The sequence below is a fragment of the Cydia amplana genome, chromosome Z (genome assembly GCF_948474715.1).
Source record: "Cydia amplana chromosome Z, ilCydAmpl1.1, whole genome shotgun sequence".
In the NCBI taxonomy this organism is placed as follows: domain Eukaryota; kingdom Metazoa; phylum Arthropoda; class Insecta; order Lepidoptera; family Tortricidae; genus Cydia; species Cydia amplana.
In genome coordinates this window covers 3,453,767-3,586,504 of record NC_086096.1, presented here as the reverse complement: position 1 = coordinate 3,586,504, position 132,738 = coordinate 3,453,767, and the positions used below count along the sequence as shown (strand labels likewise).

General features: G+C 38.1%; 4 protein-coding genes across 7 annotated transcripts; 3 read left to right on the top strand and 1 right to left on the bottom strand.

The window, feature by feature from the left end:
• Positions 1-13,666: 13,666 nt before the first annotated feature.
• LOC134661737 (mitogen-activated protein kinase kinase kinase 12-like) lies at positions 13,667-34,514 on the bottom strand. Its single transcript, XM_063517917.1, has 10 exons — positions 34,162-34,514; positions 27,171-27,347; positions 25,944-26,145; positions 24,513-24,723; positions 22,303-22,430; positions 21,762-21,899; positions 20,335-20,410; positions 18,409-18,503; positions 15,749-15,938; positions 13,667-13,817 (listed from the first exon to the last, which is right to left on the bottom strand). The coding sequence occupies exons 1-10, from the start codon at positions 34,343-34,345 to the stop codon at positions 13,677-13,679; spliced, it is 1,542 nt and encodes a 513-aa protein (XP_063373987.1). The 5' UTR covers positions 34,346-34,514; the 3' UTR covers positions 13,667-13,676.
• A 1,707-nt stretch (positions 34,515-36,221) lies between these two features.
• On the top strand, positions 36,222-39,696 carry LOC134660626 (isatin hydrolase-like). Its single transcript, XM_063516400.1, has 5 exons — positions 36,222-36,450; positions 38,166-38,287; positions 38,520-38,717; positions 39,046-39,222; positions 39,523-39,696. The coding sequence occupies exons 1-5, from the start codon at positions 36,242-36,244 to the stop codon at positions 39,627-39,629; spliced, it is 813 nt and encodes a 270-aa protein (XP_063372470.1). The 5' UTR covers positions 36,222-36,241; the 3' UTR covers positions 39,630-39,696.
• Positions 39,697-40,446: 750 nt separating this feature from the next.
• Positions 40,447-41,538, top strand: LOC134661937 (peroxisomal membrane protein PEX16). The gene has a single exon (XM_063518190.1). The coding sequence runs from the start codon at positions 40,555-40,557 to the stop codon at positions 41,536-41,538; it is 984 nt and encodes a 327-aa protein (XP_063374260.1). The 5' UTR covers positions 40,447-40,554.
• A 12,609-nt stretch (positions 41,539-54,147) lies between these two features.
• Positions 54,148-122,549, top strand: LOC134660891 (glucose transporter type 1). 4 transcript variants are annotated; one of them, XM_063516747.1, is made up of 19 exons: positions 54,148-54,346; positions 68,888-68,950; positions 69,793-69,894; positions 82,772-82,868; positions 98,818-98,983; positions 99,872-100,009; positions 100,327-100,371; positions 102,010-102,105; positions 102,567-102,727; positions 104,200-104,324; positions 104,959-105,129; positions 106,310-106,446; positions 107,103-107,261; positions 108,909-109,048; positions 110,332-110,404; positions 116,386-116,589; positions 117,709-117,848; positions 119,125-119,237; positions 122,239-122,451. In XM_063516747.1, exons 3-19 carry the CDS (start codon positions 69,807-69,809, stop codon positions 122,325-122,327), a joined length of 2,142 nt encoding a protein of 713 aa, XP_063372817.1. In that variant the 5' UTR covers positions 54,148-54,346; positions 68,888-68,950; positions 69,793-69,806; the 3' UTR covers positions 122,328-122,451. The 4 variants fall into 4 exon arrangements, with proteins under 4 accessions (XP_063372817.1, XP_063372815.1, XP_063372819.1 ...); XM_063516745.1 differs by lacking the exon at positions 119,125-119,237 and having other exon boundaries at positions 122,239-122,549; XM_063516749.1 differs by lacking the exon at positions 100,327-100,371 and having other exon boundaries at positions 116,365-116,589.
• Positions 122,550-132,738: the final 10,189 nt, after the last annotated feature.

The following is a 132,738-nucleotide window of genomic DNA, read 5'->3' as shown; positions in this document are numbered from 1 at the left end:
GGGGGCGATGATTTACTACTGATAATGAGATGATAGCCGCGGTGAACGACTATTTTGACGACCAACCGAAAGATTTTTTTTTAAAGGCTTAATGTCATTATTTGACAAATTTAATAATGCATTTCGGTAGAAGGAGATTATATAGAAAAATAAAAATAAACTACCCAGTTATGTCCTTTCTTTTATAGTCAGTCAGGTAGATTACTTTTCAGCCACCCCTCGTACATACTTGATATTTGATATTTGCGGCTTAGATGTATTTTATAATTGTTCATGTGTTTTTTAGGGTTCCGTACCCAAAGGGTAAAAACGGGACCCTATTACTAAGACTCCGCTGTCCGTCCGTCCGTCCGTCCGTCCGTCCATCCGTCCGTCCATCCGTCCGTCCGTCCGTCTGTCACCAGGCTGTATCTCACGAACCGTGATAGCTAGACAGTTGAAATTTTCACAGATGATGTATTTCTGTTGCCGCTATAACAACAAATACTAAAAACAGAATAAAATAAAGATTTAAGTGGGGCTTCCATCGGGCGGGGTCAGTACTTGGATGGGTGACCGTTTTTTTGCTTGTTTTTTGTTGATGGTGCGGAACCCTCCGTGCGCGAGTCCGACTCGCACTTGGCCGGTTTTTTTTTTGCTTGTATGTCAATTCCATGTTGACGTGTAAAAGTGCCCTTGTGGCCTATTTGCTGAATAAAATTTATTCAGACATTTAATGTTGATGTTTGATGCTAAAAATTATTTCGGTTCTAGTAGGTGACCCTGCCTGTGAAGCCGCGGTCTAGAGTTCGAATCCCGGTAAGGGCGTTTATTTGTGTGATGAGCACTGATATTTGTTCTCGAGTCTAGGGTATTTTCTATGTATTTGTATATTATATATATCGTGTTCTGAGTACACAAGCCTTCTTGAGCTTACTGTGGGACTTAGTCAATCTGTGTAAGAATGTCCTATAATATTTATTTATAATATCACTGCAAATGCGGTTGTGACTTGTGGAAGAGACCTTTGTGTGATAATAATATATAGGCAGCGGTGCCGCATTGAGTCGCGACGTGGTACAGATGTAGTGTATAATTAATTTCCATCGTATTTTCACGGAAACGCACGAACGTGTCTTGCTATTTCAGTCAGTCTCGGTACAAAAAGTACTGAGGTTGACTGAAGTAGCGTGACAAATGCGAAGGTTTCCGAGAAAATACGATGGAAAACGATTATGCACTACATCTGTATTGTTACTGTTTTGAGTGGTGAAGACAAGATTTTAAAGTGATGTGTAAGTGCCGCGGTGATTATGTAACTGTATTAAAATCACCTTGTCACGGCACATATAGGTTGAGCTTATACAGTCGCCGTCGAATATATCGCAGCGGCGAAGCTGTTCACAATTATCTGAACAAAGCCTCTATAATCAAGACTTAAAAGTGTATTTATTAATCTGATGGCGACTGTACCTACGTGATAAATACAAAATGAAATCAGGTTTCAGTAAAAACCGGTTTTAACAGTTTGAAACCGGTTTATCTATTCAGAGAGCCGGGTTGTACGCCAGAGATGTAGCCAAGATGACAATCGTTTACAAACACCAAGCGAAAAATAAAAAAAATATCGAGATGATCGATCGAACGAAATGTGACGTGATCATTTCCATACATTATTTAAAACCCTTTGACCGCCGAAGACGTCGACTGACGCGCGCGGCTACAGGCCAATATCAACCTTCGTGCATTCCGACAAGGTTCACGATGACGCGCCGCACACGATACGCGTGGCGTTCAAAGGGGTAAGGGGCGGTTCGTTTTCTGTTAACGATTGCCACTTGGCCGGTAGGGCTAAGATGGTCGGCTATTTATCATTTGTCATCATACCTGTCACGTTTTAACAAGTATGTAAGTACGAAAGTGACGCATGACATGAAGGTGATAAAAATGCGACCATGATAGCGCTGCAGAAGTGTTCTAATCAGTGTTCACCGAAACTTTAATGCAATTGTCTATTATTGGTTACCATTACAAATTGAAACGTAAACTGTAACCGTCCGTTACGGTTTACGGTTCAATTTGTAATGGTTAATTGCAATTAACGTTCGGCCAACACTGTTCTTAATGTCTATTTATCCTATATTATGTGTTCTGAAATTGTTAACATTCCTTCGTTGTTGTTACTTATTATTTATATTAAGGTCGTCTAAACTAAAACTTTGTTAATTCACGGTCACGCCACGCCAAAATTACCATATAAATCGATACTAAATAATATAAATGTGAAATGAATGTCTATTACCTCTTCATGTTTTAACTTCTGAACCGATTTAGATGAAATTTGGTATGGAGATAGTTTGAGTCCCGGGGAAGGGTGTAGGATTATTTTTATACCGGAAATCATCCTGTAAGGGGGTGAAAATTATTCCATTAATAAAGTTTTAATTTAGACGGACGCCCTAAGCATTTTGTATACTAAGTGTTTTAAATTTTATACACTTTTCCTATGTCTAACATTCCAATAAATATCCTAACTTAAGATTTGATGTTTCTTATTTTTATACAGTTAGCTCAGACAAAAGTGTGTGTATTTGCGCATTTTATTATGATTATCATAAAAAATAAAGAGTTTGTGATTATAGAACAGGCGTAAAGAACAATCGTGCCTATAATATTCCAGCATGATCATCGCACGCGCATAATTATATTGCTGTCCCGCCCATGGACATCCTACTATAGGGACTGTGAGCGAGACAGCAATATAATAATGCGCGTGCGACAGAGATTGGAACAGGCGGGTCAATCTACGAAATAGGGTATTTGACACATGTTGAATTTTATAACTAATAATGAGCAATTTATCACAATACATTGGAAATTTAAAAAATATATGGGAATAATAAAAAATACAAGGCCTTAAAGTTTCTAAAAATTTTTTTTATTTAGGAAAAAAATAATGATACCCTTCGATTCCTCACCTACATTTATTTAAATAAAATATTGTATAACAACTATATAGGTACATAAACGCAATATTTAACCGACAAAATCGCAAATTCCTTGTTTTCCATACATTTAAACGGCTTCTAACGTTACATGGTGACGTCACGATGTATTGCCATTTTCTATGAAGCGTTTCGTCATTAAAGTGCGGGTGCCAGACTTTGACCATCATTTGTGACTTTTGTATTGCTTTAAGACAATGGGTCCCATACAGACATTTGATCCTCAAAACGTATATATTACATGTATAGTTTGTATATATTAGTAGTTCTGACAGATTTGGTTAAAAATATCAAGGATATTGAAACACAAGAACAGAAGGAGAGACGTCTTGCATCTAGGAGGAAAGATTTGCCACAACCTATTATGAGCAAGCTAACAGTGGTTACACAATCTGTAAATCAGCAAGCGATAAGACTGTTCAATCAGCTACCCATTGGCATGAAGGCAATCTATAATAGTTTTCTGTTTAAAAAGAAGTTAAATGCTTTCTTGTTGGAAAAATGTTACTACTCTGTGGAGGAATATCTTAGTAAAAATTTAGGTTAATGCAAATATTATGCCTGTAAATATTTTAAGATTTCTAATTCATATTTTTGACACGAATAATAAATATTAATTTTGACTTTACAAATGAAATATTATTAATTTATTATATTATTCTAATTGTGTTTTATATTTTAATTTTCCTTTAATAAAATTTAATTTCAATATTTATTGTTCGTGACATTATAAGATTTATTTGTGTATATAGATAAGAAAATGTATATGTAAATTAATTTCAAACACAATGAAAATTGTTTATGAATAAACTATGACTATGACTAACAAACCAGATCGACTGATACCATTCATAAAAAAATGACAAATACCCTATTCTTCGTGCTTAGTGTCGTTACTTTAAACCTGTATTCGTTCGAATGAATGTAACAATCTAGAACTAACCTAATTCATAAACCGGTTTTAAATAACCGGTATTTCACAAATGCCTTAAGCTGGAATATGAATCGATTTTTGTCAGGAAAAATAGTTGGGAATTTTGAATATTTTATAATTATATTCAATTGTAAATTGAAACAATTATCCCCCTTTTTCAAAAAACTTAGCAAATCTTTGTTATATACAACTTTAACAAACAAAAATGTCAAAATGACAGATAAGGACAAACGATAATCGAGAGTGTTTGACACGGCGTCGAAAATGTTAAGAGAGGTTACTTAAGAACAGCATGTAAATATGTAAAGTGTCATTCTATGGAACTGCTAACTATGTAAACAAACCGCCATATTAAAATTGTCTCTAAATGTCAATTTACTTGTGACTTTTGTGTACATAGCATTTTAGCAAGTTCCATCATAGAGAAAAAATACATAGATTGCTCACTCCATACATCAGTTTTAGTAACAAAAAGACTATTAGCATCTAGCATCGAGTAGCGGAACTATCAGTACTGCTACTTGACAATAGATGTAGCACCGACCGGAGTCTTATGCTCTTGAGATAAGACTTTCCGGTCGGTGCTACATCTATTGTCAAGTAGCAGTACTGATAGTTTCGCTACTCGATGCTAGATGTAGACACTGAAATTAATAGTCTAACTGATGTATGGAGTGAGCCCTCTTGTCTTACTATATTTTACTATGGTTCCATAGAATGACACGTAAGTAGGTACATAATGTAAATTCTTCATCACAATTTTGGATGAGCCCACTTATATTCATATTCTCTCTTGTACAGTAGACGTAAAAATCTATACGGATGGGAGTTCAAAAATATCTACACATCCTCGACAGTTATGAAGTTCATATCAATACTATAAGGGTTATACAGGCCGTATACAAACTTAATTCAATCGATTTTTGTACTACAATTTGTATTTATTATCTTGAATAGATAGGTATTTACTAAAATCTTTTACGTAACTAATATATCTAAAGCAAATATTTTTGAATTCTTTGTCCGTCTCCCGCTTCCTTATTGTAGTATTTTTTTTAAACTTAAAATGAGACTAAATTAGCTAGACTAAACTTAGCTAGCTATATTATAACTATTTAGGTTAATATATATAGCTGAGGTTTTCTTTCCTATGAATTTTAGTGTGTAATACCTACTAGTACCGTCACCTGCAATAATATGTTACTCTTTGAAAGCCGCAAAAATATGTGACACGGTCTTTTGGCTCTACAAATAAGATCGTGTCAGATATTTGTGCGGCTTTCAAAGAGTAACATATTATTGCAGGTGACTGTACTAGCCATCAGCGCGAAGTCGCGCGACTTGATTTAGGGTCGCGACAGGTTGTGCTAAGATTTAACCTTTACATGAAGCATTAATTTTGATAGTGAAACAAGACAATGCCAACGATATAGGTAAACTTTTAATTTGTGCCATTCTCAACCAAAAGGGTATGTATTGTCGGTTGTCAATAAGGCGCTATTTCCACATACCTTCTATTTGAAATCACCCTTATGGACAACCGACAAAGTGACGTTTTCAACCGAGCCTTTGATTGAAGATGTCACATTTAAAGTGAATTAGGTTGTTTTAGTATGAGTATTGATACTTCATAAATGTTGCTTATAACTTTTTTGTCAGTTTTAAAAACCACATTTGTAACATAATAGTAGAGATGCCCCGAATAGTGGTTTTGGCCGAATGCCGAATATTCGGCCCCTCTCTCGGCCGAAGCGCCGAATATTCGGTATGACATGCAAACATTTTAAGTCACAATAATTATGAAAACTGTTCGTAAACCTTAGCACAACGTCTGCTAAGATATTTTTTTTACTGAACAGAATTAATGAATGTAGTTAGAGTCAATCAAATCAAACCCATGATAAAAATAAAATATATCGTAATCAACAAATGCTCAAAAGAGGGTCGTCGTATTTAACAACTTTCCAAGAACACATTATAAATATGAATATACCTAGTTTTTGATTATTTTTATTTTGTCATTTTTCTTTTTAGTTAGGTATTATATATTATCATATTATATTTATTCATCACACATATCATCATCACAATACAAGTGCAACAGATATTCGGTATTCGGCCGAATAGTAGGCAACATTCGGCCGAATACCAAATATTCGGCAAAGTGGTCGAATACCGAATAGTTGCCGAATATTCGTGGCATCTCTACATAATAGTATTTTGGGTCCTATTTTATAAAATCACAAGTCTTAACCGGTAACACCGGTAAAGATCTCTAGTCATCGGTCAAGTGCGAACACGCTTTACTATTGCCAATTTGTGAAATAGGGTCTTGGCGGTTTTTACACAGACGTGTGTGAGCGTAGCTATGCGTGAATGTAGCGATGTGCCGCTCGCACTCACGGACCCACATATAATGTGAAGTCGCTTAAGTTTGTAACTAGACTATTTTTTTTATTACAATCGAAATTTTAAATAAATTTACCGGTAATTTGTCTTTTGGGCGCCTACGGTGATCATCAATGATCAAAGTTTTGTCTATCTCCGTCTCTATCACTCGAACATGCAAAATAGAGAGGCGAATAGGCGATTTTGGTATGATGTTCGCGGTAGTTCCCCGACCATTGGACCAATGCAATGTGAAATAACTCCAGAGAAAATATTAATGTAATATATTGTGTGTATTTAAAATACAAAGTGTGTTTTAATTGCCAACCCTATCTATTATTTTTTCCTAATTTAAACAAAAGCCAATATCCGTGACCGTGAAACACACTGTGAAACATAATAGATAAAGTTCAAAGTGTATTAAAAATTTACCTATATTAATTTCAGACATTCGGCACCACATTAACTTCTTACCAACTGCCTCAGTTAAATGGTAGACCTATAAAAAGGTAAATAACTACAATAATACAACCAGAACAGTGTTCAAGTAATTTATTTCGGTAATCAGAAAAACTTCGTTCAATACATTTCGAGTAGGACTAGAATTGTACTTAAACTACACATCAATACCAGGGCCATTGTAGTAGACATGTGACTCCTATTCTATTAGGCCATTCTCACATTGACACCACGGTGAGATGAACGAAAGATTTAACAATGTATGTAAGTACATGTTTATTTCAGCTTTCCGGTAAAAACTAGGGAATGCAATAACCGGTTATGACCAAAAAATAACCGATATTCGGTTATAACCAAGTAAAATAATCAATAAAACACGCAAAATATAGGATAAGTGAAAATATGACCTTAGATGTAACGCAATTTGCAATCAAAATATTTCATAAATAAGGGAAATAATTTTGGTTCATTATCCTTATTAAAGTAGGTACACAAATGGCAAAAAATATAATCACAGACTAAAGGCAAATTTTGTAGTCATTAGAAGATTCATCCATAGAATTTAAGGCATAAATAAATAACCGTAACCGATTTTCTTTTTTTTCCAATAACCGGTTATGCAAGTACCTATGTCAAAATAGTATGTTTAACCGGTTATTTCGGTTACGGTTATAACCGATTTGCATTCCCTGGTAACACTAAGGACACGTTAGCGCGCACAGTAGATATGTCGCTACGTTGAACCGCGGTGTCATTGTGTTAATAGCCTAACCTTCACTATATAGCGACTGTCGTGTGATGAGATTCATACGGACCACCACACACTAGCGTCTCCCGAGCGTCGGCGTCTAGATTAGTCATAATAGTCATACCTCAAATACGCAGCGACGCCATTTTCCATAGCACTGAATCGACGCCGACGCTCAAGACTCTAGTGTGGAGTACGTGGAGTAGTCCTACAAACATGTCAACAGAAAACTTCCACATTGTTCCAAGTTGTAAATAAAATAAAATACCCTGTTGTAGATTCGTTTAAGTGTTTTCAAGACGTAGACGTACAAATCGTAGTTTGATTTACAGGCCAATTCGACCGTACACTGATATCAGTTATCGATCGTGCGTTTCGCTCCTACTTGCCCGTACATGTATTGACGCGGGTGAGACGCACGATAACTAAATAGCATGATTCAAATATCATTCTGATGTCAGTGTATTCTCAAATTGGCCTAATAAGTAGTTTGATTCACAAATAACTAAATTTTCAGTACCTATTTTCTCAATCTGTATTTGAATAGTTTGCTCGCAATTTATCAATGCGATGAGTCAACCGATAGTGACGATTATTGGCTAAAAATTAGACCAATATTTGATATTCGTTCTGCGTCTACCAGACGTATTGATAAACTGTTACATTTGTAAATCCCTTTACAGGTCTTAAAAGTCATTATGCCGAGTAGGTATTTCATAAATAAAACAGAGACGAACATAAAAATTAACCAAAAATAAGGACGGCTTGTTTTAAATTCGGTTAAAGGGGCCTGAAAACATCATAAAAGAGATCTATTTTGTATGCAGAATTGGCCCCGGCATTAGGGTCATCACGACTACAGGGTACATCATCATCTACCTCGCGTATCCCGGCATTTTGCCACGGCTCATGGGAGCCTGGGGTCCGCTTGACAACTAATCCCAGGAATTGGCGTGGCCACTAGTTTTTACGAAAGCGACTACCATCTGACCTTCCAACCCAGAGGGTAAACTAGGCCTTATTGAAACAAGCATAATACGAGGGAAAATATGGGTATAAAGTTTATAGAAAACGCCGATCAAAACTTCAATATTGAAAAAGATCCCGTGACATTTCGTTTGCTGGGGCCCGTTTCTCAAAAGCTTGTAACTTGTAATACAAGCGGATGTCACTATAAGATTTTATGCCGCGTAGGGGGTTTTAAATTGAATAATTATTAGTTTTCCTTTGGAGTTTGTCGATAATGATTGTCATTTTGGCTGAGGTCACTGTCTTATTTCAAATTTAGGTTGGCTTCAAGTGTATTAAAAATAGTTACAAAAATAAAAAATAGGAACACAAAAATATTTGAAATTTTTACTTTTTAGACAGTTCCTTCAAGTCTCTTTTGGTTAGGTTAAAAAATTGTTTTTACCGTATTTTTATCTCTTAAATGTTACATTTCTAAATAAATTAGCAAACTTCCAAAAAATGTCTACAAACATTTTACGAGACATCTAGTCCATATAAAAATGAACTGTCATAGGACCATCGTTCAACATTCAACGCGAGAATAGGTAAAGGGTTTCATAATATGACGTGTACTTATATTTGTGTATATTTGTGTATGTTGTTTAGCATGAATAAATGAAATGAAATGAAATTAAGTCAGCATTTAATCTCAAATATAATTAGGTACCTAAGAGTGAAAGTTAAACCCAGGTATTGTGACCGATTCTTAATATATATTGTAAATAAAAATATTTATAAATAATAAGTAATAATAACCCAGGATAAAAGGAAGCTTAAACATCAGCCATGTTGATATTTTAAACGACAAATCTCACTAGTACATTTTTAATTAAATAGTCTTTTAGTATTAAAACTAAAACTTCAACGAAAACGTTAAATAAATAACAGAAATATAAAACATTTTAAGGATCATTTAAGATTGAGATAACACAATTTCATAAATGTGCAAGGAAAACCCTGGTTTTTTTTCTAGTGACTATAACGTTAAGAATTTAAAAAAAAACCGACACCGTTGAAATACTTCAATACAATATATAATTGATATTTTCTTAATGCAAATAATATAAATTGACATATAACTTTGTTGTCTGGATAGGATTTTTGTACTGTTATCAATTCTATAAATCTATAGGTATTATTATCTTCATAAAATACCAAACTATATTTTTGGAAACAATTCGGTGCCGAGTAAATTATGAAAAAAATGGTAACACTAAGTGTAAGGCCTGAGTGGACGCTCGAGTTGGGCGTGTAGCGGGGCGGGGCGTGCGGCGTACATGTTAAACAAATGCAAGCGTATAGGAGCGGCCTTAGTGCACGCTGCTCACATCACTTGTGAGCCCGACGCCACGCTGCACGCCCCGCCGAACGCTCCGCTTCGAGCGTCCACTCAGGCCTTAAGCGAAAGTCCGTTGACATCAAAAAGTGCTCTGTCTCACTACCTTCATCGACACGGAATCGACTCGAGCCAATCGTGTTTCAGAGGGTCTCTTTTACTCCAATTAAGGCGTAATTAGAATGACAGAGAAAGATGCCTGCAATTTGCAAACTTCGGCGCTCACGGCGGGTTCATTAACAGAGCCGTTAGGAAATCTTCGGCGTTGAGTTTTCATCTTTATCTCGAGTTCATAAGGTTTCTTTTGAGATTCCTCGTCGATAACAGACGCATACCCGTATTTACCACTAACACATACAATATCCATAGCAACGCCGTCAATATAGCATTGCAGCAAAATATATATAAAAAATACTTCTTCAATTTCGACACGCGCTCAAATCACATTATTACAAGAAGTTAAAGTCTTGAAAAAGAAATCTGTCTAACATTGACATAGGAATCAAGAACATTACTTTTAGACTGGGCGTTCCGTCTGATGCAAGGATCTCTAGGCATAGAGAAAAAATACATAGAGTGCTCACTTCATACATCAGTTTTAGTACCTACCAAAAAGACTATTAGTATCTAGCATAGAGTAGAGGAACTATCAGTACTGCAACTTGACAATAAATGTAGCACCGACCGGAAAGTCTTATCTCAACAGCATAAGACTTTCCGGTCGGTGCTACATCTATTGTCAAGTTGCAGTACTGATAGTTCCGCTACTCGATGCTAGATGTAGACACTGAAATTAATAGTCTGAACTAATGTATGGAGTGAGCACTCTTGTCTTACTATATTTCTCTATGGTCTAGGCTATTCCGTTTATATAACCAAAGAGAATAGAGTGTACAGAGAGTTACTGTCATGGTAAATTATGTAGTCACAGTACATTTACTGCCATCTTTCGACAGAAGATTAAAACTGTTAGAACGCCATTTGACTTTGATCCTTATTCTTTCACTGATATGTGTTAATTTGTTAAATGTCAAAAATTTACGCCATCTACTTGATAGTAGGCCAAAGGTATGGCGCCATCGCCCGAAATGATTGCACCCTTTGACCTAGTCTCGAGTAGATAACATTAATTTTTGATATTTAACAAATTAACACATATCATATCAGTGAAAGAATAAGGGTCAAAGTCAAATAGCGTTCTAACAGGTTTAATCTTCTGTCGAAAGATGGCAGTAAATTTACTTTGACAATCCGCCTCTATTTAAAATTCTCTTTGATATAACAGATACTGAAATGTCATTTTGATTGGGTATATAATCAAACTGTAATTTTAGTTTCTGCGATATAAAAACAACACTCAATAGCAAAACCATTGATCTCGATTTAAATAAAAAATAAATTGGTACCAAAATAATTATAAATAAAGTTTCAGACCGGCTAAAACGCTCTACGACTAAATTTCACTTACATTAAATAATAAGGTTTTTAATAATCGTTTAAACGAAAAGGGACCTTACGGGAAGCTATTTACAGTTGTTTCTTTTTTAGTTGTCTATATAGTACGTACGACGGTCGGAAAAAGGAAATAAGAACGATTGAGATAGGTTTGTATATTGTAATAAATTCTTTATTTAAATTAATAACACATAAAAAAAGCATACACGCATCTCATATAAAGCCCCTTTGAGTTGAAACAACTAATATCTACTTAAACCTACATAAATCTAAGATTTTAAATAAAATGAGATTAAGTAATCTTAGGCCGAATGGGGCCAATTAAATATAAATTAACTATTATTTCTTAATAAATTAAGTAAACTCGAAAGGAATGTTCATTGGAATGGTTACAAAATCAACGCAATAAGTCTCGTTAAATAATTGAGTTACTATGAGATTTTTTATATGTTACTATACAATTTTTCGGCAATTTCGTCAGAAAAATAAACTATATACAAAAAATGTTTGTATAATTCTCCAAAACTTTTGTTGTTTTTTAAGGCAAGAAGTTAGGTACATAGAATTTTGAGTTAACGAAAAACCATAATGATTAAGTATTATTACTAAATGTTAGTTTTAGGTAGACTCTATTCTGGTATAGCTTAAACAAATACACATGTACTTACAATAACTAAAAGAAATATCTCACTGTCGCTTACGCTCTGGTTTCCTAGGATAGCGGTGCCGTCATATAGCGGCCGTCTCCATACAAATACTACGACATCTATATTTAGCCGTATTATTTAGTATGGAGACGGCCGCTATATGACGGCACCGCTATCCTAGGAAAACCGATCTTAACATGACATTAATTGGTCAAAGACTTAAAAGAAAATGAGATCTTTTCGGTCTAGATTAATAAGATCTTTTTAAAATTAAAATATGTTAGCAATAAAAATAAACGATATTATTCTAAGTCAGTTTGGACATCCCCATATTAGCAGACAGTAACTAAGTCATAGTCTTAAAATTTTGGAAGTTTTTTTTAGTGGAAACTTTTGTCAATAAGTGTTAAATGGGGATGTCAGCGTTTTTTTCTGCAGACTTTTTCAATTAGTAACTATATTATACAGTCTACAGAAGGACATACATAAGTACTTATAGTCAAAAAACATTGTTCGATCATCACCAGTTTTTTTCTTACAATGAAGGAAAATGGTACTTATGGTGCCATTTTTAGCATGTCATTCAATAAAGTAACATTTTTCAATCTCGCCTCCGGCTTCGGGCTTCAATTCACGCTCGTTCGTAAATTCTTGTTTACCGCCCTTAATACACAATGTACTATTAAGGTTTAAGTTGGGCAGTGCTGTTTTAAAGTGGTGCTTGCGTAGTATTTTACAAGTTTTTTTTAATACAGTCTTGGTAAACGGATTTGGTCTTTGGGTAATGGTCTATTAAAATATATTTGTTTATGGTCTGGTTGAAGACGATAGCGGACGACCGCTTGTCAATACAAACGCAGTCCCCATTTTCCTCTCTGGATATTAACATTAAAGAAATAATGTTTACACAGTTTGATGTATATTGACGTTTGACCTTTAAAAATATTTGGGTTAATCAATTTTTTCTTGTCACACGTTGCTATGGTTACGGTCTCCTGAGTCACTCTTAAAATTCTAGGTTTTTCGTATTTAAATGAACCAAACTTGCATTTTATGGTAGTTATAAGACCTTTCCATAATGGGACATGTACTGAGCATGTTAGTAGAACATGGTACAGCGGTTCTTCTAACAATCTATGCTACTATTGTCTCCTCGCTGATGGGACAGAATAACAAGAAATAGTTGATTGACCCATTTGGTTATTAAAAGAGATAAAGCGTACAGATGTAGTACATAATTGTTTTCCATCGTATTTTCTCGGAAAGGTTCGTATTTGTCATGCTACTTCAGTCAACCTCAGTACTTTTCGTACCGAGACTGACTGAAATAGCAAGACACGTTCGTACGTTTCCGTGAAAATACGAAGGAAAATAATTATGCACTACATATGTATAACAAATTCCATACAAACATTTAAATGCTCTTATAATCATTAAAAAAATCGATAAAAGTCAAACGACCCCTTCGTTTAGCTAAGGTTACATATACCAATATGTACATCAAATCGTGTCAAAATATTTTCAATAATGTTGATATTGATATCAAATACAAAGTACTTGCGTTGAAAAAATCTGCAGCACATTAACTATAGTTCGGCAGACCATTTCCGTCAGTAGAAAAAGGCGGCAAATTAAAAAAAAAATAACCAAGGGTACTATAGAAAATTTGAATTTCGCGCCTTTTACTACTGACAGTGTGTTTGCCAGAGTATATTTAGACTTGAGCTACGACCTCGTCGATATAATTGTCGTTGACCACATCTTTCAGTTCCACGTTGCCGTTCTTCTCGACTACGGTGTCTGCCGTCTCTTTCTCAAGGTTGTTGTTTTTCACTCCGTCGACGATTGAGGAGAACTGGGGAGAAATGAGAAAAAAACTAAACATTTTTAGGGTTCCGTACCTCAAAAGGAAAAAACGGAACCCTAATAGGATCACTCGTGCGTCTGTCTGTCCGTCCGTCTGTCACAGCCTATTTTCTCCGAAACTACTGGACCAATTGAGTTGAAATTAGGCACACATATGTAAGTTTGTGACCCAAAGATGAACGTGTATATGTATAAGTGTAACGTAAATAAATGAATTTTAATTATGGAGGCCATTTTTGGGGGGTAAATGAGAAAATTAAAAAATAAAGTTTTTCAAACTATATCGTGTTACATATCAAATGAAAGAGCTCATTGTAAGAATCCCAAATATATATTTTTTACAACTTAAGTATGAATAGTTTAGCAGTTATTCAAGAAAATAGGCAAAAAATGACCATTCCCCCCACCCCTTATCTCCGAAACTACAGGGTCTAAAATTTTGAAAAAAAAAAATACACAATAGTTCTTTACCTATAGATGACAGGAAAACTTATTAGAAATGTGCAGTCAAGCGTGAGTCGGACTTAATGTACGGAACCCTTGGAACGCGAGTCCGACTCGCACTTGGCCGGTTTTTTTTTATTATTAAAGGACACTGAACACGAATAATTTCGTACATTCGCCTAAATGTACGAAAATTCTTCGTGCTCAACGTCCTTAATTTAGTCTAGATGTGTGAAAATACACAAATATAGATAAAAAGTAGAGACGTACCGACTAGCCGGGAATGCCGACTATCCGGCGTCATTGGTAGTCGGCGATTAGTCGGCAAAAATGGCCGGTTAGTCGGCACTTTATATGTGACAGAAAAACAGGGACAAAAAGAAATAAACAGCAAATATTTACCATTAGCTTTTCACCTATTTTACCCGAATTCCTATTTAGGGTGTTTACGAAAACTTTTGTTCGAATTATTGACCGTGTGCTAGCTTTCTTATGTCCGATTGTCTAGTTTTCGTATGAAATAATAGCCGTAGGATTTATTTTTGTAGCGTTACTATAATATGATAAATAGTGCGACTAAAGGGGAAAAACGATTGTTTTTTAAGTGCATCTAAACCGCACTTAAACGAAACTAATGATCTGGCCGACTAGCCGACTTGTCGGCTGACTAATCGGCCACCCGAGCGCCGATTAGTCGGCTAAATCAATAGTCGGTGTATATTTTACAAGAAAAAATTGATTTATTCCCTAGTTAATTCGACCGACAATCGTTTTAACGACGACCGGTCTGGCCTAGTGGGTAGTGACCCTGCCTGCTAAGCCGATGGTCCTGGGTTCGAATCCCGGTAAGGGCATTTATTTGTGTGATGAACACTAATATTTGTTCCGGAGTCATGGATGTTTTCTATGTATATAAGTATGTATTTATCTATATACGTATGTATATCGTCGCCTAGCATCCATAGTACAAGCTTTGCTTAGTTTGGGGCTATGTTGATCTGTGTAAGATGTCCCCCAATATTTATTATTTATTAATTTTCACCCCATTGATCTTAAGCGTAATCGATATTAAACATTCGTGAGACATATTTTAAACTGTTTATATGACAACGGTTTCACTCACTTGAATTTTTAGTCGCTATTGGCGACATGTTTCGGGCCCTTCGGGGGTCCTTCCTCAGGCTCGAGTGCTCGCGGCACAATTCAAGTGAGTGAAACCGTTGTCGTATAAACAGATCTTAAGCGTAGTTATATTACTTCCCAAGGACCTTCACCAAGGAGGAGTTTTGGCCGAAGGGTGTCAAGTTTCGGTGGTTCCGCGGCCGGTTCCCTGACACTGCGGGGTTGCGTAATGCATCGCTATCATAATGTGTTTTTTAGTGTTTAGTTATATTTTTATAATATGTATGCTAGTTTTAAGGTATTTATGTATGGGCCACTAGTTGCCTGAAATAAACGATTTCATTCATTCATTACCTTGTTTCCGTCGCTCAGTAGCGCCGTGCTGGTCTTCTGTTGTTGTTGTTGTTGCGTGATGACGGTGTCGCGTTTCCTTGGCCGCCTGTGCCCGGGCTCCGCGCGGCACTTGCCGTCCGAGGACGTGGAGCTCTGCCGGTGCAGCGCCACCTTACGGAAGCAGCGGCAGGCTTTCAGCGCCTTCTCGCGTCTGAAACATTACAGTGGTCAATATAGGTGAACCAGGATCTATTGAGGGTGCGCCATATTACGGAAATTTGTTGGTACTAATTTCTAGCAATGGCAACAATTTTAATAATAGACAACATCTACCCTCTATGATAGTTGTCAATATTGACAATGTAAACATTGCTTTGTCTAGTTTCGTGTGAATTATTATTAGACTGCAATAATCATGCCGAAAGTTTTAGATTTTACAGAGAAAAAAGTTGTAAATAGTGTATATAGTTATTTACTGGAAAAAAAAACGTGCGGGAGAGAAATTTCTTCCATTAAAAAACATAACGAAATTAGCATCTGAATTGACGGGTAAGTTTCAAACTTATGGACAAATGTCACTATAGTCATGTCGTCACGATTTGGTTGATGTCTTGTAATAATGTTATTTGTAAAATTATCTATATAAATTCTTACTTATAACTCTTGCGTTACTTATTGACTTTACGCTATTCATTTTATCTAAATCGAGTCAGCCATTTAAGCGTAAAAACCGAAGAAATATCCAAACATCAAACTTCGCACTTATTAAAGTTGTCGGACTAAAACAAAAATCATCTGCCGATTTCCATTGTCCCCACTATACAAATTGTTGCTATATAAAATTCAAAACGAGCGCCCTCATGACAATACTCCCAAAGTTCTGGTTTACCTATACATATGTACAAATTTAAATCCAAAACGTGAGTACGTTTCGAACGAGTCTTCACGCTATACCCCTAACGATAAGTAAATGTCTGACTTTAAACAAAAGGTCACCACGGTTGCTAATCTACTGTCTATGTAAACAAAAGATAAGAAAGTAAAGCTCTTTGTCCCTTGACAACCGACTCAGGTCGCAATACCTGCATGGGATTTCTAAAAACTCGTTACAAATGGTACATTAAAAACCGTCGCTACACCCGAAGTCGCTATATCCACATGAATCTTGTACTGCTTTAAAATACTTTTTCTCAAAAATGGACGGCAAAGTCGACGTTGCCGGTTAAAAAATAGGTCGCGAAGTGCGTAGTTTAAGGTCATTCAAAAAATTAAAAAGTTAAAAACATTGCAGTCTCGATTTCGGGACTGCAATGTTGCATACAAATTCCATTATTTAACGAGTTCCAAACTTTTTAAAACTTTAAATGGCCATATCAAATGAAGGCATAGGTCCATTAAACAGCCAAACAGATGATCAGCACTTATTATTATAATGTTGGTACCGCGACTATTTAGGTGTCTCAAATACGTTGGCGTATTTTCAGCAGAAAAATACACTTTGTTTTTTTTAAGGCGGCAAGCAAATCTTTTTAATGGTTTTCTTTTTTCTGTGAAAATTAGAACGTTGCTGCTGTAAATATTTGTATTTCTTGCACCATTTTTGACAAAAGCACTATATATGACTCGGCTGGAAGGCTACTTGCTGGCTTCGGATTCAATTAAACGGACTCCCAAGGTCGTCCGTTAAAAACGAATCCTCAGCCAGCATGTAGCTACTTCCGAACCTCGACAATAATGTATTATTAAATTCATGGGACTTGGGAATGGTCGCTACAACCAAGGTCGTAATAGAGCAATTCTCAAAAGTTTGTACATTTCGATCACATCTTAGATTTATATAAAAATTGCTATGCTGGTAAAGTACATGAAGCTTAACAACTTCCACCACATTTCCCAAAATGTCCCCGAAACGTCTACGTAATTTACTTTCGCACTAAATATCCGAGTACGAGCGAGACGCATATATAGTAAGTTACGTTCTCGATAGCGTTTATGTCAGTGCCAAACTGGTGGTAGCCGTACAGTACCACAAAGTAAATAATAGTACTAGGTACAGAAGATTCACTCTCTAACAAAACGCGTTTATTACGTCAGATATGACCGCGAGCAGGCGTGCGCTCAGTAGCGGTGAGCGGCAACTACTAAGTATTGTATTGTATTGTTGTGATCTCTGTGTTTTTAAAAATTGTATTTGCATGCATTTCTGTGTTTTTTATGCAAATAAATGATGAATATGAATATGAATATGAACTACGGCTAGACACCAAAGTTGGTGTATGCCGCATGTACTTGTAGCTTCTTCTTCCTCGCGTTGTCCCGGCATTTTGCCACGGCTCATGGGAGCCTGGGGTCCGCTTGACAACTAATCCCATGATTTGACGTAGGCACTAGTTTTTACGAAAGCGACTGCCATCTGACCTTCCAACCCAGAGGGGAAACTAGGCCTTATTGGGATTAGTCCGGTTTCCTCACGATGTTTTCCTTCACCGAAAAGCAACTGGTAAATATCAAATATTTCGTACATGAGTTCCGAAAAACTCATTGGTACGAGCCGGGGTTCGAACCCGCGACCTCCGGATTGAAAGTCGCATGCTCTTACCGCTAGGCCACCAGCGCTTCGCCGCATGTACTTGTAGCGACGAGGCTAAGTCGCGGAATGAGCCACGCCTGGCAGCACTTACTCTGTGAGAGCGGCCTCCCGCTGTTCCAGCTGCAGTTTGACGGCGCACGCCTCCATGTACAACTCGTTGGCTCGCGCTAGCTGCTTCTCGTACACCTACAAGTCAATTTAACGTTTATTTCAACACCATAATAAGTAATAGTTATACTTGGTCAACCAGATCTTGACAGTAGAAAAAGGCGGCAAATTTGAAAAATGTAGGCGCGAAGGGATATCGTTTCGTAGAAAATTTAAATTTCGCGCCTTTTTTACACATATATACAAGCGCGGAAAAGACGAAATTCGAAACGAGTGGCTATACTATCTATGTCTTACACTAATACTAGCACCCAAAAGAAAAGGACGAGTATAGTTTTCCTGGTTCTTACCGTCTGACAAATTGGTTTGACTAAAGCTTTGGTTTCCTCCGATAGCGGTGCCGTCATATAGCGGCCGTCTCCATACAAATACTACGACATCCATATTTAGCCGTATTATTTAGTATGGAGACGGCCGCTATACGACGGCACCGCTATCCTAGGAAAACCGATCCTAACTATACTAGTAGTTCGCCCCGAACTGAGAACTCGCGGTTAACCAAAAATTATATAGCGATTGACTTTGTTGCACCTACTTAGGTACTCGTATAGTGCGACATAAAATAATAGAAAATAAATGAGGGCGCCACTTTCTACGTAACTGTCACATTTTTGACGTAAAATGCTTACACATGACAACAATTTAGTATGGACATTTTTAAGTTCCATTTTATTTAATTTCTACTATTTTATGTCGCGGCAATGGATTAAAGATCGCGTGGATTTATTGCAAGGTCTGTGGAGCCCTTAACTGATTGATTTAAGCAAAGAGTAGTATGTATAATATAGTTGGCCAAGCAGATCTTGTCAGTAGAAAAAATGTAGGCGCGAAGGGATATGGTCTCATAGAAAATTTGAGTTTCGCCTTTTTCTACTGACAAGATTTGATTTTTTGCATCAATTTTGAAGCGCCATTTACAAGTTTAGCGTTAAGTAATATAGATGGCGCTATTTTTTCGAATAAAGGGCTTCGTATACGGCTGTCCCTCCCCTGGATTTAAGTCACCACCATAGAGATTAAAATAAACTGTATCTGTGCTAAGCCGAAATATTTCCTGTCAAATGTCAAATACATATTGTCGTGAATAGCTCTTAATCATGCATGTTTTAGTTTAATCTTGATTTTACGTGTAATTTCGTGTAATTTTACTTTTATGTGTTTTTTACCGTTTATATCATGTTAATGTATTGTGTGGAATGTTATGTGCCTAGTTTTAAGTCTTGTATCACTGTATTTAATAAAATGTATTAGATTAAGGTGATTGGTCGAAATAAATAAAACTGACTCTCCATGTAACACTCCCTAGTTGCTGGAAAAGTACCTACGACGGGATATTCTGCCTATATAAACCCCGATCTTGGTTGCTTATTCAGAGAGTTTTACTCACCCACCCAAGCACTTTGCTTGAACACTCTCCAGTATTATTAAAGTTAAATATGTGTTTTTATTCCACATAAACACATCCCGGTAATTGGTGGTAAATTGGAGGTAAAGCGGACTTCTGGGCAACATAGCGGCCGGCGCGTTCCTGACTTGCGTTTCTTCACTTCGGAGAACAAATATAAAGAAAAAAGCTACAGTCTACGCTCGACACATATATTATGTTTATTCTATTTTATTTTTATCTTGCTAATTATTTCAAAATGGTAAATTTAAAAACGATATTATAAAAGTGTAAGTCGAGCACTTTCATTTGATACTAAACTCGACCATGTTTTTTGCAAAAAAATGACCAGAATAGCAAGACCTCTCACAAACAGCTTTTTGGCCTTCTAAGCTCTTCTAGCTCAATAACCTCTTGATCGGGCCTGCTCATAATTTAATGACTAAAATTGAAACAAGAACGAACCAGTCTGATGTCTCTTGCGTGTTTGAGCTCCTCTTTCCTGGTGGCCGTCTCCTGCACGTCGGCTGGCTTCTCGCTCCTGAACAATAAGCTTCTGTTAATAATGTCTTACGGCGTTATTCCTGAACGCGCTACAAGCCTCGTAATCGTTTGTCATAATGTGTCCTTTTGACTTATGTTTATGTTTAAGGGGGTTAAGCTTTGGTTTCCTCGGAAAGCGGTGCCGTCATATAGCGGCCGTCATCTAGCGGACACAAAAAGACGGCCGTCTTTACGGTGACGACATGTGGAAAGTTCCGTGGCGTCATAACACACCGTCAGCCACCAAGGTCAAACGAAACGTATCCAGGGGAGAAAGTGGACGGGCTTGATTTAGCTTTAATTATTTACTTGGAGATCAGAAGAGGAAAATAATCGTAGTGAGGAAAATCATTTATTCAAGTCTCCTGGTACGGAAGGTGCATTTGAGATTTTAGTACAAATGTCTTCACCGCTATCAAATAAAATGTTTACGAAACTATCGACACCGTCAACGACGGCCGTCATGCAAATGGCGACACCGCTTTTTGACGTTACGGTATCAATCACCGCCCTCTAGGAAACCGCGCCATTTGGTTTACATAGACACCGCTGTATTACGCTGTATTTGACGACCGGTCTGGCCTAGTGGGTAGTGACCCTGCCTGTGAAGCCGCGGTCCTGGGTTCGAATCCCAGTAAGGGCATTTATTTGTGTGATGTGCACAGATATTTGTTCCTGAGTCATGGTTGTTTTCTATGTATTTAAGTATTTGTATATTATATATATCGTTGTCTGAGTACCCACAACACAAGCTTTCTTGAGCTTACCGTGGGGCTTAGTCAATTTGTGTAATAATGTCCTATAATATTTATTTATTTATTTATTTTATTACGGCCGCTATATAACGGAACCTGTTAAGTACTGGATATACGCACGGGAGGGGACGCGCGGGCGGCGGGCAGCACGCGACGTCATCGCGGCAAGCCGCGAGCGACGCGCGGCACACACTTGGCTTTACCTACTTCACCAGCAACGGACGAATACTGAATTTAATTTTATAATTGTTTGGCCGGGATTTCTTGCTGTAATTATAAATAATAAAAATAAAAATAAAATAAAATAAAAAGCCTTTTATTTCATGAATATTTAAAAATTGTTTACATACCTATTTGCTTTATGTTTTAAATAGTTATTCAAGAACCCCGTGTTCACAGGTGAAGGCCTCTTGCTGTAATTAAGGCGGAATAAACTAGCCTATTTTAATACAGTCCGCGATTTATTTCTACGTCCCAGTAGGACCCTAACAGAACCGCTTTCCGAGGAAACCAAAGCTTTACACTCTCTTACTTTTTGGTACAGGGTACAGATAGCGGAATAATATGACAAAATTTCAATTATTTTGTACATACTTGGTGTAGAGCTGCGCCATGCCCTCCTGCACTTCTCTCTTCCAGGTCTGCTGGGTCACGCTGAAGGTCTCCTGGTGGATCTCTGCGAACTCGTCGCCGGCTATCTCTAGGTGCGCGGCTATTATTTTGAAGGGTGGCCTAGAAACAACGACGTGCTGATTTATTATGTTATGACTTATGAATAGACATTTTTATATTTCAAGCCCAAAAATTAATTATTAAAACACCGCAGGCCACAAGTATGGAATATTATTTTATATTGGTAAGCAAGCACTTACACTAGGTGATCTCAAAAGATCAATAGTAGTAAGACAACAATATTAATATACTGATTTATACATAAATTCGTTTATTAGAAAACAGAATTCCCCTAATGAGGGCGCCACTAGACGGTCGGCCCAGTCTTAAATAACAGTTTTTATAGTCGTTCGATTTGTAACTGGCCCCGAACGGCTAATACGTGTGGTGTTACTTAACAATAGACAAAGGATTAGCCGTTCGGGGCCAGCTACAAATCCTACGACTATAAAATGTAACTCACCTGTTTTTAGGTGTCCGGTTCCAGAATTGAGTTAGCAAGAGCTGCATGCTGTCGGGAACTGTGGCCGGAACGGGCAAGGAGATAGTGTCGGTGCCGACGCCCCACATGATGGCGTGGGTCTCCATGTTCTTTATAAGGTATCTGCATGTAACTCACCTGTTTTTAGGTGTCCGGTTCCAGCACTGAGTTAGCAACAGCTGCATGCTGTCGGGAACTGTGGCCGGAACGGGCAAGGAGATAGTGTCGGTGCCGACGCCCCACATGATGGCGTGCGTCTCCATGTTATTATAAGGTATCTGCATGTAACTCACCTGTTTTTAGGCGTCCGGTTCCAGAATTGAGTTAGCAAGAGCTGCATGCTGTCGGGAACTGTGGCCGGAACGGGTAAGGAGATAGTGTCGGTGCCGACGCCCCACATGATGGCGTGGGTCTCCATGTTATTATAAGGTATCTGCATGTAACTCACCTGTTTTTAGGTGTCCGGTTCCAGCATTGAGTTAGCAACAGCTGCATGCTGTCGGGAACTGTGGCCGGAACGGGTAAGGAGATAGTGTCGGTGCCGACGCCCCACATGATGGCGTGCGTCTCCATGTTTTTATAAGGTATCTGGAGAAATTTGGTTTTAGGTTAAGAAACATCACAGGAGCGTTGCCGACCCTTGGGAACCCTAAATACCCGCTCCTTGAAGAATCCCATGTCGTCCATATCCATCTTCGTGTTGACAAATCAAATAGATGGCGGTTCGAGTATAAATATGGCTTTGTACGAAAAATGCAAATACAGTCAGCAGCAGAAGTTGCTAAGCGGGCGAGGTGTTCAAAATTATCTTGACGCGGCTTTATTGTTAAGAGAATAAGAGCGTGTCAAGGTAAGTTTGAACACCTCGCCCGCTTAGCAACTTCTGCTGCTGACTGTACATCGCTCTCAACTTGGAGGATCCTGAGGAACTTTGCTATACTCATGTTCATATACTAATTAAAGGACAAAGTTGAAATTTATAAAGTAGGTATCTAAAACGGGCAATGTTAAAACCGAAGACGTGTGAACGTTGGAATAATCGGCAAAATTGTATAGGAAGAGAAAAGTACTAACTAAAAGCGTCAAAGTTGTACAATTTATCTAATATGGGCAAAATTATAACCAAAGCGAAAAATCTGGATTACTGGGCAATGTTGAATTTGAATAAGAATAAGTTTTTGGCAAAAATTTCAATTTTGGTACAAGCTTTTATCGTTGACTGTACTTTTCTTACGACAGACAACTAATAGTCATCGAGACAATTCTAAAAACACCTAACACAATTATGTTGCGTTGTTTCATCACAGAGTTCCAATGGCCACCTCCTGTCTCCATCATCAGATTAGCTCGATGGTACCATAATATTGCATTGTCACCCGACTTACATGTGTATGCAAAATTTCAGCTCAATCGGAAACCGGGAAGCGGATCAAATTTAACTTGCAAGATTTGATTGCAGCCTGACAACGGGACAGGTGAAACTAAATAAAAGCTTGTAAAACCCTTGCACTCGCCTCAGGGGGGTGTCACTCCGCAGTTTAGGTACATTTGGCCGGCGCGCCCATCAGACAGGCGTATGGCAGTGGGCTGCCGCTCGGCGTGCACGATAGTCGTGTCACGTGGCGCTCGCGCAGAATTGAAAACACAGAATGGCTTCGAAACTTACTTCCGTGAGAATCAGACATACTATCTCCGGATAAAAAATGTATGTTTACATAATCAACGTTTGTAATTCTTACATATTTATCTTAAAAATAATAAATCAGTGGGTATAGGTATAAAAACTTGTCAAGTGATAACCCCGTGCCGACACTCACAGCTCGGTCATAAAACTGCGGCGCGCAAAGGAGATTCACGGTTCGTGCGCGGTTATAAGTTTCAATTTTGCTTGCAGGCGGCGATATAGGTGGAATTTTATACTTAAATCTGACTTTTGTGAAGGAGTGAATTTTCTGTACGGTAGTACTATTAGTTATTCTGTGCTCGCCTCCTGAGTGAGAAGTTGCCATAATACGACGCCGAAGGACCAGACATCGACCCGCTCCGAGCAGGGCTCGTGCCGGATCACCTCGGGCGCCATCCACGCCACGGTGCCCGTGAACATGATGGCGCTCACGTCGTTCCACTCGCGCGACGTGCCGAAGTCGGACGCTTTTACCACCAGGTTGCAAAGTTGAATCAAAGAAGAAAACCCATGCACTCGCCTCCTGAGTGAGAAGTTCCCATAATACGACGCCGAAGGACCAGACATCGACCCGCTCCGAGCAGGGCTCGTGCCGGATCACCTCGGGCGCCATCCACGCCACGGTGCCCGTGAACGACATGATGGCGCTCACGTCGTTCCACTCGCGCGACGTGCCGAAGTCGGACACCTTCACGACCAGGTTGTCCGCTATCAGGATGCTGGAAGGTTAGAATTAGGTTAGAATTCAAGTTCGCTTACAAATAGTGTTGTGAATAACGCTCATTTCGAGGCTTAAAGACTCGAACCCTTAAGACTCTCGAGGCTTAACGCCCCAAAGGGTAAAGACGATTTCTTACATCCATACGCGTAAAATAAATAAATACAATTCTCAAATACAGGGTGCCATTTGAGTCGTGATCAGTAATATGTTTTTCTAACTCCATAAACAACGAGCAATTTAATGCCCCTACTCTTACTAAAATCAGACAAGATTTTTTTTATTTTTTGTTTTATTTTTTGTCATTTATTTTACTTTTATAAGTGGATTTAGGATATTACAACGGCTTATTAAGATATTTAAATTAGTAAATTGAATCGCCTCTTTCAATCGGAACTGTCGTTGACATCAATTTTGTCATTTGTCCCAGTTAGAAATAAAATTTACTTAATTTTTCATTTGAAATATCTTACAACGCTGTTTAAATACCACATTGCCACTTGTAAAAGTAAAATAAATGACAAAAAATAAGCAAAAAAATAAAAAATATCTTGTCTGATTTTAGTAAGAGTAGGGGCATTAAATTGCTCGTTGTTTATGGAGTTAGAAAAACATATTACTGATCACGAGTCTTACGAGTCTTGAGGGCTCGAGTTTTTAAGCCTAAAAATAAGCGTTATTCACAGCACTGCTTACAAAGGGAGAAATATCGAGACTCAAATATTGAGAATTTTCATTTTCACTCTTAACACGTTCACTGTCCCAACTGCTAACTGTCAACCTTACGACCTTTTAATAGAGGCTAGAGTGAACGAGCCTCCGCTCATTTCTGCGCATATTTTTAAGCTGCATTAAGACAATTTTATTACTTTAGTATTGTTACAAAGAAATTTCTTTTGATATGCAAAATGATTATTATTTCGTTCATACGTCAAATCGAAACCATATTCTCATGGGCAAAGTTGTAATCAAGCAAATTCATTCCTTTGGGCAAAGTATTAGTATTATATCATACATAGTATAAAACAAAGTCGTTTCCCGCTGTCTGTCCCTATGTATGCTTAAATCTTTAAAACTACGCAATGGATTTTGATGCGGTTACTTTTAATAGATAGAGTGATTCAAGAGGAAGGGTTATGTATTTATTTGTTAACCCGTGCGAAGCCGGGGCGGGTCGCTAGTTAATTTTAAAACAAAGTTTGAAATAATAACATCACTTACTTTGGACTCTTAAGATCCCTGTGTATAATCTTGTGACTGTGAAGATAGGCCATGCCGTTTGCTATCTCTTTCGCCCACTTGAGAATCTGTTTGGGTGCGAAGAGGGAGCCACTGTGGAGGAACTCGAACAGCGGCCCGTACTGGCAGTATTCCATGACCACGCAGTAGGTGGGGGGCTTGGTCACCACCCCGCGGAAACGGACTGGAAGAATGGACCTTGTTATTAGGGTGCTAAAGACTATAATAGAAAACCGCTTCTCCATAAGAACTCGATCCTCATTTTGCTCCCTGGATATTGGGCTTCGTTAGACTTTTTTTTGTATGTATAAATCTAAAAACGGTACCCTATTCCCAAGGTTCCACTATCCGTCTGTCACCAGGCTGTATCTCATGAACCGTGATAGTTAATTGAAATTTTCACAGATGGTGTATTTCTGTTGCCGCTATAACAAATACTAAAAACTCCTTACCTTCAATTAAAAAAAAAAGACAACGAAAAATTAATGGTATTGTCGAGACGAGTAAAAATTAAATATATTTATTTGTCAGAATATGGTACATTGATGTGATCTTAAATTAGAATTAATGCAAGTTCCATCATATTCTACCGTGAATTCGGTGTAAAGTTAGAGCAAGAAAAGTCTGCAGCGATTTTGATAGCCCACGCAGTGCAAGTGTTATTTACACGTCATAAATTCATAGAAGTTTGACGTTTAGAATGACACTGGCACTGCGTGGGCTATCAAAATCGCTGCAGACTTTTCTCGGTCTGATTCTACAAATACTTTTACTTATATCTATATCTTTACATCTAAATAATGTGTATTGAACTAACCTATGTTGTCGTGGTTGAGTTTCCTGAGATGTTTAATGTCCGTCTCGGCCGGGTCGCGCAGTTTCATCACGGCAACCATCGCGTTGTTGATCTGCCCGCCGTACACGACGCCCTGCGCGCCGGAGCCGAGGTACACCAGATTCGTGATCGCCTCCGCCGGTATCTCCCATTTCTAAATAATGTGTATTGAACTAACCTATGTTGTCGTGGTTGAGTTTCCTGAGATGTTTAATGTCCGTCTCTGCCGGGTCGCGCAGTTTCATCACGGCAACCACCGCGTTGTTGATATGCCCGCCGTACACGACGCCCTGCGCGCCGGAGCCGAGGTACACCAGATTCGTGATCGCCTCCGCCGGTATCTCCCATTTCTAAATAATGTGTATTGGACTAACCTATGTTGTCGTGGTTGAGTTTCCTGAGATGTTTGATGTCCGTCTCGGCCGGGTCGCGCAGTTTCTTCACGGCAACCATTTCGTTGTTGATCTGCCCGCCGTACACGACGCCCTGCGCGCCGGAGCCGAGGTAAACCAGATTCGTGATCGCCTCCGCCGGTATCTCCCATTTCTCTTCTGAAAATATAACTATGGTCAGTTTTTGTCGTAGGCACAGAATAAGTAATAGTATTATCATACAGAACGGCCACGCACCGACTCGCATTACCTCGCCCCGCGACATGAATCTGGCGGACTTCTGGCGTACTCTAAGTAAAGCGCCTTACCCACACAAACACAATGACGCGTGTACAGACGTGCCGTGCACCAGTGTTGGCCGAAACGTTAATGCAATTGAAAATGTTGGCCATTAACCATTATAAATTGAACCGTAAACTGTAATCGTCCGTAGTTTAAGGTTCAATTTATAATGGTTAATGGCCAACATTTTCAATTGCATTAACGTTTCGGCCAACACTGCCGTGCACACATAAAACGCAAATGGTTTTTGATGTATGGCATGTCCGCCCTGTGTCGTAGGTACTGGTAAAAAATCATATCATAAGGTCAATGCGGTAACGTTTTCTTTTGGTTTTCAAATGGCCCGCCTACAATATTTTCTGCTTTGCCTTAAGGTTGACTGGTAGAGAATACCTCGTGGCATTAAGTCCGCCTTTTGTACATTAAGTTGTTCTCCTATACGCTTGCAATTGTTTAACATGCATGCCGCACGCCCCGCGCCGCTGCACGCCCAACTCGAGCGTCCACTCAGGCCTTACACTAATAGTATTATCAATACACAGTCAGAAAGGAAGAGATAATCTGCTCTGCCGACATTCTGTAGGGCCCACTTGCACCATCCCACTAACCCGGAGTTAAGCAGTTAAACCCTTAACGCAGTGTCAAATTGTACTAGTAACCATGGCAACGCCAGGTTTAACTGGTTAACCCCGGGTTAGTGAATGGTGCAAGTGGCCCTAAGTTGTGTAAAAACGCAAGGGTATAAAGCGATGAAAGAGTATTAAAAATCGCATTTGCAAAAGTGATTCTCCCCATGACACACTTATAGTAATAAGTTGCTTTAGAAACAATAATTATTCGCAAATTAGCAGATAAATTCACAATAAGGTGTTCCGTGAACAAAGTTTTGTACGGAACACAAACATTTGCCAAGCAAGACGTGAATATTCATGCTATTCAGGTGCAGTTATATAGTTACTAAAAGGATTAGTAGCAGCGATTATTCTAGTTCATCGATTCCTATAGTAGGTATAAACGCATATTAAAATGGACTTGAGTTTATAATTGTTTTTTTCTACTCCAGCACTTAAATGTGTCAATTAAATGACTGACAGTGATATCTAAAGCAATGTCATTTGAATGATTTGTCTATAGGCTCATAAGATGACTGCTAGCAGTCATCTTATGAGTATAATACAACTGCTTTATTTTTTTTAAAGATACAAGTTCCGATCATCTTGATTGAAAGAGGTATGTTTTCATTTACAATAATAACTCTTTTTTTTTTAAATAATAACTCAATTTTTTTTAAATAATAACTCTTTTTTTTTTTTTTTTTCTTTTTTTTTGCAGCTGTCATAGAAAAAGTAATGTATGCAACAGCTCATAATTGGTTTTTAAAATTCTCGGGTCTTTTTTTACAAAACTCGACTACGTCTCGTTTTGTAACTTCGACCCTTGAATTTTAAGAACCCTTATTATATCACTGTTGCATAAACTACTATTAGAAGATTCAATAAAAAAACATGATACAAATTAGGTTCTTTAATCCTTCACACCGTCCTCAATAAAAAAAGTCGTAGAACTCGTAGAAGAATGAAACTATGAAATTGCGTCTTTAGATCATCGGATTATTTATCTTTTCTTTAATTTTGTTTGGACAATTTTTATTTATTTCTTTTTTAAAGATTCATTATATCATACAACCGATGGACCCTAAGAGCTAAGAGTGACATCTTGGAAAGGCCCTTGTGGGAAACGCGGTAGCGGAATACCGCGAACGAGATGGACGGACGAGATAACCAAAATAGCTGATCCTAACTGGATGAAAATAGCCCAGGATAACCCCAATCTGTCACGGAGGCTGCGACAGCTGAAGAGACCACAGCTCCGGCTTATAGCTGGGGCCATAACCGGCCACGCCTCATTTAACAAACACCTACTAACCCTACGTGTTACAGATAGCCCCCTCTGCAAGGCGTGCATGGAGGCAGAGGAGACAGCCGCCCACGTCATTCTCGAATGCCCAGGGGTGGCAGAATACCGGGCACAACACCTCGGCTCACCGGGGTCGCTCCCAGAAGTCGTCGGCAACGTCAAGGGTCTGCTAGGCTTCCTGGTAGAGCTGGGTTGGCAGGAATAGGCCGCCAACCCATCACGCAAAATAGGCGCAATAATATGACGTCGAGTTGCGGAAACTAAGCCCGCGAATACCTATAACCTATAACCTATATAGCCCAGGATAGAATAAACTGGGCATCTTTGGAGGAGGCCTTCACCTGCGGAGGGGTTCTTGCAGATTAACTGTTTTATAGTCTTACAAAATTAAACAATAATTGTTAATTCTTAATATAAAATTAGTATTTAAGTAAAAACAAAAATATGTTACGGTTGCAAGAAATAAAAGGCTTTTTTATTTTTATTTTATATGTATATCATACAAGGCCTAAGTACGCAAAAAAATCTCAAATAACTTACTTTTTCAATGCAGTAGAAATAAAGCAAGCTTTTTTTGAGATTTGAATTCTAAGCGCCACTTGCACCATCCCAATAACCCAGGGTTAACCAGTTAAACCGTTAACTCAGTGTCAAGTTGTAGTGGTAACCATGGTAACTCCAGGTTTAACTGGAACTCCAGGTTAGTGAATGGTGCAAGTGGCCCTTAGTCTGTGAAGTGTGAACGCACGTAAAAGCTAAAAATCGTAGGTCCTAATGCGCATGTTTATAAAATGTTGTCTACAGACGAGTGACGCACTTTCTGTTTAATACAATTTTCTCTTTACAGAGCCAGTATAGCCCAGCATAATTTGGTCCAGAGATCCGAACTATCTAGGTGTTATCATGTATCACATCTATACTGGTTTTGTAAACTTCAGGTGAAGGTCATAACATTGAACTGTTCCAAACATTAAGGACCAAGGACGTGTTCCTAGAATTTATTCCGATAATTATATCGGAGCGGCCAAGGTGCTCAAAAATATCTGAACACGCCTCTATTTACAAGGCGATTTGTGAGCACCTTGGCCGCTCTGGTAGGTACATCTGATGGCGACTGTAACAGTGCAAAGATTTTAAGATCCTTAGGAACTGTAGTGTGCAGCGATCTATTATACTGGGCTATAACCGCGAAAATCGAAGTTCGCAAATTGCGGGCATCTGTCTCCGTCTCTCTAATTACGCCTTCATTGGAGTAAAAGAGAAAGATCCCCGCAATTTTCAAATTGCGGTTTTCGCGGTAGCCCCTCTGAATTTACGTGCGACGAGCTTCAGGTCTATCTCGTCCGAAAGGTCGTATCTCGGTTGAATTTTTCACGAAGCGCTGCCATTTTGGAAATCTTTGGAACTTTGAGATTGAGAACAACGTATGCGCGCGCATCTGCTCAAATCATTTAATTATGAGCTCTGTGGGGTGGGCGGAGAGCACATTATCGATTGCAGCGCGGAGCGCAGCGCGTAGATCAAGGTTAGGGGTTAGAGGTTGTCGTGTAATGGCCGACTTTTAAAAATGTACAGGTTGCGTAATGTTACGCATTTCATGCAATGTTATCACATTCACAAAGTTTTGAGATTTTGTTAAAATCGTGTTTAGTTTTTTGATAAAATGATAATCAAATTTTCTTATTGTTAAATCCGTATACATATTTATAAAAATATAAAGTAATACATTTTTTGAAAAACACGCGAAAGTAGTATTGATTGTGCAGGCCGAAAAAAAAAGAAAAACAATATGCTCTGGCGGTCTAGCATAATAAGTTGCGTTCTCGCGCGGCGCTTGTACTTGAAGTCGTGCTTGATGTATGTACTGTATGTAGTCGCGCGCGAGAACGCATCTCATGCTAGACCGCCTGATGATGCAAGAAAATCAAGTTTTTACAAAGGTTTTTTCTTTTTTAGGGTTCCGTTGCCAAATGGCAAAAAACGGAACCCTTATGGATTCGTCATGTCTGTCTGTCCGTCCGTCCGTATGTCACAGCCATTTTTTTTCCGAAACTATAAGAACTATACTGTTGAAACTTGGTAAGTAGATGTATTCTGTGAACCGCATTAGGATTTTCACACAAAAATAGAAAAAAAAAACAATAAATTTTGGGGGTTCCCCATACTTAGACTTAGAACTGAACCTCAAAAATTTTTTTTTCATCAAACCCATATGTGTGGGTTATCTATGGATAGGTCTTCAAAAATGATATTGAGGTTTCCAATATCATTTTTTTCTAAACTGAATAGTTTGCGCGAGAGACATTTCCAACGTGGTAAAATTCGTCCCCCCCCCCCTGTAACTTCTAAAATAAGAAAATGATAAAACTAAATAAAATATATGATGTACATTACCATGCAAACTTCCACCGAAAATTAGTTTGAACGAGATCTAGTAAGTAGTTTTTTTCAATACGTCATAAATCCCCTAAATACGGAACCCTTCATGGGCGAGTCCGACTCGCACTTGGCCGCTTTTTTTATCTTTCAATGTCTTATCACCAGTGATCCAAAACGACTTGGTTATTATTATGTAAGACTTGTTTGTATGTTACTAATCCATTTTTTAGCTTTAATAAGGACACTTAATTAGACACATAACATTCGCAGATTGCTAGTAGCATAATAATGTGAATTTACAATCCGGACACAACTTATGTAACTGATGTAATTTATACATAAGTTTTAAATTTTCCATTCCGCTTTGCGCGGAAATGTCTCACACAGGGAATGTGCATTTAAAATTTAGTTATTGATAACAAATTATAATTTCTAAAACTTTAAATTGATTGACCTGAAGGTTTAAATAATTAGGAAATGTATGTGTAATTATAAAGTTTAAATACACGAATATAAAAACTTGGTACTGGATAATTTTTTACAAGTTGGAGCCTGATTAAAAGCACAGATTGAAAAATTCTTTGATTTAAATAAATTATATAAAATAGTGTAAAAATCAATGAAATATCAAAACAAGAGGTGATATTTTTCACTATAGAATACAAGGCTAATAGGAATAAAAATAATGTTTCAATACAGTACAATTTCACCTGACATTAGATCTTGAATTATATGATACAAGGAGAATATGTAATGTAGGGTTGATATGTTATCGACCGATCATCTCTGAAAGCCTCTGATATGACATCTGTACAAGCTTTTAGTGATAAAAACCAAAATTCATCATCATCTTCTTTGTGTTATCCAGGCATTTTGCCATGGCTCATGGGAGTCCGCATGACAACGCATCCCATGAATTGGCATAGGCACTAGTTTTTACGAAAGTGACTGCCATCTGACCTTTCAACCCACAGGGTAAACTAGGCCTTATTGGGATTAGTCTGGTTTCCTCATGATGTTTTTCTCCACCGAAAAGCGACTGGTATCAAATGATATTTTGTACATATAAGTTCCGAAAAACTCATTGGTACGAGCTGGGATTTGTCCCGCGACCTCCGGATTGCACGGACATTTTCGTTCTAGTCTGGAGCCCCATGAAGTGAATACAGACTATACAGATGCCACATTATGAAGTGTTTACAAAGACCACAAGGGCACCACACATAGGTTCAATTTTATTTGTAAAATGCTAAGATACGAACAACACAACTGAGTTGTATAATTCTACACGAATTTATACTAAAACATCCCAGGTACACCCTTAAAGCTCATTTATAGAAAATATTTTTATCATACACATTAATGTACCATATTGGACTTGTATATCATCAGTACCCACTGATGATCATAACTATTATAGGCACAACTGAAATAAGCAGTCGCACTCCCATACTAAATTTGTGCGGGAGTGCTTATGTCTGGTGACACTGATTGTCTTATGTTATGTGCTCTGCATGGAAGTTGAGGTGGTCTGTGAGTGAACATTAGCAACTGTAAACAGTGGCTCAGAAACCGTATCAACCTGTAAGTCTTAGTCTCGGTAGATGATGATGGCATATCAAATCAAAATGTATACTGTTTTAGATTACTAAACAGATAATTTTTGATTTGATCCTCTATTGTGTATCAATATGACACTATTATTAGAGGCATCAGGTACTACATTGTAACTCCGATGCTGCCAAAACCTATGATAATCATGAATCTAGTATTTTAACTGGATCGGGCATGAGGGTTGGGGGGAAATGACCGAACAAGATCTCGTCTTATGTATCTTTCAGTAGGAGTAGCAGCGAAAGCGCTATTATTGTTTGTCCTTGTCACAGTCTCACATTTTTTTTAAATCCCCACCATAAATTAGTAGGGCTTATGGTGGGCAACAAATAAATTTGACCAATCATAGTCTCGCATTGCCTATGTTTTGTCCCTCACAGAGATATGCATATACCACTTCTATATGATCCTACCTTCTATGATGATAATAGACTAATTAATAATCTATTTACCTTCTTCTTCAGGTGGTTTTTCCCTCCAATAGTACACTCTATTGAAAATATCGAACATTCCAAAATTCAAATTTCGAATGTTATCATCAACCAACAAGTTATTGTCACGGTCATCAATAATTGCAGGTCCCCCAGGCGTCCAAGGTAACGGGTCAAGGACCAATGTCAAGGCTCCATAGCGAGGTAAAACGGGACTTGTAACAAGCGTTGAAGGACGAGTATCCTACAGGATGCGCGCGCTGACGTAAAATCAATTCCAATGCAACCCTGTAGGCTCGCGCATAGACCTTGAATGCATCACATCCCGGGAGGTTATAAATAGTACCTACCTAGCGCTGGCTTCTCTGCCGGCGGGCGGAACACGGAGATAACTGACGAGAAGCACCCCATAACACCTTCCAGCCAAAATAGCTTCTTTTCTTCATCATCAGCACTCGGACGAAGTTGAAATTTGTCATTGAAAATCCCACCGTCTATATCGTCCTGCCCGTCCGGGCAACCGTTACCGTCCATCGTGGCTAATGAGGCATTCACTTAGAAATCTAACACATTTTGAAACGATAATGGAATTCAAAACAAATTTTGAGTTCACTTGAGAAGCTACACGCACAACACCGCGATGCCTGAAAGTTTACAATGTCTATGGTCTATGGTAGACAAGGGCAGTCAATAGACAAAGTAGAATTAGTAAAACATCCTGTTCATGAGCGACAGAAACTTTAGAGTATAGTGTACACTGTGCCGTATACTTGATGTAAATCTTTCTACACTGTGTCTGTGTCACTCGAGAAAGCATGGGAGAAAAACAGTAGGAGCATAATTTTCGTAAACAAACAGGGAATCATTATTATTTTACCGTGGCATGTCTACATATTTCTCTACATCTTAACACTCCATTATTTTATTAAAATTCTAACGTGACCTATATTTTGCTTTAATTTTCATTTTTGTTTATATTGTTTAATATAAAATAAATACAATTAATTAATCCTGATTGTGATAAAATGTTTATTTATATGCGCATATGTACGTTCGCTTGTACGCTGTTAGTCCACAGGAGTGGCAATGGCAAGTGGCAACTTTTGTTTTAAAATATGTGATTCTATGTACCTATGGCTTTTTTAAAAGGCTAGTTGTATAAGGAAGCTGAGTGTTTTAAATTATCTAATCACTGTTTGGTTGATATAGCTGGTCAAGTAAATCTTGTCAGTAAAAAAAGCCGCGAAATTCAAATTTTCTATGGGACGATATCCCTTCGCGCCTACATTTTTCAAATTTGCCGCCTTTTTCTACTGACAAGATCTGCTTGACCAAGTATAAATCCCTACTTACGATTTAAAGATTATAAATGCGAAAGTAACTCTGTATGTTACCTCTTCACTTTTAAACCGCTAAACCTGATGATGAAATTTGGTACGGAGTGGAAATAGTTTTGATTTGAGACCCGAGTTTGGCCAAAGGATTGTTTTAATTGACCGCAGCGTAGCGAAGGTCTACGTTTTGACTCGGGCATTTTGCTTTTGTATGTCCGGATGTTCTCCTCTACAGGTTCTTAACCGATTTTCGTGAAATTTTGTGACCGAATTCTATGACTAAATAAAATTTTTTTGTCGATCCGGTTTTTGGAAATTTTTCAAAATGGCGGAGTCGTGATAGCTCCCGCCTAAACAAATAGTCGTATCGGTATCATAAGAGTTTTTTCTTTTTGAGACATATTTACATAGTAAATGGAAAAAAATCCAGAAAAATTGTATTGTTGGTTTAGGCGGTATTTAGATATTTAGTTTGTACTCGAGAATGAGTAGCCGAATTTCGTCAGCTTAGCTAAGAACTATCATGGCGTATTCTGTAAACAATCGCTTTTTTTGTTTGCACACAGAAAGTCTGGGTTCGATCCCCAGTAAGACATAGCTTTTTGTATTTTTTTTTCACTTAAACTTCGTTTTTTTTTTTTAATAAATTAAAATCTTTGTATTGTTGATTGATCAAACCGCTGTGTGGCGCTGTCATCGTGCACGGTCCCAATAAGCTATGCTCGCGAGGTCTACAGCTCACAGAGCCACTAGTCAATCATCATCATCATTATCCCACGCAGACGACCTGCCTGTGAATGACATAAAAATGTAGAATGCGTCAGTCACGCAAGAATTGCATTATGATCAGTATAATGAGTGAGTATATTAACAAGTTCTTTTATTGGACACTGATTTTAACGTTTTAGTAACATAATTTTTCATCCTGGATTACATCGAGAGTAGTTTAACCAGGGTGAAAAATTTACTATAAATGTAATTTTATGATAAAACACTGCTTATGCTACTTATACTGTGACGTTTGCAATAAGATAATGACATCTTTTATTCCTGTTAGACGCTCCGCTCAACTCAATCTAAAGTAGTCGTTTCAAGGATGTGGTTGAAGATTATCGTGTGCATGTGCTTGGCCAAGGCGTGGGCCAATGTTGGCGCAGATAACTGCAAATTAAATGATATCATTTCCAACGGTGGTCTCGTTTTCAACGATTTGTCGCACAAATTTGATGAGAAATCTATCTATTGGCCGTATGTGAAACCATTTGCGTTTACCAAGAAAACCGCTGAAAATAGAGAAGATGGCTGGTAAATAAATATTTTATTAACTAATATAATTATAATCTATAATTGTTTGCAATACCACTTGTATACCTACTATTTCTTAATTGTTGTGTACAACTACTTATTTGTGTAAATCATACAACGAACAATACTTTGTCTTTTCTGTACAATACATTCTGACTGTAATCACAGATTTCATTATCCTTCCTCAGAAATTGACGAACGTTAAAAGTCGTGTCACAATTAAATATTGCTTTTTGTCTCTCTAAACTTGTTTTGATCGAATCGAAGCATCAATATATATATAGCCCTGATCCAAGTAAGCATACTTACTTAATCTGTATGCATAAACTATACCATACTTGGATACTTGGTATATCGTGGTCGTGCCGATGTGTGCTTCGGTTAAGAACAACAACTACCTATTCAAAGCACTATGCATTGTAATTGTTGCTAGGGATTGCAATCCGGTCCGGCGGATCCGGTAATCCGACCGGATTCGGTACATTTTACAAGCTACCGGAACCGGAAAAATTCACCGGATCCGGTCCCGGATCCGGTAAAAGGAATCAAAGCGCTAAAATATAAAAATAACAGCTTAAAACACTGCTAAAATTTAAAAGTTCTCGCCAATATTCGAACGTAATTCTATTCGAATGCTCCTTTCCCCGTGTTCCCGCTCGCAAACAACAACACAACAACTTGCTTGTTAGTTGACGCCAGTCTTACACCGACGAAATATGTGTCGTTCTAGCTTTGGTTGAGATTCCCGTGCACCGAAGATAAGTAGGTACTGAATTATTTTATATTTAATTAATTGTGTTCTTACGTTATACTTTAATGTACATGTACAGCAGTCAAGTTAAATATTTTGTCGAATTTAAAGTAAATAGAACATATTCTTATGTTATTATTATGCTACTAAATAAAGCTGGAAAATGTTTTGTGTGAATAAATGTATTAATGTATGCTTGTATAGGTATGCAGTAGGCAGGTTAATTGATTTTGTTTGCTCAAACTAAAATGGTTGAATTGAAAGCACCTTTTTGTGGGAGTTGTGGGTGGGACTATAGATATTTTAAAAGAAAAAGATTTTAATTTGTGAGACTGATTATTGTAATAAGACTTCGTGTTTACGTAATCAAAACGTTGATTTTTTAAACTTAAAACTGTCGTTTTATTAACCCATTAGAAAACTATCCTTAAATTCGCATATAACGCTAAAAAACCTAATAAAATACGAGACTTGATGATTTTTAATCCCCAATACCAATCCGGCCGGATCCGGTCGGATCCGCCGGATGGAGGCCAAAATCCGGCCGGATTCAAAACCAGACCGGATTGCAATCCTTAATTGTTGCAGACTACGTGATCTGATAAATGGTAATTTTATTATAATGCATTGAATTATTAAGCGCCTTGTCCAGTTGGTTTACATATAAGAACTTACTTAAAAGTATTCTGTTTATAAATTGTATCCTTAATTTTGTTCTATATAAGTACATTATTATAAGTATTATTTAACTTTCTCGAATGGTCAAAGTATGAATAGTTAATAAAACCATTCGCGCATGCCAATTTTCTCAGTTTAAACTAGATTTGCTACGCTGGCCGGCAAGTGGGATACGCCTTGGAAAGACATAAAATATAAAACCATTTTCATGTTAGTAATGGCATATACTGAAACAAAGACATAGGTTTCTTTCTCATGTTTGTTAAATAATAGTTGCCTATGGCAGGTATGCATCGAATGAATTCGAGGCCGGCGAACATGGTGGAACACACATGGATGCACCCTATCACTTCTACAAAGAAGGCAAATTCGTCGGTGAAATACCTATGGAGAAGCTCATCCTGCCTCGTAAATTTACGTTTTGTTTTATTATCTAGTTAGAACCCACAGAAATAAACTACTGCTTGTGTAATTTAAAACAAGTAACTGTCTTCTAGTTAAATAGAACTTTTCATTATTTACATTTTAGAATTCGATGACATTTAAAAACGGGAGTCTCAGGATTCTCAGGAAACTGGCAAAAAATATATTAAATAATTACATTTTAAAGTTTGTTTATAATGCTGACACTTTTTTCCAGTTATAGTAGTCGATATCAGCTCACGCGTCAATGACGATCCGAATTTTGTGCTCTATAAGCACCATTTGGACTATTTGATAAACGACAACAATGGGAAACCCTGCATGATCATATTCAAGTTCGGTTGGAGCAAGTTTTACGGCGATAAACAGAAATACTTGGGTATGAACGAGACAGCTGGTACTCTCAACTTTCCCGGTAAGATAAAGACTTTTCGTCAACTTAAAACATCAGCTGGAGCAGTCATAAACAAGTCATGGTCATCAAAATTCGCTCCTTTGAATGGCAATTTGCATATTCAAGAGTGTACTTTGATATTAATAGTACAAAATGTTATATGAATAGGTCGCTTTTATATTTATCGTTGACGTACCCGCAGTCACGGCCCGTGACTGCACGGCACGATCTTACCATTCGACTGTTTTATTAGCCTGATTTAGTGTCCCCCTGCTGGACAAAGCCCCCCTCCCCCCCTTAAAATCAGTAATTAATAAGTTGAATAACTAATATCACATACCTATTTAAGGTCTCAGCCAAGAGGTAGCCGAATGGATAACGACATCGTACAAGAACGTGGTCGGTATAGGCGTAGACACGCCCTCCTTGGACCCGGGCAGCAGCACCACCTTCCCTGTCCACAGGATCACTATGACTGCTGGCTTGTACGGCATGGAGAACGTTAAACTTGACACCCCAGTTCCAGGTAGGTCAACAAAACCAAATGTGACTATTAAAGCACTTCAGCAAGTTTCATCTGATTTTGAATCTACCTACTTCTGTACGGATATGATGGTCGTTCTTGTCTACGTGACAGCGTGATAAAACGGTGTCCGTCACTTTCTTTCCCACGGTGTTAAACAGTGACAGTTATTTTATCACGTGGATAAAGATGGATAAAGCTATCCATAATAGGCTGGCTGATCATGAAATGAAAATTTTGACGCATTTTGACAAACTGTCATTCTGAATTAGATAATGTAATTTACTATGTCTATTATTTCAGATTATGGTTGCACTGGTGTCGCAATGCCTATGAAGATAGCAAAGGGCACTGGAGGACCACTCCGGCTAGGTGCGATATGTCCAAAGACAGTACCAACAACGTTTTAAGAATGGCAAGATTGTGTCCTAGTTGGGAAATCAAAATGTACCCTAGTTTATATATTATTATTTAATTTATAGTTTTTTTAAATATAATCTTCGTATCAGCAATGTATAGGACAAAGTCACTATGAAATGCTTTAAATCATGTAAATTTCTCGCCTCAGCATTATCAATAAATTATAATATATTATTTTCATATTAAATAATACAGTATTTTATATTTTTTTTATTACAATTTAAGAAACCACTAAAAGACCTAGAGCAAAGAAGCGAATTGAGATAATGTCCATTAGTATCTAGAACAATAACAATTTAAAGCCTGGTCAGGCTTTACAGTAATTACAATATTACACAACAAGGGTTAATTCGCGCATAATCTCTACTTATTATGTGCGGTTTTACCTTCAACACAACTCTTAATTGTTAAGTATCTGCTTTTGGCGTTTAAATAAATATTCTATCTAAGCAATTCTAACCATTATTTATAGTGTGTCAAAGGTGTGTTTGATTTCAAACATAGACAGAGAGAATCATACTATCTTTGTCTTACACTAGTACTAGCACCCAAAAGAAAAGGATGACTATAGTTTTTTTTGTTCCTATTTACTGACAAGATTTGGTTGACCCAGTATATTTATTTAATTTTTTGATCCGTATCGAAAACAAAATTACTCTGTGGCAAAAACTGCAACGTGAATGCCGCGCTTTATAACCATAGACTAAAGTTTGTTTGATTTGACAGCTACGTCACGTCAACAGGGCAAGGGGCAAGCAAGGCAAATGACTTAACCGTACTGCCGACTCCGACTCACATTCTCATTTACATATATAATTAAATAAGTGAATTTAAATTAATAATTTTCCCAACCTTACTTAATACAAATGTAAGGAACGCAGCCGATTCTAGAAAGGCCAATCCACTGAAGAAACCATGGAGAAATTATCACTGAAGGAGTTTTTCGCGGCATATAAGAGGTGGGTGATAAGTAATCCTAATTTGGTTACCGATGTCGAGACAGTGGCTACATGGTCCTCATACTTCGTCGCCGGGAAGATAAATAAGTCACCTATAGTCTCCGAACTCGTGTATTCTATGTCTAAGCTGCTTTCTTTGTTCAACGACAAATTAATACGAGAGGCGTACGGCTCGGAAGTGCAGTTCTACAGTCTTAGGGAGCAGATTAAGCTATGGCTGACCGTTATACATTATTCCGAGGTTTTTGTGGAGCTTGTGGTTAAGAACAGATGGGGGAATAAGGGGAAATGGACGATCGCAACGCTACTTCAGCTGTTCAAGTGTTCTTCCGCTCTTATACTACTCTTGAGGTTTAAGGAGCTTCCCATTCAGCACCCGCCGGTGGCTGCGCTTCAAAGGAAGAAGTTTACAGAAGAAAAAACAAGTGAAGAAGGTGAGGGCTCATTTTTCACTTTAAAACGTTCGGGAAGGGTGATAAGACGCGTCGACGGCGCTCCGCCGGTCGCCTTCAGAGATTGGCAGCCAGTGAAACTAAAAGATGATAACAGCCTTCCAGTTAACGTTAAGGACTTGGTGTACGCTGAATCTCTGCATATACTAAAGCCGCTGATTCATTTAGCGGCTATGAGAGTGTTTGGAACTAAAGCGTGGCGGCAGTGGCTCGTATCGCTAGGCATCGACTTAGCTAGCCTGAAGCTGTATAACCGTCACATGAAGGACTTAACCGCTGAGCAGAGGCTGGAGATCAGCCGCAGGAAACTTGGACTTGTACTGTATTTATTACGTAGCCCGATGTACAATGGGTATTCAAAGAATGTAATAGAAAGTGTTCTGACATCGGCGTCGAACAGGGTTCCCTTGATGGCCTTTGTCTGTGGTCCGGTCATACAGTATCTTAGTCACTGGCAAGACATATATTTCTACATGTGGGCTTCGTAAAAAATTACATTATATTTACTATAGTGTGGTTAGCCATCTATGTCACTATAGTATTTATCACATAGCTTGGGTATCACACAGCTGTCACTTCAATACAGGTTTTGCTGAATTTGCGTTTCAAGGTTAATTGTATGGATTAATATCCATACACGGAGGCATCATCGGCTGTTATCATACCCAAGCTATGTAAAATATATTAGAGGAGAGGAGTAAAAAACACTACAAAAGTGTAGTAGTAATTTCGTGACATGGTTGTCTATCTATTTATGTGTCATTCTTAGGTAAAAGATTGCACTGTTAGGATAATAAGATAAGGAGAGACAATTAGAAACTATCTTCATTCATTACCAACACAATAGTGCCTTTTGCATGAGGCCATCACACTATGTTATAATGAAACTATGTGCTAAATTAAAATAATGTTTGTATAAAGACGAAATATTGTCCAAGTTAAATTTTTTAAAGTAACAACATTGTGACTTAAACTTTTTGTTCTAACTGACAGGCCGATATCGTCCGGCGGACTGTCAATCAGTGGGCCCCTTAAGGGAAAAATATACTTTTTAGTGACTTTTTATGTAGGCAAAGACAATAATCGTAAGGGGTTATTTAATTGTCTATAATTGTTAGTGTTGACATAAAAAAGAATACTTTAATCCTCAATAGGTAGGGGAGACTGGGGAGATTTGGTCCTCTTTTTTTTAATTTTTCTGGCTTACTCCCTGCACTTTGGCCCAGGGTGAATTTGCCAATGTTGGTGTTGACTTTCACACGTGAGGAGAATGTTCGGTATAATAATTTTGTATTTTTCCTCCTCCTTTTTTATTTGGTCCTCTTAATTATAAGGTTATATTCAATTTAAAATAAATTCAAATTAGCAACTTACTCTACTACGTTGTGAAAATCGATCGCAACATAATAGCGATGGAATTCCTTTTAGCACAGTTATTTTTTTAATTGGCTATTTGCCAATTTGCCAATTATGGTTTTATAATTTAAGTGGCCAAGTCTCCCCTTAACCCCTTATTGTGAGTTATATGTGTTGTAATTTACCTAGATAGTTATGCACACCCTTGTTGAGGAGGTATTTGACTACTAGTCAAATCAGTTTCTTTTTTCGAATTGTCAAAACGATTTTGCTACTATGGAATTTATATGAAACACTAGCATGTGACGTCACAATCAAATTACCTACTCTTTATAGTTTTTTCTACTCCAGCACTTAAATGTGTCAATTAAATGACTGACAGTGATATCTAAAGCAATGTCATTTGAATGCTTTGTCTATAGGCTCATAAGATGACTGCTAGCAGTCATCTTATGAGTATAAAACAACTGCTTTATTTTTTTTAAAGATACAAGTTCCGATCATCTTGATTGAAAGAGGTATGTTTTCATTTACAATAATAACTCTTTTTTTTTTTAAATAATAACTTTTTTTTTTAAATAATAACTCAATTTTTTTTTAAATAATAACTCTTTTTTTTTAATAATAACTTTTTTTTAATAATAACTTTTTTTTTAATAATAACTCTTTTTTTTTTTTTTTTTTGCTGCAGCTGTCATAGAAAAAGTAATGTATGCAACAGCTCATAATTGGTTCTTAAAATTCTCGGGTCTTTTTTTACAAAACTCGACTACGTCTCGTTTTGTAACTTCGACCCTTGAATTTTAAGAACCCTTATTATATCACTGTTGCATAAACTACTATAATACGAGTTTTAAAATAGAAAATAACGATTTTGCTACTATGGAATTTATATGAAACACTAGCATGTGACGTCATAATCAAATGACCTACTCTTTGTAGTTTAATACGAGTTTTAAAATAGAAATTGTGTCTAAAAATTGCTGCTGTCTACGTTTCTCTCTTAATCATTTGGTGCTTTATTTGACGCATGGTGTAAAATAATTTATTATAAATACAGTCAAATACCCTATTAAGAATGGGTGTGTTGGTCATATGTCCACCTCACACCACCTCATCGGTAGTAGAGTGGACGGCACAGAAGGCCAATAACTAATAGTGAGAACTCATATTAGTTAGAATTTTGTGTGCTTCCAGCAATTGTAGATTACGTTCCATAGTTGTAAATTTAATACTTTCCATCTTATTTACCCCTTTGAACGCTTTATGTCATAAACACAAACATCACTCAAACGCCAAGATCCCGGGCGCAAGCGAGCTAATGTAAACCCCACTCGTAAGTGTGAAGGTTACTTTGACTGCGTCCGCCATAACACCTATAGTGATCCTTGGCGCGGTGGGCACGACTAGTAAGAGTAACGACACCTTAAGGTGTTCTTGGCGTTCAAAGGGTTAAGAACTTCTTTACAAACAATGCCAGAATCGCAGAATAGGTATTTACGTTTAAATTGCTGTTTACTCTCAAACATTGTATGAGTTTATTTATTTTGGTTTTGGGTGGATCAACTATTCCTTGTTGTTATTCTGTCCGGTCAGCCAAGAGACAATATTAGCAACACACAACAACTATTACTATTTTGTACAAACTATTGTTAGCAGAAATTGTACACCACCTTCTTCTGACACGCTTGATAGACGACCCTCAATGGGAAGGGTTTATAAGTATCATAAAAAAGCGTGTTTGGTGAATTGAAATGCCTAAAAATCAGGTTTTAAAGAGTGACCCAGGAGAACGTAACCATGGCAACGAGTGACAAGAAGAAGTTGATTCACCCTTTTGGTTATACATAGATAAAAGGTGACTGGTGTTGTTTTAAGGAGTAAATGTGTATAATGTTATTTTTTTATGTATGTAATAAATAATAAGACGCGTAAAGTAGTACAAAATATTGCAGCATTTGTAGCTGCCAATTATACAGCTAAACATTTTTTGGAGCTGGATTGTCATAAGTGAGTTAAGAGGAAAGGGACAGCCGTTTCTCCATACAAAGTAGTCCCCATTTTCCTCTCTGGATATTGACATTATTTTTACATAATTTGATGTATATTAACCATAGCTATGCCCGCTACGTTCAAAGCAACGAAAGGGCCTGTAGACGGTCTTCCCTTATAGATGGACCCCACATTTGACCTTACTTCAATTTTTAAAATATTTTGAATTACTTTTCTCGTCTTAGTAATCATTAATCTGACGTCGACTTGACTGTTTACGTCATTCTAGGATTTAAGGTTCTAGAAATAAGGAGCATGATTGCTTGTCACAATTGGAAAAGGAACATGACATTATAAAACTAAAAGGGAATGTTTACAGGTATTCCCTTCAAACATATTAGGAAAATGTAATACGGTCAAATTCATAAACATGTATACATTTCTTCCCCTAATTGCAATGGTTATAAGGTGAAGAAATGTATACATATTTATAAACTAGACTGTACCGTTAAATGTGCCTAGTTTGCTCCAAATTGCGAAATTAAAAAATTATATTGTGGTATGTTGATATTATATGCCGACTTAAAGTAGACCATATCACTAGATCACTACTATCATGTTGTAACACTAAAATGAGGTTGTGATATAATTTTCATATGTAAAAACTGTTGGTGCATAAATACCCAGCGGGGATCAAAGTAGGCACATTTTACGAATGTACCGTAGGTACATAAAATGTAGCTAGTTATGTAATGTACAAAACAATTTAAATGTTTTTATATTTCATCCATCAATTCATTAATTTCATAATTCGATTGCGCAATCTTACGCGATCTTATCTTTCAGATGGCGTAGTTAATTGTCGAATAGAAATGTCATTTTACTATTCGGGTATTTCCGAAAATTACCGGACATTTGGAGTAAAGTGTAGTTCAATAGAAATGGAAAATAAAGGACGACTCACGTTAGACCGGGCCGTGTCCGGGCCGAAGCTTCCGGAGCTTCGTTTTCTATGGAAAGCATCACGTGTTCAAGTTTTCGAGCAAACAATTTTCGAGTTTATCGCGAACATATACAGACAGACACGGCGGGGGACTTCGTTTTTATGTATTGATATAAACTTTTGAAGAAAACGCCGTGACACGCCGTCTGTAAACTGTTTAGTTCCTATCTCTATGACCAGATGTCGCCAGTGGTCTTCGGTGCACGAATATACACCGAAATTCAGAATTGAGTAAGAATACGTTCTTTGGGATTAAATAGATAATACCTACAAATAATCCAAATACTATTTCTCATTTTTCATATCATTTTCTCTGTAGGCAACGCACAACGTTATGGGTTTTAGGCGTTGAAAGGGTTAAGTAATGTCAAATATTCATCAATTGTATAAGATGTGTTTGTCTAAGAGAAATCCGTGCCCCAGCATTTAAATCAGCGGCATTTAAATTCTACTAATAGAATTGAAAACAAGTGGTCAATACCCATAGATTCCCAATTTCTATCGCACGTATTTCAAAAATCAGCATTTCGCCGTTTTCCACCGATTTTCGAGTGACGAAATCGAGCGATCGAAATTCAAAAAACGGGCCCCTAGTCGGCTAAACGGCGGCGCCATAAATATTTTGTGGTAACTCAACCAGAGTGAGGTACGGTACCGCATAATGTACGAAGCTGTACAGCGCCATCTATACATTATGCCGTCAAATTCGCAGCTCGAAGACGCCGTAGACTGAAGCTTTGGTAGGCACTAGGCACATTGCATTTCAACATAATTATTATTATGTATTAACATTTTCGACGCCGTGTCAAATACAAAAGCTGTCACGCTGACGCCACGTCACCGAAGTGTCAAGACTGAAATTGAACTTTATGCATATGCACGTAGGTCTGTTGCTCTGTGGTCTGTGACCGATTAATCGGTCTTTGGCGTTGAACCTACGGTGCGGATATATCGGTCATTGGCGTCCAAAAGGTTAAAGGTGTCACATATTTGTATATTGACGTTATGGCATTTAAAAGGTTCTTGACTATATATGTGTATTCGCACGTTTTACAGTACATATGGCTCTTTTCAACATAGGCACGTATTGTGGTAATTACCGCACTAGGGCGGTAAAGTAGCACCATATGTACTGTAAATATAGTTATATTAATATTGTACATTAAGTATGTAATTAATAATATAGGTGATGTTACTCTTGTTTTTAGTAATTATCGGTGATTACTGTATAGTTAATTTTATACGTAATAATTTAAAAAGAATCACATTTAAAGTAAAATAAGTTATTGGGTCAGGCTGTTTGGGAAAACTAACAAAACTATGTTATCAATCGTTTTTTTTCTGGATTAGGTATGTTTTTTTTACTATAATTGTTTACATGTCACACCATTCGATTTTCATGTACCAAGTACCTATTTGTTGTACGTACCTAATTTACAATTGTAAACAATTAAATTGTAATGTAAAAATCGTCACAAAATCAAATAAACATTTGACATTCCAGTGGTTTCTCATTGCACTTTTTACCCCATGCTACTCTTGCAATTATCTAATCTGGATATAACTGGGTGAATCAACTTTTTCGGTTACGTTCCCCTGGGTCACTCTTTAAACCTGATTTTTAGGCATTTAAATTCTCCAAACACGCTTTTTTGTAAAACTTATAGGTAAACCCTTTCCATAGAGGGTCGTCTACCAAGCGTGTCAGAAGAAGGTGATGGTGTACAATATCTTCTAACAAACTATGCTACTATTGTCTCCTGGCTGACCGGACAGAATAACAACAAGAAATAGTTGATCCACCCAACTATCCCTTTTCATAACATTAAGCTTTCTTCATAGAAAATCGAGCTTCAGTAAAAGGATGAAGAACATCTAAAACCCTAATAGTCGGGCGGCTTTTGAACCAGAGCGATCGAGAGTCGAGACGAAGTTGACAATTGGAAAGGTCGGTTAATTTAAATGTTATTAAATAGAATAAAATAGAAAGGTGTTTATTTCTCTAGTTTATACCTATGTTAACTACATTATGTCCATCAGGTCGGTGGAGTGATCGGCCTGTGGGTGTGTCACAGACCTGTCATTGTCGGTGTGTCAATCGGCCTGTCAGTTAGGACAAAAAGTTGACAATTCCGAACAACTGACAGGCCGCTTTACTATCTACGTATATGATACCTAAATGATAATCCTTATAGAGTCTGTTCGGAGAGAGAAGAGTCGTGGAATGTATTGGGCCCCATACATTCCACGACTCTTCTCTTTCCGAACAGACTCTACAGCTAAAACAGTGACGTCTGACTCGTCTGAGGTTAATCCTGTGACTGTTCCGAAGGTCCCGAACAACTGACAGGCCGATATCGTCCGGCGGACTGTTAATCAGTGGGCCCCTTTAGGTTCTAAGCCACGTTTAGTATTATCAACTATATAAATCAATTTCATCTAAATCGGTCCAGCGGTTATTCAGGTTATTCTTTCCCCATACAAACTTCCACCCCCCTTATCACATCCTTAAGGGATGATTTTTTGGGATACCGTGTGTACTGTCCCGGGACTTTGTTTTGCCATTTAGTTAAGTAAATAAGTCTCGCTTTCAAATAAGTACGGCTCCCATGAGTGGACATTTGAGTCCATCTCGCTCGCCCATAATTTTGGCGTGTGAGTGGCGACTTTGTATATTATGGATAAAAATATTTGGGATAAACACAAAATTAAATGCCCCTACCGGGATCGAACCCGTGACGTCCTGCTTCGTAGGCAGGGTCACTACCGACTCAGACTAAGCTATACGAGTAGTAAATAAGATGTTTGCTCCTACTACAATCCCCACCCTGTATACAGAAAACACTTCAGGAGCAAAAAAGTTCAAACCAAAGAGCAACACAGCGCCACACGATTGCTCATATTAAAAGACCTTTCGACGTCGAATCAGAGCTGAGATTGGCACAACCTTACATTAGCGCGTGGCGAAATTTCGAACTAACGAATCCTTGGTACAAGTCCACGTGGACTGCGCGATCCAGGCGCTCAGCCGGCCGCAAATGTAACTTTGTAGCGTGGTTGGACGATTCAAAATGGCGGATGTTCTTGAGAATTGGCGGTTAAATATGACGTTTTGGAAATTCAAAATGGCCGCCATCCGTAGCTCGGTCGTGCTTGGTTTCGATACGGCGCTCTGATATTATTTATTCAATAATTGCTCTCAACTCTCGACTCAAGTACTGTGAAACTATGTTCGAGGTTATTTTGAGCTATTTCTGACCTTAATAAGACTTGGTTTAATGAGGCAAGTGCAATTTGATATCAAATTCGCGTAAAGGTCACGATAAATTGTTTTAAGTACAGAATAAGGGATTGTACAGTCAGCAGCAAAAGTTGCTAAGCGGGCGAGGTGTTAAAAATTACCTTAACACGCTCTTATTCTCTTAACAATAAAGTCGCGTCATGATAATTTTGAACAGCTGGCCCGCTTAGCAACTTCTGCTGCTGACTGTACTACAATCTGAATATATTGCTTAGGTACATCATGCTGATACAATTTTTCGAGATGCTGCGTTTTAAGATTATAAATTGTATGGAGCTGACATCTGTCACCGTACCTAATAATTTTTATTTTTTTATCTTCTTTATTTATTTATCTTCTTAGTTTAGGTCTTTTTACAATATGAATATAAAAGTAAAATAAAAAACACTTACAAAACAATAAAAAATACATATAAACATATTATAAAAAAACCTAACCTAGGGTGCCGCCAGCAGCGGGGCAAGGCCCAAGCTGCCGGTGGTCAGGGCTGCAGAGAGAGGAACCGGCGGACTATCCGCGCCGTGTCCAAGATCACCGCCTTATTTTTATTTATTATTATGAACAACATTCACTCATTCATTCACTTTCGTTTTTGCAATTAGTACCTATGTACACATGTATGTGTGTAATCATTCAGCCCAACTCTGCCAATACCTATATTAGTAAGTAGGTACATAACATACAAGCTCCAAAGCAATTAGTCATAAATAATTAACAACTCAGTTAAGAGGAAAGGGGACGCCCGATTCTCCATACAAACGACTACGTTTGTATGGAGACTACCCTATTTTCCTCTCTGGATATTAACATTATGGAAAATACTAGCTTTTGCCCGGGATTTCGTCTGCGTGGAGTTATTAATTTGCGTAGCTTATTTTTCCCCAATCTGCCTTTTATCGATTCCCCATACAAACTTCCACCCCCCTTTTCACCCCCTTAAAATATGATTTCTGGGATAAAAACTACCCTTACTACTACCCTGGGATATGTCCTTCCCCGGGACTCAAACTATCTCCATACCACGGTTCAGCGGTTTAAGCGTGAAGAGGTAACAGACCTACAGACAGACAGACAGACAGACATTTCGCATTTATAATATTATAAGTATAGATTTGTATTTTGTATGTATGAAATTAGATGTTTATTAATTTTACCCTTCGTTTGTTTTATTTTTTGTTTATTTAAGAGTTAGAAGCGAAGTACAAATTCCATACAACTTTTTAAAAGCTCCTAATTCTTATAATAATTTTTAAATCTATTGGTGAAAGCCTTTGTTTTATCTTTAAGTTTAAAATACTGTGTCTTTTTCTTTAAGAAATAAATATATCCAATCAAATCTAATCTAAAAATAACGAACGGTCATAGCCATGGTCAACATACTTTATATTGTGTAAAAATATTTTCTATATAATGTCAATACCCAGGGAGGAAAATGGGGACTACGTTGGTATAGACGTAGAGAAAAAAATACATAGATTGCTAGTGAGCAGCCATACATCAGTTTTGGTACCAAAAGACTTATCTTCACAGTCGACATCTAGCATCGAGTAGCGGAACTATCAGTACTGCTACTTGACAATAGATGTAGCACCGACCGGAAAGTCTAATGCTCAACAACATGAGACTTTCCGGTCGGTGCTACATCTATTGTCAAGTAGCAGTACTGATAATTCCGCTACTCGATGCTAGATGTCGACTGTGAAGATAATAGTTTTTTTGGTACCAATACTGATACAGGGTGGTCCAAACCTTGACGTCCAAAAAATTTTTTTAGATTCCTCAAGTCGTGAGCTATCAGAATATACCCCATGTATGTTAGCCGATTTTTCGTAGTTTTCTAATTATGATTTTTTAAACTTTTAACTTTTGTTGTGAAATTCCGGGGTTCCCATACAGGGTGGCTAAAAAATAACTACATTCCCGTTGCCAGGCAGGTTTTGGGATTATACTGAGCAAATTTTACTATGGGACCAACCCCGAAATCGCGAAAAAAAAAATCGGCTAACATACATGGGGTATATTCTGATGATAGCCCACAACGTGAGGAATCTATAAAAATTTTTGGACGTCAAGGTTTGGAGTTTTGGACCACCCTGTATATGGAGTGAGCACTCTTGTATTACTATATTTCTCTACAGTATAGATACGCGGTCGTCCACTATCGTCTAAATACTGTACGAGTCAAGTTTTGTCCCGAGGTTGCCCGGGGCTAGGGACACAAGAGGTCGTACCATGAGTCACTGACAGTATCAAAACTTACATTTACACTATCGAGAACGTAATTTTACTTTCTATACATCTCGTTTGCACTAATAGGCGAGTACGAGTGAGATGTATAGAAAGTAAATTACGTTCACGACGGCGTGTATGTGTAAGGCCTGAGTGGACGCTCGGAGCGGAGCGTTCGGCGGGGCGTGCAGCGGGGCGTCGGGCTCACGAGTAGGGCTTCCAAATACCGGACTTCTCACAATACCGGTATTAATACCGAAACTGTCTTCATCAATACCGGGATCCCGGGATCCCGGTATTGGTTATGAATCGCTTAAAAATATATAGTTTTATTAAAAAGGGGAATTAGAAAGGGTCACTGGAATTCCAGATATGTCCTAAACGCTATTACAACAATAAACAATCAATGCCGCCATCTGCAATAATTTTATTTCACACTCCAGGTTGGCAATAATTTTATCCAGTTTGTTGACTTCGCCTCACCAGTCACATTTGTAGTCCAACTTCACCAGACAACATTTTTTCAAATTTCCGTCAAAATTGGTTTGCCATTATTACAGTTATCCTTGCTCTTTCGTTTTATTTTTTGACAAAATTATAAAAACTAATTATGTCACTATTATCATATTCATCACTCACATAACTTCAGGATTCATCCACCACCAACCACCAAATATTTATCTGACGTATTAGGCAGCGATCTTGTTTCAATAATAAAATACGGACTAGAGACCAGTTAGAGTTAGACCAAGTAAAGTCTGCAACGATTTTGATAGCATACGCAGTACCAGTAAGCAGTGGAAGTGTTATTTGTACGTCATAATTTCATAGAAGCTTGACGTCTAATATAACACTTGCACTGCGCGTGCTATCAAAATCGTTGCAGACTTTTCTTGGTCTAACTCTAGATGCGTCTGACGTTTAGTAAGCTTTTTGATACAGCCGAATTTAATGGATTTAAAGGGTTTATACTGCGTATTTCCATAATTTTTTAAAATACCGGGATCCCGGTACTGCCTTTAAAAATACCGGTATTGAAAAATGCGTTTAAAAAGGCGGGATCCCGGGATCCCGAAATCCCGGGATCCCGGTATTGGAAGCCCTACTCACGGGTAATTTTAGCAGCGTGCACTAAGGCCGCTCCTATACGTTTGCATTTGTTTAACATGCACGCCGCACGCCCCGCCCCGCTGCACGCTTAACTCGAGCGTCCACTCAGGCCTTACACTATGTCAGTGCCAAACTGATGGTAGCCGTACTTGTATGTTAGTACAGTCAGCAGCAATAGTTGCTCAGCGGGCGAGTTGTTCAGAATGATCTTGACGCGACTTTATTGTTAAGAGTATAAGAGCGCGTCAAGGTAATTTTGAACACCTCGCCCGCTTAGCAACTTCTGCTGCTGACTGTACGAAAGGACCCGAAATTATTATCTAATCACGATATTGTTGGTATCATATGTGATTTTCCATCATAGAAGGGTCCTTCATGTGCATTATATCAGAATTTCCGTTGGAATTGCAGATAAAATGTTCTTCTTGTACTTGAAACATACGGACCCTTCTGTGTTGGAAAGCCACATATTTTTCAATGCTTATATATATTTGTGGACAATCTTATCTACATATAGATCGAACTGCCGGGCTAGCATGGGCGCGACAGTAACTCGCCCGCGAGACTGCCCGTCCCTGTTTAATTAATACAGTTAGAAAAAGACGGGTAGTCTATCTCGCGGGCGAGATACTCTCGCGACCCTCCTGTGTTAGGCCTACAGAGGGGCTACCGCGGAAACCGAAATTCGCAAATTGCGGGGATCTTTCTCTTTTACTCCAATGAAGGCGTAATTAGAGTGACAGAGAAAAATGCCCGCAATTTGCGAACTTTGATTTTCGTGGTTATAGCCCAGGAAGGTGTGTAAAAGCTCATGGATGGACTCTAAGGGGGTCCACTGATTATCAGGCCGCCGGACGACATTCGATGTTGCTCTGTGGTCTGTGACAGATTGTCTTTGGCGTTGAACCTACGGTGCGGATATATCGGTCATTAGCGTCCAAGTGCCGTATGCGAACTTCAAGATATTCACAAGAGACGACACGTACTAGATCCATTCTAGATACGTTATAGTTTAGATTTCAACTACTTAGTTCTCTTTTGCAGCGCAATTCGGGCAACCAATGTCACTTTTACCATCTTTTACGATAGATCGTGTTAGATATCTATAAGATGTGAATTAGATCTCTAAGTAATATCTTGTGGAAATCGTTCAAGAGTATCTGCAGAATCGCGGTAATGTCAAATTTGACAGGTTAGATCTTAAAGATATCGTTATCGTAACTTGGCGATGTCTAATAGATGTCTATTACAAAATTCGAATCGGGCCCCAAAAGGTTAAGAACGCTACGCGCATTGCTATGCCGTAGCACGGCGCCGTAGTACGGCGTAGCAGTGCGCGTACCGCGTAGCATACGCAGATTTTGACGCATAGTTGTACCTTCGATGCTGACTGTACTACGAGTGAACTCAATACCAATATCAAATCGTGATGAGAAATTAAAAATCAGAATACGGCATTAGCGTTAAATAAAAATATGAAGTCCGAAGACACAATATCAAAATCGGTTCAGCCTTTTAGTAGCTTGATGAAAACATAGGACGGAAATACATACAGGCTAACTAAACAAATAATTTTTCGGTTTACTGCAATCGGACAATAACATTAATATTCGGTTAAATTCCAAAATATGGGTATTAGAAAATCCTACATCACGACCGGCTATATCAGGGGGTTTTCATGAGTACCTATAAAATTTTATAAAGGGTCGGTAACGCACATGTGACACCTTTGACAATCATGCGGGCCACGCTCGTTTGCTATTTGTAATGAAAAAAGTCAATCCCTATGTGTAACTAGAGTTAGCCCAAGAAAAGTCTACAGCGATTTTGATAGCCCACGCAGTGCAAGTGTAATTTTTAACGTCAAACTTCTATGAAATTATGACGTATAAATAACACTTGCACTGCGTGGGCTATCAAAATCGCTGCAGACTTTTCTAGGTCTGACTCTAATTAACCGAGCCATTTAAAGGTACGGTAAACACCAAAAATCCTACGGAACCTTAAAACCATCAAAATCGGGACTCGAATTTCTTTCGCAACGAAACCCCGCAGCTTGCCATTATGACGTCACAGTTTAAGTAACGAATCACAGTAAACCAAAAGGCACCAAACACCTAGTAAGTGCAAGCGTTGTACTGCTTTACGGGTTGGGCGGCGCGCGGCGCAGGCCTGAGTGTATCGACCGCTCTCGGCTCCGGGCTTCATTCCACTAGTAGTCATGCGCGAGACATTACCCTACTGTGCCATCGACCGTGTGTACTGGGAGTGACGATGGACCAAAGGATCTAGGACCTAGTACCAGGTTAGTGCCTAAGCCGCGCCGCGAATGCCCTGCCCCATGCGAAACGGACCCACGGTCTGAGAATCTTGAAGCCCGCACTCGTGATTCTTTGCACTGTGATTCTTTAAGTTGGAGTTTGATTTTCATACGCGTACGTATTACTTTAAAGTAAACAGAATTAATATATGTGATTTAAAAAAAATAAGGTTATTACTAATTAAAATGTGTTAGAATCGTTATAGTGTCTGGCTTCAACATATATTTTTTTGTATTTATGATATTTTATTTAGCTGAGCTTGTACATTACAATGAACAAATCAATACATATATTTCTTTAATAAATTAAGTTTTAATCGTGAAAAGAAATAATGACAGATGATACGCGTTTTGTTAAGTTCGCGAATCGCAGCAAAACAACCGTTTGCCATTTTGGAAATCGATAATATTTTCTGCCCGTTGACAACTGTCAAAACGTGCTCAAAGTTTTCTATAAGTTCCTTCTGTACTATTCTGTTACAGGGTGTGCTTATTTTGATTTAATTATATGAAAAATAACAAAGTTTTCTTTTCTCTTTCGTATTTATTGTGGTTGTGTCTAAATTGACAAGTTAATTTTTATTTGTTGAATTATTTCGTTTGTGAATAAACAATGATAAGGTTACTCAACAATTAACAAAATATAAATAACTTAAATTAACTTGTAGACTAATTTAAACTTGGCACTGTTGTGGTCAAAATATTTACCAACGCGACATATAAAATTATTTAATCCAAGATTTTTTTTTGTGCACTGATTTGATATTTATTCTGTTTTGTCATAAATCAAATTTTGTTATCATTTTGCGCAAATATACATATTGATTACTCATTTTCACGTATAAACTAGTTATGTGATATATAATAAATAAGTAAAACATAACTAGTAAGCATAAATTATACTTGATATAGATAGTACGAGTACTAATATTATTAGAAAGTGAACAGCGTTGGGATGTGAAAGAATCCAGATTTTAAATATGGTAACACAGTGGTCCTCGTTAATTGTCGTATAACTTGAAGGTTGGCAACGAAGCGGTAAAATGAACGAGAAAGTAAGTAAATTCACAATAGAATGCGTATTTCATTTGGAAATGTGATAAATTAATGGACGATAAACGTAGTTTAGAAAAAGGATCCGTTCTCTTTGTCATTTAACTAAACGAATGTTTTTATTGACAGAAAGTTCAAATTCTATGCGCAGTTTTATGTGGATGGACCCTTTACCCTAATAAAATAAAAAAAGTGCCATTATTTTTATCTCGTGATCAACCCTGTTTTACGTAATATGTACTATTTATTTTGATAATACTTTGAGACAAATTAAATGTTTAGAAAGCATGTGTACTACCTTTACGTAATATCTAATAATTATAGTATATGTACCTATATAGACTGATTTTGTTATGTCTGACCATACATTGTGGAGTCACTGTACAGCCCCGAAATCGCGAAACAAATGCAATTCCATAGAAAACATTCACACATGATTCGCCGAAATGTATGAGACAGGAGATATTTGCGTTTTCGGGGTTGGTCCCTTAGTAAAAGTTGGTTAAGAATGAAATTAAATACGAGTAATATTAAGTTATTTTTGCAGTTACTACTTAACATAAAATATTTTGATATGGAATGTTCTAACACTGATTTAAACTTTCACGATTTTTACACATTATTAAATTGTACAACGGGACTTAATCGCGTATCTAAGTTTTAAGATTTACCTCCGACGTTTCGAGGACGGCGTTGTCCCCGTGGTGTTACCGCGCGAGTTTTTCGAACTACCCGCACTTGGTCTTGTTTATCCGCTTGAACGTTTTGCGCCCTAGGGATGTCACTCTGTCGACACACAACACTAACGATATTCGATTTATCGACTGTCGATATTCGTTTACGCTTACATTTACTAATGACCGATCATTCATCATTTCATTCACGCACATTCATTTTTAGGGTTCCGTACCCAAAGGGTAAAATCGGGACCCTATTACTAAGACTCCGCTGTCCGTCCGTCCGTCCGTCCGTCCGTCTGTCCGTCTGTCCGTCCGTCCGTCCGTCCGTCTGTCACCGTGAGATACAGCTATCTCACGAACCGTCATAGCTGGACAGTTGAAATTTTCACAGATGATGTATTTTTGTTGCCGCTATAACAACAAATACTAAAAACAGAATAAAATAAAGATTTAAGTGGGGCTTCGATACAACAAACGTGATTTTTGACCGAAGTTAAGCAATGTCGGGCGGGGTCAGTACTTGGATGGGTGACCGTTTTCTTGCTTGTTTTTAGGGTTCCGTAGCCAAATGGCAAAAAACGGAACCCTTATGGATTCGTCATGTCTGTCTGTCTGTCCGTCTGTCTGTCCGTCCGTATGTCACAGCCACTTTTTTCCGAAACTATAAGAACTATACTGTTGAAACTTGGTAAGTAGATGTATTCTGTGAACCGCATTAAGATTTTCACACAAAAATAGAAAAATAAACAGTAAATTTTGGGGGTTCCCCATACTTAGAACTGAAACTCAAAAATTTTTTTTTCATCAAACCCATACGTGTGAGGTATCTATGGATAGGTCTTGAAAAATGATATTGAGGTTTCTAATATCATTTTTTTCTAAACTGAATAGTTTGCGCGAGAGACACTTCCAAAGTGGTAAAATGTGTGTCCCCCCCCCCTGTAACTTCTAAAATAAGAGAATGATAAAACTAAAAAAAATATATAATGTACATTACTATGCAAACTTCCACCGAAAATTGGTTTGAACGAGATCTAGTTCGTAGTTTTTTTTTAATACGTCATAAATCCCCTAAATACGGAACCCTTCATGGGCGAGTCCGACTCGCACTTGGCCGCTTTTTTTTGCTTGTTTTGCTCTATTTTTTGTTGATGGTGCGGAACCCTTCGTGCGCGAGTGCGACTCGCACTCGGCTGGTTTATTTTTTTCATTTACGCGATTAAGTCCCGTTGTACAATTTAAATGGAATGTTCTGTCATTGAAATGAAATTATAAGGTGTTAACTAAATCTCCTTTGTTCGCATTACTCAGTGACGAAAAAACATTACTCTCTTGAGAGTAATATTATCCATGCAAGCCTTGGTGACACAAGCAAGCTTTACGTTTCCGTTTGCGATCAAGTGTGATAAAAAATATTGAGATTTTGCCAAATGGAAACACCCCATTCCTGGTCCCGGGGGGTTGAGCTGAACAATTTCCGCTCACAATCTGTTAGCTTCATCAGTGCAGCCCAACCACTTAACTCGGACCGCTCGGACGGTTTGTGTAACCATAGAGAAATAAGTAAGACAAAAGTGCTCACTCCATACATCAGTTTAGACTATTAATTTCAGTGTCTACATCTAGCATCGAGTAGCGGAACTATCAGTACTGCTACTTGACAATAGATGTAGCACCGACCGGAAAGTCTTATCTCAACAGCATAAGACTTTCCGGTCGGTGCTACATCTATTGTCAAGTAGCAGTACTGATAGTTCCGCTACTCGATGCTAGATGCTAATAGTCTTTTTGGTACTAATACTGATGTATGGAGTGAGCACTCTATGTATTTTTTTCTCTATGGTGTAACGGAAAAAACAATAATAATTATGTGAAGTCACTTTTCTTCTCGTATGGTTATTGATAACACAATTAATATTGTTCATAAATAAATAATGATGCTGATGATGATTGAGGCACAACAATGGAGGTACTAAAACCAATGGAAAATATATTGAAGATAATACGTTTTTTTTCAGTAAATGATTCTATTCGTTTTATTTTTAATAACATTGTGTAAAAGACGTAAGAAAAAAAACAACGGGTTGCACTCCGGGAGTGCCGGCAGAAGTGAAAACTCAATGAAATTGTAACAGTTTTTCGATCAGGTCACGTGTCCGACTTACGTCTTAGTCTTACGAATCTTACGGTCACGTCACCTGTCGCGAGTTTAACATTTTTTCCCCATCACAAAAAGTGCACAGTGCCGCTAAAGAAGTTTTCACTTCAAAAATATTCCTAAAAACTTTGTTTTGACGTATTTTTGGGCCAACTTTAAACTTTCACGATTCTTACACATTATTAAATTGTACAACCTGTATGTATCGTCAAGAGAGTTGAAATGTTGAAATGAATGATTAGGTACCTACACACAAAGCGACATAGGTCTGCATTATCCATTACTCGCGACCCGCCCCAGCTTCGCACGGGTTAACAAATTGTACATAAACCTTCCTCTTGAATCACTCTATCTATTAAAAAAAAACGGTTTGCACTCCGGCAGTGCCGACAAAAGTGAAAACTCAATGACTAGTCCAAAATGTCTGCAGCACGATGTATAATTGACCCATCCTCCTTTCTATTGAAAAACTTTAGTTCCGAAATTGCTCGTCAGTGAGCTTAAATTTGTAGCGTTAATTGTTTAAAATTCGAATAGAAATTCTAAAGTTACCTTGCAGACCTCGCATCTAAATATTTTGAGTCATGATATTTTGAGTTTTATTCACCAGTACTAGAGTTCATTTTTATTAGCGATTTCATCAAGATGTACCTTTATTGAATTATATTTGAGTGATATGAAGTTAGAATGTAACTGTGAGATCCTCGTATTTCAGCCCGTACAAGATTAGAACATTGAACTGTATTGCTTAATATAAAAGTCCAGTTTTAAATTGATAATTGACCTGATTATGAATATGATACGTTATGATCAGGCCTCGGAGTTTTTTTAGCACGGTAAGACTAAGGAGAGCTATGGAGTCTTTGTTAACATTAAAATTAAGTTCATACTCATACTCATCCTCATTAATTAAGTACAAGTAAATTATGTACAGCTCTAGACCTAATAAATATCAGCGATCATCACAATAACGAAATACGTAACTATATATTCATGACATAATGTGACATCTGATTTACTCATACACATATTTAGGTAAAGAGGTTTAATCATAAGTGGCCTATCACTTAAAAAAGTACTTAAGACATGCAACCTATGATTATAAACATTGGTAATACGTATTCGACATATTAAAACGATATTCCATAGATATTAAAACTGTTTATTATTCATTAAGGTTGATATAGAGCTACAATATTTTAGAATAGTTATGCGTTACTCTTCCTTACGTCTACAAAACAGTTCGTTCACACATAATGGGCAGTATAAACGTCGTAAGTCGCATTCATGGGCATCATTTTCAAGACACCAATATCAATATCTTAACAGTAATTATAGTATGTAGGTACGTTAAGTACTTAAATAAAATATTGGAGCGATGACACTGCAATATGGGTAATATAATAATATTAACATACACATATACATATTATATTATTGGGCATCATTTTCAAGACACCAATATCCTTATCTTAACAGTAATTATAGTATGTAGGTACGTTAAGTACTTAAATAAAATATTGGAGCGATGACACTGCAATATGGGTAATATAATAATATTAACATACACATATACATATTATTACTTTTTTATAATATAACATTTAATTAAATATATGTAAACAGAATTAATTACATATAAGTAGTCTAAGTATTTATAAAACGATTCGGACGAACTTAATTAATGAGGATGAGTATGAGTATGAATTTAATTTTAATGTTAACAAAGACTCCATAGCTCTCCTTAGTCTTACCGTGCTAAAAAAACTCCGAGGCCTGGTTATGATTATGACTAAAGTTCTTTGGTGAATAAAAACGAAACAACAGGCTCAGGCATAATACATTTTCGCCGCGCGGTAGAAAGAGAGGGTTACGTCTTACGTCTTACGCTCTCGCGAGTTTAACATTTTTTCCCCATCACAAACAGTGCACAGCGCCGCTAAAGGAGTTTTTACTTCATAAACCGCATCTAAATCCGTTGCGTAGTTTTAAACTTTTAAAGATCTAAGAATCAGGGAAGCGACTTTGTTTTAGGTGTACTATGTAGTGATAAAACTAGAATTCATTCTTCAAAGAAAATAAACTAAAAGCTAACATTGCCTCACACTAGCAATCTATTCTAAGATTCCAAGCGAATCAAAAATAATTCCAACACGAATCTTTCACAGATAAATTGGAGCCCATTTCTGAAAGTTATTTGAGAGCGTCTTAAAAGACACAGACTTTTAATTCCATAATGGTGCGGCTGGTTGCGCAGAATGGCGACGAATCCACAACGTTCACAATTTTTGCAAAGTATTGTCTATGGTTGCACTTTTCGAGATTAAAAAAATCTTGTGCCCCCATTCGAGCGATGTTTCACGCTGGTCGAATGTGAATTTTGAAGGATTATTCCCACTAGTTACCACCAAGTTGTTACCAGTGGTAACTACTGGGATTTTTTCCCACCTTTTACCACTGGTAACTACTGGGAAAAATAATTCCCAGTAGTCACCACTGGTAACAACTTGGTGGTAACTACTGGGAATGATCCGTTTGAAGGCCAATTCAAACTTACTTTTTAACATCTAACTAAATGATGTAGTTGTAGATATTTTCGTTATCATTCGCCCGTGTGTCTCGCTCGCGCCTATGAAATGTAGGACAAGTACGAGCGAGCACGCGCAAGTGATAGCTCAATGAGATACAGATGTAGTGCACAATTGTTTTCCATCGTATTTTCACGGAAACGTACGAACGTGTCTGTTCGTACGTCGGTACTGATAATTTGCACTAACATGCGAGTACGAGCGAGATGCATAGAAAGTGAATTATGTTCTCGATGGCGTTTATGTCACTGCCAAACTGGCCACAACAGAAAACTCACTTATGTTGGTCAAACCAATTTGTCAGTAAATAGGAACAAAAAAAACTATACTCATCCTTTACTTTTGGGCGCTAGTACTAGTGTAAGACAAAGATAGTATAATTCTCTCTGTCTATGTTTGAAATAAGACAGTCCTTTGACAAACTATACCTACGACTTTTGAGTCATGAGAGTCATGAACATGAGGTTTGCCCGCGGTTTGCAATTGGCCTGAATAGGGTTGCCGAAATTCGTATGCATCGCATCAAAGGAGAAATGAATGGGCGCACACAGACATGATGAATAGCTGTGGTTTGATAGGATTGTTTTTAATTTAAAGCTAGGGTTGTCACTGCGTAGGAAAGATACATTAACAAAAGATAAACCTCAATGTTTCAACATTTATTTCCTAATCTCGTTTAAAATTAAAACCTCACCATCATGAAAATCTTTAATTCAAGCAACTAAGTGGCCCATAGATAAATACCTTAGCATACAAAACTAAAAAAGAAACATATAACTTATGAGCCCGCAGTGTTAGGTAGCAGGCCACTGAGCGCCGCAACTTGACACCCTTCGGCCAAAACACCTGGCAATAGTATTGTATTTCTTTTCTTGGTATAGATCAGCGGTCGGCAACCTTTTAGCAGCCAAGGGCCACATAGTAGTTAACGAAGTTGACGCGGGCCGCACTCTGTCAATATTTATGACTTTATCAGACATTGTCGTTTGTCAATATTAGGTACATACAAAATAGCCAGGGAGGCTCGCGGGCCGCAAATGATAGGTTCACGGGCCGCGGGTTGCCGACCGCTGGTATAGATTAACAAAACTCGGAATCGTAATAAAATAATTCGTGCATTCGTACCTACATACTTATAAGGGTCAGCTCTAAACTTATCTTATAAACAATCATGTAAAATCATGCTATACTTGTCACCAATTTATTATACGAAATAAACAGTTTGTGGTACCGCTGCAGCAAGCGCCACAAGCTTCACTGTCCGATTTGGAGACCGTACGTTTGTTTGTGAATATATCTACTTACCTACCTAAAATTTTTACCGTTCAAAGCATTTTTAGATATACGATTGTCCTCTGGCCAGGCTTGTGGCATGGCAACCCTGAAACATTTCCCCTCGTCAATTTAAATTGCATCTCTGTACCGTTATTCCGATCGCTTGGCGCGGCCGAGTCGCTGAATCGATGGTCACTTGTTTTGTGGGCCGTCGCCTTAATATTTATGCAAAAGCAGGTGTTAAAAAATTGGTCGTTGTCGTAACATTCTCGCACTAAATAGAACTAATCAAGGTCACAGAATAAATAATAGATCTAGGTACAGAAAGGTTCACTCTCTAACAAAACGCGTCTATTACGACAGATAGGACCGCTAGGTGGCGCAAGCGTGAGCACGTGAGCGTTCCGTAGTAGTGCGCGGCAACTACTATGGCTAGACTCCAAAATTGGTGTGGGCCGCATGTACTTGTAGCGACGCGACGAAATCGCGGAGTGAGCCACGCCTGTCAGGGTGTAAGTGGGTGTAGTGCCAGTTCATATATTTGCCACTAAACATAAGTAGCACAAGACTTATCATTACCACTAATAAATGTGTAAACAGGGCCTTTGAGCCCCCCACACTAGCGTCAGTCAGCTTTATGAAAAATTGTGTCGCTGCGCGGTTGCGCCAACGTTGCCTCAAGCAGCAGCCATAGAGTTGCTCGACGCAACGTCGGCGTCTAGGCAACTCTTTGCCTAGACGCCGACGATTGGGAGACGCTAGTGTGGGCGGTATCTTAGTGCCACCTAAACTCTTTTGAGCGTCGGCGTCTAGTCAGCGATATGGGAAATGGCGTCGCTGCGCAGTTGCGCCAACGTTGCGTCAAGCAGCAGCCCTAGAGTTGACTAGAATCCGACGGGAAACGCTGGCGTGGGGTGGCCCTAAGATACCCTACACTAGCGTCTCCCGTCAGCATCTAGCCAACTCTATGGTTGCTGCTCGACGCAACGTCGATGCAACTGCGTAGCGTCATTTTCCATAGCGCTGACTAGACGCCGACGCTCAAAAGACGCTAGTGTGGCTGTGGGGCACTTAAGGTCAAGTTACTCGGCTTGCCCGAACTCAACTCGCCTCAGCAAACCAATGAGAACATGGTCTGACCACTACATACAACCACATATTCCGGTATTTCACCGATGAATCGTACTCTCGTTTGCTTTGGTGAATATTTTCGCGAAAATGCAAGTTCCAGTCGAGAGCAGGGTGAATTGGGCACTTAGTTGGGAAATAATTTTACATTCTCGGTTATGAAATGATAAGGTTAGCTGGAAGAGATCTCTATTAGGGATAAGTTCGCACATACACTTACATCTTTTACTCTGTTGTTTCTGTTTTTTATAAACTTGTTTATATGCAATAAAGAGACATACATACATACATATGTACATACATACATACATACATAATATTAACGCCGCTCTAATACTATTGCGGTGCTATGCGACGTAAGCGCCAGCCGCCATCTAATCAGTTTGGCACACAATAAACGCTATCGAGAACGTAACTTACTATCTATGCATCTCGCTCGTACTCGCATATTAGTGTAAGCGAGATGTATAGAAAGTAAATTACAGACGTTAGCGTATATGTCAGTTTTGACACTGTCAGTGACTCATGGTACGGGCTAAGGTACTCTTCCGTGGAACGTCACTATAATTTTTTTGCATTGACATATATCTAAGGACGGGCCTTACTTACGGCAATAAAGAATGGGGCCAGTAAGTACTCCCCTCCTAAGCCGAATAGCGGTAACTTAATAACAAATGATTTTGAAAATAGAACTTATCACTTATCAGCTATATAAACTAAAGTATAAGTTACACCCGGTATACCCATACCACTGCCCGGTATACCCGTTCCATAATATGCCCGTTTCCGTAAGTGTAAGACCTGAGTGGACGCTCGGAGCGGAGCGTTCGGCGGGGCGTGCAGCGTGGCGTCGGGCTCACAAGTGATTTGAGCAGCGTGCACTAAGGCCGCTACTATACGTTTGCATTTGTTTAACATGCACGCCGCACGCCCCGCCCCGCTGCACGCCCAACTCTAGCGTCCACTCAGGCCTTACACTAACTATATCAATCACCCCAGTTTCCGTTCGGATGGCACCTCATTAACATGGCTGACGTACGACAGCTCCCAATAAAGAAAGGACGATTATCACGACCAATTTCGTATGTTGACCCGCCTGTTCATATTGCTACGAGACTATCGCTTCACTTACTCGTAAAACAAAGTCGCTTCCCTTAGATCTTTAAAACTACGCAACGGGTTTTGATGCGGTTTTTTTTAAATAGATAGAGTGATTCAAGAGGAAGGTTTATGCATAATTTGTTAATCCATGCGAAGCCGGGGCGAGTCGCTAGGAAAGCTAGGATGTCAGAATGTAAAACATTGGTCATGGGTTTTCAAATATTTTTCTGGTGCTTTATTTCGTGCATGTTGTGATAATATATTTTTTCTCAAAAATGGACGGCAAAGTCGACGTTGCCGGTTAAAAAATAGGTCGCGAAGTGCGTAGTTTATGGTCATTCAAAAAAATAAAAAGTTAAAAACATTGCAGTCTGATTTCCGGACTGCAATGTTGCATACAAATCCCACTATTTAACGAGTTCCAAACTTTTTAAAACTTTAAATGGCCATATCAAATGAAGGCATAGGTCCATTAAACAGCCAAACAGATGTTCAGTGTTTATTATTATAATGTTGGTACCGCGACTATTTAGGTGTCTCAAATACGTTGGCGTATTTTCAGCAGATAAATACACTTCTTTTCTTTTAAAGGCGGCATGCAAATTTTTTTAATGGTTTTACTTTATTCTGTGAAAATAAGAACGTTGCCTCTGTAAAATATTTCTATTTCTTGCATGATTTTTGAGAAAAGCACTATATATGACTCGTCTGGAAAGCTACTTGCTGGCTTCGGATTCAATTAAACGGACTCCCAAGGTCGTCCGTTTAAAACGAATCCTCAGCCTGCAAGTAGCTACTTCCGAACCTCTACAATAAATCCCTATTCTTGAACCTTATTACAAATACATACGGTTCACTATTAGTTCAATGATTTAGTAATTGAATTCAGCTGTGGCTTTTGTATGAAGTTAGACCAGTGAACGTTTGTCTCATGTGTATCATTCACTAAAACGAGTATTTTGATTGTAAATAAACTGGTCATGTGGCAGAGTTGAATGACACACACCTACATTACATACAGTACTAATTGCAAGTGAATGAATGAAATGAGTGAATATGGTAACTGAACGATATTTAAAGTCTAGTTCGGACTACATTAGTAATATAGTCGAGTGGCGAGTAATTAGGTACGTGTATGAAGTGAACACCAAAAATTTAGTCGAGTAGATTAATCAGTACGGTCAAGGATTGAAGCATTATTTCATACCTTTTAACAGTCACAATACTCACAATCGATAAAAAACACACTCACTAATAATATCAATCTTAAAATCAACACTAAAACATAAGTCCTAAGTAATAAATCTACCATCAATTTAATACACACTCAACAGAATCGTGACTTACGTTCCGTTTTCGCGGAATAACCCACAGCATTATAAGTACGAGTACTTACTGTAATTAATCTAGACTTCTAAGCGTAATACCTGAGTGGACGCTCGCGTTGGGCGTGCAGCGGGGCGGGGCATGCGGCGTGCATGTTAAACAAATGCAAGCGTATACGAGCGGCCTTAGTGCACGCTGCTCAAATCACTTGTGAGCCCGACGCCACGCTGCACGCCCCGCCGAAAGCTCCGCTTCGAGCGTCCACTCAGGCCTTACACTAAGTCAGCTATTATGTACTTAGTTAGTCAGCTAAAAAGCAAGTTAATAAACGCTGGTAATAAAAACTAAAATAGAACCTCCATCGTTACAAAATCAATACCAGTACCCATTTATTTATTTATAAGATCGGCCGTCCACGTTTCTTTATGCACCGCGTAGAGTGTCTCCAATAGATAATGTATTACGAAGCTATGTTCGAAAAGACTATCAGGCCAATTCGAAGGTGGCTGACATCAGGATGATATCTGAATAATGTCATGTATGGACAAGTACACTAATAGGAGAAAAAAAGTGTCCCAAAATTTTTATCCTGGGACATATTTTTTTCTCCTATTAGGATCAATCCTAATAGGATCCATCAAAACAGCTCGTGGTTCACAACAACAACGTAAACATTTCCATATCTCCATATTTCCATATCTCTAAAATAAGTGTAGTTTGTATAGTTACCTGCGATAATATGTTACTATTTCAGGCCTTAAAAAAAGTAACACGCTCTAATGGCTCAGATTGTGTGATATTTTTGTTGTGTTATTATTATGGCAGGTGACTGTACAACTGTAAATAAAACGGCCCGTTTATGGAGGCATTTTAAGCTCTGTCACTGCAAATTAAGAGTGCTTAGCACAGGAGCACTTCTGCGCTAACCCTATAGAGTTATCTTGCTACTCTACTCTTTTTACCACACGGCTCACGCTAAATCGGCCCGGGGGCACTTCGTTTCCTATGGAAAGCACCACGTGATCACCGATCAGCCGCCATAGAAAATGAAGTGTCGGACCCCTCGACCCGGGCCCGAGCACGGTCTAGCGTGAGTAATTCTTTATGCTGAATCTACTGGATAAATCTATGGAATATGAGACCATACTCGTAACACCCCATAATTACTGGGATTTATTCGCGCTGACATACAATTTTAATGAGTTTTAATAACAAAACTTCCGTGAGACAGAACGGAAGGACGGTGGTGAGGTACGGCGTGAAACATGTCGAGCGTTTTCGACTTAAAATACGTGAGTGACCCGTTTTTAATATATTTTACAGTGCATATGGCCCTATTTTCACGCACTAGTGCGTAAAATAGCACTTTTCGTGCGATGTCAAAAGTTTAAAGGGCCATATGTACTGTAAAACGTTGTTCGATACACTTGCGAATAGGTAATTCGCAACTCGTGTCGATTTAAAACACTCCCTTCGGTCGTGTTTTAATTTATCGCCACTCATTTCGAATTTCCTCTTTTTCGCACTTGTATCGAAAATAACTATTACAGTACATATGGTGCTACTTTCCCGCACTAGTGCGTAAATAAGCACTTTTCGTTGCTATGTCAAATATTTAAAGGGGCATATGTACTGTAAAACGTTGTACGATACGCGTGCGAATAGGTAATTCGCAACTCGTGTCGATTTAAAACACTCCCTTCGGTCGTGTTTTAATTTATCGCCACTCGTTTCGAATTTCCTATTTTCCGCACTTGTATCGTAAATAACTATAATATGTAATTTTATTGAGTTCTAACGATCAGTGGGATTCGATGATATTACTAATAGGTGTGAAATTGGATCTATTTTAACGGAAATAGCAGCTGCGAATAAAATAATACTGGCATATTTCATTTCATTTCATTTATTTGCACACATGTTTAACATATTAATTAAATAAGTAATATCTGGAAGACCGAGCTTTGCTCGGAAAACATATAAAAACTCAAAAAGGCGTGTTATTACAAAGATAAAACCTAGCTAGATCGATTTTTCGTTCCCAAAATAATAAATAATAAATAAATATATAAATCAATATACAAGAATTTCTCGTTTAAAGGTATAAATAAATAAGATTTACACCATTTTATGTGAACATAATGTACCCTGAAAGGGTGTAGCAACATAAGTAGGTACTTAATGCTAAAAACTACAAGCTAAACTAAAAACGTATGTTATGGTAGAGTCTGTGCGGAAAGAGGAGAGTCGTAGAATGTATTGGACCCCATACATTTCACGAATCTTCTCTTTCCGTACAGACAGGATAACGAATATAGGTACCACGGAAAAAAAATGAACATGTAACAATCATGTTTTTCTGGTTATTAGGGTTCCGTACCTCAAAAGGAAAAAACGGAACCCTTATAGGATCACTCGTGCGTCTGTCTATCCGTCTGTTACAGCCTATTTTCTCCGAAACTACTGGACCAATTAAGTTGAAATTTGGCACACATATGTAAGTTTGTGACCCAAAGACGAACGTTGAACGTAAATAAATGAATTTTAAATATGGAGGCCATTTTTGGGGGGTAAATGAGAATATTAAAAAATAAAGTTCAAACTATATCGCGTTACATATCAAATGAAAGAGCTCATTGTAAGAATCTCAAATATTTTTTTTAGGAGAAATAGTTTAGCAGTTATTCAAGAAAATAGGCAAAAAATTACCATTCCCCCCTTTATCTCCGAAACTACTGGGTCTAAAATTTTGAAAAAAAATACACAAAATAGTTCTTTACCAGATCACAGGAAAATTACTATTAGAAATGTGCAGTCAAGCGTGAGTCGGACTTAATGTACGGAACCATTGGAACGCGAGTCCGACTCGCACTTGGCCGGTTTTTTTCAATGGAGCCAACCTTAACCTTTATATAAGTTTGTAAATGTTTTATTTCATTGTTTTAAACTCAAAACAAAAACGGCCGTTTTAACTTTGGACGCATAGATTGACGAATCCAGCAACATAGAAACTAGTTTGATGTATTCAAAAGGTACTTTAATACAAGATACAGTACGTAGCGGCCCCCTTTTTTAAAATATCTTTCGTTAAATTTCAATAATCACGATTATTTAGCAGTGGCGCTAGTGTGCACGTTAATGGGCTCTTAATTAAAACGTGTAAATTTCCCTCTTTAATAATTGATTTAAATCAACTAAACACCGTGTATTGTTTCAGGCAAAATGTTGTCCAGATTAGACAGCCAACGGCCATAGTGAAATGACAATACATATAATAAAGGTAAGACTATTACTACTACTATTACTATTAATACATATATTATTATACTCTTTGGACTACTATTAAGGTCGTTAAGCTATTTAGGACATTGCACCACAATGGGGAATGGATGAAAATTTTAAAGCGCCTGTACAGTCAGCTGCAGAAGTTGCTAAGCGGGCGGGGTGTTTAAAATTAGGTACATTGATGCGCTCTTATTCTCTTAACAGTAAGTCGCGTTTGGCGCCCTATCAACTTTCCGACTTCGACCGAAAATTTGAATAAATTTGTAAGTCGGGTGACAATGCAATATTGTGGTACCATATCGAGCTGATCTGATGATAGAGACAGGAGGTGACCATAGGAACTCTGTGATTAAACAACGCAATTTGTGTTTGGGGTTTTTAGAATTGTCTCGATGAGTATTAGTTGCTTCTGGAAAGAAAAGTACAGTCAGCGATAAAAGCTTGCACCAAAAATGTAATTTTTGCCAAAAACTTAAAGTTTCAGCAATCAAAAGCAGATGGTTTTCTATGATTGAAAATCAAAGAAATATATGCCACGGACTAGCCCCTATGACGGAATTAGCCACATTGACCTTAAGTTTTTTAAGAAGGAAGGGTTAATTGCATGAATTCTATAGTAATTTAAATTGTATTTTTTTCCTTATTTACTCGTAATTTTTTGGAAAGATGTGTCCCGCCGAGTTTGTTTTAGGTCCCATATTGGGTACCCTCCTCCAATTGAGGGGGGATTTAAATCTTCTCAGGGCAGAGGTGGAGGGTTGGAGCCGGTGTAGCTTTATTTGACGTTCATAAGCGCATTGTACTTGAATAAACTATCTTATCTTTATCTTTTGACAGTGCGGGGAGCGCTCATGAGACAGTCGTGCCATCGTCTGCTCGAACACCAGCAGGCAGGCGAGGAGGAGCCGCCGCTTTATTCGCCCATTGACCGAATTTCAGGTAAACGCTCATTGGAATGTGGACCTTAATGTGGTGCGGGAAAGTTCAGTTTCGGGGATGAGAGTTCAAAAATATACTTTAATAAAAAAAAATCGGATGTGAAATGACGGAGTTCTGGGTGCGTAGCCGACATGCCAATTGTTTACGCACCGTAGCGAACGAAAAGCAACTGTCACGGTCGCACTAATATTGAAGAGTGACAGAGGGACAATGCGTTTCGTCGTAGCGCCAGCGAGTGTCACCTTGGCTAGGTACACTGATTTAACGAATATTAAAACGCGCATAGCGCTTTCTCGCTCACACACTGGAGCGGCGTGCGGATGGTTAGGGATTGAGAGTGTAACGCGATAAGCTTCAAATTTAGAGAAGTTTTCATGCGGTTAGTCAATTCTAGTTCCCACTGTGACGTAAAGTTAGATTTTTTTGGCACTTTTTTGAGATAAAAAATTTAAATTTTTGGCAAACATTAAGGTCCATTTTATTCCGGGTCATCACATATTTATGTATCTTCGTAAAAAGGAACTATATAAGGGCTCCTGGCGCTTGTGCTGCTAAGTGTAAAGCCTGAGTGGACGCTCGAAGCGGAGCGTTCGGTGGGGCGTGCAGCGTGGCGTCGGGCTCACAAGTAATTTGAGCAGCGTGCACTAAGGCCGCTACTATACGCTTGCATTTGTTTAACATGCACGCCGCACGCCCCGCCCCGCTGTACGCCCAACTCGAGCGTCCACTCAGGCCTTACACTAAGTGCTAAGTGCCCCATTTAGGCCAAAGACTGGACGCAAGCGGCAAATCAAGGCCATTCACAAATTGCGCTCGACTAACGGCCTGGCCACGACATTGCGCGACTGGCTTCGGCTAAGGCGAAAAACATAGGTGAGTACGAAAGGTCCGATCGCTGTGTCTCGCTCCAACCTATGCTTGTCGTCTTAGTAGTCTCGCAATGTCGTGGCCAGGCCGTAAATGTCCGAACAGTCTTGAGTTGACGCTCGCCGCGCCGCGCGTGTTGCGTTCATTGCGCGGCCTAATATTAGTCAAGTTCTTTTTTTCGAAGTCACACTTTCAATGTAGTAGTTGATAGTAATGCGTTCAGGTTTTTTTATATTTTAGTTATTAAAATAAGAAGGCGCCTGCTTGACTCATTAATGTGACAAAGGAGTGGCATATATTGGGGTAATTGTCCGTGTCCCAAAAATACATTGACATATTTTTTTAAGTGCATATTGATGATAATTTTAAACGCGTTTGTATACCGAAGCGAAATGAACCTTACAACCATATTCGAACTTTAAGATACGTCAAATATAAGATATTGAAACGATATGGATCGGATATGTCAGTGTCAAACAAGTGTCAAAAGTGACGTTTCTACAAAGAAATACGTCACTTTTGACACTTGTTTGACACTGACATATCCAATCCATATCGTTTTAAAGAATATTTGACGTATCTTAAAGTTCGAATATGGCTGTTATTTTGTTTCAGTAAAATGATAGCACTTACAGCCGTATTCGAACTTTAAGATGCATCAAATACTAGACATTGAAAAGATATGGATTGGATATGTCAGTGTCAAACAAGTGTCAAAAGTGACGCGTTTATTTGACACTGACATATCCATTCCTTATCGTTTCAATCTCTAGTATTTGACGTATCTTAAAGTTCGAATATGGCCGCTAGTTTAAATTATTGATGACATTTTGTAAAAGATGTGTAAGTTAGAAAATTATTCGTAATTTTGTTGTGAGTAAAAAATGGAGTAAAATGATTGTCTAATTTCACTTTTATGAGTCAAATGGACGCTAAGTTGTATTTTTATATGTGTGTTGACCATCTCGTTGTTAAATTAATGTAACCGTAACTATAAGAAAGTGTAATGGTAAACGAAAGATTCATTTATTTCACACATTTCTTGATTGCAAGGTTATTTAGAAAATGTGTGTGTATTTTTCAATTATTTTTACTATTTGACCATACTTCGATAAACTATGTATGTAAGATCATTCTAAACAATTTTTTTATGAACCAATCCTGAAATACGAAACATATATTTAATATAATAAAAATAGCAGAAATTTATGACAGAATGAGCTAAAATTGACGACTATTAAGTTTTTTGTGGTTAAAAGGCTTTAAAACGATGACCACAGATTCACCTCTAGTTTCTCGATATGTTGAAAAATATCCTAAAAATATCTGTTCTTTGACTTTACTCCGACTGATATCCTTAAAAAATGTAACTATGTTTACGTATGTGTATATCATTGTGAAATCATTGAATAAAAATCAACATTGAATTTGGTACGGCCATAGAGAAATATAGTAAGACAAGAGTGCTCACTCCATACATCAGTTTTGGTACCAAAAATATTATTTTCATAGTCGACATCTAGCATCGAGTAGCGGAATTATCAGTACTGCTACTTGACAATAGATGTAGCAGCACTGATAATTCCGCTACTCGATGCTAGATGTCGATTATGAAAATAATAGTCTTTTTGGTACCAAAACTGATGTATGGAGTGAGCAATCTATGTATTTTTTTCTCTATGGTACGGCCGAGGAATTTAAGTTCAGTTCCATTTCGTACCTTGTCACAGTAACAATAGTATAAGGTCCCTAGCGACTTTCATATTGACTGTCACTGTGACAAGGCATGAAATAGTACTGAAATTAAATTCTTTGTCTGTACTAATGGTACTGTACTAGTACGGTTCCCGATATCTCTTAAAGTGTAAGTGTCATTAACATTTTTCGAAAAACAAACAACTCTTGTGTTATTTTTATTTCGACTCACATTTTCGAGGATTGTTCATTTACGCCCTCGTCTTAATATATAAATTTAAGTTTTATAGTGACACTGCCACACATTCTCATTGCAAAGTCAAAGGGCTAGTTGGGTTTGACTCTATACTGTTAGTTTAACAAAAAGTAAAAGTAGAGTCAGACCTAGAAAAATCTGCAGCGATTTTGAAAGCCCACGCAGTGCAAGTGTTATTTATACGTCACAATTTCATAGAAGTTTGACGTTTAAAATGACACTTGCACTGCGTGGGCTATCAAAATCGCTGCAGACTTTTCTAGGTCTGACTCTATACAACAATGTGTTGTAGTATATATTTTACGTATTCATTAAAATGGATTGTATGCGTTCTATGCGTAGGTATTTAAGCGCTAATCACGACACGTTATTTTGCCTCTACGAAGCATTTTCGCTACATACCTAGAAACCCATGATATCGTCTACGACGTAGCGCTACGACCGTAGCTGTTTTAATGAGTCCCGTAGCGTCGTACAACGAGCTACGGCTACGGGGCTACATCCGTAGCACTTGACTCTTGTATTTATAAGCCGTAATTTGTTGTAATAAAACAGTTTATCTTTACGCTGGCCGTGAATTGCGGTTTTTGAACTCATCAAAGAGGGTTTATGATACGTGTGTAGATAAAAGTAATTTCTAGACTACCAGGAATAAAATCTTTTCCGAGAAGATCCTTATAATGCTAAATAAAACGTATAAAAATAGCCACACTCGGGTCGGATTTCTAAGCTATTATTTCCCGCCTACGTACCACGGGCCCAAATTCTCGGTACAGTAACGGTATTACTCGAATATTATTAGTGTGTTGCCATGGTAACCCATACGACTTGACAGTTCGAGAACTAATATTATTAGTCTAATTCCGTTCGAGAAATGGGCCCCTGTTCTTTGAAGTGTAATGCCTGACCAGTAATACATGATCATTGTCAAGAGGGCGTGGTTATTCTCATGTATAGGGTGACAGTTCAGTATAGTATGAAAAAAAAATGTTCCAGTGAAATTCCGTAATAGGGTGCGTGATCAGACTTTAATACATACTAATAAAAACCGGTCAAGTGGTAGTCGGACTTCCCCAACTCGCTAGAGTTAGACCAAGAAAAGTCTGCAGCGATTTTGATAGCCCACGCAGTGCAAGTGTTATTTTAAACGTCAAACTTCTATGAAATTGTGACGTATAAATTTTGATTTTGATAGCGCACTGCGTGGGCTATCAAAATCAAAATCGCTGCAGGCTTTTCTAGGTATGACTCTAGGTGTCTAGCAGCCATATTCGAACTTTAAGGTACGTCAAATATAAGATATTGAAACGATATGGATCGGATATGTCAGTGTCCAACAAGTGTCAAAAGCGACGTTTCTTCAAAAAACTACCTACGTCACTTTTGACACTGACATATCTGATCCATATCGTTTCAATATCTTATATTTGACGTATCTAAAAGTTCGAATATGGCTATCGGAATCTAAATTACATTGCATTACAAATATGCGTTTCCAGTTCATGCCGTAACTGTGATACAGGATCTTGAAATTAAAATTTGAATGTTCCATTTACACAACTTAGTTCCAAGCTGGAACAAGGCAACGGAAAGTCTAGCGGCATACAAAATTATACCCTATACCGCCATGTTTAAAAAAGGTCGTATCTGTGTGTGTGCGTCATAGGCGGTTAGGGCATTTCGGGTGGGGGGTACGTGGCCTAGATGAAGAGGTGAGGGGGAGGGGCGGGGCGGCGCTTGGTGCAAGCAGTGGGTGTCTGGCCGCGTGATGCACCGCGCGTTGCACCGTGCACCAGACTCATTAAAATATAACCGAGAGCGAAATCCGAAATCAATTTAAATCTATCCTCGTTAGAGGAAATCAAGGGGGGATGGGATTGAGGGGGTGAAATAGCGCTATTATGAGGCGAAGCGAAGGTGTACCCTTAATGGGGCTGGGTACATGTAAAAGTGAGTGTTTTCCCGAATACCTTAATTTGACAGTGGAATGTTTTTAATGATCGCTTTGTTTTTTCGCAATATAGTTCGGGTAGTATGTCTTTATTATAGTACATTTTAATTCAATATATAAATATTACAAGCAACAAGGGAGGTAAGAGAGATATTGGAAATGACGATGATAATTCTCTATAGGCCGCCGTCTGGAGGGAATTAGAGACTCGAGTTTGCAATATTCTTACCCCCGGAGTTACACACAATGTTTTTCATCACCAGAGATCGGACAGATTGGCGTCATTGCTCGCAATAATGTGGACATGACTCCAAATTTGATTAAATAATTAATCATTTAATTATTTTTTTACCTGAGATTTAATTTTGTTTCCTAGTCAATAAATAGCACTTAAATATAGTTTTGATATAAAAAAATGAGTACCTGAGCGTTTCTTTTATTTTTTGCCATTTTTATTTATTGTGACCTTTTTTGCCACTTTTGTGTTCTTTCTACTCAGAATCACGAGCTCTTTCGATCCTAATAGGGTAAAAAAGTGTCCCAGAGTTTTTTTCCTATTGTGTTACCATTTCCTCATATACTTTGTATGGTAGTAACAAAAAGGAAATATTGAAAAATGTATGGAAATTTTAGGACACTTTTTTTCTCCTATAAGGATGAAAAGGGCTCGCGATCCTGAATAGAAATAACACAAAAGTGGCAAAAAATTTCACAATATATAAAAATGGCAAAAAATAAAAGAAACGCTCACCTACAGAAAATTTGGAAAACATACTGATTTTTTTTAATAAATCAACATTATAAGAAATCTTTGTGTGTATTTATTGATTAGGAATCAAAATTAAACCTCAGGTAAGAAATTAATTAAATGATTAATTATTTAATAAATTTTGGCGTCATGTCCATATTATTGCGAGCAATGACGCAAATTTGTCCGATCTTTGTTCATCACACTTGGAACATTCGTCCGCCTTATTGTCATTATTTGATACGTTAGACACTGTTAGACACTTAGACATCAAAGGCGGGTATTAAGCCACGATTGAAAATTGTGTCAAACTACTTTAAACGGCTATTAAATTACTCAAATCAAATCAAATAAATGAAATAATTTTAAACATAAACAAAAATATTAAATTACAAAACGCCAGTATTTTGAAACTAAAACTCATTTATACCTACTTACTACGTACTTGGTTCGTATGAATTAGTGACATAATAAAAATAAAAAGCTATAGTTTTCCACATTAAATAAATCCCACTGGAACAATATAGGCCTTTCAGTACACCTGCCCTAGTAGCACGGTCGCATTTTTATCGTTTATCACCATGCCTGTCACGTTCTAACAAGTATGTAAACTAGTGCGAAAGTGACGGGCATAGTGATCAAGTCGATAAAAATGTAACCGTGCTGAGCCCGCTGCATGCAATAAGATCTTTTTAGAGCAAGTGTGATGAAAATGTTATTTACTTAAATATTTTAAAATAAAAGATTTATCTTTTATTCATTATTGACGCGAATATCAGACTATTAAAGCGAATTGCCCATCCACTGTTGAGTCCATCCACCTGGGCCTTACTGTAAATCAGCGTCGCGGAGTGTGCCATGTGGCTCATACCGTGACACCTAGCTGAGTGAGGACCATTTAGCGCAACCTCTCATTTTGTGTTCTCTGTTAGTTTTTAAGGTTATGTTATTGTGCTAATAAATGCTTTTCTTCTTTCTTCTTCTTCAATTGCGAAAGTTATTAATATGTAAATAATTATTGCGTCAAGCGAGTGAGAAAGTATTAGCGCTGTTATTTGGACAAAGGTGTTTTCACAATATTATTTAAATATTATTTGCGATTTAATGATTACATAAACCAAGGGATATCCATACGAAATATCCTTTTGCGATTATTAAACCAGTTAAACCTGATATGTGACATTTTATTCAAAAGTTATAAAATCGCACAGTGCTCACTAATATCCGAACACATCTCTATTGTCAAGGCGCTAGAGTGCGTGTTCACTTGTTCAGATATTTTTGACTTAAACTTAAACAGAGCCCGTACCATGAGTCACTGACAGTGTCAAAACTGACATTTACGCTATCGAGAACGTAATTTACTTTCTATACATCTCGTTTGCACAAATATGCGAGTACGAGCGAGATGTGTAGAAAGTAAATTACGTTCTCGACGGCGTTTATGTCAGTGACAAACTGATGGTAGCCGTACAGGGGGCTGCTCGCTTTTCATGCACGTTCCCTATACCGGAAAAGGGATGATGACACATGTTGAATTTTATAACAAAATGTAGTAAAATAGATAGCAAATTTATCACAATAATGTGGATATTAAAATAAAATATTGAAAAATTACAAAAATACAGGACCTGAAAGTTTCAAAATTTAAGTTTTTTTTTACTTCCAAAAACGATAAAAGTAAGGGTACCATTCGATTCCTTACATTTCATCCATAAAAATATTGTATGGCAACTATATACATAAACGCAATATTTCACCGACAAAAACGCAATTTTCTTGTTTTGTCCATACTACAAGATGGGCTCCCAGAGACCTTGACGTCACGTTCCCTTGCCGTTTTGTATAGGGCGTTTCGCGAATGAAGTGCGACTGTCGGCCTTTGACTACAATTTCTGACTTTTGTGTTAATTTAATGCAATGGGTCCCATATAGACATTTGATCCTAAAAACAAACCCGATCGATTGATACCATAAATGAAAATTAGTCATGTAGCCTATTAATACGAAAACACAGTCAATACCCGAGGCAAAATAACCCGACATGCGACTGTGAACTGTAAACACAAAGTTTAAAGTACATTTTGATTTGTAAAGTTTGCACAATGCTTTGGACTTCGATTTGACTTTAGGAAATGCTTTGACATTATATTATAGACTATTGAAATGTTCCAATATAATGGAAATATTAATTAGGCAGAGCTTTTGATCAAATGATCATTGCCGGTGTACTCAGCGGCAGTAGGAAAGGAAAGCATTGAGATTAAATTAATGGTATGGGCACTAGAGTTCACAACAACAAAATAATGTAACGACAGGGAGTTTTTGAAATTAGTATTCGCTTTTCGTACCGATAGAGAACCAACATTTTATAAAAATACATAGTTTACTCATTAATTTAGTTATTGCACTACTATTAACTACCTACTCGTATTTTTTCACTTCTACTTTATCCTAATCTAGGGCCTTACCATGATGTCCTTATTGCGATTCTGTTTAGGACCTAAACTGAATCGCTAAAGGACGGAGCCATATAACTTATTCAGGGTGCTTCCTGTAACAGGAGCAATAAATTAAACTAAAGCACACTAAAGGCTGTACTCCTCAAACTGACCAACATTTGTTCAGCAACTTTTAAAAATTATGAATCCTTTAGACTTCCTCTTTTTCATACAAAATAAATATTGCCTTCAATGTACGCTGACATCAGTGTGTTTGACGTTGCTTGTCACGTTTTAAACATAACAAAATTTGCAATACATTGCGTCTTAGAATAAACTTTAAAGTGTAATAAAAATCAAAACATGAGTTATTTTCAAAAGTTGCTGAACAAATGTTGGTCCGTTTGAGGAGTACAGCATACAGTTTAATTTATTGCTCCTGTTACAGGAAACACCCTGTATAGCTTAGAACACGATACTGAATACGCCTTTAACTGGATCCGCACTATTTTGTTACATCCCGTATAATATTTGACCGAGATTTCGCATCTTTAGCTCTTTCGTCGCCATTGTTACTTCAAATTACTTTTCGAATTGTATTAGCATTTTGATACCTATCACACTCAAATGCAATGAGTCAAGCAAACCGGTCACTTAGTGTAAGGCCTGAGTGGACGCTCGAAGCGGAGCGTTCGGCGGGGCGTGCAGCGTGGCGTCGGGCTCACAAGTGATTTGAGCAGCGTGTACTAAAGCCGCTCCTATACGTTTGCATTTGTTTAACATGTACGCCGCACGCCCCGCCCCGCTGTACGCCCAACTCGAGCGTGCACTCAGGCCTTACACTTAGAGGTAGATTTTCCATACAAAGTGTATATCTCTCTGCGTCACCTTAATATTGTTTTATCCACTCGTACTTCTATTGTCTTTGAAAGTAAAGCGACGTTTTCCTTTGAGTAAAATATGCTTATGTTCATAATTATTTTATCAAATGCATTTTAGTAAATAAAAATTTAAAGTTTCCTTAAAATCTAAAGTATCTTACGTAGGGTTGCATCTATCGTTGCATGGATATCAAAGAAAATATATCGTTTTTTAGATAAAAATAATATAATAATTAATGAGAACTAAGGTTAAAAAACTTTAACTCGACTACCGTCTACCTTTCTCATAATCATAAATATTTTATCGCAAATATTTATATCACTACATAAAACAAAGTCGCTTCCCGCTGTCTGTCTGTCCCTATGTGATTCAAGAGGAAGGTTTATGTTTAATTTGTTAACCCGCGCAAAGCGGGGCGGGTCGCCAGTATTTTTTTATAATCCGCTGTCAGTTTAGTTTTTCATATCACATTACAGTTTTATCTTCGTATTTTAGTTGCAAACTTATTTCCTTTAGCTTCTTTGCGTCTGACAGCGCCTTATAAAAAGCAATGACTATTTTTCCATTAAACACAGGATATTCGTGGAAGAAAATGTAATTGATTTTAATATAAATTTCTTTTCGTGAGTTTAGTAGGACGGAATGGCTTTCGAAGTTTAGAAATCTGATCCTGATTTATTTTGATTAGATATTTCACTTGATGGATTTTCGCTCGATGTATAATTATAAGTATAAGCAAACTATATATATGATGTTATTTTTATTTAAACTAATGGCTACCATCAAACTTATGATGGTTTCGCCAATGGCATAAGTGTTGCGGTTAACGGTTGCTTTAAGTTAAGTGGTACTTAGCTGGACTTTACAAATAGCCACGATGGATTGCCGGGTTTTGACTAAAGAATGATTGAACGCATTTCAAGACTAATTTTTCATTAGATTCACTCTTACACATTAGTTCACTGTATAATATCAATAGGTATTGCATGTTAAACCAAATTAACGAGCAAAAAATAATAATTAAGACATTCTCGAGACGTCTTCGCCACTTTGAAGTTCGACATCACATATACTGGTATTATTCTTATTTGCGTCTTTTGACACATTATGACTGACGTATATAGAGATGTAACTAACCCAAATCGATTGTCACAGCAAGCGATTACGATTGGATCGCACCTAGACTGAGGTATCGAATTGTGACGTTTAATGAATTTTTATTTGAGATTTAAATAAAGCTAGAATTATATGGTTAATAAATAATAATAAGACGATATAATAAATTTAATAATCATTTGTTATAAATATCGAATAACTATTGTAATATGAATGATTTATAACAACATTTACCTAGATTTAATAATGATTAAAAAGTTGACGTGTAAAATGTATATTTTATGAATAAAACATTGAATTGAATTGAATTGTCGCGACCTAAAATTTATATCGATTTACTTAGACGACTACCGATTCATAACGATTCATAACGTTGGTTTCCGGCCAACCCTAAATTTAAAAAAAAGACGTAAAACGTAAACGTTCGCAGTGCAAGTATCTTCCTTTGTAATTTCGATGTGCAAGATATTTTACGTTCTATTGCTATTGTCAGTGTCATGTGTCAAATGACGCAAATAGGACTGCACAAGGTATAATTATGATGATATTTTTAAAACCCTTTTTGATAAGCATTCGAGGCACCTATCCAGGTAGTAATAAACAACGAATTTTGACAGGATTGCCACTGTCTCCTTGAAGTTTTTTGTACTAAAACCGACAGTTGGTGAGGTTAAGTCCAGAAAACGCTTATCTGGTCTCGATCCATTAGTAATGATCTAACGATTACATGAATTGGGTACTTTCCTCTACTTAAAATAAATTATTTCACACCGTGCACGAAATAAAGCACCAGATAATTATTACAGAAACATAGATAGCAGTTATTTTTTAAACACAATTTCTATTTAATAAATCGGATAGAAAATATTTAAAAAGTAGGCGAATTGACCGTGACGTCACTACATACGTTTTCATATAAATTCTATATTGGCAAATCGTTTTGACAGTTTTAAAAAAAAGATGCTGATTTGACTAGTAGGAAAGTAGCCAATTATACAACGTGCCCACAAGAAACCCTAAAGATTTTAACAGTGTATTCCGGATCATATTTAAAGACTAATATGTCCTATAAACTTTTCTGTAATCGTCTTCATACCGCGTTAATATAAATAAACTCTACATTATCTCTTCTTGTTTTAAAGATTTATCTTGCGAAATGGTTATGAATATTTTTTTTGGGAAGTGGGCAAAGTTGCCATATAAAAAACTAGAGAATTTAATGACAATGAAAACAAAATGTCTTCAAAATTAAAATTATTTAATGAAATAAGTTATTGAATTATTAAGAACACAGTCCACAAGTATATTGGAAAATATATATTTTAACACATATTTGTTACCTATGTATTGATTGGATCATTCTACTTTTTGTTATATATTTGTCTTTATATGGGAAACTGTTGTACCTTGGACATGGTTTTACCTCAGACAGATGGCAATATTTCCACATTGCCACGGTTATTGAAATATTTAATTTATATTATTTGAAATGTTATTATTAACTATAAAAAAACAAGCTATCAACGAAACTTGAGAGCGGCTGGTAACTCAAGAAATAAATTAAAATATAAATTGTGTTATGAAAAGTCAGTATTTCGAACTTTACATCAAGGATGATTATTTCATGTTTTGCTAATAGATAGTAAAACTTAATATAATAAGTTAAACTTAAGTTAATTAGGTACTCGATGGTAGGATCATTTCAGCCTAATCTCAATAGGAAGTGTTAATTACCAAGCTTACTTGTCCAAAAAGTTGCTTTGTTGTACCTCGGACAACGAAAATAGGTTGTACCTTGGCCCGTACTTGCTACTTACTGAATTTTTTTTTTTAACTTAAGGTTTCATATTTGCTGTATTTATAATTATTAGTTATATATGCGTTATAAGTTACCAAGTAATCAATTTTAGAAACAATGCATAACATGTTTTAGGCTAAAATAAAAATTTACCATTGCTAAGTATATTTTTCGAAGGTAATTGTACTAGAAAAATCTATTCAATGGCGTAAATATGCTAAAAATATCTGTGATTTCATATATAAATATTTTTTCTATGATTAGGTAAATTATAAATTAATTAATTAAAATTATCATGTCCGAGGTACAACGGGAAATGACCAAGGTACGAGTACATCAGGGGTGTTGTTCCTTGGACACTTTTCCCTTTTTTTTTCGTCAACGTATCCCATCAAAATAGATAAACTGATCTTTAAATTTTATATCGTAATAGATAGTTTATTAATGTATCTTATAAGATTCGGATAAACAATAATTCTACAGCCATTAGTTTTTTTTTTCTAAAATTCATAAAAGAAAAAACTGTCCGAGGTAAAACAGCTTCCCATGTATATAAAAAAAAATTGTTTATACATTTTAAAAGATTAATTCGCAATAAATGTATTATTTTAATATTTTCTAAATAAAGTTGTTACATTATGCAAACATTTAAAACAAATTCATGGGCAAATATACTAAACTAAATCTGTAAGAGCAACCACTGTACCTACTACCTACTATACTTTTCTCAATAAATTATTTGTATTTGTATTTATACTACTTTAAAATCTAGTAACAGTGAAAACTAATATTTTGCTAGAAACATGGTTCAGTTGCTACATGCATTAATATATGGATTTTCACTATTATGATTAAATATCGACTAAGCCGTTCAGTCCGTGCTGCAAATTAAATGCTTTGCAGGAAAAATCAAAAAGCAAAGTAATACATTTACGTGGAAAACTATAGTCAACAAAAAGTAGAATGGCCCAATATTAAAATAAAGTCCATTAACAAAATTTTACTATCCACATTATGAATATTAAATTTGTGTCGTGAATGAAATTGTCAAAATGTAAAGTTACAATAAAAATAGGGCTGCCGAAAACGTTAGGAAGGTAATAAACGGACGGTTTGCACGCAGTGGTACCAGACCATGTGGCCCGGGAGGCTGACACCAAGCTGACCAGATATGCGACGACGGAGGAGGACGAGGCCACTCTGAGGGAGCTACTACTTAGGTACGTGAAACGGGAGACAACCCTGAAGGAACTCAGGAGAGACCGACCGTTATAGATGCCTTTTGTGAGAGTGCAGTTTTAGGGTTGTGCTAAAACATAGTGAGTGATACTGGTCTTTCTGAACAGATTTGCTTTTCACCTCAGAAGCTTAATTCTTTGGCCTTTCGGAAAATTTGACTAAAAGTTCTTTATTAAAGACAACATAATTATCCATACATTTGTTAGTTATTGCATATCAATCATTTATGTTAATGACTACGTACTTAACCTAAAATATTTGATAATTTTAAAATATAAAACAATAGTGACTTTGTCCGCTGACCCTGGCTGTAACAGAGGACAATCTAGAATACATGTTTAGAAGTCAAAATAACTCTCTTTAAGGCTACAAAGACAGAGTAAAAATTGGTTTGAGAAACTGGTCAAGTTATTTTTAAAGCGTAATTTAAAAATGTAAATTGGTTATGTTGTCTTTCTATCACTATATTATTAATATTATTATCTTGCTGACGAGGTGAAAAGTACTGCCTTTGAATTCGCGCTAAGCTCAAGATTCTAATTTAGAACAAACTGTTATTTAAATTATAGAATCTTTTGCTTATGGAATCAAAATCAGTATTCGTACCAATAACTATGTATTCCGTTTAAGAGTTTTAACGGTCCCTCTGTTGAAAAAGATCAGTATAAAATATGCAGTAGATATTTTCAATTTTTTAATAAATCGTAATAGCTGTGTGAATTTTGAGCACTGACCTTGACAACAAAAGCTTATTAGTTATTTACGATACAAGTGCGAAAAATAGGAAATTCAAAACGAGTACCGAGTCTTAAAACACGACCGAAGGGAGTGTTTTAAAATGGTTTTAAATCGACACGAGTGGCGAATTACCTATTCGCACGTGTATCGTACAACGAACGTTTTACAGTACATACGAGTATTTCCGACGTATAGTTACGTAACGTGCTTATTATAGCACCAGAGAGCCTACCGCGAACCACGTTCGACGTGTTACCTCCCTGTCACACTTACGTACGAATTTACAAGTGCGACAGAGAGGCAACACGTCGAACGTGGTTCGCGGTAGACCCTCTGGTGTCATAATGTAGCACCAGATGTACTTACTGTAAAAAAAATAATTCTTATAAAACTTAAGAACCGCCTCTGTTGCCGTAGTCAAGATGACATTCGTTTATCAAAGCCAATAAAAAAAAAATCGTGATGAACGATGCGACAAAAAGTCTTGTCTTCTTTTCTATTATACTATATGTCTCGTTTGGCGTTTTCTTTAAACAATTTCCACTTGGCTAGGCGAGACACTTTTGACAAAGTTAACTACACACAAGCTATAACACCATTCCAGAGACAAGAGGCAATTCTTAAGTTTTCCTCATGCATTTTTATTATTCACAAAGTGCATAAGGCCCATGCTTGAGATTCATACCGCTATGTGCGCAACCTACTAAAATATGGCCATTATAGTATGTCATAAAATCTTTTACAATTTGTCACCAAATGAAAAAAAAAATATGCTAAAATGGCTAGTTTTGAGGTTAAGACCACGTTTTTAAACTTTACATTAGCTTAAACATCATCATTAAGCATTTTCCGGACTTAAACCTCATCTGTACTTGTTTTTTTAGCACGCAATGCCAACTTTACCTTCGCAAATAATTTTAAGTCATGTAACTTTGCCCAGGGCAGAAAAAGATGCTTTAACTTTACACCGCATTGAGAGACCTTGCGAAAACGCACAAAACATCAATAAATCGATAGGTACCTACACTACCTACTACTTACTTACCTACCTAGCTGTTGTTACAATTTTATTTCGTCGTATGGCATTAATAAAATTCATAGTCGCTTTACAAATCTCGTATACAAAAATTTGTAAAGCGACTATGAATTTTAATATCTAGGTTCTTCACCCGCGTTTTCGAAGTAATCCATCCTTGTTACAATAATTTTAAATTGATGTTATTAAAATGAAATAAAATGTATACTAAAAATTACTATACGAATTAACTCTCAAACTAAGTCAAACAGAATTGAGTTTTGAAGATAGATATTTGAGATTTATCAACACTCAAAAATTTATCAACCACAGCCAAAATTTCTAAGTATTCATAAGTTTATTTCAAGTTATATTTAATTTTCAATTTTATTTATGGCTAAGTGGTTATGACAAAGTGACACAGCTATAATGTGTAATGTCAATACGGTGAGGTGTGGCTGGCCTTCACATCGGGGCCGGTTTACACATTGATTAGTGTCCATAGATTGCGAGTTTATAAGGTGAACGTACTAGTGCTCGACATGCTAATGTCCAATAGATGACACCCTGCTGTCACCTCTATTGACAATGACTTAAGTTTCAAGATGGCATGTACTGGGACCGCGTCGAGCGTCGAGCACCAGTATGTTTACCTTAAGCCCCGTCTCCATATCGCGCGGCAAACCATCGAACATTGGCTCGCGGGGCAGCCGCGCGCAATGGATACCGGGTTGGCTCGCGAGCCAAGGAGCCAACCCGGTATCCATTGCGCGCGGCTGCCGATATGTTCGATAGTTTGCCGCACGATATGGAGACGGGGTTTTACATTGGTCACTAAACGCAACTAGCAAATCTATGAACTCGCAATAAACCCTAATCTATTATGTGTAAACAGGCCCCAATGTGAAGTCCAGCCACACTTACCCGTATTCACTGTGTACAGATGTATTGCATAATTGTTTTCCATCGTATTTTCTCGGAAACTTTCGTATTTGTCATGCTACTTAATTTAACCTCCATACTTTTTGTACTGACACTGACTGGAATAGCAAGACACGTTCGAACGTTTCCGTGAAAATACGATGGGAAATACGTATGTACTACATCTGTATAAGGTACTCATAAACAACGCTGTGTTAAACTCTGGCATATGCAGTTATGGCTTTTCATACATGTATTTTCTACCTACCTATACCTATGTGTGTTTCTATCATGTTTCTATATTTGCTTTCACGTAGTGAGTTTCCTATTTTAACAATAACATTATAATAGCACTTCCTTAGCTCATTGTGCTTTAGACTTACATTCACTAGGTGCGTTAAGGTAATTACGGATACGGGATAATTGGGAAAATCGCAAGTATATTCAAAACACATTTATACTATTGCATCACTTGAAGGGTACACGGAAAGAACATAGTATATGTCTAGTCACTCTGACAACATTTTGAGCTATCGCGGTTTGAAAGGTACGATGTACATACTTAACCATAATTTTCTTATGTGGGGGTTTTTAAAGTGAGAAAAAACGGAGTTATATTTATAATTACAGAGGTAACAGAAGCTGTAGGTAACAAATAGTTCATTGAGAGCTCTACATTTTGAAATTAATATCTTATTTTTGAAAAAAAAATATTACTAGACATGTTCTTTCCGTGTAACCGTAACTTATCATCAGATATATCGGAGCGGCCGAGGTGCTCATAAATATCTGAGCACGCACTCAACATGTCTTTACAATATACAGGTATTTTTGCTCTCCCATAGATACATCGACATCTATAATCAGCCAAAATATACAAAATATCGAAAAGGTCGAAGAAGGTTTCATACTATTTACTACCTCAGGAGCTACTAACACATACAGGCCGCTCCATAGTAAAAAATCGTAAATTTGTTAATTTCTTCGTAACCGCCACACCCGTTGTTGTGATATAGCTGGTCAACCAAATCTTGTCAGTAAAAGAAGGCGCGATATTCAAATTTTCTATGGGACGATATCCCTTCGCGCCTACATTTTTCAAATTTGCCGCCTTTTTCTACTGTCAAGATCTGGTTGACCGAGTATACTTTGTATACTGGTTCTAAATATCTTTTTTTTTATTTTTTTTTTATTGAGTAACAAACAGTCTTAATAAACATATGAGCAACTTAGCTAATATACTGGATCAACCAAATCTTGTCAGTAGTAAAGGCGGCAAATTTGAAAAATCGCGGGTTATAGCAACACTGTGTTCGAATAATTCCAAAATCGCGTGTCATCTGTGTGTTATCTGTGGAATGTGGATCGTGAATGACAGCCATCATCTTATTGTTTACATTCTGAATCGTTTCTATTTCAAGAGAAATTTTTGCTGTCACCATTAAATACCAAGATTATGCATGACCTCAAGCAAAGCTAAGGTGCCTACAATGTACAATCATGCTCGTTGACGGTAAACATTACTAAAATTTGAGGTTATGATAATTCACTCGAACTGACGTATGAAGGGCGGAAAAATAAACACGTTTTGGTTCGATGTACATTGCTGCTTTTCTTAGCGCAATTCTGCTCTTTGAGTGTTACATGGTGTTACCCTACTTTAATTTGCAGTACATTGCTACTGACAAGATTTGCTTGACGCACTTTAGCTACAAAATGATTCCTTTATAGACCTATAGTTTCCTAATTTACAAATTGTATCGAGGTACAATTGAAAAATAATAAAAGTGTAAACTTATAATACCTTCTACTAATTGTACATAACAAATGCTTAAGCAAGAGAAAATACTTAAATAATAAATAACAATAAATAAATATCCTAATACATACGTACATTTCGGCTTTGTCCAATGGTTACGGACACCCTGTATGACAGATTTTTCTCGAGAATTCCCCTCGTTAAAATTATAGGTTGAAAAAAAGAACATCCTCTACCTATATACAGGGTGCATCCTGTAACAGGAGCAATAAATTAAACTGTAGGCTGTACTCCTCAAACTGACCAACATTTGTTCAGCAACTTTTGAAAATAACTCGTGTTTTGATTTTTATTGCGCTTTAAAGTTTATTCTAAGACGCAATGTATTGCAAATTTTGTTATGTTTAAAGCGTGACAAGCAACGTCAAATACACTGATATCAGCGTACATTGAAGGCAATATTTATTTTGTATGAAAAAGAGGAAGTCTAAAGGATTCATAATTTATAAAAGTTGCTGAACAAATGTTGGTCAGTTTGAGGAGTACAGGCTTTAGTTTAATTTATTGCTTCTGTTACAGGAAGCACCCTGTATATAACGTTGCAGAGTTCGTGCCACGTAGCCCGTTCACCGACTTCAAAAAAAAAGTTTTTTTTTTATAGTCGCTTTGCGTCGTGCCAACTCTTTCGGATCACACATTAAAAAGGCAACAATTTGAACCGTTTTTTCGTAAATCTCTTGAAATGACACACTTGGCACCCGTACACGGTACCGGCAGTGACACAAATATATAACCGTGTAAATCCGTGGTCCTGGGTTCGAATCCCGGTAAGGGCATTTATTTGTCTGACGAGCACAGATATTTGTTCCTGAGTCATGGTTGTTTTCTATGTATTTAAGTATTTGTATATTATATATATCGTTGTCTGAGTACCCACAACACAAGCTTTCTTGAGCTTACCGTGGGACTTAGTCAATTTGTGTAATAATGTCCTATAATATTTATTTATTTATTATTTATTATATTAACAATTCGAGAAAAAATATACAGTTTTGGCGAAGTTTGGTGACGCGCCTTTTTAAATTAATACTTAAGCTGCCGTAGGTGCAGGAGCAAACTTTTTGAAAAATCGTAATTACCGCTTTTTAAGATCACAATACGGTTGCCATATTTTTATTAGCAATCTTGAGGATTTTCTCTAGTGGCCTTAAGAGCAAAGTGTCGTCCTAACTCTGAATGTACCTATACTTCTTTTTAAAATGTTGCAACTTGCTAGGTAAATCCTTCGGCTACATCACTTCACACACACACAAACACACACACACACACACACACACACACACACATATCACACGATATATTTTATACTAACATTATATTGCTGTGATGAGACCCATATACATAAATAAAATCTCAATAACTCTGAAAACATGTACCTACTTCTATTTACAATCTTGCTCGTCAATCCCTTCGGTAATAATACTAATAATGGTCGTTTTAGTAAAATAATTAGAGCACCACTACGTAAACGTCAGTGGTAAAATGTCCTTAAATCACTTACCTTGACAAATGCAAGGCTGAAACGATTCACTATAGCTTTCTCCACCCTCGCAGTTAGACTATTAAATAGATCTCATCCACCAGATGGAGCTTCTCAAAGACTCGCTAAAAGTCGTCACGCATAAGCGCCGTTATAAGGCCGTGGACTGGACGCAACACCTGGTCTATCTATATACCTTCCTATGGCCGCCACTCCCCGCTGCCGCCGCCGCGTGTGGTCTTGGCTGAGCCGCAATTTCCACCCGCAAATGAGAAAGAAACAAACCGTTATAACACAAGTGTTTTTCAATACATTATAAATAAGGTATTGAAATGATAAGTGTTTTACACATTCACCGCCGCGCATAACAACCGGAACTAAACTTACATAGAAAACTGGTTTAATTTGTTTACCGTAAAATCCTGTTGTGGAAAAACGGCTATGTCGTACAATAGTTAAATGTGCAGTTCACTTACCCAAATAATGGCAAATAAATTAATGCGCAAAACTTCCAAAAAATGACTACAAACATTTTACGTGACAGCTACTCCATATAAAAATGAACTATCATAAGGCTCATCATTCGACGCGAGAGAATGAATTGTTTTACGCAAACGTTATTAAAGAACCGCCTATTACCTATGCGAAGCGCATGATGGGATAAATAAAAGCAAAACTATAATAGTAGTTTATGCAACAGTGATATAATAAGGGTTCTTAAAATTCAAGGGTCGAAGTTACAGAACGAGACGTAGTCGAGTTTTGTAAAAAAAGACCCGAGAATTTTAAGAACCAATTATGAGCTGTTGCATACATTACTTTTTCTATGACAGCTGCAGCAAAAAAAAAAAAAAAAAGTTATTATTAAAAAAAAAAAGAGTTATTATTAAAAAAAAGAGTTATTATTTAAAAAAAAATTGAGTTATTATTTAAAAAAAAAGAGTTATTATTGTAAATGAAAACATACCTCTTTCAATCAAGATGATCGGAACTTGTATCTTTAAAAAAAATAAAGCAGTTGTATTATACTCATAAGATGACTGCTAGCAGTCATCTTATGAGCCTATAGACAAAGCATTCAAATGACATTGCTTTAGATATCACTGTCAGTCATTTAATTGACACATTTAAGTGCTGGAGTAGAAAAAATATCTTTGGCTTAAATGTTGATACTGTATGACATCTGTCCACTGTCAAATAACCAACTGTCCCGCGGCACTATTAGGTATCGCGCACACATCTAATACTTATCATAAATGTATGTCGACGACGAGTCTTTTTACCTATACTTTGAAAAGCGAGGCATCTATTAGACGTAATCCTTTATTCGAAGCCATTAGAACAGAATTACTAAATCATAGCCCACAAGTGTTGACGACTGTAACGATTATACGGGCAAGGGCTAAACCGATTGCTTACACGATCTAGTATGGTGAGGTCTCCCATCACAAACAATAAATACGGGGCTAGGGGTCAGGTCATCATGGGCAGTGTGAATGCACGGCAAGGTTACTCTACTTTGAAGTACATAGATTTACCCTTATGACTTCTAATGTAGGTCGTGCCCTTGGTACTGCATTTACGGTTGTTGTTACAAAAAGCCGCTCCCATCAGGGTTCGAAATTATTCAGATAATTAATAGTCTTTGATAATTATCAGATAAATATCGGATAATTATCCCAGGTATGGATATTCTTTGATAGTAAAAAATAATGTTTGGGGCGTTTTTTTGAAGTGAAAACTTCTTTAGCGGCGCTGGGCACTATTTGAGGTAGGGAAAAAATTATAAACTCGAGACAGCGTAAGGCGATCACGTGACCGTAAGGCGTAAGGCGATCACGTGACCGTAAGCCCCGTAAGGTGGCCACTCATAATTTAAATGGCATTTAAATCAATAAAGAAAAACTTAATGTTATTTGACATTTATGTTGCGGACTCCTTTTCAAGACTCTTTACCTAATATGTTCAAATAATTTGACGTTGTCATGGCAGTATGTAAATAAACATGTCAATGAAAGAGAAGAAGAGAAGAATGATCTTATTTGAGAATAATAATAATATATAATAAATAAATAGAATACCTCCGCTAAATGTATCGTGTTACCGGGCGTCGGTAACATAGTGAGGTGAGCTTTCACTTCTATCGGCACTCCCAGAGTGCGACCGTTTATATTTTGCTTTTGCTTGTTTATATTTTATGTTTATATTTTTAAAGTTTTAAATTTTAGGTTATTATCAAATCGATAATTATCAGGCATAAAAATCACGATAATTATCAAGAAAACTATCATTGATAATTATGATTTCGAACCCTGACTCCCATGCCATCGAAGTTACCCTCTCATATTATTTAAAACGACTTGCTTAAATTACTTACATGAATTTGACATGAAAAGTATGTAGGGTAGGTCACATATTTGTTTTCGTTGCTAAAATTGTAATAAAAATAAAATAGAGCGTGTAGAAGTTTTGCATTTAAAGCGTTTACACGATCTATTACAAATATTAATATTGCCAGTCGTTGCCTTGGTTACGGTCTCCTGGATCACTCGTAGAAACCTGGTTTTATGGTATTTATGCGAAACATGCATTTTAGTGGTAGTATAGCGCTGGTGGCCTAGCGGTAAGAGCGTGCGACTTGCAATCCGGAGGTCGCGGGTTCGAACCCCGGCTCGTACCAATGAGTTTTTCGGAACTTATGTACGAAATATCATTTTATATTTACCAGTCGCTTTTCGGTGAAGGAAAACATCGTGAGGAAACCGGACTAATCTCTATACGGGCCTAGTTTACCCTCTGGGTTGGAAGGTCAGATGGCAGTCGCTTTCGTAAAAACTAGTGCCCACGCCAATTTCTGGTATTAGTTGCCAAGCGGACCCCAGGCTCCCATGAGCCATGGCAAAATGCCGGGACAACGCGAGGAAGATGATGTTGTTAACGTATTTTTGTAATGTGAGCATTTCTTTTATTTTTGGCACTTTTGTGTTATTGCTACTCAGAATCACGAGCTCTTTCGATCCTAGTAGGGTAAAAAAATGTCCCAGAGTTTTATTTCTATTGTGTTACCATATCTCCATATACTTTGTATGGTGGTAACAAAAAGGAAAGTTTGAAAAATGTATGGAAATTTTAGGACACTTTTTTTCTCCTATAAGGATGAAAAGGGCTCGCGATCCTGACTAGAAATAACCCAAAAGCGGAAAAAAAATTCCCAATATATAAAATTGCCAAAAAATTAAAGAAACGATCATGTAATAATGATGTGTTGCCTGAATAAATATTATGCTAAATGTTATTACATTCTGGAGAGTGCGCACAAGAGCTGCATGACCTGATCCCACCTTCCCCTTTCCATTATCGGACGTCCAGGCGCGGGGAGCGAATGCACCCGTTCGTGGTTAACATCCCATTTGTCCGCACAAAACGATTTGCCTCGTCTTTTTTGGTAAGGACGGCTAAGGAATGGAATGCGCTCCCGTCATCCGTATTCCCTGAGAAATATGACATCGGTCTCTTTAAAGCTAGAGTGAATAGGCTATTACTGAACCGGTGAGCTCCATCTTAGGCTCTGTCTTCACTTTCCATCAGGTGTGTCTAGAGCCAATCGCCGATCAGTTTATCATAAAATTCATAAAAAAAAAATGCTATTCAATACTAAATATCATCTTCTACGATTGTCCCCTGGCTGACGGGACAAAGAGTTGATCCACCCATAAATACCACCAATTTACCCATAAGCACTGATGACCCAGGATTGCCCTAGTCTTGCCTATACGTCATTTAGCCCTGTGCACGTATGTCCTATTAATAAGTCCCTTTGTGGTAGTCTGACATTTACATGTGCCTACACGTCATAGACTAGGAATCCTCTAGACTGAGTTTAGAGCAATTATTTCATGAAACCGATGCTGCCAAAAATACGGGGGTGCGGGGGGACGAGGTGAGCGAATCCCGTGCCGTGATTGGTCCGTTCAAAGATCACGGCACTCATTGACTCAAAGATGGAGTAAAACTACCGTATAAGTGGCAGAGGGGGTAACGTTACTATGCTCAGTTTAGAGGATTCCTAGTCTATGCTACACGTAAACCTGCGTTACCTTTCATGAGTGTGTTAGCGTTATAGGTAAACCTTGTTATCAATGTTAAAGTTCATCGCTACATAGTATAAAACAAAGTCGCTTCCCGCTGTCTGTCTGTCCCTATGTATGCTTAGATCTTTAAAACTACGCATCGGATTATGATGCGGTTTTTGAAGTGAAAACTTCTTTAGCGGCGCTGGGCACTTTTTGAGGTGGGGAAAAAATGATAAACTCGAGACAGCGTAAGGCGATCATGACGTTAGATGACGTTAGCTAAGATATATTTTTGTTGAACCGTAAAATGGGGTGAGTAGGGTCAAAACTGAAATTCAAACCTCGATAACATTTTATTTTTACATATGAAAACTGAATTGTGTATATATATAATAAGTGTTCCGGACGTTTGTATTTTAGTTTTTATTTTATTTTGGGTAGTTCCATTTCATAACTTTGTCGATAAAGAGGAAAACCCACCTCACCCCGTAGTGCCTCGTATTTGGGGTGAGAGGGGTTTTCAGACAAAGGTGATTTTGGAAGATTGTTGGATTGATTTATTTTTATTATGGGTATTACTATAGCTCCATTTTAAATTGGAATACATTATTTTTGTAGCAGTAGCCTTAAAATCCCTTCTCACCCCCCTCTCAAACCTTCTCTCCCCATTCATAACCCACCTCTCCCCGCGAAACCTACTCACCCCGTTTTACGGAACAGAATTAATGAATAGAGTCAAACAAATCAGACTCATGATAAAATTATAAAATGTTTTTTAACAAACAAATGCTTAAAAAATGGTCTTCGTATTTAACAACTTTCCAAGAACACATTCTAAATATACCTACATAGTTTTTTGTTATTTTTATTGTGCAATTTTTCTTTTTAAGTAGGTGGAACAGATATTCGGTATTCGGCAGAATAGAGGCAACATTCGGCCAAATACCGAATATTCGGCAAAGTGGCCGAATAGGCCGAATATCGAATAGTTGCCGAATATTCGTGGCATCTCTAGTTAAGAGTGCTGCTGTTTGTACAATAAACGGCGGTTATCGATTCTCGTTTGCACCAGGGATGTTGCGGATGCCGATTTTTTGACATCCGCGGATGCGGATGCCGATTTTTAAAGGCTCACATCCGCGGATGCGGATGCGGATGTCAAGATAGGTACATAAAAAACGTATAATATTACATTTTAGTAATTTTTATTTCAAAACCGGCCAAGTGCGAGTTGGACTCGCGTTCTAAGGGTTCCGTACATTAAGTCCCACTCACGCTTGACTGCTAATTTCTAATAGGTTTTTTTGGCTAATGACTAAATTACCTAGCAGTCTAGCACTTACGCCGATGCTACGACGTTCCTGTACCAACCTGTTCCACAACCGCATCCGCATTAAATCCGTATCGTTTTTATGCGGATGCAGATGCGGATGTTGAAAATAATGCGGAAGTTCCGCGGTTGCGGATGCGGATGCGGATATTCGCAACATCCCTGGTTTGCACGTAGAACGGTAAAGGTTCTCGAGTGGCGACCACGTACCGGAAGGCGTAGCGCGTGGGTAGACCCCCACAAGGTGGACTGATGACCTGGTAAAGGTCGCGGGAGTCCTCTGGATGCGGGTGGCGCAAGACCGGTCAGTGTGGCACTCTGGGGGAGGCCTATGTCCAAGTAGCCAGCCAGTGAACTAGGGGGTGGCGAGTTGATAGGCCTGGGGGGGGGGGGGGCAGAGGCCACAGAGGGGCATGCATTGTATGTAAAATTTGAGCTCCAGGGGGGAGGCAGTTGGCTGATATGATGATGATCGATCTTCTCTCCTTTGCATTGGACGCAATAAAACGTGCAAAAAGCGAGTGACCTAATTTAGCAGTGTGCGCCAGCCCTTATGTAACGTGTAAGCGTCCGCATGCTCTCGCCAGAGACAGTTATATAATAGACTGTCGATCTTATGGAGTGAACACTCTATGCTTACTTCTTTCTCTCTGACATAATTGTCTTTATTATTCCTTGTCTTTGGTCCACATGAATGTTGTCTTGCTATATCGATTCCCTGTTCCCGATCCGAGCAGTCAGAAGGCGCGAGCTGATATCTCGTATAAAAAAAATCCGTATAAATATGTACTTATATACCTACATAGAGAACGCCCATGACTCAGGAACAAATATTTGTGTTCATCACACAAATAAATGCCCTTACCGGGATTCGAACCCAGGACCATCGGCTTCACAGGCAGGGTCACTAGCCACTAGGCCAGATCGGTCGTCAAAATAATGTCGGAATAATGTACAATTAAGGCGCCGTGAATCTACAAATGGCCGTCCGCTCAGTGCTCAGCGAGCTGCGTTCGGAGAAGGACCTGAACTCACTGCACCTTAAGTTTGAAATGTTTGAATGCCTCTTGTATTTTTTATGGTTTGGTTTTCCGTTAGTTTTCCGTCATAATTAAAAGTTTGATGTTTCACTATGTTCATTTATTTTCTGTAGGTACGTAAGTACCTACTTAAAGCTTAAAGTTTTAAAACTCTCTTTTTAACAGTAGGTACCGCTAGTGTAAATTTCATTCGATAGCATGGCGTGACGCGTTTGCGTTAAGCGTCATTTTGTATTTGATTTTAGTTTCCAAAACCACCCGCTTGGCGCGCTGTTCAAAATTCCGTACAAAAATAGACATAACGCAAATGCGAACCCTCGTCACGCTATCGAATGAAATTTACACTAGGGTTCTGTAGGTATGTTTTAAAACTCTCACTGGAATAGGCCTGAGTTTTGCCCTCACTTATTTGCAACCAGATTTACAATTCAGACCCAATCCGGTACCGCCACTGTACCTGTCAATTTCCTTGATAAAATAAGTGACGTGTACTTCATATTCGCGGCAGTAATGCGACGGCGAACGTCACTCATTTTATCAAGGAAATTGACAGCGGTGGCAGTAATGTTATAACAGTAAACAGTAGGTAATGCAGCTTCAGTTGACATCCGAATGTCAAGTTTAGACCATGCATTCTCGTGGCTGGCCCGTTAAATGATAAAATGTTATTACTTTGACAGGTTTTCATTTTCAATCAGAGCCCGTAGGTACCATGAGTCATTGACAGTGTCAAAACTGACATAAACGCTTTCGAGAACGTAATTTACTTTCCATACATCTCGCTTGCACTAATATGCGAGTACGAGCGAGATGCATAGAAAGTAAATTACGTTCTCGATGACGTTTATGTCAGTGACAAACTGGTGGTAGTACCTAGTACAGGATCATTCGCGGTGTATCTCTCTCGCACTGATAAATATGAGCGGGATGCTATTCAGTATATTTGCAGATTTATTAGCTTTACATGTATACATTTTTTCGATTTTAGTCAAAATATTTCGTTATTCTTGCAGAAGTTGCAGATAAAAATAACTTTAATCGTCTATAATAAAAAAAAACCCGGATTTTTTTTTCCTATTATACCTAATTCCGGGTAAAATGTTAGTAGGATTTCCGCATATAATTATCTGTAAATAACTATTTAGAAAATTATTTGAAAAAATCAGGCTTATAATTTAATGTTTCACGCAACCGTATCTTTACTGGGCTTTTTCCTAAATATCAAATGTGCGCCGCCATTTTGTTTTGCCAACCCGGTCCTATAGGGGCCTCCTGATTACCAGTCCGCCGGACGATATCAGCCTGTCAGTTGTTCGGAGCTATCATCACCTTTTGTGTTTTAACTGGCAGGCGGACTGGTAATCCGTGGGCCTCTTTAATTCAGCTATATCGTTTGCCAGAGTCCGCCAACCCGGTCCTAAATTCAGCTATCGTTTGCCAGAGTCCGCTGCGCCGCGTCCGCGCCGGGGCGCCGGGACTCGCGATGGAGTACCATCAGCTTTCGCACAGTTCAGAAAACGTTAACTGCCCTTACTCTCAGTTTCTCAGGTTAGAGGCTTTTTATTCGAAATTTGAATTGGTTACTATCGTGCGAACTGGCAAACTGTATGCCGAGTTTTAAGTATAGTTTTAGTCTCTAGTTGTTTATTTTCTATGACAGAGTATATGCTTGATGGTTAGAGTCTGTGCGGAAAGAGAAGAGTCGTGGAATATATAGGGCCCAATATATTCCACGACTTTTCTCTTTCCGCACAGAGTATAATTATTTTTGACAGTCACATTTGACTGGTTTTTATTATTTGTTTGTTTGTTGTTGTGAATTTCACGTTGATATTTTTAGATGTAGTAGAGATACAACACGTACAAAACAGTACAATTCTTGTACGAGTGCCTTTTTACCAGCAAAAATACCTAATCAATTGACATAAATAATTTATGCATGCGTGACGACCTTGGAGGATACAACTAAACGGAGTAGCCATTAACAGGCTTTCCCCTCTGTCGAAAATAGGCGGCCAACGGTCATACACAATGTATGGACTGACGTTTATCTGACATGGCTATTTTTACGTTACGCATACATTTGACGTTCCCCTCCCCCGCAAAAATCGGCAGACTGTTTTATACAGAAAATTACAGACATGGCGTCTCCGTTTGATTATATCCTCCAAGGTGACGACCGTTCGTGTTCATTTTGAATAGCGCGTCAGGCGGGACGTTTTGGATACTCAAAATCCCATACAAAATGACACTTAACGCAAACGCGTACGTCACGTCACTCCCATCGAATGACATTTACATTTTACACTAGAGTCTGTGCGGAAACTGGGAAAGGGAAGAGTCGTGGAATGTATGGGGCCCAATAGATAGAAAGTATACATTTTCGATCTATTTAGCAATATTCATATTAATAACTTTAAAATTGCCAAACGAGCCGCGTTAACGATAGGTTGACGCCCCCGCGAAATTGGTGATCGGGCTAAAATTGAAATTTCGCGTACCTTCCCAATCTTCCCATTACCATACGGATAACGTATTAGTCGTATACGTGTATACCTACGTCTGCTTCACATATTAACTGCCTAATTCGAACAATGCTTATAAGATGTCACAACGATACGAGACCGTCGTAGCCGGTAGCCATGAGTGTCCTGGTATGTAGTTAAAATGCCTCCTAAAGGCAAAACGACAACGTGTCGTCATTAGCCCTGAAAAGGTTAAGAAGGCCTAACGGTAAACTTGCTAAAGCTACGAAACTTTTGATTATGTATCTTAAAGTTCCAATCAGGCCGCCAGTACCTGTACCATGAGTCACTGACAGTGTCAAAACTGACATATACGCAAACGTCTACGTAATTTACATCTCGCTCGCACTAAATATGCGAGTACGAGCGAGATGCATAGAAAGTAAGTTACGTGACGTTTACATGAGCTCTCGCGTAAAATATTTGTAGACATATTTATGAAGTTTAGCACATTTTTTTTATGAAACTACTACTACTTTGCGGCCCACTATAAATGTTTGCGTAGAGTATAAGCATAATATAGGCTTTCAAAATAACAAGCAAAAAAATTAAAAAAAATGCAAACTTTGTAAAAAAGTAAAAAAAAAATATTTTACACTTTTTTTTCATAAAAAAAAAGTTATAAACGAAATCGAAATATGAGGTAATAAAGGTAATTTAAGGGTTAATTAAATGAAGTAGTTTGGTTCACTATACTTCCTCTAACTGAGTCGTGGCATTTAAAGAAGTGTAAATCTCGCCTTAAGTCAAATCTTCTAAGATCCATAATTTATGAAATAGGCTTCCAATTGTAAAAATATTTTGTGGTTGTGTCGAGAACTCATACATGTGTAACATACTCGAATATAACCGAAATCGGAAACCTCAACCATTTTACCCTGTCCGCTTCACGTGAAATGCCCCTGGTACTTTCAATAGAAAACTAATTGCAGGAAGCTCGGACGGCCCGGTGTAGCTTTATCCCCGCTGACCTGGATTTTTGTTTGCAGCCTACAACGACAGGTCAGCGTGATGAGCATGAACCTCTCGCAAAAGCTGGACGACCTGCAGCGAGGCGACCGCCAGCTGGAGACGACGGTGGCCCTCTGCGAGATCCGCACCCAGCTGCAGGAGCTCACCAAGAGCGTGGAGTCATGCCAGAGCGAGGTGTCCGAGGTACTAGCCCCTTGTGTGTCTCAACACCTGGACCTGCAGAACAGACTACGGTGGCCGTCTACAGCTGCTGCTAACCAAGAGCATGGAGTCATGCCAGAGCGAGGTGTCCGTGGTACTGGCCTCATATGTGTCTCAACAGCTGGACCTGCAGATGAGCTGACGGTGGCCCTCTGCAGCTGCTGCTAACCAAGGGCGTGGAGTCATGCCAGAGCGAGGTGTCCGAGGTAATAGACCCACGTGTGTCTCAACATCTGGACCTGCAGACCAGCTGACGGTGGCCGTCTTCAGCTGCAGCTCATTCGAAAGCGAGGTGTCCGTGGTAATACACCCATATGTGACAACAGCTGGACCTTCAGACCCGCTGACGGTGGCCCTCTGCAACTGCTGCTAACCAAGAGCGTGGAGTCATGCCGGAGCGAGGTGTCCGAGGTAAAACCATTGCAATAATAGTACATTTTATTGCAAGTGGTTAAGTGTGCAAAGTGTGTCGTTATGTACAAATCCCGAGATGTGTTTTATGAGCCGTTGGCGAATCATGTTCTTTCGCACGTGCAAGTGACTTTATGGAGTGGAACTCGCAACGGTAGTACAGGTAGTATAAACGAAAAAAGTCGTTAAATTTTCCATAAGGTCAATGCCCTGGGAGGAAAATGCGAACTACGTTTGTATGGAGAAGTGGTCATTTCATTTCATTTATTTATTCACAAGCAATATTTACATCGCATTGGAAATTATACATACAAATTGGCTAACACAAAAGAAATACAAAAGAAATCGGTCGCCCAATATCCTCTTAGAGAATGTAAATAATAAACCGATGTCAACGAATGACAAGAAATGTTGATCCATCCATAATTTTCCTTCCTTTCTAACGACTCCATTTTCCAGGTGAAACGTGACATGGTCGCCATCAAGCAAGAGCTGGACACCGTGCAGCAGGTCAAGGAGGAGATCGAGGAGCTGCGCGAGTACGTCGACCGGCTGGAGGAACACTCGCAGAGGCGGAAGCTGCGGCTGCTGGAACAGGTTAGTTTAGACCTGAAACATATGGAAATTGCAGGTGGTGATAGTGCTGCGTACCTGCTCCGGCTGGAGGACCACTCGTTGACGTAGAAGGTGCGGCGCCTGGAACAGGTTGGCTTAGACCTGGAACACCTGGAAATTGCAGGTGGTGATAGTGCTGCGTACGTGGACCAGCTGGAGGAATACTCGCAGAGGTAGAAGCCGCGGCTGCTTATACTCCTTGCTCGGGTCACCTGTCAAAGGCGTCATCTACATTTTATTACGAAAATTTAATTTTCTGTCTTTACGTTTTTTTATAGTTTTTGCTTATTTGTTTCTAGCCTTCGAACAAGTCCATGGAAACAGAGAAAACGAAACGTCTAAAAGTATGTAATAAATCTGTCTTCATCTGCACATTGGTCATCACGGTGCGCACCGTAAATGTCTGTGTACGTAATCTTAGGCCACGGACTGGACGCACGCGACAGGCGGCGCGGCGAGCGGCAAAACAAGGCCGAGTACATTTAGTCGAGTGCAATGTATGAATGACCCACAGAACAAGTAGAATGGCGATGCGAGCAGGGTACGTGTCGCCGCCGGTTATGAGCAAACGCTCGCATGCTAGTACTTGCCCGCGCTGACCGAAAAACGTAAACATGCCTTTTGCGCCACAATAACGTTCAGATTAAGAAGCCAGACATCAAATCTGTCTAAAGGAGGCGTATCCATTCACCAGGCACATAAGTTTTTACTACCGTTGCGCGAGAAATGTGGAAATGTGGAGAGGAACGAGCGGCGACACCGGTTCCGATACTAACTGCGCGCGATAGCCGTTCTAACCTCTTTAATATATTCTGTGGAATGACCAATGACCTTGATTTGCCGGTCGCGTGCATCCTGTCCGTGGCCTCAGGGATCTAATAAGGACGGCCTGTATTTCAACTGCAGGCGAACTGCTAAAACTTACATGCGGTTTCTTAGACGCAGATATAATGCAGTCGGTGTGTGAGGTGTGTCTAGTGAAAGCGTCTGGAATTGAGTTTTCGGCTAAATGTCAATTTCTGATACACTGGCATTTTATTCGTTGTTAAATTTATATGGTTATTACCGCATCGTGCGTTATAACAAAGAAAAAACCGGCCAAGTGCGTGTCAAATTATGCATAATGGATAACCATCCACGGACGGAACCCCGTACCTTCATACAAACTATTTAAAAATACAAACTATAAAGGCATACAAACAGAAATGAGTACCTTCGCGGCACTTAAGTCCTATGTATACCTACTGTACAAAGTGTACAAAATAAAATAAGTGTTATTAAATTAACTGTTGTGTTAATGTTTTTATCGTAAATACCTCATAAACATACAAACACTTGCACATAATTAGCATACTTACATAATAATATATTATCAATACCACTTTAATTATACACAATAAGGTACCAAACACATTTTGGTGAAGTTGCTTAAATCACTACCACTATGTATCGTCCAGTAAAATAAACATCAGCTACATAAAATACTTGTCAAAAACACTTATTCATAAACTTTTTTAAGTGTGCAAATTAAGCGGAAGCTCAAATGGAGCAACTAGCGGAGCGATCAGCGGAGCGAGCAGCGCACAGGCAGCGCAGCTTCCATGATAAAACAAAAATGAACGAATGCGAGCGGTCTCAGTGCACGTCGCTCCAATCCTTTGGAAGTAGCGTCTGACCGAAGTCTCGGTTTCAGCATAAAATATATGTATTGGCCGAAGATTTCGGTCAAAAACTGCCGAACAATACGGCTGCGCCGTAACCTACAACATTGTACTTTCGGATCGCGTTCGGCTGGTTTTCTATAAAGACGAGAGATTTCTTCATCCGTATTTCTTAATAAGAATAGGCGTGAAGGTGCACGCAAGTGGTATTTTAGTGTTTATATGTCAAAAAGAAAGGACACCGACATATTCTTCAACGAGTTTAACACAGATTGTATCACGAGATATTTATCACCCTTTTGACTTATCGTTTTGTTTCAGGGTTTGACTTTCTTCCTCTCCTACGCCATCTTGGCCGCTGTGCTTGGCATGCTTCAGTTCGGATACAACACTGGCGTCATCAACGCTCCCGGCAGGGTAGGTCACGGAGGGATTTGGCTTGAGGAAATGGCGTGTGGCGTGGCTGCCTGAGGCCGAGGACTGGACGCAAACGGCGCGCGGCACGGCAAGCGGCAAATCAAGTCAAATGTAGGAACGGACTTGTTTTGCCGTTCGTCGCGCCGCGTGCCGCTAGCGTCCAGACCGCGGCTTAATGGACCTGATCGTGACATTAGGATACCAACTGCAGCTGCATTACTGTTGCTACATTAGATACTGCTGCGACCTTGACGCGGCCGCAGTATCTAGGAAACTGACAAATACAGTACGCGGCTGCATTAACGCCGAAGAAGCAGTAATGCTGCTGCAGCTGCCATCGGAATCTCATCTTTATGGTAGATTCGACATGTGGCATCGCTACGTAGTAACTATAATTGTTTTATTACCCTAAATATGTTATGAACTGCTTCACTGTTTTATTAGCATTCGCTTTGTTTCAGAATATCGAAAACTTCATGAAAGACGTCTACAAAGACCGCTACGGTAGAGACATCACCGAGGAGACGGTCAAGCGGCTTTACTCCATCGCGGTCAGCATCTTCGCTATCGGCGGCATGCTAGGCGGGTTCTCGGGCGGCATGATCGCGAACCGCTTCGGAAGGTATGTCGCTGTTGAAAGACATTTTAGAGACGGTCAAGTGACTACTATATGGCGGTCAGCATCTTCGCTATCAGCGGCATGCTAGGTGGGTTCTGGGGCGGCGTGATCGCGAACCGCTTCGGAAGGTATGTCGCTGTTGAAAGACATTTCAGAGACGGTCAAATGGCTACTATATGGCGGTCAGCATCTTCGCTATTGGCGGCATGCTAGGCGGGTTCTCGGGCGTCATGATCGCGAACCGCTTCGGAAGGTATGTCGCTGTTGAAAGACATTTCAGAGACGCACAAGACGGTCAAGTTGCTATACTACATAACGTTCAGCATCTTCGGCATTTACACGATATTGTGTGCACTAAATTATTTTTGGTATAATAAGTAAACATTCAATGAGTATACGGTCAAATGGCTATAATCCATTACAATGAATTTGTGTAATGAATAATTGTGTTACAGCAAAAGTGTACAAAGCTTTACCTTTAGTCACGTAATATCCTCAAACAGTAATCTGTGGACGATTTTGTTCGTCTCACACTTTATTATCCTTGGTACTCTATTTCTGTGTCTAAACCCTGTGTTACTGTTTTTTGTCCCAAATAAATTGAAAAAAAAAAATAGACACAGCCAATTGACATTAGGGTTGGATATAAATTCAGGCATCGGAGTTTTTGTCGCATGGTAAGACTAATAGCAAGCTATGGAGTCGACATTTGCCATAAATGTAAACTCTTATTCATACTCATACTCATGATTAATTTTATTTAATATGAGAACAGATTACTAAATAGTTACTACGTATATAAGTTTAATTTATTAAACCTCATTTGTTGCAATAAATGTATGTTTCAATTGGGCGAGTTGTACTTCACAACTCAAGCACACTATAGCAGATTTTTCATAGTCATATTGTAAATCGTTGTATGGCTCTATCCATGCCAAAATTGCAGCTATTTCTGGGTTAGGCATAATAATTAATTATGGAATATTCCTCAACGTATTTACCACATACAGATATAAATAACTACTACGTTTGCAATCACCAGTGATTGACACATGACAAATACTAATCAATTTTATCAGCGGTCAGTACCTACATGACATTAGGTCTTTCGCAGCGATGTAGTTTGTATAGTTGTATGTTAAAATAGTTGAAGTTATGAATTCATAATGTAATAGAAAAATATTTTTTTATATAATTCGACTAAGATAATATACACGACCGACCGCTCTAAAGGCATTTTAAGATAAATTAAATAAATGAGTATGAGTATGAATAAGAGTTTACATTTATGGCAAATGTCGACTCCATAGCTTGCTATTAGTCTTACCATGCGACAAAAACTCCGATGCCAGGATATAATACTGTATGCTACTGTTCAGTTGTAATACGAGTAATTAAAATTTAAGTTTTGATATAACTCGAGTCTGAAATCCTAAAAGCTGAATCATGTTGTGACATGAAATCCCTTTTCGCAGGAAGGGCGGCCTGCTCCTCAACAACATCCTGGGCATCAGCGGCGCCAGTCTCATGGGCTTCACCAAGATCTCCCACTGCTACGAGATGCTGTTCTTCGGGCGGTTCATCATCGGAGTCAACTGTGGTCAGTTCCCTGGTCTCACACTGATACTTTCTTCGTGTTGACGTTTCTTAAATAAAAGTAACACATGAGGCAACCCTAGGTGTTGGGAACCCTGGCCAGTGCGTCTCTCGGTTCAAGTACCGGGCAGCAGTGCCTTGATCTGCCGCTATGAACGGAGTGATATAGCTATCAATTGTTTTGCGGGCTGTCCTTGGATGAATCGAATTAACCTCTTTTTGATTCATAGGCGGTTATCACACTGGATGCAATTCGCAGGTCGCTCTCATGCTTGAGCGAGACAACGCTGTGCGCGTATTATAGCGATATCCCGCTCTCACATAGGAGCGACGTGCGAATCGCATCCAGTATGATAGCCTTGCTGTGTAAAAACAACGGAATATGCTGTCTCGACAAGTCGCCACTTGACAAGCAAGCATGCTAGTCTACCTATATAATGACCACCAGGCGGCCTAGCCAAGGTGACGATCGCTTGCGCTTCGCCATCGCATCGCTTTGTGTCTCTCTATCACTCTTCCATATTAGTGTGACAGTGACAGTTGCGTTTCGTTCGCTACGGAGCGTTAGCGATTGGCATGTTGTCTACGGGGCCAGGCCAATCCGAACGTGCACTGACATCTATTCCCTTATTCAACAGGACTAAACACTTCCCTTGTGCCAATGTACATCTCCGAGATTGCTCCCCTGAACCTGCGAGGTGGCCTCGGCACCGTGAACCAGCTGGCTGTGACCGTCGGCCTGCTGCTGTCACAGGTGCTGGGCATCGAGCAGATCCTTGGCACCGACGACGGCTGGCCTATCCTCCTTGGTAAGTTCCACCGGTGGGCTTAGCATATCTACCTTTACCCCGTTACTACCCGTACCTAAATTCAGATAGAGAAAGAAGAGCACTCTCTCTCTCGCGCGCGTGTGTCAGAGTATTAATACAAAAGAAAAGACGCTTTCCACAAGGATTTTCGTAAATCGACCCGTCTGTTTCCATCTCTATAGCACGATTACTTCAGTAACCCAGGTGTCAGAAGCCAAAGGATCTTGGCTTCTGACACCAGAGCGCCACTCTGCCCTATTCTGCGCCAGTTCACAGTTGGGTATTCCGAGGGCGGACAGGTCCTTTAGAGCTTCGTCAGCGGTTGCACGCGCATAATTATATTGCTGTCACGCTACTCACGCTCATTAACAGTGCCATTAATAGCCAGGGGTGGGACAGCTATATAATTTTGCGCATGCAATAGAGATAGGAACAGGTAGTACGAAAATCTTCTTCTCTTCGAATCGTTACGATCGCTAGAGTTTAAGAGCTCGTTCCCACTATGTCGGATGTCGTGGCGATTTTTAATCGTACGTTCCACTGGCAGAACATTTTATATGAAGCTGTTCACACTCGTCCGACAACGATTTTGTGTCGGATACGACATAAAATGTCGTGCGTTTTGCCAGCCCTCCCAGCCCGGAAAAAAAACGTGTCGTGTCTCGCTCGCGTACGAGTGAATATAGCGCTGTTCACATTTTGTCGGATGTCGGAACGATTTCGCCCGCGTTTTGTGTAGTTTATGCATCCTGATATCCGAGATAGTAGATCGTTGAATGTACTTATAGACATTCTAAAATAATTGAAAAATTTCACTTCATCACTTCTTAATTCAGCTATCAAATTCTGAAATATTCCTAAGGTAAATCTTTCCCTGAGAATTGGGTGTACCCAATATCTCCTTTTTTTAACTGCCTCTAATCGTTTCTTTCGCAAATAATACAAAACCACAAACATTTCGTCGACGTTCATCTTGTACTAAGCCTCGCTACCCACTCGAAAAATACACGCCAGCTGCGATCGTGCACGACAGACGACTAGTGGGAACAGTACTGCCGACACCCGATTGAAATCCGCATCCGACATCCGACATTGTGAGAACAGCGGCAACGACACACGATTAAAAATCGCCACGACATCCGACATAGTGGGAACGAGCTCTAAGCCGTACGTCCTTCAGGTCTGGCAATCTGCCCCGCCATCCTGCAACTGCTGCTGCTGCCGGCGTGCCCCGAGTCGCCGAGATACCTGCTCATCACGAGGCAGTGGGAGGAGGAGGCCCGCCGCGCCCTCAGGCGGTTGCGGGCCAGCAACCAGGTACGCTCTTTGGACTTTTTTGGGTTAACTTTATTGATACAGTCGGCCAAAAATGTGGTCTACCACCCTACGGTTGAGGTTCGTTTGAACGTCATGAGACAACAAGGTCGATTTAATATTATGTCAGTGACAATTGTCAACCTTAGCGATCGTTAGATCTCGCATAAACTTTTGTCAAAACTGGTAGATCACTTTCTTGGCCCACTGTACCGATCGGCCCGTTATAAACTATCTGACAATTTTGTAAATGCTTTATACGGCGTATTCCGTGTGACGAAGTCCATGAATATACACAGCATGTGAGCTTATAACCTCTCGCGTCGAATGATAGTCTCCCATTGAGGAGGCAAATGAGCAGATCGCCTGCTGGCATGCAATTGCCGTCGCCCGTGGACACCTGCACTTGGAAATTTCGATCCATGCCACCATGCCCACATGGCCGAGCGGTCCAGGCATGTAGAGGACGCTGGTTCGATTCCAACTCTGGACACTTGAGGCCTTGGTAATTTTTTCCTTTGCACAGTCACCACACGCCATTTAGGGTCCTAGCTAAATTGGTTGTTCCATACTTACGCTATGGAATGTCCAATTTAGCTAGAACCCTAAATGGCGTAACAATCACGGAGCGTGTACATAAATATGTGACATATATACAGGTAGAAGAAGACATCGAAGAGATGAGGGCGGAAGAGCGGGCGCAGCAGGCGGAGGCTTCCATCTCCATGCGGGAGCTGCTGTGTTCCCCAACTCTTCGGGCGCCCCTGCTCATTGGCGTGGTGATGCAGCTGTCCCAGCAGCTGAGCGGTATCAACGCGGTACGTGCCTATAAAAGTGATGCAGCTGTCCCAGCAGCTGAGCGGTATCAACGCGGTACGTGCCTATAAAAGTGATGCAGCTGTCCCAGCAGCTGAGCGGTATCAACGCGGTACGTGCCTATAAAAGTGATGCAGCTGTCCCAGCAGCTGAGCGGTATCAACGCGGTACGTGCCTATAAAAGTGATGCAGCTGTCCCAGCAGCTGAGCGGTATCAACGCGGTACGTGCCTATAAAAGTGATGCAGCTGTCCCAGCAGCTGAGCGGTATCAACGCGGTACGTGCCTATAAAAGTGATGCAGCTGTCCCAGCAGCTGAACGGTATCAACGCGGTACGTGCCTATAAAAGTGATGCAGCTGTCCCAGCAGCTGAGCGGTATCAACGCGGTACGTGCCTATAAAAGTGATGCAGCTGTCCCAGCAGCTGAGCGGTATCAACGCGGTACGTGCCTATAAAAGTGATGCAGCTGTCCCAGCAGCTGAGCGGTATCAACGCGGTACGTGCCTATAAAAGTGATGCAGCTGTCCCAGCAGCTGAGCGGTATCAACGCGGTACGTGCCTATAAAAGTGATGCAGCTGTCCCAGCAGCTGAGCGGTATCAACGCGGTACGTGCCTATAAAAGTGATGCAGCTGTCCCAGCAGCTGAGCGGTATCAACGCGGTACGTGCCTATAAAAGTGATGCAGCTGTCCCAGCAGCTGAGCGGTATCAACGCGGTACGTGCCTATAAAAGGCTCCTCTGACACTGCCAACGTCGTACCACAATGTTCTAACAGATGGCGCTAGCAAGCTATGTAGAACCCTACATCGCGCTTAAGGAGTTCCGAATGTCAGTTACTATATATCTTTCTGACCAACTCTCAGTGAAGTCTGAATAAATTTGTGTTTTAGTTTATAGTTAGGTACATTATTGTATAGTTTGTAGCTTTCTAATAGAGCCCGACGGCTAATCCTATTGTCTATTGTTAAGTAAAACCGCTTGTGCCACGTGCCACAACCACCTGCATAAAAAATCGCTCGTTCACTTTACCCAGGTAATTGAATTACAATTCCTATGGAAATTACAATAAGATTCAAAATGAACTAATGGATAAATATTTTGTTACGATGTGTGTGGTCAGTACTTCGGTTACTGAGTGCCGGCGAGTCGAACGCTACAAAACCAGTTTAAAATGTGTCATCGAGATGCGTAACAAAGGCGCGTTATCGGAGAGCGCTCCTACACTAGTTTTTTGAGCGTTGGACTACCCCCGCTCAGGTGCCAAATAGAATAATTAAGACCCTTTTTTGCAGGTAAGTAGCACGTGCGATTTTACTGAACAATAGACAATAGGATAAGCCTTCGGGCTCTACTAGAAAGCTACAAACTATAACCATAATTAAATTAGAATATAATTGAGGAGAGTCTTTTCAAAAGGATGAGCCCTCAATGGACACCATACAAAACTAAGCCATTTTGAAAAGACACTCCTTAATTGTTAAAATACAAGTACTAAATAATTGCTCCGTCAATTTATTGTTATTTCGTTGACTTTATTTAAAAATTTAAATCATACTATGTGTCATTTGACGTCATGGGCACTAACAGTTCGAGCCCTAAAAATCATTCTGTATGACGTGTGTATACTTAAAATAACTTCTTGGCCAGGTATTTTACTACTCAACATCGCTGTTCACATCCTCGGGACTCACGGAGGAGGCTGCCAAGTTCGCCACCATGGGCATCGGCGCCATCATGGTCGGCATGACCCTTGTATCACTGCCACTTATGGATCGCACTGGACGGAGGTAAATAAATAAACACTAACAGCCATATTCGATACAATACAATACAATACAAATACTCTTTATTGCACACCTCAATAAAAGAAGACAATACAAATAAAACAGAAATACAAACAGAGGTAAACAACAGGCGGTCTTATCGCTAAAAAGCGATCTCTTCCAGACAACCTTTGGGTAGCGGAAATTAATAAATTTACATATGTCAGTAGGTGGTGTAAGATACGTCAAATACTAGATATAGAAACGATATGTTTTTGTTTGAAAAAACGTCACTTTTGACACTTGTTTGACACTGACATATCCGATCCATATCGTTTCTACGAGTATATCTAGTATAGGGATGATGACACATGTTGAATTTTATAACAAAATCTAGCAAAATAGATAGCAAACGAGCAATTTCTCACAATAATGTGGATATTAAAATAAAATATTGAAAAATTACAAAAATACAGGACCTGAAAGTTTCAAAATTTAAGTGTTTTTTTACTTCCAAAAACGATAAAAGTAAGGATATCATTTGATTCCTTACATTTCATCCAAAAAAATATTGTATAGCAACTACATACATAAACGCAATATTTCACCGACAAAAACGCAATTTTCTTGTTTTGTCCATACTACAAGATGGGCTCCCAGAGACCTTGACGTCACGTTCCCTTGTCGTTTTGTTTAGGGCATTTCGCGAGTGAAGTGCGACTGTCGGCCTTTGACTACAATTTCTGACTTTTGTGTTACTTTAATGCAATGGGTCCCATATAGACATTTGATCCTAAAAACAAACCCGATCGATTGATACCATAAATGAAAATCAGTCATGTAGCCTATTTGACGTATTTTAAAGTTCGAATATGGCTGTAACCCATTCTGCGCTAATCACAACATGTTGTCGTATTGCCTCTACGAAACATTTCCGTTACATGCCGGGAAACCCATGTTATCGGGTACGACGTATGATTGTAGCTCAGTCTCACGAAAGTTTTGTTATTGTGACTGAAAACCAGCGTTGCAGTTAATTCTTCTGCAACATCATGCTGAGTCGAGCCCCTTTTTAACATCACGTTGTTTTGTTTATATGTAAACATAATTTTAATTTGTTCTTAAGTGTTCAAGATTTTATGTTTAAATGCTTAGACTAAATACACATTATTAGATCTAAGTAAGTATGTTCAAATGTACCATTAATGTGATGTTAAATAAAGTTTTTCTATGTCTTCTATGTCTATTAAAATTGCTAATCTTCCCGGTGTTACTAATGATTGACCCTACTATCGTTTTGCTTCCAGGACCCTTCACCTGTACGGGCTCGGCGGCATGTTCATCTTTTCAATCTTCATTACAATTTCATTTTTAATAAAGGTGTGTTCTATAATATTAAGGTTTCGACGCGGTGGGGAAATCAGGGCTATAACCGCGAAAATCGAATTTCGCAAATTGCGGGCATTTTTCTCTGTCACTCTAATTACGCCTGCATTGGAGTAAAAGAGAAAGATCCCCGCAATTTGCGAATTTCGGTTTTGGCGGTAGCCCCTCTGTCCTAACGTCTCGGCCACGTCACGCTCCGAGCGTGCACGTGGTTAAAACAAACTGGGCTATAACCGCAAAAATCGTTTTTCTCTGTCACTCTAATTACGCCTGCATTGGAGTAAAAGAGAAATATCCCGCAATTTGCGAATTTCGGTTTTTGCAGTAGCCCCTCAGAATAGAAATCATCGTCTCGTAGCCGTTAGAAGACTATGATTTATAGGTACTTTTACTTACATTTTTATACTTTACTCGTAAACACAAACACATGAGAGAAGACACCATGCGTCCATGCCATAAAGAAAAACATATGAAGCATATTAAGCAGAAATTAGCAGAACATATTAAAGAGGTTAGAATGGCTATCGCGTGCAGTTAGTATCGGAACCGGTGTCGCCGCTCGTTCCTCTCCACATTTACTAACACTCGCGCAACGGTAGTAAAAACTTGTGTGCGTGGTGAATGGATACGCCTCCTTTGGACAGATTTGATGTCTGGCTTCTTAATCTGAAGGCGGCGACACGGTACCCTGCTCGCATTGCCATTCTAACTTGTTCTGTGATATGAAGTGTCTGCCTCGAGCGTGCACGATCGGAGCGTGCGTTCCCTCGGGTTGAGGATTCACGCTAAAATGGTCCGGGTCCGGGCCGAGGCTTACACTTCGTTTTCTATGATGGGTCATCGGTCATTACGTGATGCTTTCTATAGAAAACGAAGTGTCAAATGTCTCGACCCGGACCCGGGCCGTTCTAGCGTGAGTCATCATTTAGGCTACTTGGAAAAGTAACAGAGTAAAGCGAAATTTAATCAAATGTTATTTAAAAATACATTACTTATTTATGGAATAGTATTATTATTTAAGTATACTCGTGTAACGACTTTATTACTTAAAATTAAGAGCTTAGAAAAGATCATCAAAGGTTAGATTTGTTTTATACTAAACACGATTATAACTCATAAAGTGATCGGTAAAACTAGTTATTTAAAAACAGTAACCTATAAAATAGTTATGCGATAACCACAAATAGGTACAACTTGCGGAAAAGTTTTTAATAAGATGAATACAACTCTTTGGAGTCACGAAATGAAAAAAGTTTTAGATTATAACTAGGTTACCTAGTTGGATTCTACGTAGCCAGCAATTTATAAGAGTATTTAAATCCTTTTAAAAATAAGTTTAATTTCGTTCGCTGTATAATATGCATTTAATTGTGCATACGAGTATATGCATTAACTAATTGAAAGTCAGTGAAATAAATTTTAGTTTTATAGGTATCTGACTTTTTTAATAATTTATTATCGTCACACGCGTTTTGTTATTATTTTTTCAATTGGAATTGTTAAAGAAAAAGTTAGTTTATAAAAAAAGTAAATTTTCACAAAAATATTTCCATTCCGTGTCGATGTCGTCTACCTACAATAGAAAGAAAACATATTTCAAAATGGTGTTCATGCTATTTGGTTGTCTATTATTCTATGGGGCATGAATCTGTCCAATAGACGTCGCGAGTTACAGCTGTGTTAATTAAAATAATATTTATATTATATTATATATAACAAAATCATTACAAAATACCGTCACTACAGGTCTATCACTTATCTTAGATGGTTAACTACTTATTGGCGGTTTTGTAGAACCTATTCGAAGTAAATTATTATATACTCCACTTACAGAAGATTGGTAGGAGTGAAAGTCTTCCTTTCTGACTGTGTCTGAGCGTAGGTCTATAAATACGAGAGTTCTTGCTCTGTGACGGTCTTCAACATATTTTATATACAGGTCTTTTCCACGTTTACTTTATTTAAACTCCTAACTAAGTAGGTGGGCGTTTTTTTTTGTTGTCTCCTACACATATTTTTCAAATTTGGGAATTTTTATGTTATTTCTAGATTTCTACTCAGAATCAGCTCTTTCTATCCTAATAGGAGAAAAAAAGTGTCCTAAGGTTTTTATTTCCATTACGTCACCATTTTTCATAGACTGTATGGCGGTCGCGGAATGGAAAAATCGAAAAATGTATGGAAATTTTGGGACATTTTTTTTCTCCTATTAGGATAGAAAGAGCTCGTAATTCTGAGTAGAAATAACATAAAAAATCCCAAATTTGAAAAAAAAGTGTTGGGGACAACAAAAAAAAAACGCCCAGGTACGCCAGACTTGGAAACCACCGCGCAACTATTTCACTAACCGTCTGAGTTAAGTGATAGGGCTGTAGCATAACATAACTTCTTATTTAAAGTAACTTTTATTTATTTAAATAAGGAGTTATTAATCTTAATTAAGTTATATTAATTTTAATTAAGTATAGAAGTAAGCCATATAGCCAGTGCTTTGAAAATCATCAAATCGTTTTAGTTTAGTCAGTAGACTTAAACACTACAGTCAGTCTCTGATCAGTAGTTATTAAACCACAAAATAATGTTACAACTATATTTACCTATCACTATATTTTATAGTATGGTGCTTAAAACTCATTAGTGACTGACTAAGGTAAACGCCCCTGTGCTCACATGCTAATGCCCAATAGATGACACCCTGCTGTCACCTCTATTGACAGTGACATGTACTGGGACGAGCACTAGTACGTTTACCTTATACATATACCTCGACTAAAAGCACTGGATAAAAAAATACTATTTTGTTTTGCTATCGTTCCGTTGTCTGTTTTTGACTGATTGACAGATCATGCAATAGTTAATTGTGCAACAAGAGATCAAAGTTGCTTTTTGCTACCGCTGATTTTCCCCAGTAGACGATAACATTTTAAAATATTTTCACATTGTGCCTTTAGAGTCTGCTATTTTTAAGATTCTAAGTTCAGGTCACTTGATTTACTAGATTTTTTAATATTAGAAATTGAATTCCACACGGAATCTCCAACTTATAGACCTAGACTCACGCTAGACCGGGCCGCCCGGCCGAGGCGTGAGTCTTCCTTTAATCAAAATTAGCACTCGCAGCAAAAACAACTTTGCTCTATTGTTGCTGAAATAACTATTAAAAATCAATCTTCACAAAGGAACGCTAGAACCTAAATGCATCAGTAATATAAAGAGCTTCAGCACGCTTCAATGTCGCTTAAAACCCCATCCCATCTCCATCAGTACCATGTCTGATTGTCGTATGGCTGCTGGCGATTGCAGGGTACGTCAGCAGCAGAAGTTGCTAAGCGGGCGAGGTGTTCAAAATTACCTTGACACGCTTTTATTCTCTTAACAATAAAGTCGCGTCAAGATCATTTTGAACACCTCGCCCGCTTAGCAACTTCTGCTGCTGACTATATTCTGGTGATTAAAGACATGTATCAATTCGTCATCAGATTAGCCTATATTGCTGGTAGACTCGACTTTTGGAATTCTGAAACACTCGTAACTAATCAAACAAGCTCTTAAATAAAACCTCAGGGATAAAACTTTTATTGTCAATAAAGATATTGTTATTGTTATTCTAAATTTTCACATTATTGTTATTGTTTAAGAGATAGAAGTCAAATAAAGAGAAGTTATAAAAATGAAACATAAAGAAGAGCTTGTTAGATTATTCATAATGATCCGAGATAAAGCGCATCAAAAGTGCGTACATCCAGTTATTCAAGACGAACAGTTTAAATTATTAGCAATTTATGAAAATAGGAATGTTGTTAACCAAATATTACAAGATCCGTCACTTGTAATATCAACTTTGGAGTCATTAACTATTTGAGCTTTGTTCCTAGTCATTTAATCACTTTCTTGAATAATTTTTTAAAGAGATAAATAATGATAGTTCCGGCGATTTGGTAGAATTACATGACACTTTGCAAAAAACTGGAAATATCATTAAATCTCAAACCAATCGTTAACACCGCCCTCGAAATTTTAAATCGCACTCAAAAAAGACGATATACTTAGATGGTCTAGCAAATCTTGTCAGTAGAAAAAGGCGCGAAATTCAAATTTTCTATGAGACGATATCCCTTTGCACCTACATTTTTCAAATTTGCCGCCTTTTTCTACTGACAAGATCTGCTTGACCAAATATAATTATACAAAGGAGTACACGCTTTTGACCAGTCACCGCATGCACGCCCCATTTTCTTCCCTTGTCACCTTTATTTGCTTCCGCTTCGCCAGCCCCCCCAATCTGCGACTTTCCTAGCACCGAAGCAGGCGTCTCGGTAGGAAAGGAAAATTGATCAAATAAACATCACACACTGCACCACACGCCACAAAGATTTAAAAAGAAATTGGACGCTCTAGCACGCGTAAAGTTTGATCGTGAATGCTGAGGATAAGGGCGTAGGTTCGCTGTTGGACAAGATCGGAATGAAGGAAACATAATTTCATATTTTACTAGAGTAGAGTCAGATGAAGCTAACTCTAAACAGACTTTGCAGTGTTTTTTCTGTAAAAGTCAGTTGAGCTAGATGGACTAATAAGTACTTTTCCTAAGTTTGTATTTATTGGAAGTATGAACAATTTAATAAGAGCCGAAATAATTTTCGGAGCAAACTTAGATCAAGTTGGTTCTAAATTGTAAACTTAATTTCTCTTCAATACTAGACGTCGGATCAATGGGGTACATTGTATCTCGTATTGATTCAGTAATTTATATTAATCATCTTCTGCTTTTCGTCTTTCGATCTTGTCCTAAAAAATACTTACAACAAAAACACACTACGTTCTTATTGCACCGACCACAGCTCAGCATTCAAGGTTGCCGGCAGATACTTAAAGACACTAACACTGCTTACAAGCAGATACCACCTTCACATATAGCAAGCGATGGCGTTACTTCACTGTTATATAACCAGGGTTGTTATGGTGTCCCTGTCCTTAATGTCGTTTGCTGTCTGATAGTAATCTTGATTTTTAAGATTTTTGAGACTTCGTTGGGAATTTTTTAAAGATCCATTCGTATTACTCTTAGCTGTCTACTTATTAGAATCAAAAGTGCCCTCGATTCTAATAGAAGAATAAAGGATTACAAGGACTGTTTTGGTATGATGTAAAAAAAATACATATTTTTAAAACTTATGTAGCAGTGATCTCACTGTCTCCACCAAAGTTTCTGTCGATTTATTTGTGAGTAACTATACCTATAAATAAAAGGGTCACTTTTTAACTTTGGAAATAAAGAATGGGATTTTTTAAATTTCCAAGTTTAAAAAATCTTTACCAACAAAATTAGGATTACCATTTGATAGTTTTTGACATAATTTATTCAGTGACCGAAGGTGTACCTCGCTTCCTCTACTATTAAAGTGGGATCATTATTTTCGCCACTGAATAAACTGCTCTGGACTTACAGTGCCATCCCTAACCCAATCCTTATTTACGAGTTTAGTCTGAATGTTCTTTGTAACGTTTTTGTAGCAATTCCTTCAAAATAATTTTAAAATTTGCGTCATAATTGTTGTGATATCTGTAGGTATGAAAAGAGTCGGACCAAGATAACTCTGCACATAATTTGTTGTGATAGAGTGAGGGATGGTCACTATGAAAGTAACACGTTTATAATGGTACTTCCACACTTTATCACGTCATACTCAGTGCAGAGTTAGCTAAGACGGACTGTACAAGGTTAAAGGGAAAGGAGTTCTTTTTAGAGAAATATTACCTAAAGGATCCGGACCAGCAAAGTTGACGAAAAAACAGCTTTAGCATAAAGGATCTGAGGATTACATAAATGTTACCACCTATTCCTCCCATCCCCCGTAACAACCTGGATTATAAATGCACATAAACATCGTGCGTGATGTGTATCTTGATCAGCCGATCGGTGCGGGAAAGAATACGATTCTACGCACTGATAGGAGTTCTTTGGTTATGTACAGGAAATGATTGACTGGATGAGTTACCTGTCCGTCGTGTCCACGCTGAGTTTCGTGGTGTTCTTCGCCGTGGGCCCGGGGTCGATACCGTGGCTGATCACGGCGGAGCTGTTCTCGCAGGGGCCGCGGCCGAGCGCCATGGCCATCGCTGTGCTGGTTAACTGGATGGCCAACTTTGTCGTCGGCATCGGTTTCCCTAGCATGAAGGTTAGTCACTAAACAGGAACAGGCGGCCTAGCCAAGGTGACAATCGCTTACGCTTCGCCATCGAATCGCTTTGTGTTTCTCTATCACTCTTCCATATTAGTGTGACAGTGACAGTTGCGTTTCGTTCGCTACGGAGCGTTAACGATTGGCATGTCGTCTACGGGGCCAGAACAGAATAGAATAGAATATAATTTATTCGTAAGCACAAACAAACGAGACAATACATAATATAAAAGAAAATACAAAACAAGATTGGCCACGAAATGGCCTCATCTCAGCCTGTTGCTGGTGACTTCTAGAGCTGGTCTTCCGATGAGACCATCAAGTGACATCAATAGCTCACCCATCCAGTCCATTTCTTTTAGGGTAACATTCCATTTGTGACCGCAGCTGCACTACTGGTACTGAACGCGTCGCTGTTACTGTCAATTTCCATAGTAAAATGAACAGTAGTGCAGCTGCGGTTGGAAATGGACTGTCACCTTAAGTCTTCGGAATGGGGTGAGCTCAACAGCGAAATGCATCTGCTAGTTAAAGGATGACTCACGCTAGAACGGTCCGGGTCCGGGCCGAGGCAACCGACACTTCATTAACTATGACAGGTTACCGGTGATCACGTGATGCTTTCTATAGGACCCGGGCCGTTCTAACGTGAGTCATCAATTATGCTGCTGATTTTCATAGAATTACAATTAGTTTAACATGCAGAATGCATATTAAACAAATGCAAACGTATAGGAGCGGCCTTAGTGCACGCTGCTCAAATCCCTTGGGAGCTCGACGCCACGCTGCACGCCCCGCCGAACGCTCCGCATCGAGCGTCCACTCAGGCCTTACACTAAGACTAGTCAAGCTGGTTAAGTTTGGACTTTCAAAATAACAATTTAAAAAGATGAATAGAATAGAATAGAAATAATTTTATTCGTGAGCACAAACACAAAATAGAAAATTATACATAAGTAACAGAGAATAAAAGGATAAAGTACCACGAAATGGTCTCACCTCAGCATGTTGCTGGCGACTTCCAGCGCTGATCTTCCGATGACGTTAAGTAATTCATATAGTTGACTATAAAGTTTTTTACTTGACATTAACATGTTATTTTTTCCTTCCTTTCAGGCGCTACTGGAAAACTATACATTCCTGCCTTTTAGTGTATTCCTTGCAATTTTTTGGATATTTACGTATAAAAAAGTTCCTGAGACGAAAAATAAGACGTTCGAAGAAATTTTGGCACTCTTTAGAAACTCCAACGGGAGGTGAGTGTGGCACTGTTACACTTTGTCTATAACCTTTTTTCTAGGCACTACACAGCACGTGTATGATGGAGCCCCTTGGTAACTACTTTGATAAACATATTATCTAAAGATTTATTAAAATTATTGAATAAACACAGATTACGAGTAAGTGACTAAAACTGCATTTTCCGCCGCATTTAAAATTTTAATTGTATTATAATAATTAGACGATTCTATTGGAAGCGTGCTTTAGAATATTGCAAGTGTCACCCAGAGATGGCGCCTCTTCTTCTTTCATATTAAGCTTTTTCCTAACACCATTACGGTTAAATTTGGAGCACGCGGGGAAAAGTGGGGACACTGTCTACTGTTGGAAATGGAATTATACTTTTAGTCTGATCTATAGTAGTATAATAGTTTTTATGATACCTAAGTATTACCCATAAGATTGAGCCTTATGTAACAAATTATTTCTTCTTGATACAAAGTCGTTAAAAACGGACTCCATCATACTCCAAATATACATAAATGTACCTAATTTCAGCTGATATCTCATACTCCATAGGCACGCGTCGCACTAAGGATTATTCACATAACTTCTGAGAAACTGCAATGTATTTTATCTATATCACAATATAAATACTGCGTAAAGATGATATACTGTACCTATAATGTAATACCAATGTTTGACAGCTGAAGGTAATTCAAAACAAAGTCATGGTTGAAAAGTTTGCAAAACTTACTGAGATTGTATCTAATTTTTCTGGAATACGAATATGATCTAATAGATATAGATGGTCAGGGACAGTAAAAAAATACCTACTTGGTTCTTTGTATTAGCAATTCTATTTTTGCTGCAGTCTTGTTGGCCACCGAAATCAAAATGTTTCGTATCCCCTATTTTGCTTTAACGTGTGGGACGGACAAGGAAATTCTCCAAAAAAATCCGAACTTGTATAGCAATTCTAATTTTGCTGTGGACTTTTGGCCAACGAAGTCAGAATGTTTCGTATTTCAAATTTTTCTGCTTCATTATATCAGTGGGATGAACAGTTTCCAAAAGTTTAAGTTATCAATTCTAAAAGCGGCCTTTTTGGGGCACTGAAATTCGATTGTTTTGTAGCTCTAATATACATGGACATTTTTGGTACCTTTTGCTGGATAACATCGTCAGGTGCCAACCAAAACTCACTAATTTCATAAAAGTAATCAATCAAAAACCAACCTTATGGCTCTGAATTTATGGGTAGTAATTGCTGAGTTTTGCTTGTCACCTGACGGTATGTGGGACGGACAGGGACAGTTTCCGCGACAGCCGGCTGTACGGCAGCATGATGAACTGCGTGAACGCGCTGGAGCAGCAGCTGCCGCCGCCGCCGCCGGCGCCCGTCGACGAGAAACACGACTCACGTGAGTACTGAGTCTTTCTCTGTCACTCTAATTATGCCTTAATTGGCTTAATTGGAGTAAAAGAGAAAGATGCCCGCAATTTGCGAACTTCGGTGTTTGCGGTAGGTGTGAGGCAAATGGAATTAATGGTATGACAACTTTAATCCTTTATTACGTGATTTGCTGCATTTTTTCTTAAGCTGAATCAAAAGTACAATTGAGCGCCGAGGAGGCCAGAACCCACCTTGGCAATTTTTTGGGCTTTAAAGGGTTAAAAGTGAATGGAGAAAAGAATGATTCGACTGGGCTGATTCTTTAAAAACAACTTGCATCGATAATTTTTCAGAAATAGAAATTAAAATCATTAATGTATATATTAACTATAGTCCGTCAACCAAATCTTGTCAGTAGCAATGTAAAGCAAACTAAAGTAGGGCAACACTCAAAGAGCAGTATTGCGCTAAGAAAAGCAGCAATGTACATCGAACCAACAGTTTTTTTTCCGCTGAGCGCGCCCTGCGTACGTCAATTCAAATTGTCACTCGCGGTTTATTGAAAAAAATTGAAACATGGACGGACAATTTAAAAGCGACGTTAAAACAATGTTAATCAAAATGATGAACAAATTTGAAGATATCAAAAACAACTCCCTATCGTAGTGCTTATATTCTCTTTGTTCCCTATCTATGTCTTCTAAGTTTACTAAAATAAAATCATATCAAAATGCAGAGAATTAGATAGTGCATATATTTGTTATTTACAATATAATATGCCACTTGTTAATGTAAATTAGTGTACTGTTCTGGATGAATATGACATACCTGTGTAATTTTTTTGATTGGTATATATTGTACAATATACATATTAAAAATAAAACAACTGATATTTGGGTGTTTATTTAATTTAAAGGTAAATAAGATAAGGGTCACTTTTCGACTTGGTTGCGTTGTACACGTACATAAACCGCCATAGGTAAGTATTGTCTGAAAAGATACTACCTACTACGAACGCTTTATATTGGGCAAGATTTAATCCTGCAACAAACATGTATGGATTAGGTAGATATTGCGAAAGAACGGCGATATAATCAAGGCTCTTAATACTGTTTAAAAGGTTTACCTTTGTAAATAGTCACAACTGATTGCTGAAAATATTAGACATGTGGGCCTATGGACGGTTTCCAGGACACAATTTATGGTCTTGTTGGATAGATTTAGGCATACGTTTTAATTTTATTTATGCCTTTTAACCCTAAAACAAAAAAACTGAACATAATCTTAAAAGTTCGAAAGAGTTCTTCCAATACTTATCATAACCTCAATTTTTAGTAATGTTTACCATCAACGAGCATGATTGTACATTGTAGGCCCCTTAGCTTTGCTTATTCTTATTTTTTCTACTCCAGCACTTAAATGTGTCAATTAAATGACTGACAGTGATATCTAAAGCAATGTCATTTGAATGATTTGTCTATAGGCTCATAAGATGACTGCTAGCAGTCATCTTATGAGTATAATACAACTGCTTTATTTTTTTTAAAGATACAAGTTCCGATCATCTTGATTGAAAGAGGTATGTTTTCATTTACAATAATAACTCTTTTTTTTTTAAATAATAACTCAATTTTTTTTAAATAATAACTCTTTTTTTTAATAATAACTCTTTTTTTTTGCTGCAGCTGTCATAGAAAAAGTAATGTATGCAACAGCTCATAATTGGTTCTTAAAATTCTCGGGTCTTTTTTTACAAAACTCGACTACGTCTCGTTTTGTAACTTCGACCCTTGAATTTTAAGAACCCTTATTATATCACTGTTGCATAAACTACTATAATGTATTGGTATTTAATGGTGACAGCAGAAATATCTCTTGAAACAGAAACGATTCAGAATGAAAACCAAATGAAAACAAATAAGGTGACGGCTGTCATTCACGGTCCACATTCCACAGATAAAACACAGATGACACGCGTTTTGGAATTATTTGAACACAGTGTTGCTAACCCGCGATTTTTCAAATTTGCCGCCTTTTACTACTGACAAGATTTGGTTGACGGACTTTACCAACATCATTTAACATTCATTATTTTATAGATTGCATTTTAAATGAAGAAACAGTCTAAAACGGAACGTCATGTATGAATGGAACGCTCTCTCAGATTTCTTAATAGCATAATATATATACTTTATTATGACAAATTATTATCACGACTCCGATTGTCGCGTAGCACTAAGCACTCATACCAACACATTTGCAAGTTGCGGAAAGTTTCGAAAAAGTTGGAAAATGTCTCGGAAATACATATCAGGAGTACCTATGTCACAGGAAAAAAAAACTTTCATTTTAAAAATGAATAATTTTTATTCCTATACGAAAATATGAGAAATTCCGAAAATTTCCAAAACTTTACGAACTTTCAGACAGCACATCAGTACTCATACTCATTTGTCATTTCTATTATAAAGAGTAAGATCTAATCTAGATTCCAGTGCCGATTTCGACGCAAAAAAGTAAGAAAAGTATTGCATTTCAGATGTACATAATACGTCGCATTTTCAGCATTTACTGTACAAATGTAATGAAAACCTAAATTGTCGAATTTCCTTAGGATTATAGTACACGCGTATACTTATACGGTCAAGTAATTAGTTGTATGTGCAATTGACAATGACAATAACACGAGATACCTAGCAACTTTCATATCCTAACAGTATGATAAGGCACGGAAATCAAATTCCTTTATTATACCTGGAGTTACGTGTTCTAGTCTTCTTGAAGGTAACCCATTTTAGCGTTCCTATCACTGACAATCCAACCTCTAGACTGAGCTTAGACCAATTCTTTCATGAAACCGATGCTGCCAAAAATACGGGGGTGGGGGGGACGAGGTGAGCGAATTGACTCGAAGATGGAGTAACGCTACCGTATGTGTGGCAGAGGGGGTAGCGCGATTATGCTATGTCTAGAGGTTGGATTGTCTGTGGTTCCTACTTATTAATCGAAAATATTTCTCAACCCTCCAGTATCAGAGCAATCGTCGGGTGCGGGCGACGCGGGCCGCCCGCCTCCGCCCCTCCCGCCGCCCCGTTTCCCGGCCACGGGCAACGTCTGACAATGGGATCCCCCTGCGCGCGCGCCGCTCGTCGCTCCCATAAAGGCCGCAGCCAACTTCTTGTTTCATGGACTGAGGCGCAATGCAGCCCGTGCCCCTATCACCACACAACAAATGTTCTAAATCTATGTGATTAGGTATAATAGGCTAAGTCACGAGCGTTAGCGTTAGAGAGGGCGGAGAGGTCTGCTTTAGTTGCAGAGTGACGTGAAATCTCACATGGCGACCAGTACGGTTACCATCAGTTTGTCACTGACATAAACGCCGTCGAGAACGTAATTTACTTTCTATACATCCCGTTTGCACTAATATACGAGTGCGAGCGAGATGTATAGAAAGTAAATTACGTTCTCGACGGCGTTTATATCAGTGACAAACTGATGGTAACCGTACATGTGTGAACGTTTACACGCTTCTTTAGCGTGGTCTTTTCTTATGAGCAAACCAAAGATAGTGACAAACGATGATAATTCTTGCGTATCTTTTTATGTTATTGAAAGAAGTGCCATAATAGATTTATAATTTACAAAACTATTTTTTTAACAAGTACATACTTTTATATTATTTTGAATCTAGGACTTAGTTACAGATTTAGCTACTAATTGGTAGTAATAATCGTGAGCAAACTGTAAGAAATAACTAAAATATTGATTCTATTCTAACGTGTTTAAAAAAATCAATGAGTCACGCCATCTAGTGAGATTTCACGGCATATTTCTTTGACTGTAGCACTATTATGACTGTTCGCTCTCTGGTTAGTGTCATTTTATGACTCGCATAGGTATAAAGAGCCATGTTGAATAGTATCATGGGCAGTTTACTGATGGCTCCACGGTGAGCTAAAGGACTAGCTTCTGATATTTATATTAAAGTTAATAAGGTTAACACCAAAATTATCACTTGTAACGTAAAACACACTGCTACTTTTGTGATATTCTATATGTTTTTTAACACAAAATCATTGTAAATTTAGTACTTTTGTGTTATATTTGCGCAACAAAGATAGCAGTGTTTGACTATATTAACTTTTACGTTGCAATTTATAATTTTGGTCGCGTTACCTGTATAATATATAAGAGGCGAATTCATTATAAAATAGTAGATTTTTATTGGATACACGTAGGGCGCGGTATTGATCAGTTATTATTGCCGCACGGGTTATATGCCAACTAAATCTATGTAGAAACAATATTGTACCAGGTGCGGAGCTGTGGGGTAACTCACACGTATAGAATACGATGTAAATATGCTGTGGCGTTGTTATGTTTTTTTACAATACGTTTTTTATTGTTTATTGTGTATTTGTTCTTTTTACTCATTGTTATCACTATATTAAGTCATATCTTGAAGGAAAGTCTATTAATGTGTGTGTGCGTGTCAGCGAGCGGAATTGACTATTTTCAGCTACACTCGCTACGCTCTGATTTCTGTTCATTTGTAGTATAGGATAATTATTTTATTGTTAATGTAAGTTTTACGATTTTAGTAAAGATGTTTTATGTGAAGCTTTTAAAGTACGCCCCTCGTCAGACACACGTTTATTTTCAATCCGCCGCGGCTCCTTTGACTGAATATCAGTAGCTTTTTGACTGAACTATAATACTATTAATAGACCTAGGTAGAACTTTTTGTAGCAAAAACGACACGTTGACGAAATGAAATATAGACATAACTGTTATCGATAGATAGTTAATCAAAGCAAGCCAGAGATATAAAAATAAAAGTCGCCGAAATGTTACAAGGTACATATTATAAAATGCAAATCGTCATATGTACCTATATATTTCCCCTACTACCTGCATAGTACATAGTACCTTACCGGACTAAAAAAACGAAAACGATTGTATATAGTAGGTACCCTAAAATCTTTAAAAATGACTCATATACTTATTAATTATTATATTACTACTATTTCGCGGTAGATATTTTCTTATGTCAGTTATTCTCTATAGAGTTGTTGAGGTATCTACGTATCGATATCAGTTATGTCGATATTTCATTTTGCCTATCTCACGGATTTACTAGAAAAAGTTCTACGTCTAATTCTTAGTCACCATAAAACAAACTTTTTGCAACACACTCATATTTGCAAGGACGCATATTTTAAAATTTCTCGACTATTACAAGGAATTGAAATAAATATTAAATGGTTTACTAAATACTCTACGTATCTTGTACATATTTTATATTATAGACTTATGCAAATAAAATTACAAAGCTTATTATGACTAAAGGTCAAAAGGTGTATAATTTTGTATAAAGTCAAAAACTTATTATTACTCATAGAAATATTAATGAATAACATTTAAATATTAAAGACAAATGATAAACTGAAATTTACAAATAAAACGAAATAATCTAGAAACGATAAGAAATATGCAACTTTGCAAAAGTTGATAGCCACCAAAATGAACAAGATTAAGTTTATGAATTAAAATGTTCGCTCAAAATGTTACTCGATGTCACGTCGAATGAGAATAGGGTTTATGTAGCATCAATACCATATCTATGTTGAAGGGAAATCTGGAAAAGAGAAGGAATATTTCCATTTAGGGAACTTGGCGGGGCGCTATCGAGCTAACGTTCCTATAGTTCGTTTCTTTAGCATTAGAAAAAGACTACGCGATCTTGACGTGTCTTTTAATTGCAAAACGCTAATTTTAAATCAGTAACTATTACTTATGAAAGCAAAATAATGTAAATAATTGTATATGATTCATAATTGTTACATATTTGCCGTGACTTGTTTTTCAAAAGTGTTTATCAATAAAAATACATGTCAAGATTGTTTACTTTTTCTAATGATAAAAAAACGAACTATAGGAATATTTAGTTTGGTGAAGCCTAGATTGTGGTTAGCGCTCAGTACCCTACCACGAGCATAGAGAAATATAGTAAGACAAGAGTGCTCACTCCATACATCAGTTAGACTATTAATTTCAGTGTCTACATCTAGCATCGAGTAGCGGAACTATCAGTACTTGACAATAGATGTAGCACCAACCGGAAAGTCTTATCTCAACAGCATAAGTGTAAGGCCTGAGTGGACACTCGAGTTGGGCGTGCAGCGGGGCGGGGCGTGCGGCGTGCATGTTAAACAAATGCAAGCGTATAGGCGCGGCCTTAGTACACGCTGCTCAAATCCCTTGGGAGCTCGACGCCACGCTGCACGCCCCGCCGAACGCTCCGCTCCGATCGTACACTCAGGCCTTACACTACGACTTTCCGGTCGGTGCTACATCTATTGTCAAGTAGCAGTACTGATAGTTCCGCTACTCGATGCTAGATGCTAATAGTCTTTTTGGTACTAAAACTAATGTATGGAGTGAGCAATGTATGTATTTTTTTTCTATGCCACGAATCACTGACAGTGTCAAAACTGACATATACGCTATCGAGAACGTAATTTACTTTCGATACATATCGCTCGCACTAATATACGAGTTCGAGTGAGACGCATAGAAAGTAAGTTACGTTCTTTAGCGTTTATGTCAGTGCCAAACTGGTGGTAGCCACACAGACCATTTTTAGTTTTTTTTTCTCTTTTAGACAAGAACCACTAATCCATTACACTGATACAATGCAGTTTAAAAATGTTATAGGTACCTACACATTTTTGAGCTATAAATTGCATGTGTCTAATTTGAATGGTACAAGATCTAAATTTTCATAAACACATCAAGGCAACAATTATTGCAAATGTATAAAACATTTTTGTAACATAGCAAGTCAGTTAATCAAAAGATTTCTGACGTCTTAATGAATAAGTAATGAATAAGTGGTGGACCTTATTACAAAAGACATAAGGCAAAGGATGTACAGTTAACAGTGTGGGCGATGGTACACCTACTTTGCTGTCAAATCCGAAGCCAGAATTTGTCTGACTTTACTCATCTAATAACCAATATTGATAGAGGTAAGTGATGCTACATCGGTATATTTATTAGTAAGGGGTTAAGTATTACCACAGGGTTGTAGTCAATTGTTCGTCCACGCATCTGAACACTGCTCAATTCAAGTTAAGACTTTGTCTGGTCGGCGTCGCCGCCAAATCGGCGTAGCGCCGTACGCATACTATCGTGGGACCCATATCGGAGCTGGTCCATTCATATCACCTGTAATGTGAGTCAAATAATCATACTATCACCATAATCGCATTTTTATATCATTTATTGACACGTTTTAATATTTTCTTAGAAAGTAATCGTATTGTTTGAAGGAATTGTGAATGCAGTGTCTTAAAAACGCCTGAACATATTTGAAAAACAATTGATTAATTGTCACAATTCATATTACAGGTGACTTTACTGATATGTGGTCTGAGCCGATCGAGATATATACGCATGTTCTGTACAGGGGGCGTATGCAAGGGCTAGGCCCACGGAGGTCGCAGACTTCTACAAATATTTAAATTTATATATAAGAATGGCTAGTAGACGTGAGCGCCGACTGTACCTATTTTGCAGCGCCGATTACGGCGCGTCGTATGCTTCTGTTGCACTGCACGAGCGGAAATTTTTGAAGTAGACGCCGACGACGCTAAATTTCGGCGCGCACGTCTAAATATCTTAGGTACTGTTTTTAATCAGGACTGTACCTATAGCAATAAAGACCTTGTACGCCCCTTACACGTCGTCCGGGTTGTACAACAAAAAAAAAAAACAATCCGGAATCGCAGTGGGTCACCGTGGATAGCCCGTTTCCGTCATCTGTCTCCTTCACAAAACCGTAAAATACGTGTGGGGGACAAGCACGGCACTAGAATAAGTTGGTACACTCGACAATATGAAATAGAAACCGATTTAATTTGTAACATGTAAGAACCAGTATCAAAGGTCACAAAACCACACTTATTGGAATATGGACCTAAAGTCGTATTAATAAGGTTCGTTTTGCGAAGGGTTTGCGGCGTTTGGGGCTGGGTTAATCTCGAATAGGTTTATTCGTCGGGAAGCAAAAATTGTAAGGCTGGCAAAGATATTTGTGTAAAGATTTCAGTTTAACTATGAATATTTTATTTACACTCAAGTTATGAGAAGACCATTGTATTAAATATGAAAAGTTATATAAGTTATGTAATTTCACAACATTTGAATTTCAGGGAGTTATAAAAAAGACTATTTAAACCAAGTAGGTAACTATTTTGCCAGAAACTACATGTAAATCATTGTTTTAAGTTCTAATTACTTTAAATAAAATAAAAGTTCATATTATTTTTTTAGTAAAGTAACTATTTTTTTAGTAAAATAGTTACTTTACTAAAAAAATAATATGATTCTCATGGAAACCGAAGGACAAATATCTTTGTTGGCCAACCGCAAACTTAATGTTACTGTGAGAGCATCGTCAGGCGTGGCAGGTTTGTCTACTTTACGTGTGAGCTTGGGTAAAGACTCACCCTCTTATTCTGACTGTTTTCTTTCCTGATTAATTTTTTATAGGAGGTATCTGTAAACTATGCTGGCTGCTGGCATATTTTAAGTTGAACTAAAAGTCTGAATTTTATTATATTCCAAAAGATGATTGATTTCTGTGTTTTGGTGATTTGCATGTGATGAAACATGAACAAAACGTAAACAGCATTTACTTATACCTAGGCGACAAGTATGAATTAGCGCGAACGCCATTTTGTCTAAAAACGCGCCCAGTCTTTACCCAACTTGCGGAGTTGTCGTTACGTTTACTCTTTGTCTTCGAGACTGAACGTATCGATAGATATGTTGATAAATTTATCACGCCGACTCACCAGCGAGTGGTCGCCGAACGAGAAGTGATGCCTAGGCTGTGCATATACCACTATACATATGAATCGATATAACAATTAGATAACCTGAGCCCTCGCTGGAAGCAATAGTTTTAAGGTTTATAAGTTTTTTGGAGGCGACTCCAGTACACAGACGAAATCCTTTCTTCCAGGCGTAGTTACCATTAGGATAGACCGTTCAACGAAGGCCCTGAGCCCGTGAGGGTTCTGTACCAGTCCTCGTTGGCTAGTTTAAAAGCGCAAAGACAATTTTTGTCGCACAATTCGGCACAAAATCGGCTTTTGCCCAACAAAACATTGGCTTTAGGGATGTGTGTGTTTTCGCGGCGCATGTACGACTCGGTATGATTAGATCTGGTTTTAGGATTATCAGAAATATTTAAAGCGTGCTGACTTGAAAGCGACTACTTTCAAACCAGTAAAAGATGATTACAAAAAGAAAAAGATGGAGGTCCTGAAATCAGTACTCGTTGATATATATTTTTTAATGACCACTCGTGTTTATTATACATGTAATTATTATTCTTTCATATAAGAGTCTCCCAGTTAACCTGTTAAAAAAATTGTTTAAAGAATGTTTGCTTGATTACAGTAATTTTTTTCATTTTCAAGAGAGCTCTCGTTTGAAATTTTTAATAAATTTTAATTAAATCTAAAAGTATTTTATACATTTAATAGAACGAGTCGTACGCCGCCGTAGCTTCGCATGTACGCCAGATAAAATGTAAGTCCTTAGAGTAATGGTTGTATGTGACGAACCCTAAGTCTTTAACCCAAATTATTTGGGTAAACTAACTTATTATAAGTTTGGTATAAGCAGTCGATCGCTAGTGTATAAATTAAAATGTTATATGTTTAAATTTAAACTTATGTACCTACCACAAATACCAAAAGTAGACAAATTTAGTTTGTGAAATTGATATCGTTTTCCAAATTGTTCTTCTTAATGTTGATTTCTAGTAAACAACACAAATCACTTAGTCGGGTAAAGAGTAAAATTTTACTCTGAAAATAATATGAATTAGTATTGAAACTTTTATAGTCATATGGAATGTAAATTTCAGTTATTGGCTTTTTTCGTTTTTAATATACCTACTTACACAAATCTAACATAGACTGCTAGGCCGTTACTTAAAACTGTGACCGTAAAACCATAGTATCAAAAATAAGTTTTCTCTACGCCTCCATGAAAATTCATAATAAGCGATAGCTCATTTCTTTCAAGATCTCGCTTCGCTCGGTACGCAATGTTACTTACCTCTATTACGTATACATCACCTAGCGATTGACTGTCACTCCCGTATGATTTAGATTCCCATTATGACAGCACTTATAGCCAAAGTCATCTCACACCAAAGTATATTAAGGGCAGCCTCACACACAACCTAAATGCGATAATGAAATAATATAACCTAAGAATATCGCGCAGAAGCGACATTAGTTTACCCACGAGATTACGCAACATTAAAACAGCGGCATCTTTCACAAGGTCCACTTTGCTAATTGTCACAACTAAGTTATCTATCTGTCTCTCTATCACTCTTGCATCGAACGAGAGAGGCAGATAACGAAATTTCGATTTTCGTGTTTTCCGGTAATCCCTCTGATCCAGGTGGGGTAACAAAGCCTAGACAAAAGAAAACACCAGTAAATAGACAGTGTCTATTTTTCCCCGTTCACAATAAACTAATATTTATCTTGGCCCACCTGACCTTATGAAAATAAGAAGTTAACCTAGCGACACTGCGCTCATTTAGACGGCGCGCGAAATTGGCATGCTGTTTTAGTTACATTGCGGACTATTAGGGTTAAATCCAATACAACCGACCGATCAAATACCGTAATGTAATGAAACTCGCATGCGAGTTCTTGCACAGTCTTAATGAGCCCTAATCCTGCATAATTATATCGGAGGAGAGTTATTGGATACTAGCTTGATTACGTTAATGTCGTTTCTGTGCGTAATATCGATTATTCTTATGGTAATATCTAACAAACTAGATTTAGGGGAGCACCGTGATTTCAAATAATATCTCGAGGCTTGGGCAATACGATACTGCCTAGTCTTATAAAAACAATATTCTAAAATGAGTAATAATATTTTTAATGTTAATGTACTTACAAGTATTGAGAGTTTAGTTCAATATTACGTTTTTTATGTAATTGTAGTTATATTTTTAATTAGTTTAGTGCTTGAACGCGGGGCGGGACTTGGGTGGTGCTTGTTTTTGAAAGAATTAAATATTGTGACGAATTTAAAAAGGGGCGAAAGGAAATATTAGACTACATTCAATCATCAGCATTCTAAAACGTTCAGGTGGGGTTAGAAGAATACAGGGGCAATGTGAACTAGTACCTATGTAATTTAACAATGCTCCGGCCTATTAAGTCTTAAAAGTTCTTAACGTGTCTTATAAAATAGGTAAATTTACGGCAGATATTTGTTCGTATCCATAATATCGATATATAGTGTTGATTGTTCAAGAAAAAGTCGATAAAAGTTCAGTTCAGTCTTTTTTTTGGTTGGCGTTACAAGTAACAAATTATAGATGGAACGAAGGCAAGTTTTGTGTAAAGAAAACATGTGAGGGGACTGAGTGAGACAAAAGATTTTCAGGAGGTCGTGCGCCCGCGTTCTCGCTCTAACCTACGGACAATATTAAGTTTAAGTTGGTGGCAAATCTCAATCGATAAGTTCTAAACTAGATTTGTAATGGACCTTCGGGTGTGTAAATAAAGTTTATTTTAGCGTGACGCGAGCAATGCAATTTTAGAGCTGTGGGGGAGGGTTGGGCGAAGCGGAATTAAGACGTGTTATATTTAAGATGATATTGTATGTATATTACTAATAATAATTTGTAAAATATTATTTAAATATTAAGATAAGTATATTGTTATTAATAATGAGATCATTGCTTGATTTATGTGGCCTACGACTGTCGACTGTCAAAGATTGTATGTATTATAACGACTGTACACAACAGAAGCGTCTCGTATGAAATTATATAACCTGTACCCGTACCATGAGATGAATCACTGACAGTTTCAAAAGTGATTCGTTGGCGTAATTTACTTTCTATACATCTACGAGCGAGATGCATAGAAAGTAAGTTACGTTCTCGATAGCGTTTATGTCAGTGCCAAACTAGTGGTAGCCACAAAGGGTCTCAGCGCTTATGTTGCATGCCCGTATCGTAAAGCGTACAGTATGACATTCGTCTTATAATTTCATACTTTACAACCAGCGTGTCAAGACGCGCATCGAAGGCAGGCGGAGCCGTGGTGCATTGTTACGCATTACATGTGGTTCGGCGTTTATGCGTGGGATGGGCTTCCGAACATGAAAAAAAAAACATTAAAACCTTTATATTATTGGAAGCCTTAATAAAATTGAGTTATAATTATTACAGAGAAGCTATACCAAAAAATGAAATTGTCGTAATCACAACCTGTACCGCGCGACCAAAACGTCGTAACATCCTGGCCACGACATTGCGCGACTGGCTTCGGCTAAGGCGAAAACCACAGGTGGGAACGAAAGGTCCGATCGCCGTGTCTCGCTCCAACCTATGGTTGTCGCCTTAGCCGAAGCCAGTCGCGCAAAATCGTGGCCGGGCCGTAGGCGCCGTGAAATTCATGGCGCTTACGCGTTTAGGTCGCGAGATTCACGCTCCGCTTATATAGTTTGATGCCAAAACAACTCATGGCGCAAAATACTGGTTCTCTGTGCCGGTTCTATACGTACCTAGTAATAATAGTAATGGGTAATAATGGCAGTGTCAAAAAGGGGTACCTACATCCAAAAAGATTTGCTCATAATGTGTGATTGTGAAAAGACTAGTAGAACTTCTTTTACTAAAACATAATGCACTTTATCTACTGATTGATTTTGCTCACAAATATTTTAATTAATGTTTTTTTGGGTAAACGGTTCAATTACTGGCACTCTTTTTGATAAATATAGCCGACGTTGGAGTGCCAAGAATATATTCATAAATCGTTTACCTTATTTTACCTTATACCTATGCATAAATTTGTTCTGATTATACTTTTATTTGATACCTTAAGCTAAGTTTAAGGCTTTTTTTTATGATATGTGACTTATTTTCATTTAAATAATACAATTTGCTTAGTTTAAATTATTTTATTTAAATGTGTTAAATGCGGAAATCTAAATGAGATTTTACCGCGACGTCCAAGTGAATAAATGGATAATTATAATAGTAAATGCTATTGATTGTTTATTATTATACTATTAATTATATTTCAGATGTAGAAGAAATCGCAAAAAAAATTTATACAGCTTTAAAATTGTATTGATCGGAGGCTTAGTATAGTCTATAATGTACTATATAATGTCTTGTTGCCCATCATTGTTGTGAACGTTTGATTTTCAATCGTATTATAATGGAGTTAGGTTCAATTTGGAAATCGTTGCGTAGTAACAAAAACATAGACGAATTCATCAAATTGTTCTATAGAAAAATTACTTATAAGTCGATTTTTTTTATTTGTAAGCTTATAACTTGTATTTTGGGCTTCGAAAAATACCAGCCAAGCCAGCCATGGTTGGCCAAAAGTGTCACATTAATGATGATTGTTTTTGACTTTGAAGAAATTCTAAAGATGATTATGATATAGATATTA

Excerpts from the sequence above, each read along its gene's own strand:
- LOC134661737 (XM_063517917.1), bottom strand. The coding sequence starts at position 34,345 with ATGGACGGTAACGGTTGCCCGGACGGGCAGGACGATATAGACGGTGGG. Across the intron at positions 26,146-27,170 it reads ACTCAACCACGACAACATAG|TCCGTTTCCGCGGGGTGGTG; the intron begins GTTAGTCCAATA and ends CCATTCTTCCAG. Across the intron at positions 24,724-25,943 it reads AGGGATCTTAAGAGTCCAAA|CATCCTGATAGCGGACAACC; the intron begins GTAAGTGATGTT and ends CTAACCTTCCAG.
- LOC134660626 (XM_063516400.1), top strand. The coding sequence starts at position 36,242 with ATGTGGTTGAAGATTATCGTGTGCATGTGCTTGGCCAAGGCGTGGGCC. Across the intron at positions 36,451-38,165 it reads GAAAATAGAGAAGATGGCTG|GTATGCATCGAATGAATTCG; the intron begins GTAAATAAATAT and ends TGCCTATGGCAG. Across the intron at positions 38,718-39,045 it reads TGGTACTCTCAACTTTCCCG|GTCTCAGCCAAGAGGTAGCC; the intron begins GTAAGATAAAGA and ends TACCTATTTAAG.
- LOC134661937 (XM_063518190.1), top strand. The coding sequence starts at position 40,555 with ATGGAGAAATTATCACTGAAGGAGTTTTTCGCGGCATATAAGAGGTGG.
- LOC134660891 (XM_063516745.1), top strand. The coding sequence starts at position 69,807 with ATGAGACAGTCGTGCCATCGTCTGCTCGAACACCAGCAGGCAGGCGAG. Across the intron at positions 100,372-102,009 it reads AGAAAACGAAACGTCTAAAA|GGTTTGACTTTCTTCCTCTC; the intron begins GTATGTAATAAA and ends GTTTTGTTTCAG. Across the intron at positions 106,447-107,102 it reads GGTTGCGGGCCAGCAACCAG|GTAGAAGAAGACATCGAAGA; the intron begins GTACGCTCTTTG and ends ACATATATACAG.